General features: G+C 42.6%; 1 protein-coding gene and 1 pseudogene across 1 annotated transcript; one reads left to right on the plus strand and one right to left on the minus strand.

Annotated features, from left to right (window-relative positions):
• Positions 1–12,774: 12,774 nt before the first annotated feature.
• On the minus strand, positions 12,775–110,622 carry LOC148014956 (uncharacterized). Its single transcript, XM_087665066.1, has 11 exons — positions 108,759–110,622; positions 105,624–106,250; positions 105,439–105,526; positions 66,509–66,571; positions 66,074–66,234; positions 37,608–37,683; positions 36,633–36,692; positions 35,337–35,447; positions 14,613–14,822; positions 14,385–14,473; positions 12,775–14,304 (listed from the first exon to the last, which is right to left on the minus strand). The coding sequence occupies exons 1-11, from the start codon at positions 109,325–109,327 to the stop codon at positions 13,737–13,739; spliced, it is 2,622 nt and encodes an 873-aa protein (XP_087521192.1). The 5' UTR covers positions 109,328–110,622; the 3' UTR covers positions 12,775–13,736.
• LOC148014957 (uncharacterized) lies at positions 90,990–100,225 on the plus strand (annotated as a pseudogene).
• Positions 110,623–144,179: the final 33,557 nt, after the last annotated feature.

Consider the following 144,179-nt stretch of genomic DNA (forward strand, 5'->3'; position numbering starts at 1 on the left):
TTTGTGACTTCTTGAGAGATCATGGTATCAAAAGGCAATTGACATACAGGTACACACCTTAGCAAAATGGTGTGGCTGAAAGGAAGAATCGAATAATTACAGAGGTTGCAAGGGCAATGATGAACCAAATGAACATGCCATTGTCATATTGGGCAGAAGCGGTGCATACTGCAGTTCACATTATGAATAGAACACCTACAGCCTTGACTCATAATATGTCACCATATGAGAGAATGTATGGCAAGACACCCACTGTTGCATACCTTAGAGTCTTTGGATGTGTTTGTTATGTTCATGTTCCGGATTATTTGAGAAAGAAGATGGAAGCTAAGGCTGTAAAATGCATTTTCCTTGGATATCCTAATGAGAAGAAGGGATACAAATGCTATGATCCCGTGAGTAAGGAAGTATACATAAGCAAGGATGTCAGATTCAGTGAATATGAATCATGGTACTGTTAGCCATCAGATCCTGTCTGTACAGTCGCAGACTGTACAGTCGGACTGCCACGTGGCCGACCTGTACCAGTACAGTCGACTGCATTTAATGCAGCCGACCTGCATATTTTGGCGCCTGTTTTTTTTGGCTATTTATAGCTGATATTCCAGCAGTCTTCCCACACTTCTGTTCGCAGTTTATAGGCTGGAGGCTCGTGCAGATTCTGTCTCTATTCGCAGATTTCAGGTAGGAGATCGTGCAACAGACTGCAGCGGACTTCGAGGTGAACAGCAGGTTGCATCGTCGAGGTGGAGACACGCAGTCCAGCGCACTGCGCCCGTGTACATATCTGCATATCTTTGTATACAGCACACTTATACAGCAGATCTTCATCTTTCACTGTCTCTTTCTCTCTCTTCTCTTTGTGTTCTCTCTCTCTCAGTCTTAGTCCCACGCTTCCACACCGCTGCACTCTGACATGGTATCAGAGTAGTGTAGAAGGGCTGGCTGAGTGAAGAACCAACCTGAAGAAGAGTTTCCATCGCGACACAAGGCTGCATTTCCAGCGTTTAAGGGCGAGCGGGAGGGCTACACCTAGGAACAAGGCTGAAGCAAGCGTGGGCGTACGAGAAAGGAGTCCAGTTGGTGGTTTTGCTGTTGTTTGCTGCTGTCTGAAAAGGAAGGCTGAGTTTTCAGTCTTCAAGTGCAGATTTTGCTTTTTCATCGCCTCCGACGGGGCGGGTAAAGAAGGTTCGAGACGCGGAAGAAAGAGCCCTAGCAGGCTGAGTTTTCATAGTCAGAGAGGGCTGCTTTTGCATTTGTGAAGGCATTACAGGTGAAGATATCTACAGAGATTGACTTGGAGTTCCAAACGATAATGGACCGGAAGGTGCCTGTCTTACCGGCTCTTCCTGCATATCAAAAGCTTGATGGCGACAATTACCGCATATGGCGCGTGATGATGTTGGCCATCCTTAGTCCTACGATTTGGCAGAGCTTGTACAGGAGGAGATCAGCCGGCCCTTGGTGAGACATGCGTCCAAACTCTCTTCCGATGCTCGTGTCGAGTTGGCCAAGGCATAGTCTCATTGGGACAAACTGAATGCCAGGATTCGTTCCTTTCTTTTTCTATCTTGTACTACAGCCGTGATAGCCCACATTGAGCACTTGACGGTGGCTCAGGAGATATGGCTAGAGCTTGATCAGATGTATAACCGGATGACCCTTATGAAGCGGGTTTCTTTGGAGGTGCAGATGCGGACCTTGTCCGTGAATAAGTCTTCTTCGCTGAGGGAGCACATCAACAAGCTTAGACAACTTCAGATGCAGGTTCAGAATGCGGGGAAGCCAATTTCCTCCGAAGACATGGCGATCACACTTTTGTCCCAGTTGCCGCCACGATTCGGTGCTTTTTACTCCGCCCTTATTGCTTCGGGGCGTGAGTCCACTCTTCGGTGGGAAGAGTTGGTTTCTATGGTCTTGGACCAAGAGGAAAAAGGGACAAAATGCTTCCAGGTCAGAGGCATTGACAAGCCAAGCCTCTCAGAAAAAGGGGAAGGACCAAAAGAAGAAGAAAGGGGACAACAAGTCAAAGAAGGACAAGGACAAAGAATCCACATGCCATATTTGTGAAAAGACTGGCCATTGGAAGAAGGATTTCCCTGACAAAGACAAGAAGGACACTAACAAGAAGGACAGGAAGGATTCTGGAGCGGTGGATGCACCCTCATTAACTGCGTTTCTTCATCTAGCTGTCATTGAGGACTCTACACCGAATGCTTCCGATGCTGCGATGACAGCTCCCTAGGCTCGAGAGTGGATCGTTAACAGTGGTGCCTCTCGGCACATGATTCCTTCATCAGTTGGTGTTGCCCAATTGCAACCTTCGCGTGGGCAGATTCTCATTGAAGATAGCTCTTCAGTGTCTATTGCAGGACGGGGTGAGATGCAGCTTATTCCAGATGGACGTGGTGGTACCCATACCTCAGAGGTGTTGCATGTGCCAGGTTTAGGGTATCATCTACTTTCGGTTCATAAGATTTGTTCCCTTGGACTTTTGGTGGAGTTTGACAGTGATTCGGTGCGAGTCCTTGATCGTGGGTCAAGGAAGGTTCTCTCATCAGGATATGAGGAGAAGGGCATCTACAAATCGATGTCTTCTACCGCTCTCCCTACTCTTCTTCTTACCTCTCAGACACAGTCAGAGCTATGGCATGCTCGGTTTGGTCACCTTAACTATGATTACCTTCGGAGGGCATCACGTGGACAGCTTGTTCGAGGGTTGCTGGACATAGTGGTGAGCCAGCAGCCTTGCGTCTCCTGCATTCATGGGAAACAGCATAGGGATGTGATTCCCAACAAAGCTTCGCGGCGGTCTACTTCACCGATGGAGCTTGTATCTACGGATCTTTGTGGCCCTATGAGAAACGAGTCCTTGCGAGGGAGCTCGTACTTCATGTTGATCGTAGATGACTACAGCAGGATGACTTGGGCCTATTTCTTGGCGTTGAAGTCAGAGGCCTTCTCCCACTTCAAGGATTGGCTTCTCTTTAAGGAGAACCAATCGAGCCGACGATTGAAGACCTTGCGATCCGACAAGGGTGGTGAATTTGCGCCTTATGATTCCGATTCTATTTCCGAGACAGAGTCTACACTTCCACCGGTCACCCCGGAGGAGTTACCACTGGTGGGTATCCCAAAGTCTTCAGCTGATGGAGAGAGACGAGGAGAGGTCCGGCCTCCTCCTCGTTGGGCCCGTAACACACTCCGTGATTCAGGGATCGAGGGGGTCCCTAAGGAGTGGGGACCACAGGATGGTCCGCGATGGTCACGGAGGCACCAGGCACATTCTACGGAGCTTGTTTGCTCTAACTATTGTTTGATGACCCGTGTTATGCAGGATCGAGAGCCCACCTTCGTGAAGGAGGCTTTACAATCTGCACCATGGAAGAAAGCTATGGAAGCCGAGTTGGAGGCTATTGAGAGGAATGGCACTTGGTATCTCATGCCTCACCCCCCAAATAAGAAGGTGATTGGCGTCAAATGGATCTTCAAGACCAAGTACCTTAGCGATGGTTCTTTGGACAAGCACAAGGCTCGCCTTGTGGCTAAAGGTTTTGCACAGTGCCCAGGGATTGATTGTCATGACACTTTTGCCCCCACTGCTCGTATGGCGACTATTCAAGCTGTTCTTGCCTTGGCTGGCCATAGGAAATGGCCTATCTACCAGTTGGATGTGAAGTCGGCCTTCCTCAATGGTGATTTGAAGGAGAAGATCTATGTAGAGCAGCCTCCTGGCTTTGGATCTTCTTCAGATGGGAACGTCTACAGGTTGACAAAGGCCTTGTATGGCCTCAAGCAGGCTCCGCGTGCATGGAACGAGAAGATTGATTCATTCGTTCAGTCACAGTTGGGATATCGGCGTTCCAAGGCCAATCCGCAGCTTTATGTACACACTTCCGAGGCTGGTTGTGTGCTTTTTGTGTTGTATGTTGACGATTTGATTGTCACAGGTAATCATGCATAGAAGGTCAAAGAGATGAATGCAGCTTTACATCAAACGTTCGAGATGACGGACTTAGGTCTACTCCATTTCTTCTTGGGCCATGAGATTTATTAGTCTCAGAGGGGGATTTTCATCTCTCAGCAGAGATATGTACAGGAGCTCTTGGTTTCTTTTGCGATGGAGGATTGTCGGACCATTTCTACTCCTATGGATTTGAACTGGAAGGCCACTTCACATTCAGCTTCTCCCTTGGCGGATGCTTCCCGCTATCGTCAATTGATTGGATCATTGATTTGGCTCCTCAACACTCGTGTTGATCTTTGTTTTGCTGTTGGGCTCTTGGTAGGGTTCATGAGTGAACCTCAGACGGTGCACTAGCAGGCTGCCCAGAGGATACTTCGATATTTGAGGGGGACATCTGATTTAGGGATTCATTATCCAGCAGGCACAGGTGGTTCAAATCTTGTACTCACAGGTTGGAGTGACTAGGATTGGGCTGGTGATGTGGACCACAGGTGGTCTAGAACAGGTTACTGTTTTACCTTGAGTGCATGTGTTATCTCATGGAGTAGCAAGAAGCAGTCCCCATGGTAGCCCTTTCGTATACTGAGGTGGAGTATCGGGCCGTGTCTTCCACCACATGTGAGGCTGTGTGGCTTCGGAGATTGTTGGAGGAGCTTGGCTGCCCCCAGACTTGTCCTACTTTGCTGCAATGTGACAATGAGAGTTGCATTGCCTTGGCACGGAATCCTGTTTTCCATGCCCGGATGAAGCACATCGAGATCCAGTACCACTTCATTAGAGAGAAGCTTCTGGATGAGACCATCGTTGTGGAGTACTGCAAGATGGAGGACAATCTTGCATATTTGTTTACGAAGGCGCTTCCCCAAGCTCTACTTTGGAGACATGCCAGATCCCTCAGGCTTCTGCCCCGTCCAGGCTCTGAGAGGGGGTGTTAGCCATCAGATCCTATCCGTACAGTCGGACTACCACATGGCAGTCCGACCTGTACCAGTACAGTCGGCTGCATTTAATGTAGCCAACCTGCATATTTTGGTGCCTGTTTTTTTGGCTATTTATAGCCGATATTCCAGTAGTCTTCCTACACTTCTGTTGGTAGTTTACAGGCTGGAGGCTCGTGCAGATTCCGTCTCTGTTCGCAGATTTCAGGCAAGAGATCGTGCAGACTACAGCGGACTTCGAGGTGAACAGCAAGTTGCATCGTCGAGGTGGAGACACGCAGTCCAGCGCACTGTGCCCGTGTACATATGTGCATATCTTTGTATACAGCACACTTATACAACAGATCTTCATCTTCCATTGTCTCTTTCTCTCTCTTCTCTCTGCGTTCTCTCTCTCTCAGTCTTGGTCCCACGCTTCCGCACCCCTGCACTCTGACAGGTACAAGCCCAAAATTGCAGTGGATGTTGATTCCTATGAAAGAAATGATGATGATGGCTATGGAAAGAAATTTTCAGCAAACAACAAGGCTGAAAATCAGCATGTGGAAGATGCTTCATGACCTTAAGATAATGCGGAAAGCATTGGCAGCTACAGTCCATGGAGTGGTAGATTGAGAAATGCACAAAGGAGTGGAGAAGTTGCAAAAGGAAAGAGACCTATAGCTGAAAGTTCAGAAGATGAATCTATAGATGACGAGTATGGCATTCCACATGTTAAAACACCTGGAACTAGAAGTGCAGGAAAGTGTGTGCCACCACATGCTAGATCACATGAGACAGATGGTAGTGCACCTCAATTGAGAAGGTCAGAAAGGGTAAGGTATCCAGTTGATAGATTGACTTATAATGGGTTCATGAAGATGCATTATGCATACATGGTTTCTTATGTACAACATGTGGAGCCTACTTGCTTTGAAGAAGCAGTAGAGAGCAAAGAGTGGAGACAAGCAATGGATGAAGAGATGGATACACTAAGGGAAAACAAGACTTGGGATTTGGTGAAACTACCTCATGGCAAGAAATCCATTGGGTGTAAATGGGTTTATAAGGTCAAATGTAAGTCAGATGATGGTTCTCTTGAGAGGTATAAAGCAAGACTAGTTGCAAAAGGATATGCACAAACTTATGGTTTGGACTATGAAGAAACATTTAGTCCATTAGCTAAAATGACAACAGTGAGATCGGTAATTACTTTGGCTTCTATATATGGTTGGAAGCTTTATCAAATGGATGTGAAAAATGCATTTTTGAATGGCAACTTAGAAGAGGAAGTGTACATGGATCAACAGAGGGCTATGTGGATCCAAAATACCCACATTATGTATGCAGGTTGAAGAAGGCTTTATGTGGACTGAAGCAAGCACCAAGAGCATGGTGTGATAGAATCAGCAAATTCTTATGCAGTATGGGATTTCAGCAGAGCAAAGCTGATTATTCACTTTATGTGAGGCATACAGAAGATGGTATGGTAGTTGTTGTCATCTATGTTGATGATCTCATTATTACATGTACACTTGAGAAGGAGATTTTTGAAGTCAAGCATGGGTTACATAAAGAGTTTGATATAAAGGACCTTGGTTTATTGAGATACTTCTTGGGTATTGAGGTTATTGACACACCTCATGGTATATGGCTGATACAAAGGCAATATGCATTCGAGATGTTGGAAAAATATGGCATGACTAGATGCAAATCGGTTGATACACCATTGGATCAAAATGTTAAGTTGATGGATGATGGATCTTATGTTGAGGATGTCATTATGTTCAGAAAGATAGTTGGTAGTCTTATCTACTTGACCATTACAAGACCAAACTTGAGTTATGCTGTTGGATTGATAAGTCAGTTTATGCAGAAACCATGCAAATCACATTTGGATGTAGTGAGAAGAGTTCTTAGATATGTGAAGAAGACAGCTGGATTTGGCTTGTTTTATGAAAAAGAAATCAAGCCTACATTGTTTGGATACTCAAATGTAGACTGGGCAGGTAGCTCTATGGATAGAAGATCTACTAGTGGCTATGCATTCTCATTTGGATCAGCCATGGTAAGTTGGAGCAATAAGAAGCAACCTACAGTTGCTCTATTAAGCACTGAAGCAAAGTATAGAGGCATTGCATTGGCAACATGTGAGTAGACATGGCTGAGATTGATCTTATATGACATGGGGATAGAGATTGATGGTGGAGTCATTATGTATTATGACAATGTTAGCAGCATTATCTTGGCAAAGAACCCAGTCTACCATGCAAGGACAAAACACATAGAAGTGCACTATCACTTCATTAGAGAAAAAATCATTGATGGCGAGATTGACTTGGTCCATGTGAAAACAAATAACCAAAATGTTGATATCTTTACCAAAGCATTAGGTAAAGATAAGTTTGAGTTCTTCAGGAGTGCACTTGGAGTCTTATGTGTACAAGCTCATTCTGAGCTTGAGGGGGAGTATTGATAAATAGGAATATCCTAAGTCATATCCTAAGGTTGTATGTATCTAAAGTACAAGCGTATGTAAAGTGTCCTTAAGTTGAGGGTAATCTATCACTTTGAGGATACCTCTTGTGTGTGACTGTGAGAATGAAAAAAATAGAGAAGAATAATGGAGGAGAAGAAAACATGGAGCTCCTGACCTCTCATCTGATTTATCTCACACGGACTCCCTCCACTTCGGTTTTTATTAGATATAGAGGCTCACAATCCCTCTTCTTCTTCTTCTTCTTCTTCTTCTTGCTTCATGCACACAATGAGGATCACCCAAAGTGGGTAGATACTTTGACTTTAGGACACTTTACATACAACATCTTTTCCATTTCATGCAAACATAGGATGTGAATTAACATATGTCGTACTTCTCAACACCTCACATCATCTCGCATGCCCATCTTAGTACACAATCATAGGCAAGGGATATCCCTTAAGAATGCACAATGCAAACCTCTAGATGAAATATGAACCAAATATAAGAAAAGCATGCTTATGAGGTTGTGAACAGTTTGTTCTACAAGTGTGAGAGTCGTCTTCTACCAACATAATTAAGAAAGTTGACAAAGCATGATAGCTAGATGGCAAACACCCTTAAGAGTAGTGGAGACAATGATCTGGGCCTAAAAACTCTAATGTCCACTTGATATACATGTACTAAAGGCATCACACACCCCAAACTAATGGACTAGGACTATGAGACAGAGCTCCTAATCCCTAATCTAACTTAGTCTAAGGCTTACAATCAAGAGATGTACATAGATAAGACATTGAATAACAAAATGATTACTAATATGCCCCCCCCCCCCCCCGGATCTTGCATCTAGCCAAAGGAGAGATAAGTAGAAAATCTTATGGAAGATCAAAACATGTGAATGTGGATGAAGTCCATCAATGATGAGAACATGTCAAATAGCATGAACACCCCTTGCAATTCCTATCCATCTACTCTTGCCAATCATACCATGTATGCCCTTTCAAAAACCTACAAGAATCTACATTTTGATATGGACTACCTCTAAGAGTGGAAACCAACCTTGTGGACTACCTCTGAGAGTGAAAAGCAACCCAATGATTGTGGCATTGTATGGGTAGCGTCCTCAAAATGAAAATGGCCTGCTTTATGATGCTAAAAGCTATGATTTGATGATGGCTAGCCATTGTGGAGGTAGGTGACCAGTTGCATATGGAAAAGAGTTACTAGAAAGAATGTTGCAATTTGATTTTTGATAAGAAAGACTTGATGGGAGTTGCATTTTAGGATGGTGACCTACTTGTGGCTATGTATGGCCTTTTGAATATTGGAAAGATTTGATAAGTGTGAACAATAGTTGCTAAGGAAGAGACTATATGAGGAAGGCCTCCAAAATTAGGTGTCTCCTAGGTGAAGGAGATATAAAATGCAACATATTCAGGGCACTTTGTAGATACTCTTACCAATAATGATATCATTGTGACAATGTGCAAAATAGAAAAGAAACATGGAGAGAAGAGAAGAGGACACAAAACTCAAACGAAACTAAAGGAAAATACACTATCCAAATGCAACACAAGGCTACAACCCCTACACATGTAAGAGCCATGTAAGTGAGGGCATTGACCTATTTGTAGAAGTTGAGAATCCGACTAAGAAAGATGATGATGAATTATGGTTTGAGAAGTTGTGCTCAAAAGGCATGTGAGTGGTTGCCTTTATAGGCCATGGGCATGACACAAATTGGCCTCAACAACCAAAAGCAAGCACCATAACAAACTTGACCACCCATGAGGGGAAGGTCATCTAGGCAAGCCACATGGTTAAAATTGAAAATGCACTCCAATTGTGCAATGTGGAAATGCTTAAGGAAGCAATGGATACAATGATCAAGGCCTAGAAATCCTAATCTCCACCAATGTCACTTGTTCCTAAGACATATTGGAAGATTTGGCAAGCAAATTCCTTTATCATCTAAACTTGTCAAGTAAGCTAAGACATATACATATACACACAAGATACATACACTAACATACTCATGAAGTCACATATCTAATGTTAAATAACAAATAAAATGCTTACTTTATGAGTAAAATACATACGGAAAGTTAGGAAGTTACACATTTACTCTCTCTCTACATTACAATGAATATGTTTTTTATGGTTGTAAAATATAACAAATGAATCGGCACGTTCCTCTAAGAACCGAGCTTATAACCACTTGTAATGATAAGGAGTGAATTTTTCCATGAATTATAGCCAAATTTTTGCATTTTGGACCTTGTTTTCAAGCAACTTTGTAACATTTTTCCCAAAATATTTCCACTAATGACCACCTAATATAGTTGTGATGAAAGCATACAATAAGGAAAACTATAGATTGTGGCACCAGCAAAGCTCCTAATTTTCCCATTTGACTTAAACTTAGGCTCATAAGGCAAAGATGGACACACAACAATACATCAAAAGAAGTTCTACAAACAATAAACTTAACCCTTATATTGGTCTTTGATTACCTTGAGTTGAAGCTTATTTGGGCAACCACAATCACCATCATGAGTATTCACCTCCTCAAAGGATAATATCCCTCACTTAAATGGAGTGCATGGATCTAAGAAGCTTATAGTTCGGCAAGAGTTACAACAAAACCTTGAAAAACTTATTTATGTTCTACTTGTCCACTACAAAATCTCTCTTGCTCGCAATCCAACTGCTTTGGAAAAGTGCTCCCAATAAACTCATTTATCAATTGGGAATATTGAAGCTCAAGGTTGATGTTGAGGGACATGAACCTTGAGTGGCCTAAGGCTCATGTGTGAGGCCATGAGACTATTGTTGTTGAAGGACAAGCTCTATAGGTTAGATTAGGTATAAGGGGCAAAAGGCTTCTTGCTATGTTGAAACATTCAACATCTATGTCGAATGTCAAAGCACAAGCTACTTTCTACTTTGATGTGGTGATAGGCTTAACTAAAGTTGATGCCTAGATTCATGCATGCAATTTCAACAATATATGCTTCAAGAAATCCTACATGGCCTATTAGGACTTCTTGAATGGTACCATGGTTCAATTAGGCTTTCTTCAAGAATGAATCATTGATAGTATTTCAACACTTTAAACGTTAGCTAGTAGCAAGGTGATCATTGGGTACCCAATCAATCAAGCAAAAATGCCCCCTTGACCCATATCACTTTCCTTTGTGGAGGTAATATCTACTTCATTCAAGGATTATAACATGAAGGCGCCTCAATTGTAGAGGATGAGTTTAACTTTGGACCACAATAAAAGCCAAAAATCAATCAACAAAGGTCAATTGGTTCTCATGTAGATCTCAATCCTAATACAAATCGGGATTTTCACTTCGGCTTTAAATGGGAGAACAAAGGGCACATTCATGCATCTTGGGTTCTAAGTGGGCCTCAACATAATAGCTATCCAACATAGGTTGTACCTGTGATCAACTCCAAACAACAAGAGTTGACATACTAGTACATGGCTTGGATCTCTCGAGCAAGGAAAACTTTGGTAATCAACGAAGTCCTAGTTGAGACACCTTACTAGTGGTTCTCACATACATACATAACTCAATTACATCACTTGGTTTGAAAATTCCCACAGTCTAGCTCAAAATGAATCCAATGACTCAAGCAAAAGTGGCATGGCACAACATACAACAAAAGGTGGCTTGGAGCTACTCCTTCAAGAGGACTTTGAAGAATATTTGACCAAACAATGGAGGGGATTGGACACCATCTTATACTTGCACCTTACACAATGCCTTGCATGTGGCAACACTTGCAAAAGGTGCCAAAGTAGAGAACGTCAAGTTATTACGAGATAGATAAACAACAAATCATCAAACATTAGCAAGTCAAGTATAAGGAAGCCTTGCAACTTGGGAATTGCAAGCATATTCAAATTAGCAACATAGAACTTTGACTCTATGCATACCACTAGAGTCCAGAGGGGCATTTACCGAACAACAAATGTGGATGGCTCTAGAGTGAAAAATGATGAGCAAAAAGGGGTCGAAGAGAAAGGGACCAACAAGGTTCTCTACCATGTACAAACCCAGTTTGGAGTGTTTTAATTAGACAAAGTCCCATGATAATTTCCACATTGGATTATGACATCATGAGCTCTATGGGGAAGAGATCAACTAGTTAGCTAGATATGATTAGGGACCAAGGTGGGGACACACAAAACCATCATCCCAATTCCCCCAACCACACCTAATGAGACATGCAATGCCTTTCACACAAACGTTCATGATATTGAAGGCTACAAGAAAAAACAAGGAAAAATAGCCCCTTTACCCACATGAAAAAATGTCTACACTTCTAGCTTTTGGCAAGCAATTAGAGCTATGCACGGCATTTACTTAACGAAGTTGAGAAATATGGTCATAGAAGACCCCTTGCCAAAACTAATCAAGTTCAAAGGAATTAAAACACAAAAAACTTATCTTAATTACATTAAACACGGCATCGTTCTTCTAAAGCCCTGTCCAAAGATGAATTCATTATCCTCGTCAATTCATGTATGCTTTACATTGTTTGGTTGGATTGGTTTCATGGAAAATATCCATGCATGGTTCAGTTTTTTTCATGAGGTTAAGATCATGGTGAATATCATATTAGCCTAGGAATGACCAAAGAAAGGATGTACATCCTTGAATATAAGATCCTTCGCTGGCTTCTAGAGTAAGTTGCTCATGAATATATGTGCATCACGTGAGTTTAAAATAATGTATTTTTAAAATATCATTTTCATACATTTTTTATATATAGAAAGGTGTAATATATAAAGATTAATTACAAATTAAATTTAAAAAATTTATATTTTATTTTCTTTAAATTCCCAAATAAAGATATTTATAAATAGGCATTGAATGCATGTGATGTAAAAGATATACATATAGTAACTTCCACGAGGTTGGCTTACTCTAAAACACCAAGCTTCCTTTCAGGTAGGGTCCATTAAAATCAAAGCAACCGAAGTGGAACACACCCATAATGTCATGATAATGGATCGGGCTCTGCAAAAGCTGTAAGAATTTGGTGGTCACATCACTATTCCAAGAAGTATAATGACACCAAGTTATAATACAAAGTTGCTTGAAGCTATAATATTTATAAGATGAGCTTGGGCCCCTTCAGATGGGTGATAAATTACCCAGAGACTAGATGCTTGACCATGTCTGCACACAGTCTATATGCACCATATTGCTGCTCAGAAGCTACCATTACTCACATGGCCGTCTATTGGCCAACAGTTTTTATTACACCTGCAGTCAAATAAGGTTCTTATCATGAAAGTAATGCTATACAAACGAAACCACACTATGGCTTGTGCTAACTCATGAGATGCATGAGATATTAACGGAGGGCACCGGTGAGGGGAACTAACAGACTTGGAACTTACTCTTATCTCTTTGTACTACCCAAATGATATTATTATCCCAGATGATATGAGAATTTCCTCACAATCTGAGGTCCAGAAGGCACTTTACAAAAAAGTTCATAAATTACAGCTATTTAGTACAATGAACAACCTATTGACTGCAAATGTCACGAAATACAAATAGAATTACGTTCCTAGATTCTAATGTCACCAATTTCAGTTCAGATATTTTACAACAGGTGCTCCTTTCTGATTACTTTTGGGTAAGGAGGTGAAAATGGAACTATCTGCCAGGATGGCAACAGGGTTTGGGATTTGTAGGCCATGCATTGTGGCACAAGAATACAAATAGATGCACAGTACATATATTCTTTGAAGCAAATCAGAAAGGCGGACTTTGACAACCCAACCTCTTCTATCCACCCCACCTCGAGGTGATGCTGATCTGCAGCAATGAGCTGTGTTATGGATGAAATTTGGTGAAGGTCAGTCTGAAAACCACCATGGCAATCTTGTAAATGCCAACAATTGTGGACTTGTATATTAAAGCTCCGCATTCTCTTCCGTACACATTCGCACTGGGTCTACAGCATTCTATCACAGCACTGGAAAAAGCTGTTGCAATTGAGATACTTACCAGAGGCATCCACCACAGAGATGCCTACTTTGCAAGGCCATACCTCAGAACTTGGACTACTTGTTGACCAGTGATGAAGCCGTCAAAAACAGTTTCCAGGCAAACTCGTGACGCCATAATCTGTACCAAGGTTGCTTTCCATCAAAATTGTCTACCACCCAACATTCAGAAACACTGTTACTGGTGAGGAACACACTACATGCTGCAGGTAGCATTCAGTATGCCCACAGGTCAATCTACTTCAGCCACTGGTGGAAGTTTCACACTTTTTTCTTGCTCCAATGAGAGAATTTCAGTATGCCAGTTTACAAAATGGTTCAAAGACCACATCATTAATCAGTCAGATCATGGCTGCTAGTACGGCTTATCGTTGAGGAATTGATAGGGGATCCTCGTCCATGATAAATCGGTCTTTGGGGCGAGTGCCTGAGAAGCTGCCTAGTTACTTGTTCGTCCAATCTTTGGAGTGCCCCACTTGATCTCCTCGTAGTCTCCTGTTCAAGATCTCTGAGAGACCTAGCATGCCCAGAAGTCAAATATTCACTACCTCTATGAGTATAATTGTATGTATTTTGCCTGTCCTCAGAAACCATGTTCCACTGGGCATCAGGTTGGTAACTTCTGTTAACAGTGACATGCAGAGAAGTCGGGATTCCAGGCCTCCCATTTGATTGTCTGCCAGATCTCCTGTAAGGCATATTCAACTGATTTCCAGATGCGCCGTATAACTCCAATCCAGTAGCAGGCAAACCTCCTATTGGTGGTGTAGAATACCCAGGAAGAATTCCAGCTGATCTTGTGGGATACAAGCCAGTTAAGGCTTGATGGGATGATCGGGGAGACACAGGAGCACTCAAAGAGGGATAAATACCAGGCCGACCAGAGCCATGTGGCACTTCGCTGCAAAATATCATCATTCAAAATAGGTTAGATAGGTGCAGAAAATGAAGAAACAGAAGCAACAAAAATGACATCCTAACCTGGCATTTGATCGCTGGGGTGCAGCTCTCCTATGAGAACCTCGAGAGCTCTCATCATTATCCTGGCGCATACTCCTTTCACCAGCATCCTGGGAGATATTAGGAAATCATTTGAGAATCTGACAACCCCAAAAGTTATTAACCACTTCCACATATCAAATACTGGACCCTTCCAAGGTACAAGCTCTTTCAAAGTATGAAGCAAATGACACACAATTTGGAGCTTACCATCAAAGAAAGTAGATTCAGAGTGTTGGCAATGACTTCAGCATCATCATTGGGAATCTGTACAAACGGATGCTCAAGTAGCGTCGCTGCAGAAGGTCGATCTGCTGGATTTTTCTGCAGACAGAGTCTAATAAAAGCCTGCCCTTCAGGGGATAAACCCTCTGGAATTGGAGGAATTTCTGCTCTGGTGACTTTGAACATTGCAGCTACCTGCCCAAAATTCAAAGAGAGAAAAATAAACAATAGAAATGTTATCCTTACTACTGGCACAGAAAACAAGACAAATTTATGAACCAGTGGATAAGTATACAAGTTGTTTTAGGATAATTAAGGAGGCGGCAGAGCGATCTGAAGAAGCGTTACAGAAAGAAGACAGAATATCAGTGAGTACTTGAACAGCATGTAAACTACAACTTTATTCCTAGTTCTTTTACTCAAATATCTTCTAACTAGGTTCTTAACCACATCAAAGAAACATACATAGATACACATGCACACAAACACAAATGAGCACGCACATGCATAAATATACACAAACATACTTGAAAAGATGCAAACTCAAATTAATGAGCTGAAAACGAACATGAAGAAGGAATGGCTCTGTGGTGGCCTACGAGCACTGAGGGTTTGATGTTCAGCAATGGCAATGGCAAGCAGCAGCAGTAGAGAGAGAGAGAGAGAGAGAAAGAGAGAGAGAGAGAGAGAGAGAGAGAGAGTGTGTGTGTGTGTGTGTAAGTAGCAGTAGAGAGTGAGAGAGAGTGAGATGCACAATGTGTGGGACAAAGAGTTGTACCTCTCTTAGGTTTTGGTGATAGTTATATGTAATAATAAAGTATTAAGTGCTGAGGGTGTGTTCACACCCGAGCACATATAAAAGGCACGGTGGCCCTTTATTCCCAACAACCTCCCACCTAAAAGCGACATGCCTTAAGGTTGACAAAAGAACCAACTAAGTCTAAGTATGTACAAAGTTGAGAGACATATACTATCCAACTCCCATCATCTCTCGGCAATGAGCAAACAGCTCTGCAAGAAGACCCTTCGTGAGAAGATCTACAAGATTATCATTTGTATCTACCTTGACAAGCTCAATGCTTTAGCTGTAAAGTATATCCCTAATAAAGTGATACTTCAGCTCTATGTGCTTCGTCATTCCATGAAAGATGGGATTCCGTGCTAGTATGATAGCACTCTGGCTATCACAATAAAGGACAGGAGTCTCAATAATACCAAGCTCTCCCATAAGACGTAAAAGCCATAAAGACTCCTTGCATGCCTCAGTGGCAGCCACATACTTTGCCTCTGTGATAGACAATCCAACACACTTCTGCAACCTGGAGATCCAGGAAATTGCACCCCCTGTGAAGGTGAATACATGGGTGAATACATACCCTAAAGTAGACTTCCTGCAATATGACCGACATAGTTTGCATCCATAAAGCCAATGACCTTCCTTCTGCTTTCCAAAGCAAATGCACAAATCCTTTGTGACCTTTTTTTTGCTTTCCAAAGCAAATGCACAAATCCTTTGTGCCCTTAAGATATCGCATGATACCTTAAGATATCGCATGATACCTTTTTCACTGCTTCCCAATGCTTTCTACCAATATGTGCCAAGTACTTGCTAGCCACTTTCACCACAAATGCTATCTCACAATGTGTAGCAACCATACCATATATCAAGCTACCCACAGCTGAAGTATACAAGATCTTAGCCATTTCAGTTTTTTCATCATCACATGTAGGGCTGTCCTTTGCACTGAGTTTCACATATGGAGGCAATGGTACACCAATTGCTTCCCCCCCCCCCTCTTCCATATTGAAATGCTGCAAAATCTTAGATTCATACTCTTGTTGTGACAGATAAAGAAGACCTCTTGTTCTGTTCCTCAGTATATGCATGCCAAGAATATGATTTGCTTCACCAAGATCCTTCATATCAAGGCTGCTATGTAGGTTTGCTTCAATGTGTTTAACACATGAACATCCCTACCACCAATCAACATGTCACCTACATACAAAATCAGTATAATAAGATTGTCATCTCCTACCTTCTTGGTATACAAGCAATGATCCACTTGACTTCTCTTAAATCCTTGGCATTGCATGAATGTATCCAACTTATGAGACCATTTACGCGATGCTTGTTTTAGCCTATACAAGCTTTTGTTAAGTTTACATATCATCTTCTCTTCTCCTTTAGCCACAAAACCTTATGCCTGTTGTATACAAATGTCCTCATGTAATAAAGCAGTCTTTATATCCATCTCTATGAGTTTTCTATGCTCACATGCAACCAAGTGCAATATAGTTCACGAAGTAGTCATTTTAACTACAAGAGAAAAGAGCTCATCAAAGTCAATCCCATGTTTCTGCTTGCACCCTTTGGCAACAAGCCGTGCTTTGTACTTTGGCGAGAAACCAAAGGTGACCTCATCTTCTAAACCAATTTGCACGATAGGATTTTCTATTCCTTAGGCAAATGCATCAAATCCCAAGTACCATTTTTCTTTAAATATTTCTTGTTGTCCTCTCCATCCATTTGCTTCCTTGAAGCATGACGGTTCAGCACAATCTATCAACATCACATAATCAACAACATAATTCGCACCAGGAACAAACCTATCTGACTATTAGATATTTCTGGTAAATCTATGGACCCAATGATCAATGTTTGCTAGCTATTCAATCTGCAAATATGCATTAACAGCTTGCTGTTTGAAAGGTTCAGCATGCTATCTTACATGTTCCGACTGTTCCAATGGCACATTTTCTTGTTGAAACTGTGATATATCATGCAAACTTCTTGCTGACCAATTTCAGCATCATTCCCTACATTTATAGAGTCATTTACAACAAGTATTTGCTGTTGTACACAGCGGCCACTCTTTGTTGTCCTACAAGTATTTCTTCTTCGGACACAACCCCTCTCACTTCCTCTGTCTTTTTTAGCTGTTTATGCATCTTCCCAAAAGATTGCATCATTGCTGCGTATAATTTTCCTTTTCTCGAGATCCCTAACTTATACCCCATTCCTCCCTCATCACCATATCCTAGCAAAATGCATTTGCAAGACTGACTCCAATTTGCTGCGTTCTTCCTCAAGTATGTGCACAAATGCCTCACAGCCAAACACTCAAGTGCGTATGTGAAGGTCATTTGCTACGTTTATTGACCAATTTATCAAGTGTACGGTTGTCATAAGCACCTTTGTCCAAAATCCATGAGGTAATGTAGCATGAGAAGGCATGGTACCAACATTCTCTTCACTAATCCTATCCATGCACTCTGCAACACCATTTTAGGGTGGATTATAAGGGGCAATGAGGTCCCTTCTTATCCCTTTGCTATCACAAAAGTCTTGAAAAGGCTTTGGACCCATATTCCACACCATTGTCAGAGCAAAGACACTTTAATATTTTGCTGGTCATATTTTCAATAAGTACAAGGATTTTTTTAACTTATCCAAAGCCTCATCTTTACGATGGACCGAATAAACCCTTTTTTTTTTTTGCAAATAAAATGTGAATGATTATATTACTCAAAGAAACTTATTACAACGGAGTGCTCATGCTCAACAAACTAGCTGGAGCTGATGCAGAAACACAAATACATCATGAAAACAAGCCTCTTAGGGCGGTCTAGGGGGAATGGGGGCAAGAAGCCATGGAGGGGAGGGTATATCGCCATCTGGGGCTGCCTGTCTGCATCACGAAAACAAGTCCTCGCCGCCCCAGGTATACATGAAGCAACCAGGGAGCTCCTGACAAGCTCTGGACTCGCCCTGCACATGATCCCAACGGCCGCGGAGGGAGTGGATGATGGAGGTCCAGAGCTCAGCTAGGGTCCCCTGTGCTGAAAGTCTCTCTCCGCCGAAAGTCTCCTCACACCGCCCCTTCAACATATGCCATCCAATAAGACTCCCTATGATCTCCCATACCTCAAGGCGGTTTGATGTGGGCTCCGGTATGTGGCGGATGGATAGAGCCTCCAAACCAACCACTACGCACGACCCTGCCTCAGGGATGAATATCATGTCCTGCATCCCGGCCTCATACAAAAGGTGACGGCCCTAGCTAACTACTGACTACCTGCCAGCAAAAAGCTCCCCATGAGATACATCCAAGGCTGGGTGCTGTACGGCGGAGGATGCGGCATGCTCCTCTCCACACAAGCTGCGCCTCCTCACATGACCAAAGGCAGTGCTTTGGGGTTTCTAGAGGCTGCTGTGTGCAACGCTTACAACCTCCATCCTGCATCTGGGCAAGCCAACTTCCCATCGCCAAGCCTCCATGTGCCACCAGCCATAAGAAATACGATATCCTCCTTGGCCTTCAGCTATCCCATAGGCAGCGCCACAAGGTCCGTCGGAACGGCTCCGTGACGCTGTGCTCCGCCCAGTGCCTGCTACCTGACGGTGCCCAATCCATATCCTCTTGCATCAGTACGTGTCTGCCAATCCTGGCATTGTACTTAAGGAACCTTGATGCCTTCATGGCGACTGCACTGGTCTGCCAGAGCCACTCTCTTGGATCCCACTCCAACTCATCAAGTGATCTGCCCTCCCAAATCCAAAGGCACCACTCCCTGAGCTCCTTCCAAAAAACATAGGGGTCCAATCGCCATGTCTTTCCGTGAAGGCCCACCACCCGAATCCTCCTCCATGAAAGAGCAGCTATCCCCTCATCCTACTGCCCTCTGTTAAAGGCCAGACGCCCCCCCCCCCCCCCCCCTCTTGAACGGTGAAGAAAGTCCCTTGCGGGGCGCCGCCCACTCTACCTGCTACCTATAGGGGGATGCCTGCTAGTACAAACCTGGTGGGCCATACCTCCCCAAGCTCTATTGGCACTCGTATCGAGGCAGCAAGCCATTCCGGAGGTATTGCTATGTCTATCTCCCTTCGCCTCAACTCCACTCCTCTGGCAGCCTAAAACTCGCTGCAGCACCTTCTCGTACGCCATTCTGTACACCTCCCGCCATGTCCTGATGGTACGAGCTCGGCCGGCCTCCGAACCAGCCCACTGGATGTGAGGGCGCTCGCCAATCTGTGCCCCTTCCCGATCTTTGTCCTGGAGGTTCCAGATCATCGGCTGACGGTCTATCTCCCCCTAGCAGCCTGGGGGGCTCTAGATTAGGGTCTTACAGAGGCCCTACCACACGCGGAGTAAGCTGCGTAGGAAAGGTAATCGTGTGTGTGTGTGTGTGTGTGTGTGTGTGTGGGGGGGGGGGGGGGGGGGGGGGGGGGGGGGGTGATTTGGGCTGACGTGAAGATCCATCTCAGGGACAGCCTCCACTCACCACCAAGCCTCGGTCTACAATCTTGAAGACCCTCCTGCAATAGGACCTTCCAGGTTTGCCCTCCCGGTGTGAGGCCACGGACAACTAGCTTACCAAACAGGGCCATACTCTGAAACTCTGGGTCTATGATCCCAAGCCCACCCTCTAACCAATGCCGTATGATGGTCGCCCACGCCACCTTGACACGGGAATCCCTGGAGCTGTCGGACCCGGACCAAAGGAAGTTCTGCACTAGGCGGCGAAGCTGCACTACGCAGGATGAGGAGAAGCACCAACACGAGGCGATGTACCAGGCCGTCGCTAGGAGGACCTGGTTAACCACCAGGGCTCGACTGGCCAATGAGAGGCGAGCCGTGCTCCAATAAGTCAGCTTCCTTCGAATAGAATCAAGGACAAGAAGAAACTGCTAGGCGGGAGTGATGTCGAGTCCCACTGGAACCCTAGGTATCGAACAATCTGCCCTTTGCTCGCCCATCTAAATCCTAGGTGGACGCCCCACTCCGTGCTAAAGTCCGGGTTTGTGAGGAAACCAACCAACTTTCGCCAGTTGATTTTCACTCCCGCTGCGGAACAAAACACCAGCCCACTCTCTCCAACATCAACTCATCGTCCTCTATGTAGTGTTGTATCGTCTGCATACTCTGAGTCTAGCAACTCAGTCTCCTCTCTCACGGAAAGTCGGAGGCCACGTAATCCGCTCACACAGGACCTAAGGAAGTGAGACATTGCCTCTACAAAGAGTAGGAACAGGTACGGGGCCAGGGGCAGCCCTGTTGGACCAATCTCTCCAGCCGAAACTCCTCCCCTCACCTATCACCTATGAGAACCCTGCTGGTGGTCGATCTGTAAAGTGTGGCGACCCCGCGAATCCAAGCCGGGGGGAAAACCAACCTCACCATGGTACCCTGTAGGGAATCCCAGTCCACCTTATCATAAGCTTTCTTGAAATCCAAGAGTAGTACGGCCAATCTCTACCCACTGTACCTAGCCCACTTTGTCGCCTCAAAGAAGGTGAATACATTGTCTAGGATACTCCTATCCTGGACAAAGCCTGTCTGTGTGTCATGGATGATGTCTGGCAGCATGGGACATAGTTGCCTACCAATCATCTTTGCCAGTGTCTTATAGGCCAGTGACAATAAGGTGATCGGTCTCCACTGGGAAAGCTCCAATCGGTCTCCCCCTTTGAGGAGAGGACTGATAAGGCCTACCGAAAGGCTCCTTGGCATCTGTCTTGAAGTGAAGATCTCTTGGAAGGCCATCGATAGGGGGTCACCACTTCCCAGTAGGTAGTAAAGAAGGCCTTAGAGAGGGCATCCTCTCCTGGGCATTTCTGCCCGTCCTGTGTATGGAAAGCCTCCTCTAGTTCCTTCTCTGTGAAGGGGGCCAGGAGGGGGCGTCCCATCTCCTCTATGACAAGGGACGGGATGTGATTCCAGACTTGTTGCCTACATCGTTGTCCTCTAGTTGAGGCTGTCTCCTGCTGGAAAAGCCATTTGTAGTGCTTAGTGGCAATCTCCATCACCTTGTCTGGGCTTGAACGGGTCCTCCCATACTGATCTCGAAGGCTGCGTATCTGCACTCCTGAGAGATGCGAGGCTGGTGTACTTGGAAAAACTCCCTGCACATCGTATCCCCCTTCCGTGCCCAAAAAGCTGCTGAGGTCCGGAAAGAGAACTCAGAGCGCTTGTCCTCTAGGCGAGCAATGGTTGCTCACACTTGTACCTCCTACGCGTGGAGGGTGGGGTTCCCTGCTACCTCCTGTAGTAATCTCTGTGTGGCAGCAAGGTCCCACCGGAGCGCTCTCTCCTCCCAGCCCTGCTGCCTAGCCTGTATGGCTATCTCTTGGCACACTCTGCTCGACTCAACTAGGACCTCTGCAACCTCCTCTACGATCCAGTCCCTCCTGCCCCACTCCCTACTCCAAAGCTGCTCTATCTGCCTCGTCACGTCCTTCCTCCTACAGATCGAGTCACGGATCCTACAGGATCCAGTGTCTAGGGCAGATGCTGGGGGATCTAGTGTCACGAGAACGGGACAGTAATCAGACAACGTGGTGCCCGCCAACTCCTCAATCTGGTCCCCACGAGAGCCTCCCCACTCTCCCACATAAAACATGTCCAACCACTCTAGCAGGACTCCACCTAGCCGCCTGTATCCCCAAGAAAAGTACAGCGGCTTCTTTCTCCTGTGGAAGGCAGGGTCTCTCCAGGCATCATGTGCACCTACTGCCAATAGAAATACCTCCCATGCCTCTTGCTCCTCCCTGGTCATGCCCTGATAGTTTCTGCCTCTACCCTACTGGTCCTCCAAAGCCTCGAAGTTGTTGAAGTCTCCTCCGACAATCCAGGAGTCCACCTCTGGGAGTGAATCCGCCATCTCCACCCAGAACATGTTGTGTGCCCTAACCTCCATAGGGACATAGACGTTGAGGACTCCCAAGCACGAGTCCCCAATATCCAATCCGATCCATAGAATCCTCCCTGTCACTATTGTCCCATGGTCTCATACACAGGCGGTGAGACTCGAGCCAATAGAGGTGCATACGCCTCCACTCCTGCCGTGGGCACCTATGGCGTGCTCTCAATAAGTGTGCAAGCTGCCCAGAAGTACCTTCCCTACCCGCTAGGCCTGGGAGGGAGTGAGCTTGTGCTCTTGTAAAAGTAAAATGTCGATCCGTCCGACAACGGCAAGCTGCAGCTTGTGTCGAACAATCAACTTCCTGGATCCACGTGCCCCACTATAGTAGAGACTATTTACATTCTAGGATGCAAGATGTAAGCTCATGGGGAATCCTGCGACTGACCGAACAGACATCTGTTTGGTGTGGAAGCTGCTAATGAGGATGAGAAACTATGGGGCATGTAGGTACGCTTTGCCGCAGGCCTAGACGGCGAACTCTACTTCCCCATGGTGGCCCTCGGCCTAACGATAGGGGTGATAGATGCTCCAGGTGATACAGTCAATGCATCTATCAGCCATGCTCAGAGTCGTGACTCCATACACTAGTAGAAACGGGCCGCCTGTGCTAGGGGCCACTCGATCACATCCCTCGGAGCCCTCCACTGTGAAGGGGCTCGAAATATAATGCTCAAGTGTGGGACCTTGGCACCAACCCACCAGTTAATGTTCATCATGCTACCACGTCATTGTTGTGCAAACAGTGCTTGTTCTTCTTCTCCCATCTATTGGGAGATGTAGTCTGACATCTGACTCTTCAACTCCTCTATCTATGTCATCGTCCAATCCCCTGAGTGAGAGGACTGAAAGAAGAAAGAGTTGTTTGGTCCATCTAGTGGTGCTAAGCCATCGTACATAAACTCGCTTTATAGAAGATCAAATAACTAAACAAGTACAAAAGTCACAACAAAAAAGAAACACAGATTGTTGTATGCCAAAGACCTAAATCAACCCTAGGGAGGAGATCAACATGCTGCACATGATCTAACTCCCAATGTAGAAGACCCTCGAGTTTGACTGTGTCCTTGGATGCCCGTGACAAAGTCAAAGACAAAAGCATTCCAGGCGATCCAATTATGCCAACAACCCCAAAATCTGAAAAAATGAAACAACATCTTCATACGTGGCTCCACTAAGATGAGATATTGGCCCTAGCCAAAACCCAATCAAAAGGGCACAACAATAGATCAACAACCACTAGTCAAATATTCGTTAGAAGATAGCCAAAGGGCAAGAAATAAATCTATGATGCAAAGATTCCACACTGGTTGTACAAAAAAGGCAACTGTCATTTAAGATTAGGCACTTCAAAAGGACCAAAGCAAGGGAAAGCCCACCAATCATAGAAACAGAGAACGGCCCTTCCAACCTACATGAACAATGTAACTCATTCCAAACTCTCCAAGGAGATGAATCTGCTAGGGAATGTTCCCCGCTATTCCCAAGCCCGTTCCTTGCCATTCCCTGTTTGGAATGGCCGGTCCAAGCCTGCTAACCAAAAATTGGCGTTTTTTCTATTTTTTCTTCTTGCTTGTGTCACACTCTTATCACCTATTCATCCATCTCCATTGCCTAATGTGCACGCACTAATCTCTCTCTCTCTCTCTCTCTCTCTCTCTCTCTCTCTCTCTCTCTCTCTCTCTCTCTCTCTCTCTCTCTCTCTCTCTCTCTCTCTCTCTCTCTCTCTCTCTCTCTCTCTCTCTCTCTCTCTCTCTCTCTCTCTCTCTCTCTCTCTCTCTCTCTCTCTCTCTCTCTCTCTCTCTCTCTCTCTCTCTCTCTCTCTCTCTCTCTCTCTCTCTCTCTCTCTCTCTCTCTCTCTCTCTCTCTCTCTCTCTCTCTCTCTTTGTGTACAGATAGACTACCATCGTTCAATCACAACCTTGATTGCCCTACTTTGAGTCTTAGTCGTGCAGAGCTGAATAGTGTGATCAAAGTAGATATCACTAAAGTGGAGACAGGAAGGACAACCTTGATTGCCCTACTTTGAGTCTTAGTCGTGCAGAGCTGATTAGTGTGATCAAAGTAGATATCACTAAAGTGGAGACAGGAAGGACTTGGTCCAAGCCCCCTTTCCCATTAGGCATGAAGATTGCACAATACCAATGCCACTTCTTGCAACTCTCTCATGATGATTTCATAGTGAGGCTCAAATACATGGATGCTCACCTCTCCCATGGACTCCAAGTTGCTATTGGTCACATTTGCACCTCATCGCATTAGTTGTTGATTGAGACAAGTCGATAAAGCCATATTGCAGCCAATGAGAGGATGTGCCACCTTTGTGGATTGGAGCTAGAAACGGAGAAGCACTACATCTACAGATGTGCTGGATACTATGATATCCGAGGCCGCTATCATTGTCTCTTTAAGGAGGTCTTTGGACCACTAAGACGAGTGATGGACTAAGAGGACCAAAGATGTTTGGATCTTTTCTTATTGGAGCTCCAACGGCGCAGAGTAGTGTTGTTACAAGATAGGAGGCGATCCCAACCTCATCCACCTCTCCAGAGAGCAGTTACAAACTTTTTCAGTGTAGCTGAATCCCAATTGCTGCCACCCCAAACACTACATCTGCTACTGATAGGCATCATCGAGGGACATCATCAAGCAGTATCACAATTGACAGAGCTACAACATTACGCAGAGCACGACGCCCTAGAGTACCAGTGACATAGGCATGTCCATATGCATCACATTCGCATCACAATTGCTCGTTACAGATGCAAATTGGCGTGCTGACTCACTTCGAGGTAGCTTGCAAAGTCTTGGTGGATTCCATAGATTGATGAGGAGATACTCTACACTCTTTTAATCTTTTAAACCTAGTTTTTCCAGCTTTTTCAAATTTTTCAGTTTTCCTTACTTCTCATTCCAATCCACCATGTAGACCTACACATTTATCTCGATCTCTTCTTCTCTAATGAGAGATGATGATACCAATCGTATTGGTTTTAGAGACTTTAATAGATCTTATACTGGACCACAAGTTAAGCAAGTGGGCAGAGCAACACCAACACCGGGCGGCAGGACAAGCTGGGTTTAAGAGGGGTTTTTGCACCCTTGACCATATCCTCACACTGAGAGCCATCATAGAGGAGGGCAGACCACATGGAAGACGGGTGTACTGCTGCTTCGTGGACTTCTCCAAGGCCTTTGACACTGTCCCACGAGCGAGGCTCACGCAGAGACTACAAGAACTGGAGAAATGCGATGGGGGATACTGGCACTATACCAATCGGTAATGGGCCGAGTTCGGACACCAGGAGGGCTGTCAAAGGAGATAACCAGCACCATCGGAGTCAAGCAGGGATGCCCACTCTCACCCACCCTATTTGGCCTCTACATTGATGAGATCTCAAAGTACATAGATAGATTGGGCGAGGAGGGATCGAGCCTGGGAGGGACACTGATACCCATCTTACTATATGCAGATGACATAGTCCTCATCTCCAGCACACCCGAAGGGCTACAACACAAACTGGACGCACTACACGCCTTCTGCCAAAACAAAGACCTAATTGTGAACCTGGGGAAAACCAAGGTCATGGTGTTCAACACCTCAACCCAATGGCTCCGACGGTCGGTACCCCCCTTCACATACGGCGGAGAGACCATGGATGTGATCCAAAGATACATCTATCCGGGGACTACATTCTCTGGACCAAGATTTACCCTAAGAAAAGCAGCAAAAGATAGACTAACCTGAGGCTATGCAGCCCTCGGGTCAATGGAGAACCAATGTGCCCGCATACAGTTCCAGGAACCCCGAACAAAGCTCTGGCTTTTTGACACCTTGGTCACACCAGCCCTCCTGTACGGGGCTCCCATATGGGGGTCCAGACTGCCTAAGGAGGAGGCCACCTATGAGGGATGGGAGCAGATGGAGAGACCCTTAATACTTATGATCTCACGGATGATCCGAAACAAGCCCTCTGTGCCACACGAGATCATCTGCGCAAAGCTGGGGGCACCGCCCCTCGTGGCTGAGGCCCTCTTCCAGACCGTGACCTTGCACCGAATATGGGACCTGCCCCGGCACCGGTACCCCAAACTCGCCCTGGAGTCATCCAAACAGCTAGCAACACAAGGGGACACTGAGTGCTGGTATGCCCGAACAGAGACTTGGCTACGGCTCCATGGCCTGCACATGGACCACCTCCCCCCCCTACAATACAGCCTAGACTGCCCACACCTGGAGCTCTGCCGAGAGGAGGTGAATCGCATCATCAAAATGGATATCGTCCAGACAGACACAGCCAGGACATGGGTGACCTCCACGTCGGAACTAGGAACCAAGAAGGCTTTCTACCGAGAGCACTTCCTGCACATCTCCCCGGATGGCTTCATCACCCGCCCAAGCTACATGGACACAGCTCTATCTCACGGGGTCAGAAGTGCCATCAAGCAGATCTGCACGTCCTCACACCAACTACGGGTCGAAACGGGCAAATACGTGGCCAACCCCCCCCCCAGAAAACCGAATCTGTCAGCTCTGCCATCTCGAGCCACAGACAGAGGAACACTATATCTGTAGATGCCCAATGTACTACAAAATCCGAGGACGCTTCCACTGCCTCTTCAGCAAAGGATTCGGACCACTCTCCAAGATGATGGAATTCAAAGACCAGAGATGCTTGGGGCTCTTTCTACTGGAAATACGACGCCACGGAGACCACCTTCTACGAACCACGGAGCAAAGACAAGGAGCCACCAACCAACGCACACTCAACGAATTCTACCAAATACCGAGCCCCCACTAGCCCAACTGGCCTCCCGACCCCAGCAGACCACCGTAGAAATAGCCACAGGGAGAGGCAAAGCCCGGTGCCCACGCCCCGCCGGCCCCCGTCCCCGCAGAAGACACATGTCAAAGATACAAGGGATACTACGCCGCCATCAGAGGGCCCTACCCCGCCGCTTTAGTCTCTCCATGTTAGACCGACCCATGCGGGACATCCTAGGATGAACACTCCAGGAGCAGTTCCACACTGCACTGGGAGTACCTCTAGATTGTATCTAGTCTAAATATCATTTTGTACCTACTCAATTTAGTTCAACATAGCATAAACGTTAGCTTCACTGGGACTTTTGAAAGCTCCCAGACATTTTGTATGCAACATTTTGGTCTCATAGGCTGTTGTAGACGTTAATATAACACTCACTCACTCTCACTCTCACTCACTCTCACTCACACTCTCTCTCTCTCTCTCTCTCTCTCTCTCTCTCTCTCTCTCTCTCTCTCTCTCCCCCCTTGGAGTTCCATCCGCCATAGCTTGCTAGTCCATCTTCACGAGCTCCATACCCAACAGTGGTATTAGAGTAGTATCCGGTGTTGCCACCTAAGCTGCCTTGGTAGCTCAGTATGCCTACTCACTCGCTGTTGCCCAAGCTCGCATCTCACCATAATGCATTCTTGATCAGCTCCCTAGTAGTTCCAACAATAGAAAAAGAAAAAGACAAAAGAAAAGCTAAAGAACAAGAAGAGGAGCAAGAAAAGTGTTAAGCTCAACGGCCCTGGCTTGCCCCTGATGCACGTCACGTAACCTATCCTTCACGACAAACCTACTCTTAGTCAACATTTGGGTAATCCATCGAGAACACGCCTACCCACTATCCATCTGCGTTATCATGGATCTCGCCTAGTTTGCTCGCGGTACTCTATTCAAGGCATATCAGCTGACCGATCACACAATTGTCACGATCCCATCACCACACACGTGCCTCACGAGGTCATCCAATTGCTTGCTTGGATTCATTAACTCCAACGTGTCTATCCCCATCTACAGCCTAGCCACGTAAGTTGCCCATCAACTGTCAACACATCGACGAACAAATAAGCCACATTAAAACTTTTTTCTTTCTATTCAACCTTTAATCATAAAGGTTTAATGATATCTTAAGGGGGGTGTTTACACACATTTGAGGCTTTTCGATTTCTTTAAAATTTCTCCAAATTTCATGATCAAAATTTGAGGTTTTTCATGTTGAAACCCTTTGACATCCAATTTGGGTCTCTAATGGCTCACACCTTTAAGATCGGGCGAAAAATGACCCGCCACACATCCAATGCTTGGTGGCGCCATCCCAAGCAATCAATATTAATCGCGATGTCCATTACATGAACATCAAGCGGAAACTTTTTTTTATCCCAATAAAATTTTTAAAAATTACAACTAAAAACATAAAAATATTGAAATTAGACACTAGCCATACTGACAAATGTATTAAGATCTTTCCAACACTTATTAAAATTGTGTGGGGTCCTCTGGCCGAATATTGATCAAAAACGACTTGTCTTTCTTTCTATTTCCTTTCCTTTCGATTCACAAAGTTATGTTTTAGGGGGGGATTCTAACCACTTGGCGCATGGCGTCTCGCTAGATCCTAAAAGCTATACCCATGTATTTGGCCTTTGGTCATGTACCCAATGCCTCTAAGTCACATTAGCTTTTGATCAACCCCTCAACCACGCACATGCACCTCTAAACCATGTCGTACACATAGCAACTAAGAAACACCTTTGTTTGAATTTGAAACTTATGAAACGTTTCTTAACGTACAAAACGTTTCTTAACGTACGAAACGTTTCTGAGAGTAAAAACGTGGACAATTTTACTTTTTATTTTTGTAAGTTGGAACCCAAAACATGGCTTTTTTGACAAAAACCATTGGGCAATGTTAAACATGATGATGATGATGTGTAATGACTCATAGGGGCTCAAGATTTTGAATGAGAGACTGATTTTTTTGTGATTTTGTTTAGTTATTAGACTTTGTCAATCTAGTATCTATTCTTGCCTTGAAATTTAAATATTATACGACTTTAGTCTCACTTATGAGTTATTTATGATATATTACGATTCATTCTTGATTTTGACATTTTGTCGATTTGTTTTGAAATGAGAATCATGATGTCTTAACTCAGTCCATATTATAGATAGACTATTTACATGTTAATTTCAATTTTCCTTATATGATATGTACGAATCATAATGTTTGAGTTCTAAACCATAGTATAGATTGTCCAAAGACTAACTTTGACATAAGTGATGGATCAAGCTCAATTTACACCGACGAAGATCTAAGCATTTGGACCCTTGGAGGTTGAGAAATTGTCTCTGCAGTAAACCCTAATTTAGAGCAGAAATTAGCGTTTAGCAACAGCCATGAGAAGCGTGCCACAAAATGGAAGCTCCAAGACTTGGACTTTTCAGGGCTGAAGGTGAATTTCAGGTAAATTCAGGTGGAGGACTAGCCAGCCATTGAATTTCGGGCATTTCCATCATCTATGAAGTGGATAAAAACCAATTACGTGCCGGAATCAAGGGGCAAAACAGATTGAAGACTTGTGGATCACTTTGGACACCAAGGGAAGTTTGGATTGCGAAGGGGATTAGGAAAATTGCATTGTAAATCAACTTCTTTTTCAATAAAGCTAAAGAAATACCAAAAGGGACACCAATTTTGTGGCCAATCAGGTGTGCATTGTCCAAGATCAGTAGGTAAATTTGTATTTTCAGCAATCCATTTAATATTTGTTGTTGTAATTAAGTTGCAATCAAGGATTTACCACTCATCCAGGGAAGGAATGCTGGTTTCAATCTCTCTTACATATACATCTACTTTTCAAAATCATTCTATGGGAATAGACACTACCTCTTTGAGATAAGACCTCTTTTTTTTTCATCCCCACGATGCAAACAAGGGTTTGTTAGATTTATTCATCCCCATGTATGAACGCACATCATTGTGTAAAAAATTACATGTTTGGGTGTGAATAGCTTTTACACCACTTGGCATTGAATAAGGGTCAAAGGGTTAGCTACACAATCTAGCCTATATATGTTGAGCTAAAAGTGTATCAGTCTGACTTAAACAACCCCAAAACACGCTTAATTCTTGAAAAAAAACTTCTTATTTTAAAAAGAAACATGATCCTAGAGTTACTTTGTCCCACATGTCAAACTCTAATTTGAGTTCTCCAAACTTTCTTTAAATATGCATGTAGCGCACCACTCTGTCTCAATCTCATTTTTTGCATATTTCAAAAGCCGTATCTCTATTGCCCACACCCTGTTCATAGCGAACATCGCGGTGAAACCATCTAGCGCCTAGCTCGAGCTTTCATCACCTGTTTGCAGCTATCGCCAAGTCCTAGGAGATGTCGTCTACAATTTGGTGTTGTCACTATCAATTAGGAACTGTCACTCTCTGATCTTCTCTCCTCTAAATGTTGTGTTTTTTATTTTTGACTGCCGCCTGAACATTCTCTCATCTTTGTCCGTTGCCTTTGCACCTAACAACTATCGTTCAAATTTTCTCTCTTCTGCAGTATATGCATTTATAGTCTTTCTCTCTCCTACATTGCTACCTACATCAGATCCAGCCTTCCTTGGTTGTGTTTGTTAGTGTTTGACGAAGGCTGTCGTTGCTCCGATTCAATATCCATTCCAAGTAGACACACTCTACGTGTCATAACCTCGGCCCTGATCCCAAAGATATAAGAGTTCGAGGTTCAATATTAACTGCATAGTGTGTTTGCACACTGAGTATTGTATATTCATTATTCATTCATTTTATTATTCATTGTGTTCACTGTCTCTATGCTATCCTAACCCTAACTCTAACTGTGTTCTAAGTTTATTAATTTGTGCTTTATCATATAATTGGTTTTGTGCTTTTTGCATTTAGAGTATTTTTTCACATGGTATCAAAGCTAGCTACTCCCTAAGAAACCCCAACATGATCCGACTCTTGTTCCATACGAGGTCGTCCACTCATGGAAGGCTCGTAAAGCCTCCAACGTTGTCGAGCCTATACAAGACTCGTTGTTTAAGTCTCACTCTCAATTTCAACATTTTGACTTAGCATCCAAGAGTTGGCCACACTTAACTAACCACTATGCGACTCGAGATAGCACTCATTGCATTAATTTGAACCATGAGCTCCAAAATTTCAAAATCATAGGCAAGGATAACTTGCAAGTTAAGTTGCCTAAGTATCGGTGTCTCCTTGCCGAGTTGTCAACCACATGGACCCCTAAGTCCTCTGACAATCAAGTTACCCTATTCCTTAACAAGCTGCCATGAAAATATTTTCATTTTGTGTAGGAGGTGATTTCACAGCCTTAGATGCCCATATTTTATAAGTTTGAGTCTCCACTATTCTATTATGCACGGTTGTTCGATCAATTCCATAACACACCCTTGATAGAGCAGACTCTTGTTGCATCTTCTCAGAGAAGGCAACAAGGCAAGGACACACAAAACTCAAATCAATATCAATATCAAAACAAAGCTAGTCAATCGCAAGAAACCAATCAATCTACACTTAAACATGGATAGCAAATTGTACCTAAAAAGAAATGGTATTGTCAACATTGTCAAAAGGCTAACCATTATGATGAGGAGTGCCGATCTAAGGTAAGAGGCACATAGCCAAAATCCAAGAAATAGATCCTTGCACCCCAGGGTGACCCCCAACAAGGAAAGCAAGGTGGTGGCAACCCTCAACAAGGAAAATAGAGAGGCAAAACCCACTCTGCCACTTGTCTGTTATCACCATCAACGAACTACGCAACTCTAGAGAGTTTATCCAACCGGTCTGCAAAGGCCCACATCATCTCCTTAGAGATATCAAATGCAAGTCTGGTTCCCATTTGGAAGTTGTCTCATGATCAAGCGCTTGTGGAGACCCACTCATCATAGCCGAGCACATGAGTCTATATTTAGACTATGGACCAAGCCTCTATAGCCGCGAGTGTCTGCATAGAAAACAACTCTTTGCTGAAGATTTAAGCTAGGTTCCACCAATTTTTCCACTAACCAAGATTCTGATCTCACTTTGCTGGATGATGTCTATCATCTCCCTAGCCTGGAGTGAACTTATTTTCTGTTCAATAGCTTTGCCAAATGGAACGCGCAATTTTCTCCACAGCAACCGCAATCAAGGCCCTAGACTGTCAAACTAATTTAGAAATTACTCGTAGCATCGCACAACCAAATGGTTGTTACCACATGACACACTTTCTTACCAAGTCGACTACCGATCGTTCGGAGTTTTATCACTTCCAAGCTTTGGCCACTACATAGGAGCCTACAAAATCAAGTGTATTTCGCATTTTCGCTTAGAACATCTTGGCTACAACTCTCTTTATGAGCTGTCCCATCAGGGGATGTTCGAGGGCCTTTCACGTCTAAACCTATCTCAAGAGATCTGTAAAGCATGTCAGCTAGGTAAGCAACATCGGACACTCTTTCCTCAGCAGTGCATCACTCGTGTTGTACAACCCCTTAAAGGCTTATTCATGTAGATCTTTGTGGTCCCACATCCATTGTGGCCTGGAACAGCGCTCTGTACTTCTTTTTAATAGTGAATGATTTTTGTAGATACATATGGGTGTACTTCCTCAAACACAAGTTCGATGCTTTCCCTTATTTCAATGCTTGGGTATTGCTAGTTCATAAACAAACTGGTCCTTGCATGTGGGTACTATGACGAGTGATTCTAGTGGTGAGTTTACCTCCCACGAGTTTCCTAAGTTTCTACAAGGGCAGAGCATTGCACACCAGCTCATCTCTACCAACTCTCCTACATAGAATGGAGTCCTAGAGCGTAGAAACCAGACTGTCCTGAATATGGCACGCTCTATGCTCTTCGTAGCAGAGCTAATTGAGAACCTTTGGGTCAAGGCGGTATTAATACTTTAGTGTACATTCTCAACTGATGTCCGACAATGGCAGTGGCCTAAAAAGACTCCGTACGAGGTATTGTTTGACTCTCAACCTATCAGTTCTTACTTCAAAATTTTCGATTGTCATGCTTATATGCACACTCCTATGACAAGAAAGGAGAGCTCACATCTCAAGCTGATCTCTTGATTTTAATGGGTTATTCTTCCAAAGCGAAAGCCTATCATTTGTTCAATCCTGGGACGAAGAAGGTGATCGTTCAAAGGAATGTTGTCTTTGATAAAAGGGACAGTGTGCAATCCTCTGCACTAGACTCTTCATCCTTACCTTTGCTCACTTTATTTGGGATTGTGCCGACTCATCCGAGTCTATAGCTCACTCCTGATATTACTGCAGATACTTTAGCTCTCAAGCCCCTTGTGCGAGACCCATTACCTCATTGGTACCAATATACCATGTGAGATTCTAGGATCTTTCCGCCAGATTTCACTCTGACGGGCCCTACAAGGTCGGTTTGGCTCGCCCCTCATGCTTCATGTACATTATTGTTTCCAACTGATAATGTTGTACATTCTGAGGTGCATAGCTAGCAAAAGACTCTCCAAGATCCTCTGTGGCATGAAAACATGGAGAAGGAACTAGACAGTATTGGTCGAAATGAGACTTAGACATTGGTGGATCGTCCTTGTCGCAAGCCGCGATCATCAAGACAAACTAGATTTTTAGGAACAAGCTAAAGGCTGATGGTACTTTAGACAAATACAAGACTCGCCTTCTAGTGTAAGATTTCAAGCAAAAGCATGGCATTGACTATGAAGAGACCTAGTATCTATTGTTGGACTAACATCATTTCGTCTATTGGTTACACTCACTGCTCACCACACTTAGCCGATCTATCAAATGGACGTCAAAAGTGCCTTTCAAAATTGTATTTTGCTTGTGGAAAGCTCTTTATGGGCTAAAGCAAGCACCCAGGTCTTGGTACCACAAGATGGACGAGTTCTTACGGACTCATGGATACCATTTTACCCCCTATGATCCAAATCTCTACATTCACACTACTAGTGTCGAGGTCAACTATATCCCACTATAAGTTGATGACATATCAACTCTCACAAAAATTAAGGCACAAATTTAAGATAACAAACTTCTTTACAACAAAGATCTCTTTGCTAACCACCAAATTTGGTTAAGATCTCCTCAAAATGACTAACAAACGCAGAGACCTCTTGAGAATGGGTTGGAGAAGCTGAGAGAAAGTCAAGATGAGAGAGAAATCTGATTTTCTTCACGAGAAAACCCTAAATTATGCATGTTGTCTGCTTCAATCTACATTTAATGTAGTCACCTACTGCCAAGCACCTCCACAATGTTGTCACCTGATTAGAAATGTTGTTGCGAGCCCCTGGAAGTTGCCTCCTTATTGTTTCCTGCCTACTAAGCCCCCCATATGGCTTCTACGGCAAATTGATTTTCTCTAATCAAAAAATGAACCAACAGCTCTCTCTCTCCCTTTCCCAAACAACTGACTGAATGGCTGAGACCCATCCCCCAAAAACGTTTTCTAAGTTTGCATGGGCATTTTTTCCAATGGCAGTATTCTAAACCTATTTTCCAGCATTATCCAATAATTTATTTAATTTTCAAAATTAAATAATTCTAAACAATAATTTCAGTCCTTCTGACCCTACCCAAAATTAAATATACCCATCCATAATTAAATTGGCTAGGCCATTTGCAACATGGACTTGTCCCCAAACTCTGTTGACCCTTAGACTAGTATTAATTGATTAATTAATGCTAGTCCCTAGTGTTACACTGACACATATTCGCCAAACAACTATCCCAAGGTCAAAACTAGCACTAATTGACCCCCAAAGCCCAATTGGCATAACTTATCACAACTTTTTTCTTTCACACCCACTGCATCCTCGATGTCCTTGGCCTATTACCATGAAACAACTTCCATGTGCATCACAACAAGCCTAAAGAGAATACGCAACTAGCACTTTTAACCCAAGCGTGCATTTGTGATAGGTAATGTATGTACACATTTGAAAAGGTCAAAATCAATTGTGCTTAGAGAACTTGTTCCCCTGAACACCTACAAAGATAAAAAGTATATGATGCATCTAGAGCTGGCATACTCCAGCATAAACAATACCAGTTAACTCACATCTGTATAACTAGTTAACTGAGCTTAATGTTAAGACTAAGCCTTGACTTATATGACAGTTTACCAAAAAATATATCTACAAAGGTGATAACAATTTACCCCTTCGTAATCACTCCAAGGAGGATTTCCAGTCACCATCTCAATAACAGTGCATCCAAGACTCCAAATATCCACTGCATATTCATAACCAGTGTTCTTCTGCATGATTACCTACACAAAAGGTGCCTAACTTAGAAACACATACATTATTGAACAGAAATTAAGTTACATACTAGGACTATATCAAGGAGACAGGCATATCATTTGTACTTAGATCACATACTTGTAGATAGTGGTGGAGGAATTTCCATCTTAATAATCTTCACATTTAAGGACTGTTCTGACAACTTGGCACCTCTTATTTAAAGAATGTTAATAGCATACAAATATTCATCCCCTGCCCTGATTCTGAAACAGTCTCAACCTCTATCCTCCACTTTTCACATAGAAAATAAAACTTCGCTGATGATCTTTAGGCTTCAAGACATTTAACAGCACCCTGCTTACAGGTCATGAGCACCTTTCTAGCAGGCTTTGCACCTCTGTCCTGTCAAAAAGTAAATGCAATGTTCCTCCACCCTCATTGACATGATGGACGTGATGGCCTGTGTCTGGACTAGTCCCTGTCTGGTAAAAGTTTCCATGGTGGAACCCTGGCAATATTGTTGATGTGGGACCAATCTTAAGCCATGGCATTTGACATGTCCTCCCAAAGGAAATTTGGTTGATAGTATATATTGTGGTTTTTTTGTTTAGATTATATTCTGAGTAGGGACAAGTAACCAGAAAGGCTAAGCAACCCAAGTGGTTTCTTTGTTTAGATTATATATTGAGTAGGGACAAGTAATCAGAAAGGTGAGCAGCCCAAGAGCTAATGTTTTAGAGGGTGTTTGTGAATTTTTTTCGATGTCAAAAGTAAAGACTCAATGGTTTCTTCTATGTTTACACCTTGCCAGAAAGAACTTTTCAGCATTGAAAATGCTGCACAGAGGCTTGGACTGTCACGAATTTGGTAGTAGAAGAATCTAGTCTTTCAGCATCTGGCAGTATAAAGTCCAACTATGTAGCGATACAGCACATAGGTTGTAAGTGATGAGTAGTGGTCAGTGCAGGAGTGCACTGACAAAAGAGTTTAACAGATGCATATTCCCATGTACTAAGAACCTTAGTTCAAGTGGACACATCTTACGACATGTCTCACAGAAACCTCAGTGCATATAGTCCAATTACGAAGTCAATCTGACTATTCAAAAGCTAATAATCACATGTCGCTTGTGCTAGACTATACCATCCACTGCAGAACACGATACTTAAAAGAACTGCCATTTTTTCTCACTTTGCTTCTAAGAATCATACCTCAGGAGCCATCCAGTAAGGACTACCCTTGAAAGACAATGGGACACCTTGCTCTTTGATCTGCGACGAATGAAAAAATGAAAGTGAGCAAATGCATTGTAAGAAGGATGAAAGCCTCACTCTGTGTAAATTTCAATCTGCCTGGTTCAATTTTGTAAAAGCGGCAAGAACAAGTTTTACATCTGTTAACAAGGTCTTACATCATACTAAAGTTCTGGTTTAGTAGCATCCAAGGAAAGAGAAGTTAGCCTCACTCCCAAATACATTAGCAGACTTAATTATGACCAAATTCCAACAAGCATTAATTGTATGTTAACTTTTGCAAAGTAGAGACTTCAGAAAATGCTCCCATTTTGTGATAGAAGAGAGATGCCCACAGACCAACAGCTTTTCACCCTTAACAGAATAAATTTAAGGCATAAAGAGTCAGAAGTATTCAACCATCTACGGATCCAGGCTGACCAGAGAACACAAATTCCAACAAGCATTCCTTGTATGTTAACTTTTGCAAAGTAGAAACTTCAGAAAATGCTTCCATTTTGTGATAGAAGAGAGATGCCCACAGGCCAACAGCTTTTCACCCTCAACAGAATAAATTTAAGACATAAGCAGTCAGAAGTATTCAACCATCTACAGATCCAGGCTGACCACAGAACACAAATTCCAACAAGCATTCCTTATATTGTTAACTTCTGCAAAGTAGAAATTTCAGAAAATGCTTCCATTTTGTGATAGAAGAGAGATGCCCACAGGTCAACACCTTTTCACCCTGAACAGAATAAATTTAAGACATAAAGAGTCATAAGTATTCAACCATCTACAGATCCAGGCTGACCAGAGAACACAATTCATGTCCGACTAATTGACCAATTCTGGTGCTGTACAGGCCAAACTATTTGCATGATTCTCGTGACAAAAGTACCATGTGAAGCAAAAGGATGATCATGATGACCTCGGTGGGTGGAAAAAGCTTACATGTTTAGCCATACCAAAGTCGGCCAATTTGACTGTTCCATCTTGGTCCACAAGAATATTAGCACCCTTAATATCCCTACAATAAATTTCAAGATTAAACAAAGCAATAGAGTATTTGTGGTTATGATACTCAAATCAAAGTTTAGAGAGCCAGTAATCAGGACGAGCTTGCAAGTTTCAAAACACAACTTTACACACATCCAAAAACCTTCAGTCTTTTGGCAAATCATGGCATTACATGTTCTCAAAGAGGGATAAGCAGTAATAACCAAATGGTAAACATGATGAATGTAGGTCCCACCCAAATGACTAATGCATAACACTTGAAGCAGGTGTTGCCACCACTAATTGAAGCTCCTTTTCTTTGCAATCATTCTCCTAACAATTTCAATCCTCTGCATTTGAAGATAATGTAGGGCCTATCTCCCACTTAAGGACCAGAAGCATAAAGTCGACACATCTTCTAAATGGTATTTGTGTGGACTAAATGAAATGCCATTGTTATCATAGACTTGCATAACAGTAAAACCACTCTCAAGATTTTGATTGGTTTCAAAAGTTGCATGTTATGGTGTAAGCTGAGAAGAAAATGGAGACTGTGGATTCTCATTTCAAAACAAACCAACAAAATGTCAAAATCACGAATGAATCGTAATATATCATAAATAACTCATAAATGAGACTATAGTCGTATAATATTCAAATCTCAAGGCAAGAATAGATACTAGATTGACAAAGTCCAATGACTAAACAAAATCACAAAAAAATCAACCCTCACGAGTCATTATACATCATCACCATCATGTTTAACACTGCCCAATAGTTTTTGTCAAAAAAACCATGTTTTGGGTTCCAACTCACCAATAGAAGAAAATAAAATGAAAATGCCCACATTTTTTACTCTTAGAAACGTTTCATACTTTAAGAAACATTTCGTAACTTTCAAATTCAAAGAAACACGTTTCTTAGCTGCTATGCATCTCTGGCATCCATCATACCATGCATTTCACAAAGTAAGGCTAGTTGTAGCGTCTCAAGAACCATGACAGCTCTAAGCCATCTCCAATTATCAAGTGTAATCTCCAGTTCCAGTCAGCATAGACTGTTGTGTTTTCAACTTGTAGGATGCTCCAAAGTGTCCTGGCAGCAGCTGTGTTTTCATACACAACCTCAATTGCACCCTCCATTTCCATTGCAAGAGGCCAACAGCACCCTTTTCAGCAACCACAACAACTCAAGCCATCTACAATGATCTAACATAGTTTCAGATGTATGTGTTCCTCTTTAATCATTCTGGAGTGAATGATCTCTAACACACACACTTTAGGCCACTTAGTAGAGGCTTTACCCCATGCGACTGCCCTTCAAGGCAATGGTGCACTCTAGGGAGGTATATACCCTTGTTCTTGTTTTTGGAAATATGTATGCTACTCTATATGATTCTATTGGAGTTCCTCTCATCAAGCACTCGTATTGAGTCCTCTCAGCTGCCATCCATGTGACTCTCAAGTCTTGTACCACTTGTAGTGTATTATCTATGTAAAGGCAACCCCATTTGGCACCTCAAGGCTCACACATTTGGCCGCTACACTCATTGGTCAATTGTGCTTGGTTGTTCACAGTCTACAAACTGACTTCATGGGTGGTCCATGTGACTCTCAAGTCTTGTACCACTTGTAGTGTATTATCTATGTAAAGGCAACCCCATTTGGCACCTCAAGGTTCACACATTTGGCCGCTACACTCATTGGTCAATTGTGCTTGGTTGTTCACAGTCTACAAACTGACTTCATGGGTGGGTTCTCTGCTATTAGCCTTGCAAAGCGGGCAGCTTGCATTTTGCCGCACAATGGATGTGGCAATTGCATTCCTTTTCATGGATGGAGAGCTTCAAGTCTTTTGAGGCTGCTCCTTTTGCATTGTAGCTAGCACTTTTGATAACATGAGGTGATTATGGCAAGTGCCACCGTCGTCATCGCCTCCTATGTATCTACTATTAGAATTGTGACATTCGCATCCCCCCCCCCCCCCAAACCTTGTTGACTCCAAGTCAATTAATCACCCATCGACTACAAGAAGGTTTTAAAACTTTTGGAACATGCACAAACACATTTACTGCAAAGGTTAGTAATCAACAAAATGTTGCATTTACATTGAGCATCGGTGACTTTTCTTCAAGTGAGAGAATGGCTTATTCATCCATTTATGGTATATTGTTCATCCCTTCTAATCCACTAGATCAAACCAATTTGTTAAAAAACGGTAGGGTTTGAGAGAAGAAACACGGAGTATATGGCAAACATTGTAACAATTAAAACACTTTACACAGACGAAGAGGCAAGGAATGATGAACATTGCATCACATTGAATGAATCATGTTGATAAAAATTGAGCGAAGTTTGGAGATTATTGCACTATCCTGGCTGATTAGGCAGCAACAGTTAGAAGGGATACGCACTATGAAGGGGAGTAAAACATGATCCTTTGATAGAGATCTCAATGACCAAGCAAAGAGCTACTCCATGGAGGGAACAAAACACAATCCTCCGAACAATGGAATGTTAGCGTACACATTGGACATGAAGGACAACGATAGAGGAAGTGAAGGATATGCTAAAATCTCTCTAGGATGATGGCTGCTATCAAGACAACTATTAGGCAGCAAACTGGAGAAGCAACCACAAGAATGTTGGTGAAGATCTCTCTATGTATGTGGCTGTAGACAAGCCACTGCTGAGCAGCCCTTCAAAAGAGGAGAATGCAAAAACGCACATATCTAATATAGGGCTGATAAAGGGGTTGTCGCCTGCTGTAGACAACCTGAATCTACTGCAAATGTAGCCTCCAAAGGTGGTTGAAATTGTCAATGGCTGTTGGGGTCACAACATAACTTGGAAACGCACAATAGCAATGAAGATGATCTATTGTGCCAGTCCAAGGAGGAGTGAGACCGCCAAATGCAACAATGGAAATGATAAAGAATAGGTAACCAAGCTGTGTAGACTCAAACCACAGCAATCTGGAGTATGACAAGCTGATGGTGATATGAAGAAGACCTCCAAAATGAAGTCGCATGTTGGAATGGTGTCATGATCAGCTGGATAGCACCTCCGGAATGAAGTCGCATGCTAGAATGGTGTCACAATCAGCTGGACAGCACCACAAACTAAGATATCTACTAAGGTAGGGGTGTGGACAGTTGTGATGGAGGCCTGAGGCTGAAACTGTGATGAAGTGAATAGATGGGGGAATGATGAAGAATGAATGAGAGAGTGAGTGTGGATGTTCATACAATCAATAGTGCTCATGCCCTATTTATAGGTACATGAGTCCTTGAACTGTCCAAGGTGGTTCACGACTTTACTCAATGGCAACCAAACCCTAATAAATAATACAAATAAAACCTTTTAGGCTGTGAATAGAGACCCAAATAGGAATCAATAAAATAGAATGCACCTAAGGACATTGGTATCTCAACATAACTACCATCAACATTTGACATTCACTTCTCAATCTGTGCATGAGGATTTCTTCACTATGATTTCAAGCACACCACTCTAAGATGTTTGACATATGGAGGATTTTACACCATAGAGAGACTGATTGCACTGTTCTCAAGGTCTAGCTAGATTTGCTTTGAGTCCCTCAATTTCTGTGCTACCCACAGGGAGCATCTTATAGATGGTAGGAAATCATGACATCTACTCATTCAAGGGCATGTATCCCTTTCAACCTAGATTCTTGTAACCACTTGTGTATGACAACCTCACTCGCAAGGACAACGCAAAAGATTATAAAGGAGGGCAATTAGCAAAGTTCAAGTTCTTCAATGTGATGTAGGCCAAATGAAAGCTTTGGCTTTTGTCTAAAGGTTTGAAATAACTTATTACAATGGGACCTATATTGAGTGATCCAAGGCACATAAGGCATCTACTTTCCTCGAGAATGCTCAGCATGGTGGGAAAGTCTTTTGGTTGAGGCGAAAGCACCAAAACATTGAGCATCCTTCAAGCAAGAGTTTTGCAACACATAGTTCACCTTTGAGGTGGAAGTGAAGGACTGCTTGAATAAGTTGATGGTTTCAAAATGCAAAAATTTGAAGGATTAGATCAAAAGTTTTGGAAAGCCTTTTTGCTTGTAAGTTCTTACAAGGAGGCTACCTATAACAAGAGGCTACCATGGAAGAATAAGTAGAGAAACATTGTTGTGGGCTGCCTAAGTAAATTCTTGACTATTATAGGAAGACCAATGTGCATAGCATCTTTTAATTTATATAGAATATTGTTTTTGGCCGATGAGTTGCTTCTGGAATAGTTGTTGGTTACAAGACCAATAAATTAGAGTCTAAAAAGAAATCTTTCAAGCCTACTAATCATGAACAACATTCCAAATTTAAAATGAACAAGTAATGTGGACAGAATGGAAGCAATTCTAAGGCACAATAACAAAAGGATCCATTGACAACTATCAATCAAGTGCATCAACTATAAAGAGAAGGGTCACATTGTGTGTGATTGTCCAAACAAGAAAAGGGCAGCTCATGGAAGAGATGAGCGAGATCACCAAAAAGGCAAGAAGATGAAAACATATGGTTGTTTGGTCACAAGCATGGTCAATGAGAAGCACGACTCAAATGCTACACAATTATGCAAAATTTGGAGCAAAATGACAGATCAAGCAGCTTTTATCTTCTTTGATTCACAGTGCACAAGCAAGTTTCATATCACCAAAATTGGAAAGAAGATTGGGCATCCATCTAGAAGAGATAAAGCCGATGAGTGAGAAAGGCTAAGCTTCTACTAGTAATTTTAAGCCTATTATCCCTACTATTAGAAGGTTGAGGTTCCATATTCATGTAGATTCACATGAGTTTTGCATCATGCCGCTTGAGGGTTGTGATGTTATGATGGGTGTGCTTTGATGCCACAAAGTTCATGGAGTGGTGGACGCCTATAATAAGGCGATTACTTTAGAGCATAGGGAAAAGACTAATATTTTGGATGTAGAATTGAAGGGAGAATCAATGGCTATTTCCAATGTAATCAAAAACCATATTTCTACATACTTGGTTTTTGCTAAGAACAAGAGTGAGTATGAAGCTGGAGTCAACTTTCTGCTAGGACAACTTCCACCCAAGGCTTGACTATCATAGCATTGATCTATTGCCAAGTAGTGCTCCGCAGAACCAGCCACCATAGAGAGCAAGTGGAATGACTTAAGCATCACTTGGTCATTAATGGCAAGAAAAGAGAGTTCTTCTTGGAGGGGATTCATTTATTGGGACTCATAGTCTCTAAAGATGGCATCAAGAAGACTCAAGCTAGATCTAACTTAGGTGGATGTAGTTTGAAGTTGGCCAAATTTGCAAAATCTACACAACATTTGCAATTTCCTTGTATAATCTCCACCATAGGAGCTTCATTCACCATTTTGCAAAGATAACTTCTCCTCTTCAAGCTTTACAAAAGATTGGAGTGCCTCTCAAATAGGCTAGAAAAAGAGATTGCAGCCTTCAATCAAATGAAGGGAAAAAAAACATACTCCGAATCCGATTTTGAACCCTACTTGATCATCAAAAAGCATTTTTGTTACATTGTGGTACATGTTGTTACAACATTTGTGTTTTTCCCATGGAAGATGGCCTGGTGATGGCCCATGACAATACAATTTTGCAAGGTTCTAAAAAGAATTTGCAAGTTTATGAGAAAGAGCTATTAGCTATGATCCATGCTCTTTCTCCATGGAAGCACTATTTGCTAGACCGATAAAATACTTCGGCTTGCCGAACCCTGGAAATTACAGCCAGTATTTGAACCCAATTTCATGCAACATTTGCCTAAACAACTACCCTACATAGTTCCCATGCAATCCCACATTGTTCCTCTCATAAACGAAGGGATTTCTCACAATGAATTTGTGAGAATGCTGATTTATTCGCGACAAAGTTACCGAAAGAGTGCATTAGGCATGAGATCTCATAGGAGAAGAAAGGATCTCAGTCCTAGTGCTATAATAACCTCTTTTTTTTATATTTAGTTTAAAAATAGCAGCATACATTACTGTAAACGGAGTTACAAAGCTGCCCAATGGATTCCCCATGCCAAGAGGGGAAGATTGGCTGTTGTGTACACTCCATCCATGATGTCAACTATTCCACAGCTGAAACCTACAATTTCTGCAGCAAGAAAGAGACGAATTACTCTCCCTGAACTTGCACTACTCAAAATGAGAGAGAAGCTCCAAATAGCCAAGACAAGCTTTCCAAAAGAGTAAGAAATTGCTCCTTAATTAGATCTCGTTTTTTATTAAGGGCTAATTAATGGCTTAGTGGTTAATCATAAGTGAGCTGCTCACTAGACCGAAAGGGCCTACTTTATAACTCAAGTGCCCCTCATGGTACTTGAGTAAGATGTACAACATTAGAAGATAGGATTCAAAGAAGCAAGATCTATCAATTGTACATCGCGAGGCGGATTCTAATTGCTTGTTACTGTTAGCATGTGTCCCAAGGCGACATTCTACAAAAATTTGGACTGTAAGGTAAAAATTCCTTCAATTTCTTTGAAAGTTTGTGAAAAAATTAGGGGCTTTTACCCTCAACACACTCCAAGACAACATATAGGTGGTACAACCGCATTTCATTGCTGCTACAATCAAGTTGGGCGTGGGCATGCATTATGAGGCAGTGAGCTACAATAGTGTACAGCAATTATTGCTGTTATTCTTGTAGCCGAGAGCTAATTTGGGTGACATTGTGCACACTTTGGCATTTGTGTGACAGTTTGCCACTTGTTTAGTAATCTCGAGGGATTTTTCATACTCTGAGGAGTACATACTCCAAGCCAACTACCCGTTGTGGATTTTTAAGGTACGCAACCTTCTTGTTGCAAAGAACTTGTGGAACTATATTACAAGTGACTTGCAACAAGCAAGAGGTCTCACACCTCTGACACCTCTGCATGCTCGAGGACATGTTGCTAGTGTTGATGTTGCTGTTGTTGTTGCCCCTCCTCCCCCTTGTATGAAAGATCAACGAAAATGGGATCCAAAGGATGCACAAGCACTCTCTTTGATTGCCTTGTCAATAAAATAGGCCATTACTTTGCACATTCAATCTTGTAAGACCTCAAAATCAGCATGGGAATACTTGAGTGTATGTTTGCAACCCACAATGAGACTACAATCTCCTATCTTCGCAAAGAGTTAGCAAATGTAAACATGGATGAGCGTGATAGCATGACAAATCACCTTACTCACATACATGATTTCCATGAGCAACTGCTCAATGATGATGAGGTTATTCAAGATGCTGAATTGGTGAACATCATGTTGAACTCTCTTCCAAAGTCATATCTTGGTCTCCACACGTCTTTGATGTGGCTTGGAAAGCCTCTTGTTGCAAGAGGAACGGACTCGAAAGAATGTTGCATTATGCTCAAGTAATGTGGCTATACTTCTTTTAATGTAAATATTAGATTTATAAATAAATAATATTAAAATATTATCTTATTTAAAAATAATACTAGACTGCATCCACTTCAATAATTTTACACCCCTCTTCCTTCGTCATTCCGATACTCTTCCATTCTCCCTCATACCTCTCCATTGTCCTCATACACCTTCAATCAAGTAAATATTGTGATTCGCGGTGGGCATCTATCTCTCTCCTTCAAAATGACAACGTTCTCTCTCATCCTGACGTCATCTAAGGCCAGCCAACCAACTATGTACGTTTGGTTGCCTAAAGGATTCCCCACATCCTTGGCATCGATCTCTATCACAAGGACATGAAATTTTGAGATGCTTTAATCTTACTAATAACATTTTAAGTTATTAATCAAATGTGCAAGCTTGTTAAGCACATGTAATGCACATGACAATTATTTCATGGTAACAAGCCAAGGACCCCGAGGATGCAAGGGTGGGTGTCAAAGGTAAAAGTTGTGATAAGTTATGCCAGTTGGGCTTTGCGGATAAGTCAATGTTAGTTTTAACCCTGGGACAATTACTTGGCCAATACGTATTGGTGGTGACACTAGGAACTAGCCATTTTCTAGAAAGACAATGCATTGCAGAGATGGTCCACTCTTTTAATGCAAGGAACAGCACCGCTAACGTGGATATAATTCAAGCAAATGTTTGCATCAAATCGATTGACAAGTACCTTTGAGGTGCACATCATAACAACTTGGAATAAGTTGGATGCTAAAGAATGTAAGAATTTGGAGTAATATAATAAGAAGTTTTGGAACGCATTGCTGCCTATTACTTCTTATCGGCCCGTACCCCTTCATGAGCAAGTGAAAAAACATGTTTGCGGGGTGCCTAACGGAATCAAGGATTTTTGCATTAAATCCACCATGTCTAGCATGTCACAACTCGTAGAGACTACTGCCACAACCAATGCTTTGCTGCATGGGAAGAATTCAGCCTCCTAGAGAGTGGGCAAAAGCCGAATAAAAAGTTGTTTAAGGCTAAGAAAAGAGGCAGATCTGAAAATCAACTTATAAAGAGGCCAAAACAACAAAGAAAGGAAAAAATTGGTATAACGTAGGGAATTGATAGTTGCAAATGTCCCAATAGGCAGCAAGCTGGAAAATCAAAAAACCAAGCAAATTCTAAAGTAAAGAAGCCCAAAACATTAGTGGGATTAGTACCCGATATTGTTAGTGATCAACCCAATGATGATGCTACTAACTTGTGCAAAGCATAGGCAAAATTAGGAATCAACATGCATTGATTTTCTTTGATAATGATACAAGAGTCAATTTCATCTCTGTAGACATGGTAGCTTGTCTAGGCATGGCCAAAATTAAGGATCAACATGCATTGATTTTCCTTGATAATGCTACAAGAGCCAACTTCATCTCTGTAGATATGGTAACTTGTCTAAGCATCAAAGTGGATGAGATGGGACCTATGGAAAAACTTAGAATGGCATATAAAGGTAATGCAAAGCCCATCACACCACTCATTGAAAAGCTTTGATTGCATATATATGCATATGTGGAAAGCAAAGAGGTCTTCATTGCTCCACTTGAGGGGTTGCATATACAAGGATATATGGACAACGAAGAGTTATTCATTGCTCCACTAGAGTGTTGTGATGTATTGCTTGATATACCATGGTGTCATCGTATACATGCAGTGATTGATTCTCGTGCAAAAAAAATCACTATTCAACATAAGGGAAAGGTACTCACACTTGATGTAAAGTGAAAAGGTAAATCTCTACCTGTTGTATCTACATCTGTCATTTCTAACGTTATGAAAAATCATCTTTCAGGGTACTTGATCTTTACTAAGGATAAAGATGATAGTGAGAATGTTGGAAACATGTCTAAGCTAGAGAAGGATAGAATGCCATTTCTGAAAATGTATGTTGATTGCTTCTCTCAATCACTTCTAGGGTTACTACTACCTAAAAGGCCAGAAGATCATGGCATAGATCTTATACCTAGAAGTAGCCCACTTAATAAGCCACCATACAGAGCCAGTGCAACTCAACAAGAGGAAATTATGAGCTAGGTGAATAAGCTGTTAGAAAAAGCGTTGGTTCAGCCCAGCTCATCTCCTTTTTATTCTCCAATGCTTTTGGTGCAAAAAAAGGATGGTTCATGGCATATGTGTATCAATTATCGTGCTTTGAACAAAATCACGATAAATAACTGTTTTCCAATTCCTTCGATCGACAATGTTATGGATGGATTGCAAGGAGCAACCATGTTCAACCGTATAAATTTAAAAGGTGAATATCACCAAATACGCATTAGACTAAAAGATGTGCCTAAGACAACTTTTAGGACATATTTTGGATTGTATGAGTTTTTTATTATGCCTTTTGGACTTATGGATACTCCTACCCCTTCTAATCAAATAATGAATCGCATCTTCAAGCCACATAGAGGATTTGTGGACACTCTCTTGGATGACATGATTGTCTATTCAAAGAACTTGACACAACATAGAAGACACTTAGACATTGTGTTCAATGAATTGGATGAGCATAAGGTGGTTACCAATGAAAAGAAAAGTGAATTCTTCATGCATGAAATCCACTTTTTGGGGCATATTGTATCGGCTGATGATATTTGAATGGATCCACAAAGGTTGAGGCAATACGATCATGGCCACCTTTGAGAAATGTGCATGAGATCTGCAACTTCTTCGGTTTATGTTTTTACTACACGAAATATCTATGCGGATTTGCTGAAATTGCATCTCCATTGCATGCTTTGCACAAGAAGGATATGCCATTTAGAGGACAGAAATGGAAATTTCAGCATTTGAAAAGCTGAAGGAAAAGATAACTTCAAATCTTATGCTTGTATTACCCGATCTAAGTAAGCCAATTGTAATTCAATGTGACGCATGTGGTAACAACATTGGGGTCATTCTTATGCAAGACAGCCGAGTTGTGGCTTATGAGAGCCAAATTCTCCACGATGTAGAAAACAATTTGCACAGAAAGAGCTCTTAGCTATACTTTATGTACAGTCTATTGAGCTAAAACATGCATTACTTGCTGATTAGCCTCTTAAACAGCCCCAAAACACACTTAAAAATGCTCTTTTAGAGTAAAACCCTAAAATGGGAAGCGGTTAGAGAGAGTTCAATGGAAAACCTAAAAATAGGAGTGGTTCGAGAGAGTTCAATTGAAACCCTAATTTTTGGGGCGCCCTTCTATATCTATAAATAGACAGGCTGCCCCCATTCAGCCTCATTCCTTCTGTGCAAGTTTCTCACTCCACGTGCAGATTTCAACCATCAACCTCCTCCCACGTGGCTGTCCAGCCCTCGCAACTGCTGCCACTCCATCCGTGTTTGCTCCTGCTGTTGGCGCCTTCATCTATGCTGACGTCAGCCGCTGGCGACATCATCATCTACTGCGATCTGATCATCCAATCATCGCCAGCCATATCAAACACAGTTTCAGCGTGCTATTTACAATAGACTATGCGCAATTTCCAGCCTCCGATCGGCGACCCGCTGCGTTTACCAATTTCTAGCCTCCAAACTGGTGCGTTTTGGTGACCAACGTGTTGTCATTCACTATTCAAAACTCCTACACTCCGACTCGTGGTCACGACTTGGGATCCGTCTCCAATGGACGTCACACTCCAACATTGCTTTGCCCTTGAGCACACTGTACACTCTTACATTCATTGACAGCATTCATTCACTTCAGAGTTGTATTCTCTCTCTCCCTTCTTCTGTTTGTGTTTAAGTTTCTGTGTTTAAGTTTTGAGTTTTGCGTTTAGGGTTTGAGTTTTGAGCTTTGCTTTTAGGATTTGAGTTTTGCCCTCTGTGTCTATGTCTTTCTCTTTGTGTTTCTGTCGTGTTCGTACACTCTGTGTGTCCTCAATGCAAATCCTAACAGTTTTCTTCACACAGTTTACGTGGAAACATTATTTGTTGGGGTTTGAGTTTACAATACACACAGACCATTAAACTTCGAGGTGCTTTCTGACGCAAACAAAGATACCCAAATTTTCTCTCTATGTTTCATTTTCAAATTGTACATATTGATGGTAAAAAGAATGTTGTAGCTAATACACTATCACGCAAGCCACACAACATAGTTTATTGCACTAAGTTGACGCCATGAAAGAGCAATATGTTGTTAATGGACTTGAGTGCTAACCAGAATGCGAGCTCGGAGTGAGTAGAGATAGAGCTGACAGCTTAGAGAATCGCGTTGGAGTGTACCAATGTGTTGCATGATACACAAAGAATAAAAATGCATTTATATGTTAGGATATAAGTAAAGAGTGTGTTCACACCCGTAAATTTATACACACGGGAGTTTATACCTGAAGGGGCTTTACACCCAACAACCTCCCACTTAAAGGCCCAAAGTGGTGTCGGTAAACTATCCAACTCCCACTAGTCGAATGTAATGCTCATGTTGAGCCTTTGCAAGACTTTTAGTAAGAACATCTGTAGGGTTATCTTGGATTTTGACATTAGTCAATGTGACAAGGCTATCATCCAAGACCTGTCGAATGAAATAATACCGAATATCTAAGTGTTTGGTACGAGCATGAAACATGGCATTTTAAGCCAGACATATTGCACTTTGGCTATGACAACCAAGCGCTAGAGCACGGGAAGAAAGACCAAAATCCTTGACCAAACGGCCAAGCCAAATAGTTTCGTTAGAAGCTTTAGTGGTTGAAATATATTCAGCCTCTATAGTACTGCTATAATTTTCTACAACCTTGAACACCAAGAAATAGCTCCACCAGCCAAAGTAAATACCTACCCACTGATAAACTTTCTAGTTTCAAGATTTCTTGCCATGTCTGAATCACAAAACCGCTGCAACTCTAGTGTACCTTTTCCATAGCATATACATTTATCTTGTGTACATTTTATATATCTAAAGATACATTTCATTGCTTCCCAATGTAGTTTGCCAGGTTTAGACATGAATCTACTAACAACTCCCATTGCATGGGCAATGTTTGGACGAGTTGCAACCATGGCATACATCAAAGAACCACAAGCTGATGCATAAGATATGTCTTTCATTGCACTAGCACCTGCATCATCTTTTGGACAATCAACTTTGCTAAGCTTTGTATATGATGGTAAACGCACACCAAGAGACCTAGCATCAACCATATGAAAGCTGTCAAGTACTTTGCTAATGAACTTGTCCTGTGAGAGAAACAACAAGTGTTGCCCTCTATCTCTTTTAATGCGCATGTCCAAAATATGTTCAATTGTCCCAAATCTTTCATTGAGAAGGTTGAATCCAACTGCTTTTTAAGAGCATTTAAAGTACTCTTATGCTTTCCTACAATCAACATATCATCCACATATAAGACCAGCACAATAAGGCTTCCATCATTAGTCTTTTTAGTGTATGAGCAGTGATTTGCATGACTGCCTTTAAAACCATGGCTGAGCATGAAGGTATCAAACTTTTTGTACCACTGTCTAGGGGCTTGTCTCAGTCCATAGAGCTGCATTTCAACTTATAAACCAAATGCTATTTGCCTAGAATTTCAAAACCTTCGGGTTGTTTCATGTACAGCTCTTCATCCAAGTCACCATGAAGAAAAGCAATCTTCACATCCATCTGATCGAACTCTAAATCCAAGAATGCAATGAAAGCAAACAAAACACAGAGCATAGTCATCTTCACCACTGGTGAAAAGACCTCCTGGACGTCTATGCCTTTCTTCTGTGTATAGCCCTTAGCAACCAACGGTGCCTTCTACTTGGGATTCCCATCAATACATGTCACCTTGTAAACCCATTTACTAAGGATAACTTTCCTATCCTTGTGCAAAGATACAAGCTCCCATGTGTTATTTACATACAGAGACTTCATCTCTTCTTGCATAGCAACCTCCCACTTTCTCTTGTTTTCACATGATTGTGCCTCTCTAAATGTCAGAGGCTCACCCTCATCAATCAACAAAATGCAGTCCAAAGATGGTTGAAACCTCCGTGGCTGCCTTCTGACACATGTAGACCTTCTTACCCAATGATCTGTATTGTCAAGCACTCAGCCTACATCCTCAAGCATGTGCACACCATCACCTGGTGGCTGATTTTCAGCATTTCCTTGCTGCTGAAACCTGTTTTCAGCATGTCCTTCTTGATGTCCTATTCCATCCTATGCATCTATTTGCTATCCATTATCTTCTGGTTGTAGCACAATAGGTTGCTGCTCATTTTCAGTATCAAAAGGAACAAAATCTTCAGCTAATGGCTGCTGAATGGCTAGCTGTTCATGCGAAAATTTGACCTTCTTTTTGTCAAGATCACCATGTGTAGCATTTTTCAGCAACTTTGCCTCATTTAATACTACGTCTCGGCTGCGTACTATCTTCTTGCCTTGAGGAAACCAAACTCTATAACCCATTTCTTCTTCATCTCCATATCCCATTAAGATTCCCTTGATGAATTTCATGTCTAGTTTGGTCCTATGATCTTCAGGTACATGCAAAAAGGCAGCACAACCAAAGACACGCAAATGGTCATATGAAGCAGATTTGCCAAACCAAACCTCTTCAAGAATGTCATTTTCCAATGCACGATTGGGAGAGCGACTGCATACATGAACTGCAGTTTTAAGAGCCTCTCCCCAGAACTACTGTGGGGGATTAGCTATGGACAGCATGCATCTAACTCTCTCACAAAGTATGCGATTAAGTTTTTCAGCCACGCCATTTGATACAGGGTTATAAGGGGTTGTTAACTACCTCTTAATGCCATGCATCTCACAAAACTTTTTGAACTCATTTGACACATACTCACCCCCATTATCCATTCTTATAGCTTTCAACTTAAGCCCTTTCTGTGTGGTAACTAAAGCATGAAACCTTTTAAAAGCATCCGACACTTTCTTTTTGCTTTTTAACACATACACCCATGACTTTCTACTGAAATCATCAATAAAAGTAACAAAGTACCGTGCATCCCCATATGAATTAACAAGCATAGTGCACACATCAAAGTGTACTAAATAAAGAGCATTAGACTCCTTAACGACACCAGAGTAATAACGAGACTTTACACATTTTCCATATATTCAATCATTACAAAATTCCAGACGAGAGCCTTTTACATCAAATCTCCCTAAAGAGGAGAGAACCTGAAGCCCTTTCCAGTTCATGATGAAGTCTTTTGTGCCAAAGTTCCATCTAAGAGTAGACTTTAGCCACAGCCAAGAACTTGCCACGTAATGCTTTACAATGCAAATAATACAAAGTCCCTGTTTTGCTGCCTTTAACAATCAACATAGAGTCTTTGTGGACCTTGCAAGATCCACCACCAAGGTAGTAAAATACCCTCTTGCATCAAGCTGCCCAACTGGCAGTAGACATTTCTTTATGCCAGGTACATATCTAACATCATGCAAAATCAACTCTAGGTCATTTTCACAAGCCAAGTGAATGGTACCTACACCCTCTATCTCACATGCATAGTTGTTGCCCAAGTAAACCTGTTACCTTGCCTAGGCAACCTGTAGTGTATTCAGAAAATGACTCCAAAGAGGAAGTAACATGAAAAGAGGCATCGATGTCCACTATCCATGATTGTGACAGCCCATCGTAAGTTGAAAGTAAGGCATCAATTACCTCCTTTTTGGTGATGTGCATATCACCTGTTGCTGTCATAATATCTGCATCATTACATGAGGCTACAACAAGTATCTCTTCAGTGTCAGGAAGCTCTTCCATGACCACACTTGACGCAACATTTGCCTTTGCTACTTCTTTTGAGGAAGAGCTGGCATCATCTTTGTTTAGCATGTGATATACATGGCAATTATTTCATGGTACCAAGCCAAGGACCCCGAGAATAAAGTGAGTGTCAAAGGCAAAAATTGTGATAAATTATGCCAACTGAGCTTTGGGGGTCAGTCGGTGTTAGTTTTGACCCTAGGACAATTATTTGGCCAATAAGTGTCGGCAATGATATTAGGGACTCGCATTAATTAATTAATTAATGCCAATCTAAGGGTCAACAAAGGTTAGGGACAACTCCAAGTTGAAAATGACCAAGCCAATTTAATTATGGATGGGCACATTTAATTTTGGGCAACATCAAAAGAGCTAAAATTAATTTTTAAGATTATTTAATTCTAAAAATTAATTAAATGATTGGATAATACAACAAAATGGGCTTAGGAGGTTACTACTTCGCAAAAATGCCCATGCAAACTGAGAAAACTTTTTGGGAGCTAGGTCTCAGCCATTCAATCAGTTTTACAGCTTGGCAAGAAGAGAGAGAGAGAGCTACTAATCCATTTTTTTATCAGAGAATAGCAACTTGCTCTGCAGACAATCCTCTGGAGACCTCAAGAAGCAAGGAGCAGCACAGAGTCATTTTCTAAGGACTGGCAACAGCATTGCTGATTCAAATCATAGCATTTTGGAGGTGTCTGGTGGTAGATGACTACATTAAATGCAGACTGGAGCAGGCAACAAGTAGAATTTTACGGTTTTCTCACCAAAAAAAAATCAGATTTCTCTCTCATCTTAGCTTGCTCTCACCTTCTCCAACCCATTCTCAAGAGATCTCAACATTTCTCAACCACTTTGAGTAGATCTCAGTCAAATTTGGTCGTGTGCAAGAAGCCTGCCAGAAGGAAAATGATGATGATAGAGATAAAAAAACCATGAATATCTCAAAGATAATAAATATATACAAAGGTGTGTAAAAAGGGGTTCTAACCCCTATAAAAACAGAAAAGAAAAGAACGGAAAATTTATAAGCAGTTGATCATCGCCTTGTGAAGGCCTGGTAGGTTCCTGGGAACAAGTCAGACCCGGGGCCGATACCTTGTCTTCCTAGGGGTGACGTCTTGGTGGACAAGAAGAAAGTAAGAAAGGTTGGAGCGAAAATAAAAGTGAGCGTCAGAAAAGGATTAAGTGTCGCCTTGCGAGGGCTTGGTAGGTTCTTGAGCACTTAATTACAGCAATCGACAAATGAACATAACTTACAATGCACAAATTACCTTAATAATCTCGAACATTGGACACCTTGTTCGCCCCAAAATTGGTATCCCTTTGTGTATTTCTTTAACTTGATTGCTAATGGAATGAGTACAAGTCAAGCCTCTTTGCTGTAGCAACAATCAATTCGGGCTAATTGCCCCTTGATTTTTCACCCACAACTTGCACAAATGGAACCACCAATTGGCCAAATGCTGCCCTAAATTACAATGAATGGATTGGCATTTGAGTTCCTTGAAAATTACATAGAATTTAGGTACTGAATTTAGTGTATGATGCCTTCACCAATTGGCACGGGTTCGGAGCTGGTTGTCTGTAGAAATATAGAGTTTATACTTGCTTGGCATCAAACCCTAGCACCTGGCGACAGCATCCTTACACCTAGCAACCTTCCCTAGCATTAGTCATCAGCTTCTGGGTTGTTGCTCATCTATATTTTGCAGTCCATCACTGCGCATATCTACGTTCTACAACCCATCACTCTAGACATCTACGTTTGCAACTCCTATGTCCCAAGCATCATCATTCATCTAGCATTTTGCAGCCTGGCTCATCTCCCCGACATCAAAGGACTATGGTTTGCTCCCTTGACAGCTAGTGATCATCTTCCACATCTCTAACAGCATCAAAGGACTATGGTTCGCTCCTTGTACAATTGTTCTTCACCTTCCAATGATTACTTCGATAGCCCACTGTCTAGAGGACTGTGTTTCGCTCCCTTCACCATGTAGATTCCCACAAGTATTGTCGCCTGATTTAAAAAGGACAATGTAGTTATCTCCAAAGCTTCAACTTTCTTGTATTAACTTTTCTTCTCATAGCATGATTCAATACATCATTACCATGTTCTTCTTGTGTTTTTAAGTCTCTTTTATGTCTCAGTGTTTGCCATACACATTGTGTTTTTCCCTACAAACCCTACTCTCTCTCACTCTCGTCTCTTTGTCATTTTTTTGGCATTTTAGAGGATTCACTTCACCCAAAATCAACATGATATCATCATCTCACAATCAAAGTATGTGGATAAAGCTGTTACATAGGTTTAATATGCAAGATTGCAAACCTATGTGCACTCCTATGGAGCTAGGCTTAACGTTGTCTATGCATGATGTTGCAATTTACAACCAGGATATTGGCTGCCTTATTTACCTTTGCAACATATGTCCTGACATTTAGTATACAATATCTTAGGTGAGCAGATATATGCATAGCCCATGGACCACACATTCGCAAGCTCTTAAGCGGATCTTTAAATACTTGCAAGGTACTCAGTCACATGCATTACTATTTCCCAAGGGGAAGACTTGCACTTACAAGCTTACAGTGACTCAAATTAAGTTAGTGATGCGAAACTAGGCAATCTACTAGTGAACATTATTTCTTTCTAGGCCATTCATACATTCCATAGCTAAGAAAGAAATAGCTTACAATGGCTACCTCGTCTTGTGAGCTTGAGTACAAGGCAGCCTTCATCGCAACAATAAAATCTGTATCACTACGTAGATTGTTGCCTGATCTACAGATTTCTTTCTAACAATCAGAGTGCCATTTGTTGGGATAAAGGGCCTCTTTAACCTCCGTGTATAGTACACACACATTATTTAGCTGTGCATGTGAATGCCCCCTTACTTGCCCTAAGTATAAATACATTTTATTTTGTGTACCAACACGTTGATACACTCAAATCGCATCGTACTTTCACTCTGCTCTCACTCACACCATCTCACCAACTGTCACACTCCCATACTCACTCCTTGAACTTCTGTTGCATCTAGCTGAGCTCCAACAACTAGTATCAGAGCACAGAGTGCACGCTTCCCAAGATCAAACCTCGAGGCAAAAAAAAGTCAATCGAGCAGGAGTCTTGGGCTCTCAGCTCAGAGTGGGTTGCAGATGGGACTGAACGACAATCAATAGGTGCTAGTCGCCCGACCAACAAGCGACCGGTTTGTTGTGTGCAACCAGACAATAGGCGCGACAGGACAGCAATCGTGGCACAAGGCAACAAGGCAACCGCAGGCACAGTGCGTCAGGCAGGACACGACAGCACAGATTGTAAGCGTGCGAATGAACAGACGAGACAGGCACCAACAGGTAGCGTCGCGTCACTGACGCGACAAGCCGGCGGATCAACGGACTTTTGAGGCTTTTTGCATATTTGACCTTGTCTATGCCTTGCACTAATTTTCAAGTCAGAAATTGCAAACATTGTGTATGGCGACCTCAATTAAATTGGGGATTTTACCAAAATTATATGAATTTTGCTCTTTGAGTAAAATTTCTTGACATTGGATCAAAAATTTGGGGTTTTTCATGTATTGCCAAAATTTTACTTAGCTGGGTCAGATGGGCTGACATTTATGCAATTTTGGACCTGAAATTTTGGGCATTTGTGCAAAATTTGGTAAATTTCCGCATTTTTGCGCGTGTGGTAGCTAGTTCATGTACAAAAAGCAAAGACTTATTTCTGGTTGAGGAAGAACAGCAAGGTGTTTGCGGGTTTAGCTTGTGCTTTCACATTTCAGGGGCATTTATTCTTGTCTTCATGATAAAATGGCGGCAACTTTTTCTAGTTCAAACATCAAGAGTTTAATGGAAATCAAACGATTTGATGGTCATGGCTTTGACCTTTGGAAAGACTGTATGCAGGTCATTTTGTTCCTAAAGCATTGTGAGAATGCTTTGCAAGAAGATAAACCCACACTAATGTCTGATGCAAATTGGGCGAGAGTAAACAAAAAGACTATGGCTAACACTAAGCCTCATGACATCTTAACAAACATCAAGGATTAAGATACAAGTTACGCCATATGGAAGAAGCTAAAAACTACCTATGAGATTACCACACCTTGTTGAATACTAGTCTTGGAGCTTCCGATTTTTGGCACGCTTCCCAATGCTACTGCTACACCCTACTTTTTTCTATAAATTAGAGTTTACACCAGAGAAATTTACAATTCTCAGCCTCCAAGGGTCCAAATGCTAAGATCTTCGGAGCAAGGCTGTGAAATGGCTAAGAGATAGGAGGAAAGCTGTAGAGAGAGAAAATTCAGAGTTTTGTCATGAAGAATGACTGAAAATCAGTCAAGTGCACCTGTTGCCCTGCCACAACGGCATGTAGATGCAAAGAACTGAAGAAAATTAGTCATTTACTGCTGCTGCCCTGCCTCAACAGCCTCTAGTTGTTGTCTCCTGTTGTTGATTGGTCTTCTTTTGCCCCTAGCTGCCTCAGAAGGTCCTCCAATGGCTGCAAATCAGACCAACAGCCTCCCCTCCCTCTCTGTTGCAAGCTGAATTTATAAAAATGCTTCTCTCCAGCCTCTAAAAACGATTTCCAGTCTTGCATGGGCATTTTTAACAAGTGGCAACCTTCCCAAATGGTTTTTCCAACATTTTTCATAATTAAATATTAATTTTCAGCCTTAAAATACTGAAAATTAATCTAATAATTATTTTGGTACCCAGAAAAATAATCTGACTGGCCAATAATTAAATTGACTAGGCAACTTCCATTCCTGAATGTCTCTGCACCATCTTTGACCATCAGATTGCCATTAGGTACCATTAAACGCCACTTCTCTAGTGTCATCAACTGACACTTATGGCCAAATGGATGATCTAGGCCAACAACTAGCACCAAATACCACCAAGTTCCTATGTGGCATAACTTATAGCAACTTTTGCCTTTGACATCCTGTGATTTCTTCGAGTCTCGTGCTTGTAAATTTACTTTAACCCCAGTTACACCTCACATGTGCAACATTTACTTAATCATGTGATTAGAAATTAATCCACATGTTAAGTGAGGTTTCAAAAATACATGTCCTCGTGACAGCACGCGACTTGGACACTCGTAGATCCACCAACAGGTATGTCTTTACAGTTGCTATTAGGGTTGTTTCTTGGTGTTCCAAGTTGCAGAACATCGTTGCAATGAGTACTACTGAAGCTGAATACATATCAGGTATTGAAGCTTCTAAGGAAGCTATATGGTTACGCAAACTTGAAGAGGATCTCAACATGTCTATGGGTACTGCAATTTTGGGATGTGATAGTCAAAGTGTTGTGTATCTGACTAAGAATGCCATGTATCATTCACGCACAAAGCATATAGATGTGTGATATCACTTCATCAAATAGATTCTGAAATTTGGTCAAATCACATTGACCAAGATCAAAACACAGGACAACCCTGCGGATGTTCTCACTAAAAGTCTAAGCAAAGCTCAACATGAGCATTGCATCCGACTAGTGGAAGTTGGTTAGAGGTTCACTTCGGACGTTTAAGTGGGACGTTGTTGGAATAAAGTCCCGATTTTAACCTCTGTGTATAGTACACGCACATTATTTAGTTGTACATGTGAATGCACCCTTACATGCCCTAAGTATAAATACATTTTATTCTTTGTGTATCAACACATTGTTAGTACACTCATATCGCATCGTACTTTCACTCTACTCTCTCTCTGACTATCTCACCAGCTATCACACTCTGACGCTCACTCCTCGAACTTCTGCTGCATCCAGTTGAGCTCCAACACTATTGCAGTGGCACAGAATCTTCTGTTTCATGCTAGCACCAAGTACATTGAGATACATTATCATTATGTCAGAGAGAGATGCTATACAGGAAAGATCAGTTTGATATATATCCCTACACAAGAGAGTGTTACAAAGCTCTTCCTCATGAGAAGTTTGAGGCCTTTTAAAAGTCCTTGAACTTACTACCATTTGGTAATTTGTCTTCCTGTACTTCTACCACATTGGCACTACAGGGGGTATTAAAATTTGCCAATTCTATGGGCAGTGCACAATCTTTTAGTTATTTGGTTTGTAGTGTAAACACAACTACATTAGTAAGTTGTCTCACCACTTCTAGAGTTAGTTCTAGAGTTAAATTAACTCTAGTTGAGTTATGGATAGGTCCAACTTACTAAAGATCTATTGTACTTTCATTCTATCATTCTAGCACTTGTATCTTTGGAGGGTGGAACTAATGTCCACTCTTGTTCATTGTCTTAACTCTTGAGTTTACACACTCTCTCTTCCTCCATTTCCAACATCTCCCACTTAAAGAGAAACATTGTCATGTGATAAGATCTCTATCAACTACACTCACACATCACATGGATCTCACGTTAGTAGCTCCTTCCCATGAAGATGTCCTACTACAAAGGTCACTTTATGAGAACCAAGAAAATGTTCTCTTTTGCAAGATCTGCCTTGACCTCATTCCCTTGCCTCTCCGATCAAGCTGCCATCCATCCTACAAGTTCCTATCCACCTCCCACTATCGCATCTAGAGATTCACTAATATCCCCTATACATCTCACAAGGGGATATCAATATTCACAATGTGATTATGACTTGCATACGTGAGGTGCAAGTTAATTATTTCTTAGTATGGGACTAAGGACCTCAAAATATCAATTGATGCCAAAGACAAAAGTTATAATAAGTTATGCCTGCCATATACCAAGTGATACCCAGTGTTAGATTTTGGCCTACACCAATTTATCCACTAGAAATGTCAATCGTGACATTAGAGACTATACATTAATTAATTACTTAATGCCGATCTAAGGACTAATAACCATACAAGGTTACTTGGAAAACAAATTTGTCTAGCCAATTTAAATTATTCACTTGTGAAATTAATTTTTAGATGACTAGAGTATTTATGAAATTTATATTCTAGTAATTAATTTAATAAGCTCGATAATGCTAGAAAATTGAATTAGAAGCACCAAAATAGATAAGTGATAGCACTTGGAGACTAGTGACAGCCATCTGGAGATCCAAACTAAACATGACTATAGGTTGGACTTTCCTAATAAGAGCACTAGCAAATTGGAGGTGAATATTGCAAAGAAAACCACAAATTTCTCTCTCTACAACATTCTCTCTCATTCTCTAGCCATTTTTCAACTTCTCTAAGCAGTTGTCAGCAATTTGGGTGATCAAAGGAAGAGATTTCAATCAATCTCTGCTGTAAACCCTACTTTACAGCCAAAATTAGGGTTTCGACAGCTACTTCAAGATGCATGCTCAGAATTAAAGGCCTAAGCTTGAATTCTAATAGCTGAAGTTAAAGATTTTCAAGGAGACTCAAAAGGCCCACCAACAAACTTCAATTTGCAGCTAAAGAAGAATTTCAAGGAGATTCAAAAGACGAGAGAGTGAATTCCCCAAGCAAACCAAGGGGCAATTTGGTTGTTGGTCGGTTTTGACAGCAAGAGACGCTTGAATTAGAGGAGAAGATCGGAGAATCTTAATTGTACTCCATTCATTTGCGATAAAAGCTAAAGAAATATCACAAGGGACACCAATTTTCAGACCAATAGCCTATCCATTGTCCAAGATTAATGTGGTAAAGCGTGCATTCTCAGTTTATGTGAATATTATGCTTAATGTAATTAGTGTTAAATTATATTATTATGCTTAATGTAATTAGTGTTAAATCATATTATTTACCACCCTATCCAAGAAGGAAAGCTGGTTTCAAGGCCTCATCGCTAGGATACCATCAAATCCCTTGACTTAGTGGGCCCGTGGCACCTAATTGAAGGTCATAAGCTTTCCTCATGTTGAAATTGTATTCAATTGAGTAATACTGCAAGAATATCTTCAGATAGTGAGATCAGATCAAGCAAGGATGATATCTCTCAATCTAAAAGTTCACATCTTGGACAAGGCATGCAACATGGGCATCAAGCTAACAATGTTGGTTTAGACCAAAATGTGGATTCTTCTAGGTCTCTTGAAGCTAATGACTAAGAGGAAGAGAAATTTTATGACTAGTTGGTTCTTCTAGGTCTCTTGAAGCTAATGACTAAGAGGAAGAGAAATTTTATGACTAGTTTAAAGATCAGCTGAGAATAGCAACTAAAATGTTTGTCCCGTCAACAAATGATTCTCAATTCATGCGCTTTTTGACGCCCTTAAAGAAAGGCAACGAAGGCAAGAAGAGGAAATCTCTTCAAGAGCTTCAAGACAGCAAGATGCATCAAAGAAAGACCCAATACAACAACATGATGTTCCAAATGTAGGTAGTGAGCATAAGCAAATGATGCCAGAGGGACAATCTATGCATAGGCAATGCCAACTTGGAAGTGTCAATCCAATGCTCTTTGGATAGCAAGGCATGCATCCAATGATGGGGCAGCTAGGATACTTTGCTAGTAGCACAAGTTTCCATACTATGGTGGTTCAAGGACCACATACAAGGATGTATGGCACAACTCCTGATATGTAGCAACCAATGTGTGGTGTGCAAGGCCTAATGTATCCATGTATGCCTGGTAACATACATAACCCCATATATAGCAATGTTGGCATGATGCTAGGGCATAAAGTGCTAAGTTTAGCATCACATATATGCAACCCTCTATATTTGGAACTCATGGTATTAATGCTCACTGTCCAAATGCTCTATATACTGCTGGTAATTAGGGAAATACAGATATTAATGCATGCAATGTATGGCAAAATATATCTTAGTGTCACTTGTAGTATACAAATTCCCATGCATAATCACATTGCAAAGGTACCAAGCATGCAAACAAGAATGTTTCCTGATGCATCTAGTGCTCCTAGCATGTCAAGTACACATGAGGATCTAGTCAACTAGAGGAAAAAAGGCCTAGAACCTAGTGGAGGATTTGAGGCAAGTATAGAAGTAAAGTCGTCATGTGCTTCTTGGTGAAGCGTCACCAATGTTTCACCTATGAAAGAATGCAATAGGATACAGGATGGCAACCTAGCACATCATTCTCAATGGTGCACTTTACCTTGAGTGATCTAGTTAGAGTCGATTTTGAATCAAGCTATTTCAGGCTCAGTAAAGTATAGAAGGTCCAAAGTATTGCCTAATGCTCAATGGAGAGGTTGCATCTCTACTCCCCTAGTGATGGACAGCTCGATAACGTATTGGATCTTGGATGCAGTTGCTTTACATCTAGGATATTGTACGCTAATAGTATTTCTACCATTCGCATCACTTTTTACTGTACTAGTCACCATGCCTAGATATGCATATGGTATGGTTTGCACCTAGGCTCTGAAACTATACATTTGCAAGATTGCTAGGATGGATGAAATATGTGAAAAGTCAATTTGGATGTGATGTACGTTTGCAAGGCATGTATGGAATATATAGATGGTATACAATGTACATTTGCGGGTGATGCAAAAGAAGTACATTTGCATAAGTTACATGTGATTTGCAGCTAATGTATGCTTTACATGACTATCATGAGGTACACCATTGCTATGAGGTGTTATTTATACTCAGTACATAGATTACAATTCCTTGGTGGTCAAAATAGTATTGAGTTTTGGCATATGGATGCATCCCTTATAGTCTTAACAATGGTTATGATTCATATGTGTAGATTGCAACAAGTTTAAGTGACTAGAATTTCACATGCACAGGGCATAAGCATGGTTAAGAAATAGTGGCACATGTTATTTGACTACGATGCCAGCATCTATTTCCAATAGTAGCAATGAATACTTGGTACATTGCAATGCAAATCAAGGATGATTGCAAGGATTTCAAGAGAACAACCTATCATGAGCATGTGAAATTTAGTTGCTTTGCTTGGCATTTGAATAAAAGTTAATCAAATGTGCTAATATGACTTGCACATGTGAGATGCAAGTTAATTATTTCACAACCTACTATCCAAGACCCTAAAATATTAATTGATGCCAAAGGCAAAAGTTATAATACATTATGCTTGACATATACTACATGGTACGTGGTATTAAATTTTGGTCTACACCAATTTATTGGCCACTAATATCACTTGTAGCATAAGAGACTAGGCATTTAATAATTTAATTAATTAATTAATTAATGCTAGTCCAAGAACTAATAACTGCTCAAGGTCACTTGGAAGACAAATTGACTTAGCCAATTTAACTATTTACTGCTGAAATTAATTTTTTGAGCACTAGAAAATTTACTTAATTAATGTATAACTTTAATATTCTGAAAATCAATTTAATAAGTTGATAATCCTAGAAAATGTGATTAGAAGGCCAAAATAGATAGGTGACAGCAACAGGAGACTTGTGACAGCTATTTTGGACCCTTGACTAAAGGTGACTATAGCTCGAACTCTCCTAATCACAGCAATTGCAAAATGAAGGTCATTTTCACAAAGAAAATCAAAGATTACTCTCTCTACAACATTCTCTCTCATTCTCCAATTACTTTACAACTCCCCCTCAACATTTTTCAACAGTTTCAATCATCACAAAAAGAAATTTCAATCAATCTCTGGTGTAAACTCTACTTTACAGCAAAAACTAGAGTTTTGACAATTACCCCAAGATACGTGCTCAAAATTGAAGGTCTAAGACTTGAATTCCAACAGCTGAAGTTGAAGAATTTCAAGGAGATTCAAAAGACCAACCAACCAATTTCAATTTGGGGCTAAATTTGTCTCGCAAGGAGTAGGGTAAAAGCCAACTCCCCAAGCAAACCAAGGGCCAAATTGATTTGAACACTTGCTAATCCATTTTGACAACAAGAAGCACTTGGATTAGCGGACGATATCACAGAATCTCAATTGTACTCCATCCATTGGCAATAAAAGCTAAATAAATATTGCAAGCAGCACAAGTTTTGGGGCCAACAAGTTCTCCATTGTCCAAGATTAAAGTAGTAAAGAGTGCATTTTCAGCTTATGTGGATTTTACGCTTGCTGCAATTAGTATTAAATCATGTTAATTACCACCCTATCTGAGAAAAAATGTTGGTCTCAAATTCCTTAGCCCTTCTAATAGTTTCAAAGAGGAAAGTTATTTTAAGGATGCACAGTATTATGAGGCCTTCTCTTGTGTAGCAACTACTTTCCCTCTTCTCAAAGCCATCCTTTCTTGCCGCTAGTTTACCCAACTCATGCTCTTTCATCCCAAATGACTTTTTTTGGTAGGAGTGCTTTACATGACCTTCAATAGCTCATCACTATCATCTTCTAGTTGGATCAAGGATGTGGCTCATCCATTCCCAACTGGATACAATCGATGTGACTCATTCAAGGCCTCTCCACTCCCATCAACATCTTTGTGCCACCCCCTAGCAATGGGTTCTCATTTGGAGAGAGGTTCATGCTACTTGGCTGGATATATATATCAACAAACTTCATCGACATGCACATGGTCTTCGATTAAAAGTTTTCCTTCTCTCCTTAGGTCATACCCAAGATTTGAGAAAGGAAGTTAGCAAACATGTTGCGCATTGTCTTTCTTTTGTCTACATCTCTTACTTGTGAGCCTCAATCTAATGAGGGCTTTGGAAGCTTTGCCACTATCTCAATCTCTCATTTGTTTTCATATGTCAGTCTTTTTCATTTCACGCACATTAGGTGGAGGTTAGAGTGCTAGTCCACTTGGATTTATTCAAGTTGCATACTTATGATCAATAGGTGCATTTGCCACTTGCATCACATCGCAATAAGGCCACCTAAGGCCATATCATCTGGTCTTACTTCATAATCATCAAGCCAGTGTGTTTTCTCAATCAAGCTACCCCAATCCATGCCTTCCACATTTATTGGCCACATCATCATTCCAACCATCATTATTCTCACTTATCTTCCTTGGCAAAATCTTCTACCATCAATCCGATGCCTTCATTGATGCACCTTCAAAATATGAAAGCAATAATTGTGCGGAACCCTGTATCAATGTTTTCACATCATTGTTCCTTTTGTTCTTTTGCATTTCATCTATGTTCTCTCTTCTCTCAATGTTACTCTTTTGTTGCGTGCTCACAACCTTGGGAGCCTTTGAGGAGGGGTCCAAAGCTGTTTTGTGTTATTTTGCCAAGGTTCAAGGCTTTTTGCAGAGAGATGTCCTAACAAATTTTGCCAGATAGGGTTTATTTGTTAAGATCCAATGTTGAGCACATTAGCATTTGTGTGCCTCCATAGAATTTCAATCATTTTCATTCAAATCTAGTGCTTTTGGTTTTGGTTGGTGATAGCAATTGGAGAAAAGTGCAAAAGCTCATCAAACCCATGAACAAAGGTTATGATTCTTCAGTAATGATACAAAAATATTGCAAGAGGCGGCAAGCTTGGGGATTTGTGTCCATGTCTAGAAGCATTCTAGCTCCACAATTTGATTTGTCATTTTGTAGTTGAATTTTTTTCTTTAAGATTAAGTGATTGCAAAGTAAAATTTGACTCCCTTGGATTCATCTATGAAGTACATATCCGTATTCTTCTCTCACTTTTGTTGAAAAGATTCATGCTCTTTTTGTTGCCACATCTCATAGTAATCAAAGCAAAGTGTTCAAGAATAACCAAGTACATCTCAATTCAAGTGCTCCCTAGCATGGGTCTTGAGATACAACTCCCTTATTGGAGTCGCTCCATCCATAAGACTCATATGTACATGAAGAATCTTAAATCCCTCCATTTTCCACACACAAGGGGATTATCCACCTCCTCCATCCCACAAAAAGCATACGATTACACTTAGGATGGCCTAACATGCCCCATGGAGAAAGATTGAAGGTAACTAAAACATGAAAAGGGATAGGCAAGCACTTCCACTTTGCCTTTTCCAATCCTCCATGAATACCCAAAGGTGGGGGACACCAAAGAAGTGCTTGTTCTCTCCTTACTCAATGGCTTGGAGTTGATATGAATGCCTCTTGGATTGAACTCCTTGTTCACTCAAGCTGGGACCATCAACCAACCCCTTGTTTGCTGAAACTAGGACCATCGACTACTCAAGTTGTTACACACACCACTTCATGCATCACCCTAGGCCCCTATGTCAACGTGCATTGGGATACTATCAATCAAGAAAAAATAATTTGGCTTTGAAGAATAGTGAGCTCTCTTCTTTTTCAAAAGTTCATTTTTTTTTTAAACCTACTAATGCTAAGTAGAAGACTATGTAGGCTGGAAAATCACACATCTAGAAAAGAATGCATTATGTGTTGCACATAAAATCTAGGACACATACCTGTGAACAGTGCTCATGCTGTGTAGAAAATGTAGCCCTTGAAGTATTTGTCTTGTGTATCGTCTGATAACAGGCTCTTCAAATTTCTTAAATTCTTGGTGTAGTTTATGGATTGAACCTCCAGATACAAGCTCTAAGTAAACATAAAGGCTGTCACCCACCTGGACAACAATTTCAAAACCAAAAATGATTAAACATTCTGGGTATGCAGGCAAATTTTTTTGATCCTGCTACCCATCACATAATAAAATGTCACAACATATATAGACCCATTAACATCACTTGAATACATAACCATCATCAGAAAACATCAAGAAAACTTGCAGATTCCCTCAAAGCACACCATTGGCAATTGAACCAAAGTTCAGAAGTCAATTAACAAAACATTAATAAACCATTAAAGCATTATTATCAGAACGAGCAGAGTGTAACTACCATCTCGCATCCTTTGTAATGAACAATGTTTGGATGCCGCAAATTGCTCAATACAGCAATTTCCTGCAAGAAAACACAACGTTACAACTGTTTGTAACCAACAAAGCTGGTATGAAAGATCTTTAGCACAGAGCTCAAGACAACCATAAATATTGTGGCTAAATTTTCTTCATCCTCTTTGGCTTTGGTGAAATATATTAAGGTTGCAAAAACCAGGAAGATTGTGCACCCTTTGGATCTAGCTATTTACAAACATGTGCCCATGGTAGAACAGTTATTCTTGTGCCCTTTTTGGGCAGCAACAAGTTCAATTGAACAATTGAGGTTAAAACTGAAAAATTTGGACCTTCAACTTTTGCAACAGGTTTTGATTAGGTATTGAAAACCTCAAAAGAAAGGAATTTTGCATCATGCATTCATAAGACTGGTGGGCCATACAGGAAACCAGGTCAAGCATAATAATCGTGAACCTGAACTGATCCAGAACCAGGGTTATGATCATCAACTACAATTAAGAGCCCTTGTTGTAAGACCAGCATCCTGAATCGTGATTAATTAAACTAGATCTGAACCCCTGTTTTTGCCTAGCTTGGAATTCAATCCGAGGCTGGATGTCCTACTGTATTAACATCAAAACATGGCATATAGTACTGAAATCTGATCCCTTGTGTTTGCCTGGCTTGGAATTTCATGCAATGCTAGATGTTATAAAGTACTGAGATCATTACATGTCACACTTTTAAAGCAGCCAGAATCGAATAAATCTGAGATACTTAATAGTTGATTACTTACGAAAAGAGATCAAGAAATTATATGCAGGAATTGCTTTGTTTGGTGGATCCTATTTGCAGAATATACACATTAATTGATTGCTGCATGTCTTATGTTTCCAACGGACAGTCAGGTGAATAAATCAAAATTAGATATGCTAGCTTTAATATGTTTAGTATTTAATGCAATTTCATACAAAAAATCTAACCATTTCTCTGATCTAGATGTTTTAAACATATGTTAAGTTGAAAATTTTACTAATACCTTCCATTTGCATAATTAGCTCAACTTGGAGCCCTATCTTGGAAAAATGCATTTTGATTACAGCAGTGCTCAGTTTTAAACAGAAAAAATGAAAATTAAAATTAAAATCCAGCTGTTCACGCAACACACACTGCAAGGTAAAAGAACAAGGTAAAAGAAAAAAGGACTAAAATGGAACGAGCTAGACAAAATGAATGAAAATCAGAACACACAACAGACATGGCAAATGAAAAGAAAATAGGGCAAATGAAATCACCTAGGCAAAGTGAACTAAAGTTCAGCTGCTCACACAACACACATTGGGTAAAGTGAATTAAAGTTCTGCTCTTCACACAACACACATTGTAAGTGAAAAAAAAAAACAGACTAAAATGAAACAAGGTGGGTAAGGTGAAGGAAAAGCAATCAACAAGAACCCACATTCAAAGTATCCATGATCTGTTGCCCACGCTTTCTCAATTTCTCCCAACTACTTGTGGTCATTTCCTAGCTCCTTAAAGATGGATAGGAGAGCAGGCATCCATCTCCTCCTTTTCACTAATAAGTGAATTTTGCAATAGAGTTTCCAAGCCTTGGAGTTAGCAAGAAAGAAGGGACCATTTGTTAGCATTCCATATATTGCATGTTGTTCATCTCCTGGTTTTGAGCTATGTGAGAGACTGATGGACACATTGGAGCTCTAACAAACAGTGCATTTCATTTTCCAGCCTATCAGTTTCAATTTGTAGGTTTGAACTTTGCATTGTCATCCATGCTCTACAAGAATTTTTTGGTTTTAGCCAGTTTGTGGCTGCGTTCAAACCGGCAGCAGTTTTTATGCAGGGTGCATGTCAGCTGCACTAAATGCAGCCAACTGCAGCTAGTCAGCCAGTCTAGGGCTGCAATAGCTATGTGTAGCTGCCCCCACTGCAGCCCAGTCCTCATTTATCTTTTCCACCAGCACACACACTCCTCACACTCTACCATTTCACCCATCAGCCTGATCAGTTTTGAGCTAAAAAAGCATTAGCTTTATTAAAACAGCACCAAAACACAATTCATTAATGGATTAAACCTTTTATTTAAAAGAAATGTGTTCCTAGAGAGTGTTTCTGTGCCATAAGCACAAACCCTAAATAGGTATATTGCCATCCATCAAGTCTTAATTTCGTTTTTGCAGCTTGCAAGTGCAAGAGCTTTGTTGTCCACACCCCGTACACAGAGGATATCTCAACCAAAACTGTCCACCATTGTCTTCTACCATCCAGTGCCTATTTCTCAGTCATTCGTTGCAGATTCAGACTGTTTCCAGCCATCATCTACCTGCTGATCATCAAGCCAGCTTCTGTCCATCCTCCTGAGTTTGTGTTTGCTGCTGCACATCATTTGAGTAGCTGTGTTTTGCCCAGATCAGTTGTTGCAAACAGCTGGCAACACTCACCACCTTGCATTTTCTGCATCCTGCTGCCACCTGTGCTGTTCTCTCTCCTACTGGTGTGTTTTGTTGTGTAGGACCCTTAACCAGCTGCATAGCAGCCAGAAATGTCAAACGTTTAGAAATGAAATGTCAGAAACATGTTTCCTAAGTTTCTTTCAAGAAGGGGTAAAATAAGAAACGCCGGTTTTTCAATATAGGGATTTTTAATAGTTTTGACTAGGGAAAGAGGTTCTAAACCTCTATGGAACTCTCTTAAACAAAGAATGGCCAATTGAGCTTGAGTGATAATAGAGTCAATTGAGAATAATATACATGATCCATTATTAACTTGTCACTTATGTCAAAGTTAGTCCGTGGACAAGCTATACATTCATTCTCGATATTGACATTTTGTCAATTTGTTTTGAAATGAGAATCATGATGTTGCAACTTGACTCAATCCATATAATATATCATAAATAACACATAAATGAGACTAAAGTCATATAATATTGAACTCTCAAGACAAGAATAGATACTAGATCAACAAAGTCCAATAACTAAACAAAATCACAAAAAAATCAGTCTCTCGTCCAAAATCTTGAGCCCTCATCATCATTGTGTTTAACATTGCCCAATAAATTTTGTCAAAAAAACCATTTTTTGGGTTCCAACTCACCCAAAAAAAGAAAAAAAAAAACACCCACGTTTTTTACTCTCAAAAACGTTTTGTACTTTAAGAAACGTTTCATAAGTTTCAAATTCAAAGAAACGTGTTTCTTAGCTGCTATGACCAACTGCCACATCATCATCTTCAACTACATTTGCAGTTTAATGTCCCTCTTCTACCTATCTGTCTCACCGATCTTGCATCCACTACTGCATTTTTTATTGCCAAACACATACAAAGGCTGTCTTGCTACGTTTCAGGATCAGTCAAAGTATGCAACACTCTCCAACTCATACCCTCTGCCCCAATCCTTGGGACGCGAGAGGTCAATATTCTTCACTGCATAATGTGTTTGTTGCATTGAGCATTGTATTCTTCATTATTCACTGTGTTCATTGTCTATGAGTTACCCTAACCCTAATTGTGTTCGTTATCAGTCTGTGTTTGTCATACAATTGTTTTTGTGTTTTCAACAGCAGAGCATTTCTTTACATAACATCAAAGCTATTCACTCAAGAAACCAAGTGCCTTGATCAAAAAGCTCATCACAAAAGCAGAAAATACACAAGGGAGAATGACATTGAACACTTCCAAACCTACTTGATCCCCAAAGGAGCCTATGCCAAGAATTGAGCAAGAGTGGCATCCACTACCAACTCCACATGGTTCTGACGCGGCAAGGGATCCTTCTAAGTATGTTGGAGACGCGCATCATTATTCCATTACAAATGAGCAGCTGCAACTGATCTTGGCTCACAGAGCCAAGAGGTATGAGGAGTTGTGTCAACGAGCCTTTGAACAAAAGATGTGTAAAGAAGGTATACTTGATTCTGATGTTATGCATAAATTTGATTCTGTTGCAAGGCTATCAAGACCTCCATTAACGATGGAGGTTTCATTAGATTTTGCGAATAAATCTCATGGTGTTGCAAGGCCATTGAGACCTCCATTAAGGATGGGCCTTTCTCTTGGAGAAAGAGACCCAGTGTACACTCCTTACTTGCAACTTATCTCTCCTTCTTCGGTGCAAGGTACACAAGTTTCCACTTTTGTCCCTTCTATTTATTTTGCTTCATTGCCTTTGTAACATTTTGGTAAAGATCAAGATGAAGCCACAGCGCCATATGTTAATCACAATAAATCTCCCATTGAAAATCCACTCATGTATGTCAATACAAGAAGGGATGATTATAAGAAAAAAACCCAATACCTCTTTATCTTCCTTTCATTCTTTCAATTTTGCTTCTCAAAGTCAAAATCCGTATGGTATTTCTTCTTCCATGCATTCCACATCATCATCTTCATTTCAATTTTTATCTTTAAATCAAAATCAACTTAATGCATCTTCATTTCAAAACCCACCCAGCCACCCACTTCTTCCGCTAAATCACCATTACCTTTCACACCATTCATCTTTACACATCAAACACCGTGTGGCATTGCATACACCCCACCAAGGGGTCCTTCAAGCATAAGTACAGCTTTTAGGGCCTCTACACCTTCCATTTTGGGTGGTGCTTATGCACCTTTGAGGGAGGCTCCTAGCCTCCATCTTACGCACCTTTCGGTTACACCCAACATGGAGTCCCTACCTCTGCTTAAACAAGTGTCCACTAGTTGATATCACAATTTGTCTCCATAGCAATTCCTTGTGGGCCATCCAATTATGCTACTATGCCTCAGCCGACAGTTGCCCAGAGTTTGAGAGTCCTTGGGCTTGCATTACATGTGCCTGTGGATCCCTCTCCGACTTTTTTTACCTACCCACCCTATCCCCTTCCCCATCCTTATTGCCCATTTTACACTTCGATACCTCATAGTTCTTCATCCTCATCCACCAAGCATGCATTCATTGACAAGACTCGTTTTAATGGGTCTAACTATACCACTTGGTCCAATCTGATGAAGCATGTTCTCAACTCACAAAACTTATGGAATCTTGTCTAGGGGCTAGAACCCCAATTAGAACCACGACTTGTTTCACCTAAGGTTGTCCACTTGTGGAAGCCAAAAAATACCTCCACTATTTTCAAGCTGATGCAAGGTTTTTTACCTAAGTTCCACTCACAGCTACAGTACTTTGACCTAGCATCAGAGTGATTAGAACTGACCACTCTGTGGCTCAGGATAGAACCCATCGTATAAATCTCAAGCATGAGCTTTAACGTTTCAAAATCACTAACGAAGAACACCTTAAGGTCAAGTTGACTAAGTATCAACGACTTCTCGCAACATTCTCCACTACAAGGACTCCTAAGTCCCCCGATGACCATGCCATATTGTTTTTAAATAAGCTGCCTAGAAAATACTCCCATTTTATGCATCAGGCAATATCACAACTTTCCAATGCTTTTTGCCAAGATATGCCATGTACCCACTAACCACTCCCATCGCGAATACAATGTCAAGACGTGTAGTAACCATAGCATACATCAAGCTACCAACTGCTCAAGCATAAGAAATCTTGGCCATCTCAAACTTTCCATCATCAAATGTTTGACTGTCATTTGCACTAAGTTTCACATATGGAGGCAATGGTATACCAATGGCTTCCCTCCTCTCCATATTGAAACGTTGTAAAACCTTAGTAGCATGCTCATGTTTTGACAGATAGAGAAGACCCTTCGATATATCCCTGAGTATACGCATGCTAAGAATATGATTGGCCTCACCAAGATCCTTTACATCAAAGCTACTATGTAAGCTTTGTTTCAAGGAGTCTAAGGCATAAATATCCAAGTATGCAATCGACATGTCATCCACGTACAAAACCAAGAGAATAAGACTGCTATCTGCTTCCTTCTTGTTATATAAGCAATGATCAGCTTGAGATCTATGAAATCCCTAGGATTGCATAAGTGTATTAAATTAATGACACCATTCTCAAGGTGCCTGTTTCAGCCCATACAAACTCTTGTTGAGTTTGCATACCATGTGTTCTTTCCCCTTCACAACAAAGCCCTCACGCTACTGCATATAGATCTCCTCATGCAGATCACCATGTAAGAAAGTAATCTTTAGATCCATTTGTATAAATTGCATATCTTCAGATGCAACCAAGCCCAAAATGGTTTGCAAAGTAGTCATTTTGACTACAAAACAAATAATTTCATCAAAATCAATTCCATGTTCTTACTTGTATCCTTAAGCAACCAATCGTCCCTTGTACCTTGACAAAGAACTAGAAGTGACTTTCATTTTGTAAACCCATTTGCATGGTAGCACTTTCTACCCTTTAGGCAAATGCACCAAATCCCAAATGCTATTTTTCATGAGAGATTCCATCTCTAACACCATAGCCTTATGGCATTTCTTGCTGTCTTCTCTATCCATTGCTTCCTTGAAGCAAGACGGCTCATAACAATCTATCAACATGACATATTCAACCATACAATTGACACTAAGAACAAACCTATCTAGCTGTCTTCGCATTTTGGTCAACGTACGGACCCAATGATGAAGATTTGCTAGCTATTCAGCTTGAAAATTTGCATTAACAACTTGCTATTCTACAAGTTTAGCATGTTATACCATTGGTTCTCGTTGTTCCAAAGGCATCTGTTCTTGTTGAATTTGTGGTACATCATGGGCAATATCTTACCGATCATTTCACTTTTAAAAGGAATCCTGAGAGACTCCTTCTGTGAGGGAGACCGGGGGGTCTCCGGAACCTGTAAAGCACCCAAATCGGAGAGGGACTCCCCCTCACCAAGTGAAGGTAAATCCTCCGCATCTGAAGAAGGCTGTATATCCCGTGAAGATCCCGAAGAGGCGGTAGAAGAGCTCGTAGAAGACAAAGGCACATCCACCAAAGGGGAAAGGGAAGCCGAAGGAGGAGGAGGAATAGGGGGGGTGCTAAGGGTGATCCTGGAAGGAAGTGAAGGGAGAGAAGGTGGGGGGGGGGGGTCCGTCGATGATGAAGAAACATCGGAAATAGAACCATCAATCGGATCCTCAGAGGCCGAAGCCTCATCAAAGATCACATCCCTGCTCACCTCAACCTGCCGCATCGTCGGGTCGTAGAGCCGATATCCCTTCGTGGTCGTACTATAACCAACGAAGATAAGCTTTCTCGACTTAGAGTCGAACTTCGTCTTCCTCTTCTTCTTGTCCACATGGACAAAAGCATCGCACCCAAAGATGCGAAAATGGGACACGGAAGGCTTCTTTCCAAAGAAAGCCTCATATGGAGTCATGTCCTGTAATGCCGAAGTCGGAGAGCGGTTGCGTATATGCACCGCTGTAGCCACCGCCTCACCCCAAAGGAAATGAGGAAGACTCCTATGCTCCAGCATAGATCGGGCCATCTCAATCATGGTCCGATTTGCACGCTCCACCACACCATTCTCTGATGGTGTGTTCGGATGGGAATACTCCACCCGAATACCATGATCCCTGCAAAACTGAGAGAAAAGGTGAGAAGTGAACTCTCCACCGTGATCAGCTCGAACACCACGGACTTTGGAGGTTGTTTGGGTCTCCACAAACACCTGCCACTCACAGAAACGGGAGTACGCCTCGCTCTTGTACTCCAAGAAATAAGGCCAAACATAACGACTAAAGTCGTCCACAATCAGCATCAAATACTTGGCCTTCCCAAGGGAGGCCGTGCCCATAGGTCCGCAAAGGTCGGTATGAACCAACTCAAGCGGTGAAGTAGCCCTCCGAGAAGCAACCTGCGGGTGAGGCTGCCTGTGCTGCTTGCCCCTCAAGCAGCTAGGGCACAAAGTGTGAAGAGGAGGGAAATCAAGAAGTCCCTCCACCATCTTCCTCCTAGAAGCCCGGCGAAGAGAATCAAGGTTCAAATGACCATACCGAGCATGCCAGGGCAGCCCAAGCTCATGGGAGGTCCGCGCAGCCAAGGCTGTGAGCGTATAAAGCCCACCCTCCTGTGTACCTGTCCAAAGGGCATCACCTGTAGAAGCATCCTCCACTGTGACTGCATCCTGAGTAAAAATGACTCGGGTACCTAACTGAGTAAGACCATGCACAGATAATAGGTTAAAACCCAAATCAGGCACATAGAGAACTTTGGCGGAGGAAGACCACCGGTCTGAAAACATAGGTAAAGTCCCCACTCCATGAACAGGAACTGTAGAATTGTCACCAATGGTGACTGTACCCCCTCTGAAACAAAGATCCTGAAGCCAATCCTGACGGAAGGTCATATGTGAAGATGCTCCACTGTCGACGAGCCAAGGCTTCTCCTGTGTGGTAGAAGCTAGGGCAGTGTCTTCCTCAACAAAGAGATGCACAAACGCAGATTCTGTTGTGGCTGGGGCCGCCTCCGAGTCCTTCTCCTTAGGCTTCAAATGGGGATACTTCTGCCAACACTTCTCCTCGGGATGAGTGCCCTTCCCACAATGGGGACACTTGGGCTTCTTCTCCTTCGCATCCTTCTTATCTTCCTCCTTCTTGTCCTTGGACTTCTCCTTCTTTTGTTTCTTCTTCTTGCCACCACCTGTGGCAGCCGTAAATGCCTTGGTGGAGCCACTGGCTCCCACCTCTTTGAGTCGCTCGTCATGCTCCAAGACAAGCGGGGAAAGCTCCTCCCATAGGAGAGTCTCACGGGTTCTCGTAGTGATGAGGCTGGTGTAGAAGACATCATAACGGGGTGATGGCAGCTGAGTCAACAAAATCATCGCCATATCCTCAGACGATATCAGACGACCAAGAGAGGCGAGCTCGCCTCGCATATCCTCCATCTTCGTGATGTGCTCCTTCATGGAAGAAGAACCATCAAGACTGAGCATCCGCAACTTCTTCTCCAGGGAAATCTTGTGGGCAAATGTCTTGTGCTGATACAAAGACGCAAGCTTTGTCCATACTTCCGCCGCGGTCTTTAACCTGTGAACATGTACAAGAACAGAATCATGGAGACTCATAAAAAGAAAGGAACGGGCTCGAGAGTTGAGCCTATCCCATAAGGCTGCACGGTCCATAGAGGTGCCATCGGACGAATCCACGGGGGGTCGGTCGATGGGCGAAGAAACAAGATCCCACAGATCAAAGGTATCAAGGATGCAAGCCACCTTGCATGACCATAGGGAATAGTTGGAACCATCCAACTTGTCTTCCTTCGGAAAGGAAGGGAGAATCGGCACCTGGATAGAGGGAATCAAGGAAGGCATCCGCACAGTTGATGCAATCTTCACTGAAGAAACCTTCGCAGTAGATGGAACCCTCTGAGATACATGGACTGAAGAAGGACGAGTGCGAGGAGGGTCATCCCGTTGTCAAACTTCACGATAGTCCCGCCTCCGCTCAGAGGAATGATGAGAAAGAAGCTCATCCTCTGAGTCTTCAAAGCCTGAAAACTGGTAAGACATCTTCCAATCTGCAAAATACCAAATAAAGTTGTGCCGCTGACGAAATAGGACCAACAGTGTGGTCACCAACCACCAAGATGCAGGCAGAGAGTGCCTACAGCCACCTGGATCTGCAAAACGCAAATAGATCTGATGCAGAACACCAGAATCGAGATCACCAGCACCGAGAACTTGCCCAGACAGAGGTCGCCTGCAGGATAGAAGCAGCCAAGGTAGAAGCGACCTGCAAAACAGCAAAACGCAAGCTGTAGGAGGGTCGCCCTGCAGCAGAAGAGGTCGCCTGGCAGCAAACGCAGGGTTGCTGCGTCACTGGATGACGTGGCAGCCCCTGTGTACAGCAAACGCAGGCTGTACAGCCTTCTGATGCAGTCGCCTGGCTGGAATAGACCTCTTGGCAGCCACCTGAAGGAATCGCCTGGCTGTTGTGGAACTGTGGGCAGCAGCAGTAAGGTATTTCTCTCGTCCTCCGTGCTCTCAATCAGGCGATGATACCATGTGAGAGTGCGCAGCGAAAGAAGAACACGAACACAGAGGAGATGAGAGAGGAAGCAGAGAATGAAGGAAGAAAATCTGCACTGACTGAGATGAATGCTGAATACACTGGAATGGACAGAACAGTCCCTGCACGCAGCTCGGAGCGTCAGTGAGGGAACCAGGACAGACTGGAAGCAGAGGCAGCACCAATGCCGGAGACGGAGACGGAGGGAGGAGTGCTGAACCTGCAGAGCATGAATGAGATAAAAGCTGGACTGACTGGGGGGGCAGCTATAAATAGCCCCCAGCCAGAAAACTGGCCGACCAGCTAAACTGGCCGACCTGGCCAGATCTGGTCCGACTGGCCAGTTCTGGTCCGACTGACCAGAACTGGTCCGACTGCCCAAAATAATGGGCAGTCACCCCAAAAACAGCCCAGATCTGGGCTGTAAAATGCCCAGGGCTACATGCTAACTAAAGCAGCCTGAAAACACACTGACAGAGCTCCTCTGTCTCCTGTCAAACTCTGACAGGAGCTCACAACCAGGAGATGACAGACTGAGACTAAATAAGAGCAGGCTAACAACATCATCCAATCTTCATTCTCATAGCGTGCCCGAGATAACATGTCTACCACTGGGTTATCTTTTCTTGCAATATGCTGAAATTCAAGATTCAAAGATTTTATGTATGCAATTCACCGAAGCATAGTAATGTCCAGGGTAGCACAACTAGTAAGCATACCCAATACCGGCAAACAATCAGTCTCAATGACTACACGAGCATCCAAAAAATACTCCTTATTACATTTAAGGACTGTCTTCACAATTCCACATAATTCTCTTTTTACCTGTGGATAATTCTCTTCACAATTGCATATCTTTGTCATTCCTTATTATCTTGTCCGATTGCCCATCCAATCCCGATTTGGACTCGTATAAACAATAATAATAATAGGCTTTCAATGTGAATAATCAGCCTTCCTCAACGTAGGAGAAGATTTCAAGAGCTGCTTCAATTTCTCTATTGCTTTCTGATGCTTTCTTTCCCAGTGAAACCTCTGACCTTTCCTCAAGAGCTCATATAGAGCATCAGCTACATGTGCAAAGTGAGAGATCCATATCAAATAGAGACCAACGCGCCTTCTGAAGAACCAATTGCCAGGAGCCGACCAAATGAACAAGCAGACATGAGGAAGGACTCGAAAACCGAGAGTCTGCATTAAGCACATGCCACCAGGAGCCTCGAATTTGTGTATTCCCATGTAGAAGCCCGCGGTCCTCCAAAAAATAATGGGCTATAGCGGCCCACGGGTGATGCTCCACACACATGGCACGAAAAAGAGACCAACGAAGTGCAGCATATGAGTTGCGGCATCCAAAATAGCCCCACCACCCAGGCATTTGGGGGTACATGTATGCGCCCACGAAATCCACGAAATACCGACATGCAATGAATCCTTCTTCCATAACATGAAACGAATGGGCCGGGTGAGAGCATTCAAAGTAGTAGGAGTCCAAGGCAGCAATGGTAAGAAATATGTGAGCATTGGCAGCATAATTGTTTGAGCCACTTTGAGGCGAACATGGAAGGGCCAAGCTTGCGACTTCCAATAGAGAAACTTCGCTGCCAATTTCTGTGAAATCCACTGTAGTAGTTGTTTTGACCGAACATCAACACCCAAAGGGTACCCAAGATGCCTGACAATGGAACCACGGGGCACAACCTGTCCCTGCCAGCCCAATGACTGTAAATCGGACTCCGTACAACTGAGAAGGGCCGATTTGAAAGTATTGATACGAAGACCCGAAGAGCGTCCAGACATCTAATGCCTTGCGAATATTGTCCTTGTCCGAACGTAAAATCATAAAACTGTCATCTACCAAAGATTGACTAACGAAGTGCTAACCAAAAGGAAGAGACAATCCGGCCAACTGAGCAGAAGCTGCCATGGAGGATAACATCGACAGAACCGGATGAGTCGCCAGGGCAAAGAAGAGAGGACTCAAAGGACAACCCTATCTCACAAAACATGCCAGGACAAAGGGCTCTGTAACACCACCATTTAGCATAACTCGCGAAGAGGCCGCCGCACTAATGGTGTAGATCAAGCGGGACATCCGAGTGCCAAAGCCCATCGTAGACATAAGTTCTGCAATGAAAGACCAGTCTAAATAGTCAAACGCCTTTTCCAGATCCAATTGAATCAATACCACTTCCTGACTAGAGTGCCTTGCATAGTCAATAGCCATTTGCACATTTAAGATATTATGCAGAATGTTGCGGCCCTTAATGAAACAATATTGAAGAGGATGCACAATGGCCAGAAGATGTTTGTGGATCCGATTCGCCAGCACTTTGAAAAAGATTTTATACATCGAACCCATCAAAGAGATTGGTCTCCAATGTTGCAACATTGACGGCGAAGGAACCTTTGGAAGCAATTCGATAAGCCCTTCTTTCCATGAGGAAGGCATGAACCCTGTTTCCCAAACCTGCTAAAACATAGCCGTCAATGGCTTCACTAGTTCGGTAGCAGAGCTCTCAAAGAATTCATTGGTGAGACCATCCCAACCAGGACTTTTATCTTTAGGTAGGCGCAACAAAACATTCATAACCTCCTCCTCACAAATATCAGACTCCAAAGTAGTTTGCATATCAAGTGGACCGTGCTGTCAGACCAGATCATAGAAGACTGAACGTGCATGCGTAACCTGGTCAGAAGGTGACTGAGAAGAACCAAGAAGCTCCAGAAAATAATTCTTGCACATATTAACAATAGTCTGAGGGTCAGTGACCATTTGACCCTCTGAATTCTGGAGTCTAGTCATATTTTCTCCAGACAGAGAGGCATACAGCGCGCGAAAGAACTTATGAGTTTGACAAGCACTATCTTGCAAATTCTCGGTCAACTTTTGTAATTTGGCCTGGTGATAAGATTTCAGCTAAACTCTTTTATAAGATCAGCCAAACGTATTGCCAGTGACAGCAGAAATTCATCATCTGGAGTCGCTGCATGATTGTGTTGGACATACTCGCCAAGCAACGTGTTGGCAAACTCCAGTAAATGCTCCCAGTTAATATCCTGCGAATCCACAGAGTCAGAGGCAACCTGAGCATGCGAACGTTCCTGATGATCCATTATCTCTTCTGACGTATGCTTGGAGCATTTACCCGCAGGCTGGAAGTCCGGACCAGGGGGCATCTCCTCCTACACGGAACCATATCCTCTGGTTCCTCTATATCAGAATCCGGACCAAGGGCGGCCACCGTTTGGTCGATAAAAGCCAAATCCAGTCCAGCCACGGTGTTTCAGTACGTGTGCAGGTCGGATGCCACACCAGGGGCTCGCGGAAGACCAAGACAGCACAGGCCTCTGTGTGTGTGTGTGTGTGTGTGTGTGTGTGTTTTGCTGCAGCACAAATCTGTCTGTTGAGTTAGAAATCTGCACCCCTGTAAGCTGGTTTCTCACGCAGCGGAGGCCGACCCTCTGCTGTATCACAGAATTCTTTCTGCTGTGCCAGAAACCTACAAGACTGCGTGCCGGTCGCTCTTAGTACAGGGGATTTGAAGGCCAGAAGAGACAGGGTACTGACGGTAAAGGCTGCAGTGCAACCGCCTGAGTGGTGGGACAGTGCGCGCAGGACAGGACCAGGACGTCTAGAAGGCAAGGGCGGAATTCGATAGGTCTGGCAAGGAAGACAGACGGTGCCCGCTCTCTCTCACGCGTGTACCTGCTGTACAGAAGGTCAGGGTCGTTGGGCAGGAAAAACGGAGCAGATTCGCCCTCGCTGGCTCACGGTCCGGCTGCACGCAGGGTCAGGTCGATCCTGCGCAGCCCTCCGGAAAGGGTTCAGGCGACGCGCAGGGCAGGGAGGCACAGGGCGACGCGCAAGGCAGGGATCCGCCATCGTTCCGTCGGCAGCTCTCTCTCTCTCTCTCTCTCTCTCTCTCTCTCTCTCTCTCTCGTAAAAGGTAATTGTATTAATTACGAAAAAGGGTACAAGTTTACATGATTACAAGATACAGGATGGCTCTACCCCATCGTGTGAAAAACACACACTATCTCTCTACAAGAGTCAAACGAGCAAAGGGTTACAAAGTCATGGCAAAGACGCACAGGAAATTGCCATATGCCAGGGACGTAAGTCCTCCTGAGATAGCACGTCAGAATGCCAGAGACGATCTATCTGCCAATACAAGAGACCCTTAAGCCTAGCAATATGCCGCTGAACATTATAGGCGGAATAAAAAGAAAAGCATTCCGAATGGTCCAATTATGCCAACAGCCCCAATATCGAAGAAAGTGAAACACGATCTTCATATGTGGCTGTGTCGGTGTGGGGTATTTGGGTTGCACAAAAACCCAATCAAAGGGGCGTAGCGAGGAACCAACCACCGCCCACCAAACGGCTGACAAGAATGACCAAATTTTCTTAGCGATGGGGCAAGAAATAAATCGGTGACGGGCGGATTCCACACTGGTGGTGCAAAAGAAACAGTTGCCGTTGGAGATTCGTCACTTGGAAAGAGCTGAAGCAAGCGGAAGACCACCAATCATCACCCTCCAAAGAAAGACCTTATATTTGAAGGGTGTCTTGTTCAACCAGCCCTCCATCACAGTTGCCCTCCACCATGACCAGGATTTACGCAATCCCCATAGAGTATTAGCTCTAGTAACCAGCCATTGATGATCTTTAATCAGAAGATGATACATCTGGTTTGCTGAAGCCTTTTCTCAATTCAGCCAGCCTGCAAAGTCCCAGTCCTGCCAAGGACGATCCGAATCAAGGGCAGGAAAGGGTTGGCTGCTCTGGAGCACCATCGAAAGCTGTTCCCATAAATGCCTATATCCGCGAGGGATCCTGAAAAGCCTCCTGGCTGTACGAAAGGATATCAACACATTGCGACTGGCAAGGGTGGCATCCGCGACTGAAGTTAGGCCAAACGTGCCATGCGGTTGAATTTTGGTCGAAGCTCATGTTTACCTTCCCACCAACGTAGCCGCGAGACTGCCAACAATTCCAATTGAAAAGAATTAGTAGCTAAGCGATCCTCCGCTGGATGCCACTAAGCCTTCCGGAGGACCAGTCTCCAGGAACATACCAAATGGGAAAGCAGACATGAAGAAGAACTGGAGAACCGAGAATCGGCATTAAGAACATGCCACCAGGAACTCCGGATTTGGGTATTACCATGCAGAAGCCCGTGATCCTCAAGAAAATAACGGGCCATAACAACCCGCGGATGATGATCCGAACAGATGGCGCGAAAAAGAGACCAACGGAGTGCCAGCATATGGGTGTGGGCATATAAAATAGCCCCTCCACCCATGCGTTTGGGGGTGCACGCATGCGACCAGGAAATCCAGGAAATGCCTGCATGCAGGGAATCCTTCTTCCATAACATGAAACGAATAGCTTAAGTAAGAGCATTCAGTGTAGTAGTTGTCCAAGGCAGCAATGGCAGAAAATATGTGAGCATCGGCAACATAATTCTTTGGGCTACTTTGAGGCGAACATGGAAGGGCCAAGCCTGAGACTTCCAATACAGAAACTTAGCCGCCAATTTCTGTGAAATCCACTGTAGTAGCTGCTTTTGGGGAACATCAACACCCAAAGGGCACCCAAGATGCCTGACAATGGAGCCACGGGGAATAACCATACCCTGCCAGTCCAATGACTGCAAGTCCGACTCCGTGCAGCTAAGAATGGCTGATTTCAAAGCATTGATGCGAAGACCGGAAGCCTGACCAAAGAGAGCCCAAACATCTAATGCTTTGCGAAGGTTATCCTTGTCCGCACGTAGAATCATAAAGCTGTCATCAACCAAGGATTGACTAATGAAGTGTTGTCCAGAAGGAAGCGACAATCCAGCAAACTAAGTAGAAGCTGCCATATGAGATAACATCGAAAGAATTGGATGAGTCGCAAGGGCAAAGAAGAGAGGACTCAAAGGGCACCCCTGTCTGACAGAGCGAGCAAGGATGAATGGCTCGGTAATGCCTCCATTCAGCATGACTCGCGAAGACGCCGCAGCACTGATGGTGTAGATCAAATGAGACATGCGAGCACCAAAGCCCATAATAGACATAAGGTCTGCAATGAAAGACCACCCCAGATAATCAAAAGCCTTTTCCAGGTCCAATTGAGTCCGTACAACCTCCTGATTAGAATGCCTTGCATAATCAATCGCCAGTTGCGCATTTAATACATTGTGCAGAATGTTTCGACCCTTAATGAAACCATATTGGAGAGGATGCACAATGGCAGGAAGATGCTTATGGAGCCAATTCCCATTACTTTGGAAAAGATTTTATACATAGAACCCATCAAAGAAATAGGGCGCCAATGTTTCAACATAGACAGCAAAGGAACTTTTGGAAGCAGTTTAATAAGTCTGTCTTTCCATGAGGAAGGCATGATCCCCGTTTCCCACACCTGCGGAAACAAAGCCGTCAATGGTTTCACCAGTTGGGTAGCAAAAACCTCAAAGAACTCATTGGTGAGACCATCCCAGCCAAGACTTTTATCCTTGGGCAAGTGTAACAAAACATCCAGAACCTCCGCCTCACAAATATCTGACTCCATAGTAGCTTGCATGTCCTGCGGAACCTGATTGCGGACCAGGTCATCAAAAACTGAACGAGCCTGAGTAGTTTGGCCTGAAGGTGGAGAGGTGGGACCAAGAAGGTCGAGGAAATAATTCCTACACATATGCACAATAGTCTGCAGATCAAGGACCATGTGGCCTTCTGTATCCTCGAGTCTAGTCATATTCTCTCGAGCAGGAGAGGCATGGAGAGCTCGAAAGAACTTATGAGTCTGACACGCACTATCTTGCAAAGTCTCCGTCAGATGTTGCAATTTGGCCTGCTGATAAGATTTCAACCGAAACTCTTTAATAAGATCAGCCACACGCATTGCCAGTGACAGCACAAATTCATCATCTCACTGGCAGCACAAATTCATCATCTGGAGTGTCCACCGGCAGAGAACGAACCAAAGCAAGCAGGTCCTCCGCTGCTTGTTGACGCGGCCTACAAAGAGAGGCATGATGGATCCCATACTGTCCAGCAACCCGTTGCACATTAGAGAGCAATCGTTCAAACGAAGCAGTGCCCTGAGAGGAGAAGTCTAATAAGAATCTATCAATCAATTGCTGCATATAGCCCTGAAAGATTGCATGCTTCAAATGAGACGAGTTGAAACGCAAAGGGAGTCTCTCTAGAAATTGCTTGAAAGGTGCAATGGGTTGTGCAAGCAACTCAAGCTGCAAAGGAAAATGGTCTGACAAGGCATATTGCTGCAACACTTTCATTTCGAGCATCGCAGGAAGGAAATCATCATTCTGCATGATGTATATGCGGTCCAACCGCGACCATGTTGTTGCATACTGGGCAGAATGGAAAATAAACACTGTGGAAGACGGGTGTAGCCAGGACCAGAGATCTTACTTAAGAACAGCAAGAGCCAACTCGTGCCACATACGACTTTCCGGCGCATCCATTACCGAATGCTCCGATGTGGACTGTGAAGAATCAACACACATATTGAAATCCCCCATCAAAAAGCCCCGTCTGCCAAGTGACAAGGAAGTCTGCAAAGTATACCAAAGCTCCCGGCGAGATAAAGGATCATTCGGAGCATAGAGGCCAAGTAACCATAAGATCTCTCCTTCGAATAAAACTTCAATCACCACAAAGCGGACATGTACATCATTTTTAATAAGAACCAGCTGATATTTTTCATGCACAATCATGAGCACACCAAAATAATGCATGGCATGTGTCCCTGCATAGAACAAACAAAAGCCATGGCAATCCAGAACTTTTCCTGCTTCACCGTGACTCTTGTGCTCAACACCACACAAGACATCCCACTGATTCTCATGCAATATATCCACATGGCATGTTGCTTGTGGCGAGAACAAATTCCTCGCACGTTCCACGTGGCTATTTTCATGTGTATTCAAAAGAAAATCAGTAAGAGACACAGCTTGCCTCAATTTGACCTTTTTTGCGAGAATGTCCAGGACTCCCTCGTCCAAGAAATCAACCAACACGGCAAAAGAGTTCTGACGACCAGATTTGGAGGTAGACGGCATATCCGCTGTCTTGGGGATGGAACAGGGATAACAACGATCCCATGGGGTAATGACGTTGCCTCTGGTATCAAAAGCCAGCTTAGCAGGTGGACCCTTTGGACGATCCGAATACACTCTACGAGTGGGCTGTGGACGGGGGGCAGAGGAACCATAGCAGGAGCAGAGTGCTCCGACGACAACATTTCTTTCTTGCGCATATATGTACGCATGGAATCTTGTGAGGCAGTAGGCACAGTATCCTCCATGCCAGCAACAACCCTGTTGCCTTTTTTGTGCGTACTTCGACCCAGTCAGTGCATAAGACATTTCTCAGGTCCACAGTGGCTTCCAGAACATCTTCAGTTGCAGAGTCAGAAAAAACTTCCTGATTATGTTGAACATAATCGCCAAGCAGAGTGTTGGCAAACTCCAGCCAATGCTCCCAGTCAACATCCTGAGAGTCCACAGAATCAGAAGCAACCTGAGCATAGGAACGATCCTGATGATCCATAGTCTCTTCCGAAGTATGCTTGGTGTGTTTGCCTGCAGGCTGGAAGTCAGGACCAGGGGGCATCTCTTCTGTGCACGGAACTATATCCTCAGGTTCCTCGGTATCAGAATCCGGACCAAGAGCTGCCACCGTTTGGTCTATAAAAGTCACAGGCCAAGTGAAGATCTCACGTTTCTGCCTCTCTCTCTCTCTCTCTCTCTCTCTCTCTCTCTCTCTCTCTCTCTCTCTCTCTCTCTCTCTCTCCGTAAAAGGTAATTGTATTAATTACGAAAAGTTTTCATGATTACAAGATACACGATGGCTCTACCCCATCGTGTGTACAAACTGACTGTTTACAAGAACCAGACGGCCAAATAGTTACAAAATCATGGCAAAGACGCAAAGGAAATTGCCATGTGCCAGGGGCGTAAGTCCTCCCGAGAGAGGATGTCAGAGTGCCGGAGAAGATCTATCTGCCAATACAAGAAACCTTTAAGCCTAGCAATATGCCGCTGAACATTATAAGCAGAATCAAAAAGGAAAGCATTCCGAATGGTCCAGTTGTGCCAACAGCCCCAATATCGAAGAAAGTGAAACAAGATCTTCATATGTGGTTGTGTCGGTGTGGGATATTTGGGCTGCGCGAAAACCTAATCAAACGAGCGAAGCGAGAAACCAACCACCACTCACCAGATGGCTGACAAGAATGACCAGATTTTTTGAGCAAGGGGGCAAGAAATAAAACGATGACGGGCGGATTCCACAGTGGTGGTGCAAAAGAAACAGTTGCCATTGGAGATTCGGCGCTTTGAAAGAGCTGAAGCGGAAGACCACCAATCATCACCCTCCAAAGAAAGACCTTATATTTGAATGGTGTCTTATTTAACCAGCCCTCCATCACAGTTACCCTCCACCATGACCAGGATTTATGCAATCCCCATAGAATATTAGCTTTAGTAACCAGCCATTGATGATCTTTAATCAGAAGATGATACACCTGGTTAGCTGAAGCCTTTTCTAAATGCAGCCGTCCTGCAAAGTCCCAATCCTGCCAGGGATGATCCGTAGCAAGGGCGGGAAAGGGTTGTCTACTCTGAAGCACCCTCAAAAGCTGTTCCCATAAAAACCTGTATCCATGAGGGATCCTGAAAAGCCTCGTGGCTGTACGAAATGACATGAACACATTGCGATTGGCAAGAGTAGCATCTGCGACCGAAGTTAAGCCCAAACGTGCCATACGGTTGAATTGTGGTCGAAGCTCGTGTTTATCGTCCCACGAAATTAACCGCGAGACTGCCAACAGTTCCAATTGAAACGAATTAGTGGCCAAACGATCCTCCGCTGGATGCCACTGAGACTTCCGGAGGACCAGTTTCCAGGAACACACCAAATGGGCAAGCAGAGATGAGGAAGAACTAGAGAACCGAGAATCTGCATTAAGAACATGCCACCACGAACTGCGGATGTGGGTATTACCATGCAGAAGCCCGTGATCCTCAAGAAAGTAACGGGCTATGACGACCCAAGGATGACAATCCGAGCACATGGCGCGAAAAAGAGACCAACGGAGTGCCAGCATATGAGTGTGGGCATCCAAAACAGCCCCTCCACCCATGCGTTTTGGGGTGCATGCATGCGACCAAGAAATCCAGGAAATACCCGCATGCAAGGAATCCTTCTTCCCTAACATGAAACGGATAGACTTCGTAAGATCATTCAGTGTCGTAGTAGTCCAGGGTAGCAATGGCAAGAAATATGTAAGCATTGGCAACATTATTGTCTGGGCTACTTTGAGGCGAACATGGAAGGGCCAGGCTTGAGACTTCCAATACAGAAACTTAGCCGCCAGTTTCTGTGAAATCCACTGTAATAGCTGCTTTGGGGGAACATCAACCCCCAACGGGTACCCAAGATGCCTGGCAATGGAGCCACGGGGGACAACCATGCCCTGCCATTCCAGTGACTGCAAATCCGACTCCGTGCAGCTGAGAATGGCCGATTTCAAGGCGTTAATGCGCAGACCAAAAGCCTGACCAAAGAGAGCCCAAACATCTAATGCTTTGTGAAGATTATCTTTGTCCGCACGCAAAATCATAAAACTGTCATCAGCCAAGGATTGACCAATGAAGTGCTGTCCAGAGGAAAGCAACAATCTAGCCAACTGAGTAGAAGCTGCCATATGAGATAGCATCGAAAGAACCGGATGAGTCGCAAGGGCAAAGAACAGAGGACTCAAAGGGCACCCCTGTCTGACAGAGCAGGCAAGGACAATTGGCTTGGTAACTCCTCCATTCAACATGACCCGCGAAGATGCTGCAACGCTAATAGTATAGATCAGACGAGACATCCGGGCACCAAATCCCATAGCAGACATAAGTTCTGCAATGAAATACCAGTCCAGATAATCAAAAGCCTTTTCCAAGTCCAATTGAACCAGTACGACCTCCTGATTTGAATGCCTTGTATAATCAATTGCCAGTTGCGCATTTAAGACATTGTGCAAAATGTTTCTGCCCTTAATAAAACCATATTGGAGAGGATGCACAATGACAGGAAGATGCTTATGGAGGCGATTCGCCATAACCTTTGAAAAGATTTTATACATAGAACCCATCAAAGAAATTGGGCGCCACTATTTCAACATGGATGGCGAAGGAACTTTTGGAAGCAGTTTAATAAGACCATCTTTCCAAGAGGAAGGCATAATCCCCGTTTCTCATACCCGCTGAAACAAAGCCGTCAAAGGTTTTGTGAGCTGGGTGGCAAAAAACTCAAAGAACTCATTGGTAAGACCATCCCAGCCAGGACTTTTATCCTTAGGCAAGTGTAACTGAACATCCATGACCTCCGACTCACAAATATCTGCCTCCAGAGTAGATTGCATGTCCTAAGGAACCTGATTGCGGACCAGATCATAAAAAACTGAACGGGCATGAGTAATTTGGCCTGAAGGCGGAGAAGTAGAACGAAGAAGGCCGAGGAAATACTTTCTACACATATTCACAATCATCTGCGGATCAAGAACCATTTGACCTGCTTCATCCTGGAGCCTCGTCATATTCTCTCGAGCAGGAGAGGCATGGAGAGCTCGAAAAAACTTATGGGTCTGACAAGCATTGTCTTGCAGAGTGTCCGTCAGATGTTGCAATTTGACCTGCTGATAGGATTTCAACTGAAACTCTTTAATAAGATCAGCCAGACGCGTTGCCAGTGATAGCAGAAATGCGTCATCGGGAGTGTCCGCCAGCAAAGAACGAACCAAAGCCAGCAGTTCCTCGGCTGCTTGTCGGCGCCGCCGACAAAGAGAGGCATGATGGATCCCATACTGGCGAGCAACCCGTTGCACATTGGAGAGCAAGCGTTGAAAGGAAGCAGTGCCCTGAGATGAGAAATCCAATAAGAACCGATCAATCAATTGCTGCATATAGCCCTGGAAGATTGCATGCTTCAAATAAGACGAGTTGAAACGCAACGGGAGTCTATCCAGAATTTGCTTGAAAGGTACAATTGGTTGTGCAAGGAGCTCAAGCTGCAGAGGGAAATGATCCGACAATGCATATTGTTGTAACACTTTCATTTCGAGCATCTCCGGAAGAAAATCATCATCCTGCATGATGTATATGCAGTCTAACCGCGACCATGTTTTGGCATACTGGGCAGAATGGAAGGTAAACCCTGTAGAAGAAGGATACAGCCAAGACCAGAGATCTTGCTTAAGAACGGCAAAATCCAATTGCTGCTACGTACGTCTTTCGGCGCATCCATTATCGAATGTTCTGATGTGGACTGTAAAGAATCAACACACATATTGAAATCCCCCATCAAAAAACCCCGTCTGCCAAGGGACAAGGAACTCTGCAAGGTATGCCAAAGCTCCCGACGAGATAGAGGATCATTCGGAGCATAGAGGCCAAGTAACCATAAGATCTCTCCTTCGAATAAAATTTCAATCACCACAAAGCGGCCATGTACATCATTCTTGATAAGAACCGGCTGATATTTTTCATGTACAATCATAAGCACACCAGAATACTGCCTGGCATGTGTCCCTGCATAGAACAAACGAAAACCATGGCAATCCACAACTTTACCTGCTTCACTATGACTCTTGTGTTCAGCAGCACACAAGACATCCCACTGATTCTCATGCAATATTGTCCACATGGCATGTTGCTTGTGGCGAGAACAAATTCCTCGCACATTCCACGTAGCTATCTTCATGTGGATTCAAAAGAGGATCAGGTACGAGGCACACCTTGCCTCGATGAGACCTTTTCCGCGAGAATGTCTACTACACCCTCATCCAAGAAATCAGCTCACACGGCAAAAGAGTTCTGACGACCAGATTTGGAAGTGGATGGCATATCCGCTGACTTGGGGATGGAGCGGGGATAATGACGATCCCATGGGGCAATGACATTACCTCGAGTATCAAAAGCCAGCTTAGCGGGTGGACCCTTAGGACCATCTGAAGACACTCTCCTAGCTGTCTGTTGACGGGAAGCAGAGGAAACCATAGCAGGAGCAGAGTGCTCTGAAGACATCATTTCTTTCCTGCGCATATACGTACGCATGGAATCTGGTGAGGCAACAGGCACAGTATCCATCATGCCAACAGCATGCTTGTTGCCTTTTTTCACGCGTACATCTACCCAGTCATTGCCACCAGAATCCAAACCCGAGACCTGTTGTTTACCTTTATTCAAAACTTTAGGTGGCTGGGTGGCATCTTGCGATGGCGCGTCACACATCATATCTTCCATGGGTTGCGCAACATGCTCGATATCTGAAGGGTGGTGCTTCTCTGGGCATTCAGCCATAAAATGCCCCAATTTTCCACATGAAAACCAATGCCCTGCAAAGTTGCCCCATTTCAAACGAAAATGTAAAGGATGCATCGTAACCAAGCAGGCCTTTTTCGAGCAGTATCCCATAACATACACAGGCGGTTGCCATTCATGGCCCTTAGGCTTGGAGGGACCAGAACAGTGCCCACAGCAGCCATGGCATCTTTTAGCAGTGGCCAATAAACAGCCGGACAGTTTTCCACTTCAACCCACACAGGGCATTCACGTTGCAGCAGACGTTGAAAATCTGCCATGGGCCGCCATGGCACCACATGGACTAGACGCGATCAACGAACAGTGGCAGTTTAGATAGGAGAGCAGCACGGTGTGTCTCTGATTTCAACAGCACCTCAAAAAAACCCCGAGGGCCAACAAAAATCTCTTCAACACATTCCTCTTGTAGCAGACTATGCAGCCACTTGCGAATACGGAAAAGCAACGGGATCCTACCAGTAAAAAAAAGTATCACAGCACGTTCATAGAACACTGAAAAGGAACGCAAGACATGTTTCGGATCCACAGTGGCTCCCAGAACATCTTCCGTTGCAAAGTCCGAAAAGACTTCCTGAGCATAGGAACGATCCTGATGATCCATTATCCCTACCGAGGTATGCTTGGTGCATTTGCCCGTTGGCTGGAGGTCAGGAGCAAGGGACATCTCCTCTGTGCACGGAACCATGTCCTCTGGTTCCTCGGTGTCAGAATCCGGACCAAGAGCTGCCACCGTTTGGTCTATGAAAGCCAGATGCAGGCCTGCCATATTGTATCTGTTGTACGCTCTCTCTCTCTCTCTCTCTCTCTCTCTCTCTCTCTCTCTCTCTCTCTCTCTCTCTCTCTCTCTCTCTCTCTCTCTCTCTCTGTGTGCCAAGAACTCCCTCTCTCTCTCTCTCTCTCTCTCTCTCTCTCTCTCTCTCTCTCTCTCTCTCTCTCTCTCTCTCTCTCTCTACCAATCGCTGCAGGAACAGGCGACAGGCAGCTAAGATGCAAACGGGTGGCTCACAGGTCGCAGTCCCACAAGGGCGCAGCGTTACGTACACAGGCCTTCGTCGCACGAGCAGCACACGTGTAGGCGCAGGCTCTCACTTTCTCTCTGTTGCTCACGAACCAGGGCGACCCCAGAAGGAACATCGCAGCCAGTAAGGAATAGGGGTCAAGATGAAGGAGAAATCAATTGGCCCTGTTCTGTCACGCAAAATAACGGTCGGTTACCTCTGGCGAGTTGACAGGCGGCTGACATGCGAGCGCTTTAGGGTTTCTGCTGGCGGCGCAGGGACAGGACGCGAACGGCAGGCGAAGACAGGCAGATCTGCAGGTGTCGACAGTGTGGACAGGACGTGAACGACAAGCGAACACAAGCGGAACTTCAGGCGTCAACGGTGCGAACGCGAACGACGGGCGAAGAGAGGCGGATCTTCAAGCTTGGATGGCGCACGTCTAGTCGACGGCAGGGCGCGCAGGTCTAGGCGACGACAGGGCGGTACCATCGCGCGCTCCTCTCTCTCTCCCGCGCGCGCACACACACACACACACTCTCACACTCACACACTCTCACTCTCATTCTCACTCTCACTCTCACACTCACACTCACACTCACACTCTCTCTCTCTCTCTCTCTCTCTCTCTCTCTCTCTCTCTCTCTCTCTCTCTCTCTCTCTCTCTCTCTCTCTCTCTCTCTCTCTCTCTCTCTCTCTCTCTCAGATTACTGGATTACAAGACACATGATGACATAAAGCCAGCATGTGAAGAGGTTTTCTCTTTCTCTCTCTCTCTCTTTTTTCTGATTACAAGATACACGAGGGCCCTAGGCCAACATGTGGGGAAACCCCGTAGTAATGCACTGAAAAGGTTACACCAATCATGGCAACGACCCCGAGGCAATTGCCATATGCCACGGATGCAAATCCTCCCGAGGGAGCAGGTCGGAGTGTCGGATGATATCTAGCTGCCAATGCAAGAGGCCTTTAAGCCTGGCAATATGTCGGGGTACATTAGAGGCCAAATCAAAGAGAAAAGCATTGCGCGTGGTCCAAATGTGCCAGCATCCCCAATATCTGAAAAAGTGAAATAAGATCTTCTCATGCAACTGTGGCGGTGCGGGATACTTCGGGCGCACAAAAACCCAGTCGAAAGGAGTTAGCGAGGACCCGACCACCGCACGCCAAATGTGCGACAAGAGCGACCAGATATGCTTGGCGAGCGGGCAAGAGAGAAAACGATGTCGGGCCGATTCCGCCGGTGTGGTACAGAAGAAACAATTGCCATTCGAGATGCGACGCTTGGCAAGGGCCGAGGCCAGAGGAAGACCACCAATCATCACCCGCCAAAGAAAAACCTTGCATTTGAAAGGTGTCTTATTTAGCCAGCCCTCCATCAGCGTTTTCTGCCACCATGACAGCGATTTCCGCAGTCCCCAAACAGTATTAGCTTTCTCTCCCAGCCATTGGTGATCTTGAACAAGAAGATGATACACCTGATTAGTAGAGGCCTTTTCCAGACTCAGGCGGCCTGCAAGGTCCCAGTCCTGCCAAGGGCAGTCCGCAGTCAAGGCAGGAAAGGGTTGCCGACCCTGAAGTTCCGACGAAAGCTGCTCCCATAAATCACGGTATCCACGCGGGATCTTGAAGAGTCGCCGAGCAGTCCGAAAAGATACGAGGACATTGCGAGTGGCAAGGGTAGCATCCGCCACCGACGTCACACCTAAACGGGCCATGCGATTAAATCTCGATCTGAGTTGATGTTTATCTTCCCATGAAAGGAGTCTCGATACTGCCAACAATTCCAGCTCAAAGGCGTTAGTCTGCAAGCGGTCCCCTGCTGGGTGCCAATGGGCCTTTTGGAGAACCACTTTCCAAGAGCCGACCAAGTGCAGTAACAAAGAGGAAGAGGGACTGGAAACACGAGAGTCCGCATTAAGGACATGCCACCAGGAGGCCCGAAGCCGTGTGTTACCATGGCGGAGCCCGCTGTCCTCAAGAAAATAACGGGCTATGATGGTCCATGGGTGATGGTCCACACACATGGCACGAAAAAGGGACCAACGGAGAGCTAACATCTGAGTGTGTGCATCCAAAATAGCTCCTCCACCCATGCGCTTAGGGGTACATGCGTGTGACCATGAAATCCAGGAAATGCCGGCCTGCAGTGAATCCTTCTTCCACAACATGAAACGGATGGGATGAGTGAGGGCCTTCAAAGTAGTAGGCGTCCATGGCAACAAAGGCAGGAAATATGTAAGCATTGGAAGCATGATTGTCTGGGCCACTTTGAGGCGGACATGGAATGGCCACGCTTGCGACTTCCAATACATAAACTTCGCCGCCAGTTTTTGTGAAATCCAGTCCAGCAGGTCTTTTGGCCGTACATCCACCCCCAATGGGTATCCAAGATGCCTGACAATGGAGCCACGGGAAACCACCTGGCCTTGCCAGCCTAAGGACTGTAGATCAGGCTCCGTACAACTGAGAATGGCTGACTTAAGGGCATTGATGCGAAGCCTAGAGGCCTGACCAAAGAGTGTCCAAACATCTAATGCCCTGCGAATGTTGTCCCTGTCCGCCTGCAAGATCATAAAGGTATCGTCAGCCAAAGATTGGCTAACGAAGTGCTGACCCAACGGAAGAGACAGCCCGGCCAGCTGAGCAGATGCTGCCATGGAGGATAACATTGAAAGGACCGGGTGAGTCGCCAGGGCAAAAAAGAGCGGGCTCAAAGGACAACCCTGTCTGACCGAGCGCGCAAGGACAAATGGCTCTGTAACTCCACCATTAAGCATAACTCTGGAGGAAGCCTCAGCACTAATGGTGTAGATCAATCGGGACATGCGGGTACCAAAGCCCATAGCCGACATGAGGTCTGCAATGAACGACCAGTCCACATAATCAAACGCCTTTTCCAAGTCCAATTGGATCAATACCACTTGCTGACCGGAGTGCCGCGCATAGTCAATAGCCATTTGCACATTTAAGATATTATGCAGAATGTTGCGGCCCTTAATGAAGCCATATTGGAGAGGATGCACAATAGCTGGAAGGTGCTTGTGAAGCCGATTCGCCAGCACTTTGGAGTAGATTTTATACATGGAGCCCATCAAAGAGATTGGTCTCCAGTGTTGCAACTTTGACGGCGAAGGGACCTTTGGAATTAGTTTGATAAGGCCTTCTTTCCATGAGGAGGGCATGACCCCCGTTTCCCACACTTGCTGAAACATGGCCACCAATGGCTTCACCAACTGCGTGGCCGAGGTCTGAAAGAATTCATTAGTGAGACCATCCCAGCCAGGACTTTTATCATTCGACAGGTGCAACAAAACGTCCATAACCTCTTCCTCGCAAATATCCGTCTCCAAAGCGGCTTGCATATCAAGTGGAACCTGCTGGCGGACCAGTTGATAGAAGACCGAGCGGGCATGCGTAACCTGGCTAGAAGGCGAGGAAGAGGACCCAAGGAGTTCCATAAAATAGTTTCTGCACATAGTGACAATGGTCTGCGGATCCGTGACCATGCGACCTTCCGAATCCTGGAGTCTGGTCATATTTTCGCGAGCCGGAGACGCATGCAAGGCGCGAAAGAACTTATGAGACTGGCACGCGCTGTCTTGCATTGTGTCCGTCAAGTTGTGCAGCTTGGCCTGTTGATAAGATTTCAACTGAAACACTTGAATAAGATGGGCCAACCGCCTCTCCAGAGACAGCAGAAAATCATCATCAGGGGAATCCAGGAGCAAGGAACGGACCAAAGCCAGTAGGTCTTCTGCTGCATGTCGATGTCGGCGACAAAGCGAGGCATGATGGATCCCATACTGGCGAGCAACTCGCTGCACATTAGAGAGCAGCCATGCAAATGAAGGCAAGCCCTCGGAGGCGAAGTCCAATAAGAACCTCTCAATCAGCTGCTGCATATAGCCCTGGAAAATTGAAAGCTTCAAATAAGAGGAGTTGAAACGTAAAGGGAGCCTATCCAGGAATTGCACAAAAGGTGCAATAGAGTGTGCTCGCATCTCAAGCTGGAGGGGGAAATGGTCCGACAACGCATATTGCCGCAAGACCTTCATTTCCAGCATCTTGGGAAGAAAATCATCGCCCTGCATGATATATATTCTGTCCAGTCGCGACCAGGTAGTTGCATATTGTGCGGAATGAAAAGTAAACCCTGAAAAAGAAGGGTGAAGCCACGACCAAAGATCTTGCTTGAGCACGTGCAAAGCAAAGGAATTCCACACCCGGCTTTCCGGCGTATCCATTACCGAATGCCCTGAAGTGGACTGTGAAGAGTCAACACACATATTGAAATCTCCCATCAAGAACCCCCTTCGGCCGAGTGACATGGAGCCTTGCAAAGTGGACCAAAGATCCCGTCGGGATGCGGGATCATTCGGAGCATAGAGGCCCAACAGCCATAAAATCTCTCCTTCAAATAAGACTTCGATCACCAGAAACCGGCCCTCCACATCATTTTTAACAAGGACAGGCTGATATTTCTCATGGACAATCATCAGCACGCCCGAATAGTGCGAAGCATGAGTCCCTGCATAAAACAGACGAAATCCATGACAATCTATCACTTTTCCTGCTTCACCGTGACTTTTGTGCTCAACTGCACACAATACATCCCACTGGTTCTCGTGCAAGACGGTCCACATGGCATGTTGCTTATGGCGAGAGCAAATGCCTCGCACATTCCACGTGGCTATCTTCATGTATCCTCAAAGAAGGAAGTCAGGAACGAGGCGCCTGCTGCCTCGATTTCACCTTTTCCGCGAGAGCATCCAGGACACCCTCATCCAAAAAATCAGCCAATACTGCGAAAGAATTCTGGCGACCTGCTTTGGAGGTAGAAGGGAAATCCACTACCTTGGGAGAGGGGCGGGGATAACGCCGATCCCAGGGTGTAATAACATTTCCTTTGGCATCGAACGCCAGCTTGGCAGGTGGGCCTCTGGGGCCGTCGGTATAGGCTCTCCTTGGAGACTGATTGCGGGGGCCCGACGGGGCCGTAGGACGCACAGCCTGCTGTGAAGTGGCCATGTCTTTCCGGCGCGTATACGTGCGCACGGAATCCTGGGAAGCGGGAGGCCCAGGATCCGCCAGGCCTGCATCCAACTTTTTACCTTTTTTAGGACGTGCCTCAATCCAGTCAGTGCGACGGGAATCCACACTCAGGACCTGTTGTTTGCCTTTATCCATGACATGAGGAGACTGAAGGGCTTCCTGGGGCGTGGCATCAAGCACCATGTCGTCCTTGGGCAGCGCAACCTGCGCATCCTTCGAAGACGTCTGCTTTTCAGGGCATTCGGCCATGAAATGCCCCAGTTTTCCACATGAAAAGCAGTGGCCCGCAAAGTTGCCCCATTTTAAGCGAAAATACAAAGGATGCATGCCCGAACAATTGAGGCGAAGCCACGCGGGCCTTTTCCTGGCCGTGTCCCATAGCATGCATAAACGGTTGCGGTTCATCGCCCTGAGGCTTGGGGGAACCAGCACTGTTCCCACAACTGCCATTGCATCCTTCAACATGGGCCAATAGACCCCCGGACAGTTTTCCACCTCCACCCACACCGGGCATTCGCGTTGAAGCAGACGCTGGAAGTCGGCCATGGGGCGCCATGGCACAACATGGACCAAGCGGCGATCAAAGAATAGCGGCAACTTGGACAGGAGCTCAGCGCGATGCGTTTCTGATTTCAGCAGGACCTCATAAAACCCGCGAGGTCCAAGGAAGATCTCCTCAACCGACTCCCCTTGCAATAGATGGTGCAACCACTGGCGAATGTGCGAAAGCACTGGGATCCTGCCAGTGAAGAAAAGTATAACGGCACGGTCATAGAACACCGAGAAGGATCGCAAGACTGATTTGGGGTCCACCGTGGCTTCCAGCACATCATCCGTTCCCGCAACAGAAAAAGATTCGGTATTATGCTGGACATAATCACCAAGCAGAGTATTGGCGAAGTCCAGCAAATGCTCCCAGTCAATTTCCTGCGAATCCACAGGATCAGAGGCCACTTGCGCATAGGAGCGTTCCGGAGGGCTCATTGGCTCATCAGGCGTATGCTTGGAGCGTTTGCCGGCAGGCGGCTGTTCAGAAGTCGGCGGTAACTCCTCCGTGCATGGCACCATATCTTTCGGCTCCTCTGCATCGGAATCAGGGCCAAGGGCTGCCATCGTCCGGTCAAGAAAGTCCAAATCCAGGCCAGCCATACTGCTGTCTTCACACGCGTCCTGTCAGCCTGAGTCGTGGCCTGTCCCACGAACGCGTGTGGCAGGGCGCAACCCTAACGGTGCAAGGGCCTGAGGGTGGGACACCGGTCTGGCAGTCGACGACAGCACGGGATAGTCGAGGGCGCAGGGCAAGGGCCTCGCCAGCAGAAACCCTAAACTTAGAGGGCAAACGAACAAAAACTGGTGCAGAGCCCACCACTCAGGCGGGCGACAACAGGGCGGGGGCCGCTGGCGATGGGCCGACCAGCAGCGGGGCGAAGGACCCAGCTGCGCCCGACGGAACAGGACGCCAGGGGCAGCCGCGGCCAACGGGGCGTCAGGAGCGGGCAACAGGTGACGGGCCTGCAGGCGACGGGCAGCTGCAGGCAACAGGCGACGGGCGACGGGCAGGGGACGGGCAGCTGCAGGCGACGGGCGGCAGACAGCTGCAAGCGACGACGGGCGCAGACGACGGGGGGGAACCTGGCTATGGCGGCGCGACAGGCGACGTGCTCCCCGACATCGCGTCTCTCCTCTCTCTCTCTCTCTCTCTCTCTCTCTCTCTCTCTCTCTCTCTCTCTCTCTCTCTCTCTCTCTCTCTCTCTCTCTCTCTCTCTCTCACATCTCGAATCTTCTATCTCAAATTTCTGTGTGGTTGTAGGTTGTAGCATGTGAATCGTGATTCTGATTCGTGAAGTTGTGACCATCTCACGCTGCAGCCTAGGCCCTGCAATCATCATGGTGAAGGATGCTGCATGGGATCATGTGACGATTCTCTCCGAGTATAGAGGTAGTGGTGGCTCCAAGCGATGGAGATGTAATTATTGTGGCATTGAAAGAGGCATAGGCCCGTGCCCAAATGTACCCGCAAACATGAAGGCTTCTCTTCAAGCATGGAAGCTCAGTCGGTTAGGCAATCAAAGTGCATCAGTTATAGAGGAGAGGAAAGTAGATGATGTAGCTTCTGCAGCAACAGGGCCATCAAAGGGTAGAGCTACATTGGAGTCAGATGCAGCTTCAGTGGGAGGGGCTAGGGGGCCGGGGCTTGGGGCGCACAGGACTCCATTAGCAGGGTCCACTAGTAGTGGAAGTGGAGTTCGTACAGGTACAGTGCAAGGCCGGTAAAAGGGTCACTTCAGAAGGGAAGCTTGCAAAAGCAAGCTATTCAAGAGGCTACTAGGGAGCTCACTCGTTGCTTTATACAGTGTGCTATACCTTGTTATGTATTGCGAATGCCACGATGGAGATTAGCCATGAGGGCCGTTAGCCGTATTGGATGTGAGGGGGAAGGTCCATCCTATGATGGTATGCGCACACGAGAACTGAAAAATGAGAAGATGCGTATACACGCTCACTTAGAACCATTGAAGGCCACTTGGGTAAAGTATGGATGCACTGTGTTATGTGATGGGTGGACAGATGTACGTAAACGCAGTGTCTATAACATTCTAGTGTCCTCATGCAAGGGGACAATGTTCTTGAGAGCCATTGATGCTTCAGCTCTTGGTACAGTGATCACAGGCTCGTACATCTATGGGCATATACGTACAGCCATTGAGAAGATAGGGCCAGAAAATGTGGTGCAGGTGATTACGGATAATGGTTCCAATTGTGTTTCCATGGGGCAAATGCTTGAGGCTGCCTATCCCAAGATTAGATGGACTCCGTGTGCATCACACTCTCTTGATTTATTGATGGAGGAATTGCAAAAATTGAATTGGGCAGACACTATTCTTGCTACTGCAAAGTCCATGGTGAACTTTGTCACCAAGAGGCCTAAAGTGTTGAGCATCTATCGTGCACACAGTGACCTTGAGTTGCTGAAGCCATCTAGCACACGCTTTGCATATATGTTTATAGTTGTTGAGCGGATTGTGCGAGTGCGCCACGGCTTGATGCACATAGTTGTGTCCAGAGAGTCGTCAAACATGCCTGAGCATCAAGATACACACTACATGGCTTTTGCATGTCAGGCTACGGATGAGACATGGTTCTTGGAGGCTGAAGCTTTTGTAAAGTCCATCAAGCCTATCTACTCTCTTTTACACATCACTGACATTGAGGGGAGTACCATGGGATTGTTGTACGAGTACATGGATAAGATCGGAGAGGCTTTTGAGAGCAATGCCTATCTTTCTCGCTCAAAGTAAGTTCCTTATAAAGTTTTAACTTTTTCCATTGTGATATAAACTTATTTTTAGAGTCTAGAAGACACTGATTGTGTGCGTATTTATGATTGTAATTTGTTATAAACTTATACATGTGTCAATGTAGGATTGAGGACCTTCAATGTGTGTGGAACACGCGATGGGATTGGTTTCATACACCAATCCATGCTGTTGCACACGTATTGCATCCTCTATGGCGTGATGAGATGCAGTACGAGAATGAGGAGCTAGAGCATGGCATTGAGGAGTACTTCTCAAAGTGGGCAGGAGGAGATGTGCAAATGCTGAGAAGGCTAGAAAATGATCTTCCCCTCTTTTGAAATAGGAGTCTCTCTTTTGGTCGCCCTACAACAGAGCTTCGAGAGACACAGTTGCAGCTTGTGTCTTGGTGGGAGAAATATGGGGCATCCACACCTACCTTGGTAAGTAGGCTAACCCATAAACCAAAGTCTAGACTAAACTTTCAAGCTTCAGGACAAACATGAATCATGATACAAGAATCAAATAAAATATTTTTTTCTTGTTTTTGTCATGTGATTGGCAAAAACAGCTTGCCATTCGAGTTCTTTCACAAGACAACAACTCGGGTCCTTGTGAAAGAAACTGGAGCACTTGGGCCCTCTTCCACACAAAGAAGAGGAACCGTTTGACTACAGCACAGCTTGAGAGACTTGTATACTGTCATTGTAATCTTCGCCTCCTCGAGCACACATCCTCATCTCCTGAGCCTTGCTAGGTGAATATTGACAAGATTGACATTGAGAAAATGAAGGACATTCCAAACATTCCCAGAGAGGAGCTAGACATTTATACCATGCTATATGAGGAGATGTCAGCTCCAGCCCACCACACACGAGCTTCATCACAGAGGTCAAGGTCGACAAGCAGGGGTGCCAGCACTTCAGCAAATATACCCTCGCCCTCATTTAGTAGTGCCGATTACCACTCTGAGTCAGATATTGCTTCTGTCAGTGCATCCGGCAGTGCTAGTGGTAGTGACGCAGATACCGAGAAGGGTGATCACTGATGAGACTTGAGTCTTGACTCTTCAGAGTTCAGACAGATGCTCTCTCATGTGACTGTGTCTTATCATTTATGTTTATGGTCATTGATTGAGGACTCAGTGGACCGTGGTGTTTTATGGATCATTAGTTATCAACTTATCTTTTATGCTCTTGTATCTTTTTTTCATGATTCATGAATATGATCCAACCTCAAGGTGTTTTGTGATTCATGTATATCTACTATCATGTTACATGTAAATTGTAATGATCTAATCTTTAAAGTGTGATCTATGAATATCTTTAGAGTGTGCTTGGCACTTGCCAATTCAAAGTTTAAGTATACTGTATGAATCCTGATGTATCTTTCGATTTTGAAAATTGATGCATGCTATAGGTAACAGGTTATAGAAGTTAGGATTCATACCTCCAACCTAATATGATAGTATCAAATTTCAATGTCAATAATCAATTGTATGTTAATCATGTATGTCAAGTATTTCTCGATCAAGTGACAAGTGTGGCTTATTGTCATCTATTATCTATATTATATATTAAATCGGGGTTACAAATTTCCTTGTATCCCCGTTTCCTCGTTTCTTTCTGGAGACGAAACTCCGTTTCTACCGTTTCCCCACCGTTTCCGTTTCGCCGTTTCCAAAACTCCAAGTAACTATGTGTGTACCTATCCGAAGAGCAACTCTTCAAGAGGCATCTTATGTGAAGATATGCTAGGGTTTACGCTACGAAAACACAGCATGTACAACCAAGACTAAAACACAAAGACTCAAACGAAGACAAGTAAAACTCAAACCCTAAACGCAAAACTCAAACACAAAGTCAAACAAAGAGAGAAGAAACTCTTGAGTGAATGAATGTTGTAAATGAATGCAAGAGTGTACAGAATGCCGAAGGGCAAAGCAATGCAGTGTCAAAGAGTGACATCCACCAGAGACGGATCCCAAGTGCAATAACCACCAATCGAAGATGAGAGTGTGGAATAATGAAGGTCAACGAGCTGGTCACCAAAACACAGCAATCAGAGGTTGAAATCTAGTAAATGAAGCAATGTACCACCAAAGAAAGGCTGAAAACTGATTATTCGGAGAATTGCCAAAGTGTTTGCTGATGTAAACCGCCTGTTGGACAACAAAAACGCAAGTATTACAACAATCACCTGGTAGCAGAGATAGCAATAGCCTATTGCTTGGCACCAAATGCTGAAAACGTAGGCTGATCATGTGCTATGATGATGCACTAGATGGACACCTCCAAAAGCAAGGTGATAGCTGAAAACAAGCTGAATAGGGCTGCATAGTAATGGGCTGCAATTGGTACATAGTATCCCAAAACGGCATTTCGAGGCTACCAAAACGGACCTACCGTTTCGGACCGAAACAAAAACGGAAATGGAAACAGCAAACCAGCATTTCGACGTCCTACGGTCCAAAACGAGCAATGGCCCGCGGGTTATCCGATGAGATAACGCGCCTGGCATTCTTCATTCGACGCGATCCTCTAGACTCTCCTCAATCCTGCAGCCTGCACTCTAACTCTCAAGTCTACTCCTCTTCTTCTTCCTCCTTTTCTTTTTTTTCTTCTCGTCCTCCTCCTCCCATTACCTAATCATGGCGCCAAATCCATATTAAAGACACATCACTCCAATCAAGGGATACAAGGGATCCGACGGATCAAAGAAGTGGCAATGCAACTATTGTGGATTGGAGAAATCCGACAACTTGGCATACATTTTCAACAAAGACATCAAACCTTGCGAAAATGTGCCAGCAGAAGTATCACTAAGTCCCTATCTTTGGCGTTGAAAACATATGGGTATTGAGCTAGAAGAGGATAAATCCTGTCATCCAACACCACGCCGTGCTAATGATGGATCGTGCAGCATTATGGGATCGGCTTAGTTCTAGAGCCAGAGTTTGCAGGATTCTGTCCTTGTTCATGCTCACAGGTTGAAGACTGCAGCAAACGTCTGGAGAAAGCTCGCGTCTCTCTATCAACAGAAGACGTTTGCCCACCGGATATCTCTCGAAAAGAAGTTGCGGATGCTCGCTATTGATGATAGTCCTTCCATGAAGGACCACATCAACAGATTACAGGATATGAGGGATGAGCTTGCATCCCTCGGTCGGACGATATCTTCTGAAGACATGGCTATGATTCTTTTGACTCAGCTGCCATCGCCTCGGTTTGATGTCTTCTACACCAGCCTTCTTACAACGAGGACCCGTGAGAAGCTTCTATGGGAGGAGCTATCCCCGCTTGTCTTGGAGCATGACGAGCGACTCAGAGAGGTCAGTGCTAGCGGATCCGACTCCACTAGAGCCTTTGTTACAGGTTCGGGAGGACAGAAGAAGAAGAAGACGAAGTCAAAGGCTACGAAGAAGGATAGTTCTTCAGGCTCTGACTCAAATTCAGAGAGACCGAAGTGCCCACATTGTGGGAAAGGGACACATCTAGAGGAGAAATGCTGGAAGAAGTACCCTCACCTTCGTCCGGGAGCGAAGGGTGGATCTATGGCCTCAAATTTCAGGTCGGCCAGTTTTTGGGTTTTTTGGCTATTTATAACCATTTCCCACTTGGCAGTCAATTGTATTATCATCTTCCCTCCTTCTTTGGCAGGTGCACACTCCAACTCCGTCATCTTCCTCCGTCTTTGGTGCTGCCGTCATCATCAGCCTGATCTGGTGCCCTCATTGACGCTTCGGGCTGCGTGCAGGGGCTGATCAGTCCACAGTTTTGTATTCAGCATTCATTACAATCAGTGCAGATTTTCTTCCTTCATTTTCTGCTGTCTCTCTCTCCTCCTCTGTGTTCGTGTTCTTCTTCCGTTGCGCACTCTCACAGTTGAGTACGCACTCCACCTTACATGACCACAACAAATAGTTCAAACCAACAAGTTTTTCTTCTTTGGATAATGAGGGTAAAACAAGCACTTAAATCAAGGGTATCAAGGGCAACTTCTTCACTAAGCGAAGCCTTTACATCAAATGAGACCTGCCATGATAGATGAGCAAAAGAGGGGCGGGTTGGAGGAGACCTCTCTCAATGATGAAACTCTCGATAATCGCATCTCTGCTCAAAATAGTGGCTAGACAAGCGCTCCTCATCTGAGTCATCAAAGCCTTGAAACTGGTAAGACGTCTTCCAAATCCACAATCACCCAAAAAGTTGTGAAACAAAACAAGAATGAAGAAATAGTCAAAAGAATTTACTGCCTACACACAAGAGGCTATCGCCTGTCAACAGAAGAATGTTGCCCACACAAAGTGTGTTGTTGCCAAGCCAAGGGCTGCCAATTGGCCACAAAACCTACTGCCTAGGTGGGAAAACGGGTCACATTACACAAAATGCTAACAAGAACCACCCACCCAAATGATGTTGCCTCCTCCTCAAATGGTTGTGTTTCTAACAAACACAATGATGTATAGTTGTGTTTGATAGCTAGAAATGCTCCTTGACTAAAATCTGTACTCTGTGCTCTCACTTAGGCTCTAATACCATGTGAGAGTGCACAACAGAAAAAGGAACACGAACACACACAGAGAAAGCAGAAGATGAAGGAAAAAAATATTGCATTGACTGAAGAAGAATGTTGAATACAATGATGAGGACTAATCAATCCTTGCACACAGCCCTAAGCGTCAATGAGGACACAAGATCACACTAATATGATGATGGCAACACCAATGTTGGAGAGTGTCGGGGACACAAAGCCTGCACAAGACAAGTGAAGTGCCAAGTGAGGAAGTGCTGCTATGAATAGCCAACTCCCACCAAAACTAGCCAACTATAGAAATATGCCCTAAATCTGATAGACTGCTCCTGTGCAATCCAACTGCAATAAATGCTAGTCTGTTGACATGGCAGCCCACACGTATGGCACATAAAATATTAGGCATTGTCACAAACCTAGAAAACCTAGGAGAGACACATTAATATGTGCAAACACCAAGAAAACACAAGAAATGCACCTAAAACTACCAAAGCTCCTATGTCTCTATCAGACTCTGACAGGAGCTCACAACCAAGAGATGACAGACAAACATAACTAGCAAGGCAGGTTAACAAATCCCAAGTCCCGTTTTGCAAGGTTCAGTTGAAGGAAGAAAGTGGGGAGTACAATGAGCCCTATGAAGCTTATCAAAACCCTCTCATCTAGCAATTCATTGGAAAGCTCTTGTGTAGTAGACTCTAAATGGGCTCTCCCCCAACAACTTTGGAGCTCGTATGCTCAAGTTATGAAAGATACTGTGGTAACCACAAAACGCATTTCGCTAGGACTAAAACATGAAATGCCTAAAAAGCCTAAACCGTTTCGCTAAAACTTGAGATAGGGAGAGGAAGAGGGAGATGGCAAGAGAGAGAAAGCAGTAAAGGAAGTAAAAGAGAAGGAAGATGAGGAGAAAGAAGGGGAGGGGAAACCATTTTTTCACAAGAACGCATGGTAACCACAAAACACATTTCGCTTAGACTAAAACATGAAATGCCTAAAAAGCCTAAACCGTTTCACTAAAACATGAAATGCCCTAAGTGAAATGGCTAATTGAAACAAGATCTCTAAGTAAAACACAATTGTTTTTTCTTGCTTTTTGAAGAGTTTTAGGCACTGCATGTAGAATAGACATCATTTGTTGACGTGGAAGGATTCGCATGGTAGAAATGTGTAAGTTGCAACTCATTGTTTATAAAGAAAACTATCTCATATATATTATTCAACCATTTCACTTGGTGTTTCGCTTGGGACTTCCCCAAAGGAAATGTGTTTTGGGGTGAAACGCAACGTTTCAAGGCTGAAACATTTCACGGTTACCTTGAAACAACAGCTCCAAATTAATAATGGCTTATGGCTGTTACAATACTAAGATTTTAGTGGCACATTTCAGGTTGAAGATACAAAATTAAAAATGTTTCGGTCAAAATTAAAAGTAATGTCACCTTGCTGCGGACACTACCAACCCAGCTGCTTCTAACAACTACCCTAACACTTTATACATGAAGCTTTTACTTTTTCTATATCTGAATGAATGTTAAATGCATTTTGTCCTAGCATTCTAATAGCTAAGAGCAAGAAAAACCCAAGCAATGCTAGCTGTAAATGTAAAATAGGTAATAGTCTAAACTAATCAAGTGCATTGAAAACTCTCAAAAAGTTTATGAATACATCACCATGCAAACAATACCCCAACACAAGCATAACTGTAATCAAAACAACAAGACACACCTGAGCAAGCTGTCTGGCTGACTCTCTTGACTTAGGATCATCATAAACAATCTCCACCTCTTTGATAGCACAAAACTCTCCTGTGTCCCTGCAACAAACACAGGTTTTTCAGAGTATAAACTTCTTATAGAGTACTAAATTACAGCAAAATGTTGGCATGACCACTTAGAGAAAAGAAATTTTACCTGTGTATCCCTTTGTAGACTTTACCAAAAGATCCAGAACCTAGGAGTCGCCCTTTCCGCCATTTCTCAGCTGAAGCACTAGATTCTGATTTTCCAGGGCTGCGTGGAATATTGGAACGAGGTGAAAGGGGAGCAGAGGGTGCTGCAGTCGTCGAGCCAGATGTTGGAGGCCGGGGTAATCGATGTGCATCAGCCCGAGATGATGACTCATAACCTGTTGCACTAGATAAAGGATGACGTGGAGATACGGCCCTACTTTGAGCTCTTGGGCTCAATTCTGGACTTGCCTTCCTTTGAGGCAGGGGAAAGTCGCTTGTTATAGAATTGTGCGCAGAGTTATGACCCGAAGTGGGACTAGAGCCTGGTTGGAGATGGCCAGATGCAGGATTCCAAGGCCAAGGGGGTGGTTCTGGAGCTCGTGGGCTTAGTACAGGACTTGAAAATGTGCTGTTTTGACCACTACCCTGAACACTATTGACATGTATATGGATGTGGAACTCTCTCCCTCCCTCCCCATGGCCATTTCTGAAGGCCAGCGTTTGAGAAGAGGGAGTAGCAGCCTGAATAGGACTCCCTGGTTGTGCCCCATCAACTCTAAGAGACTGACCAGGAATGCGTGTAGGCAACCTTACAAATAAAGACAAGAAAAAGGCAGTCTTTGTTTAGCCACAATTTACAAAACAAGAAGTTACAACGAATGGAGATATGAAACATAACCAAGCTTCTATCTAATGCACTAGTTCAGAATTCATGCAAAGAGAAATATGACAAAATCTTTCCTCCAAGCAATTTATAAACTTTCACAAAAACAAGGTGAATTTGGCTCCTTTATTAGAGCTTACAGCAAATAGTCAGACCCTTGCCAGCCTGTACAACCAATCTTGAACAAATGTTCTGCCAAGTGCTAAACCATTTTACAGTTAAATTTCTCAGTGATGCATTTTCCCCAGCTTGTGCCTTCTTTTGAATGTAGGCACTAAACGCAGATTGAAATTCCAAGAACTTTGTTTGATTTTTAGCCAACATAGTTTCACATACTCTTCATAGGTTGTTCCACCTTCATCTATGAAAGGAGGGCATATGACCACATTCACACACTTGTACCTGTAAATTCTCAGTGTGGAGAGAGGGAGCCTGCCAAGGGTGTGAGCTGGCACTCTATCCTTCTACATAGTGAATTTCTGCACCAATGTACTTTGTGCTTTCCATTTATAGTGCATGTCATTGTCTGGCATGAAGTCTCATCGTGGATCAGATTACCAAGCAAGTAGGGATGAGCTATAGTCTCACACTTTAGTAGAACAAATAGTTGTTTTGCGGTTTCCCACTTTAGCTTTTGCTCATTGGGTTGGCCTTCCTGGCCTGTCTATATGTGGGACAGGCACCCCAGGTAGATACACAAGCAAGTGAAGCAATGCGAGTTCTAGGAAGGCCAAGATTGAAGATGGCAAAACAGTATTGTCTAGCCTACAAGTGCCCACAGCATTGGAGTTGGAGACTCTAGCTTCACTGGATGAGAGTGGTGGAGACTAGATGATCAAGATTGGGTGGCCAGTAAACCAGCACCCTCGGTTCATTTTTCTAATGCATGTTAAGACTTGGGCATCCTTTGTTTGCAACTGTTTCGAAAATGACCTGGTTCTGGGAATCATAAAGGGTCTTGTCATTCACTAACAGGACTTGACACATGATAGATATCAAGATAAACAAGACAGAACTATGTAAAAGCATAACTGATGGCCACTGAGCCATGCAACATGACGGGCAGCGTTCAAGATGGGACTGACCATTAAGCCATTGAGCCATGTGGCATGACAGAGACAGCCTGCTCCTTTCTACCTATTCATAAATTGCCCTTTCACATAATCACCTATATCATCTCCTTGTCCACTACTATACTATACCATCCAACTTGTTGAGTTCTATCTTCATGTTTTACCTCAGCCAGTCATTTTCGTTTGTACTAGAAAGAGATTGAGGGGCCCAGGTATTCCATAATTTTTATTGAATGTATGCTGCCCCTAATCATAGCTCTCTTCCTGCATTTTTTGATGCTGCACAGCAAAACCTGCTCTACCATCATGACTTGTTAACAGTCATTGTCAGCAGTGCATGCTGCTGTAGCGATCAGATTTGCTGCTGTTCAGGGCTGTGTCCTCAGTTCCTCTACCCCACTCTTGGTGATGGTGCCTTCCTTTAGACAACACTGACCACACTGCAAAAAGATCTGCATTTGGCATGCCCAAATGTATAGCATGCATAGCAACCAGAATCATAGAATGGATATCACAACCAGGAATGGAGGAATCCAAGAACAGATGTTATCTCTAGGTAGTAACACGAAGGGGAACAAGAAATAGAATACAATGGAGGTACAATTCCTGTTATTCCTAATCCCAATACAACCATTCATTGTCACAATGCCCAAATGACAATCCATGTCCACCAAACATGCTATGGGAAATGGGGACCAAAAACAGAGATACCAATAGGAACATGGAAACAGAAGCAGCAAATGTTTGAAGTTTGATATAGCTTTTGGACTACACAATGGCCCTCATATCATGCCTTCGAAATTCCCAGCATGAGATGTGCCCTTATCCATTTCTCGAATTGAGAGACGCCCCTCAAGTTCTCAACAATTCAGAGTCTGTACAGAGTGAACTCCCTTCACATTCAAGTTCTCAATGATCAAGTATGGGTACATAGTGAACTCCCTCACTACTACAACTATGCTTATAAATCGAAGGTTTGCATTGGTTCAGTTGTATTCCATGAAAGTTGCACATATCTCCTCAGATGCTGTCCACCCTGTACGTAATAATGCTGGATATAGCACTTTACTTTTCCACTTTCCAGTGTCTAACAAAGGACGCAATCTATCACGACTTCACACTAGCTGATATACTCCTATAACTGTTCGAAAAACTAGAACCTTCCTTGACAAGTTTGAACAGCCAGCTATGAGAGTCCGTATATATTCCAAATAGATTTACAAACTAGCCTTCCGGTATCAGCAACGTAAAAACCAATAAACCCAACAACTGGAACTCCATAATGTTCTATCATAGATCATGAATGTCCTGATACAGAGAAGTAAGATTTCAAAATATTGGTGAAAATGAACTTCCTTACTCAGAATAAGCAGGCCTCTGTGACCTGAATGTGTCCCCTTCAGAATATCTCCTATTGCTGGACAGCATCTCATGGGCATTTCCATAGTCTCCACTATCCAAAGAGCAATCGCTGGAATTGGAATCCGTAAAATACTCTGTTGTTCCGTCTCCATCCCTACTTTCTCCAGGCCGTGGTCGTGGTGAATGAACCGGCCGCGGATTGCGGCGTTGAGTAACCTGTGGTGCACGTGGCCTGTTTGACTCAGGAGGGGGAGGAAGTGGAAAAGATGACTCAAGATTGCTGGGGCAACGGGAACCTCGATTTGATGGTGAGGGTGATCGAGATCCCCACACTGACCCAGAACCCACCTCAGATAGCTGATCCACAGTATAGTGTGAAATTCTCTGCTTGTCAATGCTATCATCTTCCTGTGAGTGTGATTGACGTCGTAAAACAATGTTGGTAGACCGCCGCAATGTTGGTAAATTTGGGTCTGACCGATTGCTCTCCCTATCATGGTTGCTAGGATGCTTGGGAGCTTTCTTGGCATCCTTCGGACGTTTTTTCCACAGTGAGGATATTGGCATTGTTAAGTAAAGGAGCACACACACCGCATGCAAGAGGTTTCAGGCTTACAGACTGGGTAAGGTTGAACAGAAATCCTGCAGGGTACAATTGCCTGTACAACACCTTTTCGAGATCACAGCTGTGTGGCCACACCTCAATTCCTTCCTCTGCAGATACAGAACTTTGTGGATAGCACTCAGCAGGTTGTCTGTTTCCCCGATTTACTACGGCATACACATTGCCATTCTACTCTGTGCCTGCTGCTCTGTTTTTCTGATTTACTGCAAGACATCCGTTGCTGTTCTACTCTGAACCTGCTAATACTGTTCAAAGCACTGAAGGTTGATCAACAGAGCATCTCCACGAATGAAATTGTTTTTTCCTGCCTATTTTTTGGGAAAGATAGTGAGATCCGCATTCCCTCGCAGGGCACCTCAGGTGATGATGCACATGCCAAGACAGGGTAACATCTGTTCAAATGGGGACGATCAGCTGCAGGTGTCGTGTTGTACCTCCAATGCATGAGAAGTGTTCTCGATGTGTGTAAGGAAACCTGTAAATTTCCTTCTTCTATCAAGTGATAGGAACCTGGTACGCTCCTGGGAGCATGATAAAAAAGCTGTAGTACAGAGAGGCCAGTGAGTGCAAGAAGCCCCTGCAGATGTGTTGTACCATGCGAGAGGGGTAATCTATTTGCTTGCTTGCAGCAAGTTGAGAGGCTCCAAATATTGCACACGATTATTTTTTAAAAATCCGGTTGCGGACAAGAAAAATGGTGGAAAAAGGATGCCCGCTTCACCTACAGCCCAAGTCCAAAAAGATCGACCCAATTCAAAAGAACAGAGAGGAACAACGACCCACGTGCTCAGGAAAGCGAAGGGGGGCAGAGCGGCACGCTGAAGCGACCCAAATGCTCCTCTGCAACGAGAATGTGACCCAATTGTCTCGAAAAACTGAAAGGGGCGCCGAGAGGAGGTTTTGTGCAGGGGGTGCTCTGCCTCCGACGATGCACCAGCGCCAGAGAAGAAGGCCGGGATAGATAGTTTTATGAGATGAAATAAAGGGCAGGAGCAGCAGCTGCGGACGCAGCGCAGAGAGAGAGAGAGTGTATGTGTGTGTGCGCGCGCACGCGCGAGTGTGTTGTGAGAGAGATGAGATGAGATCCACAGAAAGAAGAGCAATTGACGCACAGAGAGAGAGAGAGAGAGAGAGAAGGGGGGACCTCGGGAAATACAGCAAGCAGAAACCGAGCGGAAATGGACATGATAATTAAGTAATGTTAGAGACAGTGTGAGTGTGAGTGTTGCGCGCGCGTGTGAATGAGTGTTGCGCGCGTGAGAAGGGGGAAAAGTGCCCGGCAGCACAAACCCAATTTTTTGATGGTGAGCTTTGAGGGATTAATTGATAGGCGCAGATGAGAGAGAGAGAGAGAGAGAGAGAGAGGGGAGAGAAGAGAGAGCTGTGTGGAGCATTTTGCAACAGAGCTAATGATTCGCAGTATAAAGGAGCCATCCACGGTGATCCACCTACCCCCCATCAATCTCTCTCCTCTCCCTCTTGTCTCACTCCTCGAGTCCTCCCTGAGTTGGGCGTCTTTGCGGGTCCTCCAACACTTCGGTCCTTAAAGAAACTTAATTTGAGCTTTACCCTTTTAAAGAAATCATTTTCCAATCCTCAAAATCACGGCAACTATAAGGTGAGTTTCTGCATAGATTTGAGACTTTCGGAATCATGCTTGAGCCAATGCCCTTTGCGAAATTTGTTGCCCCATTCGACTAAGAGTCCCGGCCACACCTAGGTCAATCGATCTGGGTGTAGTCAACATGGTTTAAGTCGTGAAGGTGTGATCTTAGTGCTTTTACTCCAACACCCAATTCAATGAACTTGTCTCGATCCATGAAGAACAACTAAAATTAGAGAGACTAGCGTTCACTACAACAATTTGACTGCCATGTGGCAACCAAGTGGTAGAAAAGTGTCACTAGAGAGAGAGAGAGAGAGAGAGAGAGAGAGAGAGCCTGCAGCATTGATGTTGATTTCACAGGTCTTTGAGACACCGATGGTCTCTATTCGCTATGTAACAAGGCAAAAACACATAGAATGAGAGAGAGAGAGAGAGAGAGAGAGAGAGATTATCTCTATTCGTTATGCAACAAGCCAAAAACACACAGAGAGAGTGAGAGAGAGATTCATCACGAGCTACAGTCACTTGTGTATTGCCTTCACTGCTAATCATCAACTTGGGCATGGCATGTTTGCCTAATGAGTCTACACCATGCCAAGTCAAGTTATTGACCTAGCCATGGTGTGGCGCTAAGAACTCCTTCACACACTAGTAGTACCTCAATTAATGCCATTGGTTTTTCTCCGATATCTTTTTCTCATTCTCACACTCAATGCAACACAATTTTTCTTCTTTTTTTTGTAATGTCATTTCATTGAGTATTATGGTAAGATATTTGCATCACCAACAAAGGGGGTTCAATAAGGCAAAGCCAAGCACTACATTCTGAGAAAAAGGCTCGACTAGCATCATGCCAAGGACTTCAACTTCTTACAAAAAAGTTTAAAGATCTAGTGATTGGGTGCCAAAACTCTCTCTCTCTCTCTCTCTCTCTCTCTCTCTCTCTCTCTCTCTCTCTCTCTCTCTCTCTCTCTCTCTCTCTCTCTCTCTCTCTCTCTCTCTCTCTCTCTCTCTCTCTCTCTCTCTCTCTCTCTCTCTCTCTCTCTCTCTCTCTCTCATGTATGTCACCTCTCTTACCTTCTTTCTTGTTGTTGATAAGAAGGAGAACATATACATGTGAAGTGTCTGAATGGGGGAGGGCTAGCAAGCAATGCCTTTAGAGAAATGTGTGCAAGAGGACAAGCTATGTTGCTTAGATCTATTGTCATAAGGACCCCTTACACAGATTCGTCGTGTCTATTAGATTGAACTAGTGATTCTTGCCCATTTTTTGAACTGTCAATTAGCTACTTCAATCATCGCAAAGAAATGTTGCTCCAAAATCCATACAAGATTGGTTTTGTCATTAATATTCTAGCATCATCAACTAAATCTCTCCCTCTCTCCAAACTATAGGTAACAATGATATAGTAGACAACATCCCAATCTCGAAATCTTCTAAGACTAGAGACATTAGGCAACATGCATAGAAATACAATTTTGCTATGACAAAAAGGATGACAAAGCTAGGTGCCCAACCCACTGCGTGTCATTGCAAGCTCCCCTAATGTTGCCACCCAAGTAGTGGTTGTGTTAGAACCTTATTCCTTCTTCCTATCCAATGGCATTCTTGTGCCCTACTTGATCTCATAACATGGCTTCTATGGCCATGACATCTATCTACACTCCTATTGTGACTTTCTCCATGGAAAGATGTGTCCATGTATGAGCCATGCTTCATGTTCTTTTTAAGGCTTGGTAAGGTTTCATTTGTGCACTAAGCTACTAGAGATGTCAAATCTTCCAAGCTTTTGATAGGTTTCACCATTATTTCTCTCTTTTCCTACCATGTGCCCTTCCATTAGTATCCAAGAGAATAAAATCTATCGAACATTGCATGCTACAATGCATATTAGAGTATCAAAAAATGGGAGAAAGATACCTTGAGATCAATTTAATAGTTTCAATCCAAGAACACTATAAGGTCCTACTTTAGTTTGATATACAAAGATGGAAGAGATATAAGTAGGGTCATTCAATTTTTTGTTTACATTATTCCTATGTGCAAGTCCTTATTTAAATTAAACTCCCATGTGCAAGTAAAGCTCAAAATAAGGAGTTTAATTCAAATTATTTCTACATATATAATATCAATCTCAAGTGATAAGGTGTTTACTATGTAATAGAACTACTTAATCTTCATATTGATAATGTATGTGGGTGGGTGTCTTCTTTACTATGTATTATTAAGCATCTATTTCAATGTTCAAAACTATGTAGATCATGCATACCATCTACTTTGCTTTGAGATGTTTCTTTAGTTAGAGGTTAAAATGTAATGTTTTGCTTGGGATCCAAGTATATGATTTAGAAATCAAGATTAAAGACAAATGAGTGTAGTGGTTTTCACATTTTCATTGCACTTCAACATGTCTATGCTTTTAAAATAAGCTCAATTCATAAAATTGTACATGCAATTGAATAGTTTGAACTCAAGCTGGCCATTATCCCATTATTATGAGATGCATGTGTGCACATACATGCACACATTTTTAATGCTACATAAGTAGACTCTATACTTTGAATGTAAGCCCATATAGTTTTTCAAAAAGATATGCTTCTTACATTTAGTGGAGGGGATAAAAAACAAGTGCGTCTCTGTGAGGGGAACAAAATAAATATCAAATTAGAAGTAAGAACCACATTTAAGCAAATACGAGTTATTATCTCAACACTCGTACTATTGCAGTTAGGAAAATAACTAACAATCTCCCAATTTACTAAAACATAAATAATGTATGCTAACACACTAAGACATGGTTTTATTTGACTTGACCATCTAAATGCTACCATATTGGAGTCTTGACCATTTATGCTACCGCATTGGCGCATTGACCATTTAAATGCTACCATATTGGAGTCTTGACCATTTAAGCTACCGCATTGGCGCCTTTAAATGTGATCATGTGTCATTTCGACACAAAACCTTACAACTTCACGTTTATAAATTGCAAGCGAAGGGATTTTTCCCTACACACATGCATGCACACTTATAAACACATGCGATGTCCAAAGGGAATTTTCACTACACACATGCACGTGCACAAGAAAACATGTGTGACGTGTAAGGGGCCTATTTGTTGTTTATGTTTGGTTGGGGGGGATGGTAGCCTTTTTGGGTTTTAGATTTTTAGGGGAAAGGATGTTCTAATAAATGGAACACCTTGGAGTCTATGATGTTTTTAACAAATGGAACTTCTTAGTATGATGGGTACTTGAACCATTTTAAAGTTCCTTTAAAAATTTTCAATTTCACTGCATATAACTATTAACTCCCATCACACAAAGGAAAATGTACATATTGTTGTGTCTTGGTTCAAATCCCTATCTTCCCTTTGCAAGTGTCAATGTGCAAACACAAACCCATATTGGTATGTTAGCACACAATGTACTTTTGAGATTCAAAGATTCATGTGTTGAAAGACTATTGTGACTTTTAAGAAAAATTAGTATATGTTATTATGCTTAGGGTTTTTGAGATACAAAGATTCATGTGTTGAAAGACATGTTAAGACTTTTAGGAAAATTTAATATCTATTGTTATGTTTATGGTTTTGAGCTCAACAAGGTGAATTGGGCTCATACACATCTTTAAATTTAGGGCACATGACCTATGACTTGGCAATGTGAGCCTAGGTACACAACATATTAAGCAAGTATTCACAACATTAAAAGGATGTTCCATGATAGTTCAAATTCCTTACTCACACCTTGAAAGGTGTTTTTGCACAATCTTGAAAATTAGAGTCACCTTTTTAAGGGTTTTGAATATGGATGATACACCAACTATGCAAGACTCAAATGGTGAGTGTATTTGCTAGGGTCAATACCATTTATCATTTATACATGATAAATAGTCTTCATATTAACAAATTTTAATATATTTTATGGAGAGAGAGAGAGAGAGGGAGAGAAGGGGAGGGGGGTGTTTAAATCCATCGTTTTATAAGTGCCTTGAAGTCCCACACTTGTGCGGGTCCTAGCATGGAGCGCTAGTTAAGTAATATTAGAGAGAGTGTGTGTGAGTGTGTGCATGCGCGTGTGAATGAGAGAGAAGGGGAAAAGTGTTTGGCAGCACAAACCCAATTTTTTGATGGATTATTGATGAGGTGTAGAGGAGAGAGGAGAGGGGGGGAGAAGAGAGAGATGTGTGCAGTATTTTGCAAGAGAGCTAATGATTTGCAATATAAAGGAGCCATCCACCTAGTCCCCATCAATCTCTCTCCTCTCCCTCTTGTCTCTCGCTCCTCAAGTCCTCTCTCAGTTGGGACCTATTTGTGGGTGCTCCCAACAGTTCAGTCCTTAAAGCAACTTAATTTGGGCTTTCCAATAGTCAAAATCAAGGCAACTATAAGGCATGCTATTGTGCATATCAAAGACTTTTGGAGTGGTGCTTGAGCCAATATCACACGTGAAATTTGTTGCCCCATATGGTCAGCCACACCTAGGTCAATTGATGTGGGTGTAGTCAATGTAGTTAAAGTCGTAAAGGTGTAACCATAATGCTTTTACTCTAGCCCATAATTCAAGGAACTTGTCTTGGTCCATGAAGTATGAGTCAATTTAGAGAAGTGTTTACTACATTGACTCGATCCCCATGTGTCGAGGTCAAGTGGTAGAAATGTGCAAAGAGAGAGAGAGAGAGAGAGAGAGAGAGAGAGAGAGAGAGAGAGAGAGAGAGAGAGAGAGAGAGAGAGAGAGAGAGAGAGAGAGAGAGAGAGAGAGAGAGAGAGAGGTTATGTATTTCACCCCTAACCATTGACCTGGGCATGGCCTATTTGCCTAATTCACCTAATGACTCTACACCATGCTAGGTCAAGTTGTTGACCTAGGCATGGCGTAGCTCTAAGATGCTCTTTTTGTCTAGTCTCACACTTGATGCAACGCAATTTTTCTTTTTTTCTTTTTTTGTAATGCAATTTCATTGAGTATTATGATAAGATATTTATATCACCAAACAAAGGGGGTGAATCAGGCAAAGCCAAATACAATACCATGAGAAAAATGTCAATTTGGCATCATGCCAAGGGCTTTGGCTTCTTATAAAAAGTTAAAAGATCCAATGTTTGGATGCCAATACAAGCATAGCTAAGCGCTGATCAGCTAGTAATGCGAGGCACTAATCAGGGGTCCTTTTGTTTTTTCCACCAAAAGCTAATTCATTTCTCTTATTCCAAATAAACTTAACTATAATTGCAAATACCAAACTGATCAACTTCCATGAGGCCTCATCAAGAGTGCTTTTGTTGCAAATAAGGCTGTAGTCATGCCAAAATCCATTCTTAGATTGGCTTCCTTGAGCCATTTCCTCACATTGCACTAGACAGAGATCACACATGGGCAATTCTAGAACAAATTTTTATCATCCTCTTCTTGTCTCTTGCAAAACACACAGAGGGGAGTAATGGAGAATCTCTTAGCCAACTTTCATCTAAGAGGGAGTTTCTTAGTTAAGAGTCTCCATCTAAAGGACTATAGTTTAAAGGATGGTGTAGCCTTCCACGTCCCCTTTAGCTTGTGTCACCATGTTGCAATCCTAGCCAAAGGGCAACATCTTTCCACTTTTCAGATAAGCTGAGAGAGATAGCCGTGAGATGAGGGATTAAAATCCATGTGCTTATGGCCTTTGATTGACTTTCCAATGACTTCAATAATGCCATAGACTATGGGATAATAGAAGTAGGCCAATCAAGCCTCCTATACCTTAGGATGCCTTCCAACCACAAGAGCACCCAAGACTCCGGAGGGGGGGGGATATATGGGTGCTCCCATGTCACTTGCTAGGAAAGTAACAATACTCAAGATTGTATTAACCTCGACAATAGTCTACACATCTTCTCTTTTCTCCTTTAGCAAGATGGAATGGAAGTTAGCTAAGAAATCTTAAGAGATTTCTTATGGGTTTGAAGAAGATCCCCAACCTCATTGGTTTGAAGAAGATCTCGGGATCTTCTTCAAACCAATGAGGTTGGTGATCTTCTTCAAACCCATAAGAAATCTCTTAAAGCTTTCTCAATTAACTTCCATTCACAATGAGGTTGGGGATCTTCTTCAAACCCATAAGAAATCTCTTAAAGCTTTCTCAACTAATTTCCATTCCATCTTGAATCTTGAGTATTGTTACTTTCCTAGCAAGTGACATGGGAGCACCCATGCACTTGTCAACTTTGGCCTTGACTTTCTCATAATACCATTGGAATCTATATTGGGAAGAGTCCCACTCCAATCGGAGCCCCAAGATACATAATTACCTCCTTGAGTCTAATGAGGTCGAAGCCATAGTTTGGCATCCATCCTTGGGGATCATTGAAAGTGAGGGGGAGGAGTTTAGTCTCCATTTGATTGATGATTAAGGTTGATATAGGTGTGCACACTTTGTGAAGGTTTCTAGTTGTTCATCAACAAATATCTTTTTTGTAGCTACTATTGATGCACTATCATCAGTGAAGAACTATAAAGCCATAGAGGAATCATTAAGCAATGGCAAGCCCTTAGTGACACCTTTCTATAATTTGATGTCAATCTTACATAACAATGGGTTAGTAACCAAGGTAAAGAGAAGGGGAGCTAATGGGTATCCCTGTCAGATCGACCTTGTAAGGGGGAAGGGGATTAGATAGGCTACCATTTATATTAACAAAAGCATAGATGTTGATGAATAAAGAATCGACCATACTTACAAAGACAAGCCCAATTTGAAAGGTGTTGAGGATTCTCCAAATGAATGTCCAACTGAGTCAATCGTATGTGTTGTTAAGGTCTTGAAAAGAGAAATTTTAGGATTGTGCCCTATATCTTCCTCCCATTCACAAAGGTGTATTGCTTTGGATGAACTATCCTCTCATAGCAAGGGTTTTGGAGATTACCTTGTAGGTAAAATTCACCATTGTAAGTGGGCACCAGTTGATCACTTTGGTGCACATTGAAGACTCTGGGACGAGTTTGATCACACCTTGCTTGACAACTTTCGACATCATGCCAGACTTCCTCAAAGCATTCATTGTGTCCACTAGATCATTGCTACAAGTAACATTTTAAATATAGAATCAATAGATCAATGAACGATAAAACATACATACAAACAACCAATTTGAACTCACAAGATGCATAGAAATCCAATTGTACTCATGATGATTCGATTGTCATACAGATCATGTGATTTCGAATCCACAATGCAATAGCAGTGCACTAAGCATCCACCGGCCTTGCCACTCCTACCAATCCTCTTGCCCAATAGGTTGGATGGCCGAATGTGCAAGGGGAGAGCCTTATGCTCACACAACTACACGTGTGTGCAAGTGAACACACATAATGCAGACAAAGAAGAAAAATACGAACCCTTTTTTACCCAAGAATTCAAAACACTGTTAAACAATTCAATTCCCCTTTCTTTGTGCCCAAGTGTGTGTAGTAATCATCAATGCACAAACACAAAAGATGTAAGTGCCAAACCTTCAGTGCTCATCCCATAGTTGCTGAAGGAGTTCAAGAGGTAGTCTATCAAGACCTGGAGCTTTCCCTATTTTCATCTTTGATGCTACAAATCAAACCTCATCCAAGGTGAAGGGTCGATCACAAGCAAGGTCTTTGTAGGCTAGGATAGGGATCGCAATGTCAGCTAAACAATCATTCAAGTGGGCATCATAATCAGTTATCATGTCAACAATGAATGAGAGATGTTTCTCAAATATCTAATTAATGGTGTAATCATCCAAATAGAGATTATTGTGCTCATCTTGAATCACTACATTAGTCTCCTTTTTGTGCTTGAGCTTCAAAGAGCTTATAAAAAAGGAATTTGGTCCATCCCCAAATGATTCCCATTCACCCCTAAGTAGCACATTGGTCATCTATACAATTTGGTCCTCTTAGACCTTCAAAAACAACCCTATATTGCTTAGAAGCATCTACATGATGAGGTCATTCGGGAACTTTGAGAGGATATTGAGCACGAGATCTCTTGTGTGGCCAATGGCTTCTACATCATGCCTTTTGATTGCTACCAATCTCTTTCCACACTCCTTGGAAATTTTCATGACTGCACTCATGAATTCCTACCATTTGAATTTTGGGGGGATTGACTCATCTCAAGCTTGAACACATGCTTTGATGGCTTTCCCCAAGAATGTACAGTCTGAGAGGAACAATGCGTTGAATGGAAAGGGGTTGGGCCCTTCAACATGCAACTTGAAACAACCATTTTGAATGAGATTAGTGTGGATATTTGATCAAAGGAGAATATCTCACTAAGCCAGTGGTAGGTCACTTTACTACCAATCCACCATGCCTCCTAGGTGGTATTGAAGCTGTCCAATCTGCATACATGCCATGCAAAGCCACAATGTTTGTTATATCATGTTGGTGTGTCAAAATGCTTGACCGTGGGCATATCATCACATGTGGAAAATTTGGACAAGCGGTGAAAATGCTGCACTTTTTAAAAGGTTTCCCATATGAGGAGTCATATTAATGGATGGGAGTCTTAAGTGGTTACTTGCATGTTCACCACGTGTTTTTGTCGCTTGGTTTTGAAATGCATTCCTATTGTCGGAACTGCCATTCAGTTAATAGGATTTACAATCTTGATGTGGTTTTTGGGATCTCGAGTGGAATTTTTAAGTGTCTAATTACATGTTGACATGAGAGAGAACCTTGGTAATAAAGGAAAAACCTAGGACATGTTAGAGGAGTGAAAAAACACAATACGAGGAGAAGAGACCTATAACAACTAACCAAAGATTGCATGGTTTTCAAAGTTGACGGCGATGAGTTGAAGAATAGAGTTGTGGAATGAAATCTGCTACTATCGCAATTCCTCTATTCTCTAACTACAACAACAAGGTTTTGCTTTCAGCCTCCTTTTTCTTTTCTACTACCAAAAGAGACATAGTGAGTATAGTCTTTTATTGGAGATGTTGTTGAGAGAAATAGCTAGAGGGCTATTTCATTTTGAGTTTTTGATGGTGTATGTCATGCGTCAGTGAGTTTCATCAATTAGAGAAGGAAAATGAGAGTTTGGTGATCAAAGGATTGGTATGTTGCAAAGATCGTGTACTGTTATTAAAGGTTGAATATATGAATTGAGTTAGTAGAATTTTTGAAGGATTCACAATAACATAAGTAATGAAATTGCAAGTTTCTTTGGGAATGGAAGGATCCTTTCATGTGGCTATGTATCATGCTTGCATAATATGTGTTTTTTGTAGCTCTTGAAGTTCTATGAGTATTGAGAACTTGTGTGGTGTTTTATTAGAGAAGAGTATATTGACATACATGCTTTTACATGCATTTATACAATTTTGGAATAGAAAACAAATTGCTACTTGTAGTTTCACAGTATTGTAGTCCCTATACCAATCCTCACCACTCCACAACGAGTCTCAAAGTTGTATAATGTTTATCTAGAAAGAGTATGCTAAAACATATGCATTTTCATTTTGAATACATATTTGGAATGGAAAGAGATAGTTTGCTGCCCGTAATCTTGTGATTTTTGTAGTCTTGCAATACTTGCAACAATAGCACCTACGATGGATATTGAAGCTCTATAGTATTTTATTAAGGAAAAATGTGATGAAACATATGTTTTTATGCCTGAATATATGTGGAGTACTAAAAGAGGCAATGTGCTGCTTGTAGCACTATAGACTCCATAGCACTCCATATTACTTGCAATGGTAGTTACCTGTAGTGGATCCACTCCTTAAAATAAGGAGATCAATAAATCTGAATATTTGGCCTATTGTAAGATTGGATTGAGCTCTCAATTGAAAGAAAGTGATGTAGGGAATCTTATTTTGCCTTATGTGGTGTTGATCGAAATTTTTTTGTTAAAAGAGATTATTGGGTTTTGTCTTGTGGTGTTGTCTTGGGAGTCGATAGAGATTGGCCACCCAATTCACCTACCATAGATTGGTGCCCCTACTCCGAGAATCTCTTGCTAATCATATTAGTGTGGGAAGTGTAAAGTTTGGAAATCAACCTGTACACAAACTTAGGCATGGTTGGGATTGTGTATGAATATTTTTCTAGTACTAAAGATGAGGATGGAGATAAGTTTATAAGGGAATTGGAATGGATGGCCAGCAAGGATCAAAGAGACATAGATGTTGATAAGATTTGAATAATTAACATGTTGCTTGAAGGTTTTGCAAGACTATGGTGGGATCTGCTAAATGTGAAAACCAAGGCCAATTGGAATCAAGTTAGAATTGGATTTATTACCAAGTTTGCGGCAAGGCAAACTCCTAAGAGTTTATGGAAATCTTTGGAAAGTATGTTTCAAGAAGAGAATGAGGAAGTATCTAAATTTGCTACTAGCTTTGAAGAGAGATGGCTAGTGGTTACAAGAGGTATGGGGCAAGACTCCAGTCATGTTCTTGGAAAAGAATAATTTTATTTTATTTACTGAGACATGAAATTAGAGAAAAGATCTTGATAAAAGACCCAAACTCATTTGACAATGTGGTTAAAATAGTTAAGAAAAAGTAGAGGAATCTGTAGATAAGGTTGGAACAAACAATAAATATTCTTGCATATGCAACTCAAATGCCCAACATGGTTGATATCATTGTAGAAAATGCAAGAGAGTAAGTAGCAAATCTTCCTAAGGCATTTGAAAGACTTGAAAATGGTATACATTAAGGATATAAAAAACTTGATGATGATGAAATTCAAAAATTATAGGAACAATTGGCAAATCTGAATTTAAACATGAATATGTTGCAAGTGAGGCAACCTTCACTACTATGACTAGGCTCTAAGGACCTTCAAAGAACAAGTGGGAGAACTTTGAATGCTTCAACTACAAGGAAAGAGGACATATTGCTTCTAATTGTCCATATCCAAGAAGAAGAGGAGGGGAGGTGTGTCCCATGTTGCAACTGAATGCTAAGCAAGATGCTAGAGTGCAACAAGAACGATGATAACCTAAACCTGCTAAGCAACGATTAGAAAGAAGACATGATGGAAGCCCATCCTGTATGAATCTAATTGAAACTAGCATGTTTGACTATGGAAAAAATGTAAATATTCTAGCTAATAACAGAGTTACAGAGAGGGATATTGAAACATAAGCTCAACACACAAGAATTAAGAAAGGAAAATAGGTAGTAGATGAGCTGCAAGAGACTAACAAAAATTCTAGACAAAGAAGGAAAATTCAAATGGGAGTTTTGCCTTCGGAGTTAATTAGGTTATTTACAACCTGATGGTCTCAAACGTAAAAAGGCTAATGTTATGTATGGGAAATTGTTGTAAATGAGTTCATCCTTGAGAAGATAATGGTACGAACTAGTTAGTATTAGAAAAGGGAGAGCCAAAGCTGAGCATGTGGGGGCTGTATGCCTTTCAAATATGAAGGACATTATACCTATTATGGATTCATGGATATATGGAAGGTAGATGGTGGTGCACAAGTTTGTGTAATCATCGAAGAGATAATGCTACAAGGATAGGGACGTCAATGTTTAAGATTAAAATGGCTAACAACTCAAGTGTTTAAGAGATAATGCTACAAGGATAGGGTCTAGTCAAGATTGGTATAGAGGCCAATTGGAACTCTTATTAGACAAACCTACTCATAAGAGGGTGATTTTTGACATAAAGACAAGGTCTATCAGTCAAGGTGGACATGAAAATGATGCTAAAGTAGATGAGACCAGCGACTCAGAATGTTCTAGCATTGATGGAGAAGACAGATTGGGAAGCCACTTTACTTTCTAAAGACATTGACCTTTTTGGGGTGTCAATTCAAGGTCCAAGAGGAGAGAAGAAAACAATAAATCTTGAGCAAGAAATGCATAATCCACAACAATAAATCTATGACTAGCAGTAAGAAATGAATGTTGGGTTATCTAAGTTGATGAACATGTTGGGAAATGAATTAACTGATAGTGAAAGAGCTAAATATTCAACTATCTTTCAAAAATACTCGAAGTTATTTGTTGCTGAATATTATCAACTGGGGGGTACCAATAGTATTGTGCATCACATCAATTTGAAAGAAGCATGTAAATTAGTACCTCAAAAGCTAAGAAAACTTGGTGTAATTCTAGAAAGTGTACTTAGAGCTGAATTTCAAAAACTATTAGAGGTACGGTTTATTTACTCCATTGATGATGGAGAATGGGTATCTCCTATTGAACTTAGACCAAAGAAGAATGGAAAATGGAGAGTATGTGTTGATTTTAAGTCTCTTAATGTTGTGACCAAAAGGGATTATTATCTTCCTCTATTTCAAGATGATATTTTGGATAAGTAGCAAGTCGTGAGATTTATAGTGTATGCAATGGATATTCTGGATATTTCCAAATCAAAATAGCAGAGGAGGATTAAACAAAAGATAGCATTCATTAATCCTTGGGGATGTCTCTATTATAAGATAATGTCTTTTGGTTTGATGAATTCATATGCTAGCTTTCAAAGGTGGGTTAATGGGTGTTTACTTCTTTCATTGGGAAATCATTGTGAGTATTCATGGATGACTTTTGCATATATAGCTCTAGAGCTTTGCATTCTAAAAAGCTTGATGATGTTTTTTGCAAACTAGATCAAGATGGAGGATAGCTAAATCTTGATAAATGCAAAATAGCAAGAGGTAAAGTGATTCTTTGGGTCATGAAGTGTGTGCTAATGGTATTTCACATGAACCTAGTAAAGTTGAGGCCTTGCTTCTCATGGATTCTCAAAATTTGTAAAAGAATTGATGAGCTTTGTTCAAAAACCGAGGTAATTGTCAAGGTCTTTTCATATGCTAGCTACACATGTGTATCATTTATAGAAAGGAATTCACAAAGATCCTTTAGTGTGGACACAAAATGAAGAGGATGCATTCTTACAAATAAAGGAGAAGCTGAGTAGTTTGCTAGTTCTCACGTCTCCAAATTGGGATGAACCCATCAACACTAGCATTGGAAAGAATGTGCTTGGAGCTATTTTTGATGCAGAAAGGGAGAGGAATGTCCTATATGTGACTTTTATTTTACATAAGCAAATCTATTCGAGCGACTAAAAAGGCTTGGATGGAAGAAGAGTATTAGTATGAGAGCTAGCATATGTAGTTAAAAGATGAAAAACATATTTGATATAAAAACCATTTGTAGTACTTACTAGTTCCCAATTCCTACCATGGGTTTTGTGTTATGATGGAAATACTCCAAGGATAGCTCTGAAATTTCACCTTGCTAATCTTCTTTTCATGAAGAAGAATGTGGAGATCACTTTGGATACAAGCTAAACAAAAGGAAAATCCTACTATCAAGACTTACTTGGCCTAGTTTGAGTGTTGATATTTCTTACTGATGTAAAAGTTACCATACTTGTTAGTCATTCCCTAAGAGGGTGCTGATTTTAGAACTTGCTAAAGCTATTGTTTGCCAATGGGCCATTTGAGAAATGGGGTTTGTATTTCACTTGAACTTTGTAATGTACTAAAACAGGAAAGTCTTATATCCATACTATAGTTGATTACATGACCAAATGGCCTAAAGAAAAAGCCACTCTGAAATGTAATAAAGAGGACATAGTCCAATCTTTGATGGAGAATATATGTTGCAAGTTTGAGATACCATTGGAAATAGTGATAGATTAGGGTCCTAGTTTCAAAAATAATTCAGTCCAAGAATTGACAAGGAAGTTAAATCTAAAGCATAGGTTTGCTATCCCTTACTAGCCTCAATGCAATGGGCTGGTAGAATCCTTCAATGGGACTTTTCGGAAGATTCTCTTTAAGCTAGTGGAAGACCATCCAAACGATTGGGACAAGTACTTATATCAAGCTTTATGGGTTTACAGGACAACTTGAGAAGACAAGCACATGTTTCACCCCTTTTCATTTGGTACACGATCAAGAGGCTATAGTGCCTATTAATGTCATGTTTCTCACTATGGAGCTTGTAAGAAGATGTCTGTTGGATTAGCTATGGTTCAATACGTAATTTAGAAGGAATAACTTTGATAAGAAAATGTTAGTCATGAGATATGACAAGTGTCTGGATTCTATTTTTCAAACTAAATTTAGATGGGGAGGACCCTTTATGATCAAGAAGAAGTTTGAAAATGGTACTTATATATTACAGGATCTAGATGCGATAATTATTAAAGGCAAGATATGAGGTGCCTCCTCCAACAGACCCGGAGGAGTCCTCTTAGTAGTTGACTGAAATTCATATCCATGCACCTCACCATCCTGTCTCCCCATGGGAGACCTTGGACTTAGTTGAACATGGGAATCTCAATTCTACTTCATAGGGGAAGCGTGGACAAGTCACCCCTAATAGCAATCTAACGCCCACCTAAGAAATACCACTTTGTAATCAATCAAAGGCAGGAGCGAGGTTAACACCGCACTTGGTTCAAAGAGAGTGAGAGATGGTGGAGAGTGTAACTCCATCCCCCATATCCATAAGGTAAAATCTTAGCTCTAGCCCCCTAAAACAGTGTTAAACTTGGTAACTAATCCTATCGATACTTGGGGGAGGGGGGCCGCGATTTAATCAGCTCTATCTAATGTTGAAAAGTTACCCGACTTATTGGGTCCACCCAGCCATAGGCGTTCGGTTGCCAAGGATCGAAGCCTCCCACTTTCCTCAATGGGGTTTGCTTAGTTTTCTAATTAGCAAAGCATACTACCATGATATTTGGACATATAGAATCAATTTTCTTTTATTACTCCATTAAACTAGGTTCGTTAAACTCAATCTTTAGCACATAACAAACAATTCAGAAAATCCAATACTTTATTTCATAGTAACATCCAGAATCATCACTCCGTAGAGTGGTACAAAACTATCTTTCCGCAGAAAGACACTATCCAATCCCTCAAGATTGGGCTGTATGTGCTTGCACTCCATCCGCAGCCTAGTATAGGACCTTCCAATCACTCGCGATTGGGCTGTATGTGCTTGCACTCCATCCGCGGTCAATGGGGAATTATTGGCTTAGAGCCCCTCTAAGCTTCCCTAAGCCTTCGAAGCCGTCCTACATAACAGGGGCACTTATCACTCAGCCCTTTGCCCTCTCAGGTGCTCGAGCGATCAAATATCAAAAACACCTATCTCCCCTCAGGAGCAAAGGACCCCCACCCGTATGTGAGCTTTTTCAGAAACACCCACCTCCCTTAGGAGCATAGGGCCACCCTTAGGTGAGTTTTTCCACACTATACAGAGTGTTTAGGGAGCATTGGGTTGGGGACCCCAATGTCCCGAACCACCACAATCCACAACTCGTTCGGCTGTGCAAGCCTGGAATCATAAGAGCCATTATTCATCATTCACAAATCCAAAAGCAGTCATAACGATAAAACATTTTTAACACAGCTCAATGTATGCGATGCATAAAATCTATCCCCTTCATCAAATTTCTTGTTCCTTCCTAAAAAGAATTTGATAATACTAACATGCTTTTGTAAGTTTAAGTAAGTTCTAACTAATCGTGATCCTTTTCTTATGTACTAACCTGATTATCTTCGTTCGGCCATCCATCATGATTACGGTTTATAGCCGCAATCTTGGTTTATTGTGAAATAACCTATCCTTCGGGTTGAATGGATTTGAGATTAACTTCCACTTGCATTTCAGCAATGACTACTTATTCACATTGGGGACTCCTATAAGAGTGATATCGCTTAGCATCTCAACGTCTCTTGGGAGCCATGGAAGAAGCTTGATGGGTTCGGGCAGCGCTTCCATGTAGGGGTGGAGAGAGAGAGAGAGAGAGAGAGGCTTGGCTAATTGCAACAGAGCTTCATCACGTCAACAACAACAGAGAGACTTCTGCACGGATCGTTGTGTGTGTCTGTTTGCCAAATGTGACGCTCTATCCCTGTTTATATAGTAATCCGGGGGGGGGGGAAGGAAAGGGGGGTAAAGAGAGGATACTTGCTTTTTAGCGTTTTTTGATGATGTCATCGATGACAAAGAAGGAACTCTTTCTTTTAGCATTTTTTAAAGATATCATTGATGATGTCAAGGAGGGGCTCCATTTTTTAAGCGCTATTGATGAATATATGGACGAGGACGCATCGCGCATTGGGTCATTGGGTAGGCACTGACCAAGGCATAGACCTTGATATACTTGGCAACAAGCTACAAAGGCTTCGTTGGCACCATTGGTTACACATAAGAAGCTCCCACTAGCTTGTAGGAAAATCTTATCGGGAGGTCACCCATCCCAGCAGCGTCGTTACCCAAGTGCACTTAACTGCCAAGTGACTATCCACTAGGCTAGTTCTTTTTATTGTTCTATACTACAAACATAGTTTTAATAAGCTAGTCTTGGGAGGGTTTTCAAGTCTTTCTTCCATGAACTGGCATATAATACCTAATTAATAATAACAATTATCTTCATAAGTAGAGCCTGTTTCATAATTAGAGCTAGTTTTTTTTAAATGTGCAACATAAAATAAAATTTCTTTGGAATGTATACACAGATTGTTTATTAAAATAAACTAAGTAATGGGAACATTACATTCTTACCTCCTTAGAGAAATCAAAATGTCCTCATCTTGAGAGAAACTAGGGGTATTCTTTCATAAGGGTTTCCTCATTGATCCAAGTGGCATCTTCTTTAGGACAATCCTTCCATTGTACTAGGTGTTCTCTTAGGAATCTCGACTTCTTAGAGGTTTCTCCCTTGTATCTAGAATCTTTTTGGGTTGCATTTCTAGAATTCCTTGGGCATGCATGACTATTTATTCGCCATTAAGCACGTGATCAGGATTTGGTACATAAGGTTTCAACAGGCTTACATGAAATACATTGTGAATCTTAAGATGGGGTGGCAATTTAAGCTTGTAGGCTTGCCTTCCCATTACTTTGATTACTTCATATGGTCCATAGTACCTTGGACTAAGCTTTTTGTATTTTCCCAATGATAATGAGCTATTTTCATGTCTTACCCTTAGAAACACCATGCCACCTTCCTTGAATGTTCTTATGGATCTTTCAAGATCTACATAGGACTTTTGCCGATCTTGAGCAGCTTGGATATCATGCCTAGTCAATTGGATTTGTTGGTCCATCTCTTCAAGCATAGGCTTAGAAGCCTCTACTTTGAGAGTGGGATTTGAGAAGTTTAGAGGTGTATGACATTCTTGCCCATACAATGCTTGGAATGGCGACATCTTGATTGTTTGTTGAAAGGCAGTGTTATAAGCAAACTCCACCAAAGGTAAATGTTCAATCCACCGTTTCGGTTCTTTGCCACAATAAGACCTTAGAATATCTTCAATGGTCTAATTCACCCTCTCAATTTGGCCATTAGTTTGAGAATGATAAGTAGTGCTGAAGCATAGCTCCATTCCAATTGCTTGGAATAGGCAAGTCTAAAACTTAGAGGTGAACCTGGAGTCTCGGTCACTAATTATGCTATTTGGCAATCCATGTAACCTAAATACTTATTTGATAAAAACTCGAGCAATGTCAAATGACTTATAGATTTTTTTGACTAGGGTCAAGTGTGCAACTTTTGTCAATCTATCAACCACTACGATAATGGAGTCATATCCACTAGCAGTAGTAGGTAATCCAACAACAAAGTCCATACTTATCGACTCCTGTTTTGTTTGTGGAATATCCAAGTGTTCTAACTCTCCAGGCATCTTGATCCTTTTTGCTTTAACTCTTTGACAAGTCAAGCATTGAGTTACATACTTTAATACATCCCTTTTCAATCCTGGCCAGTGATAGCTCTTACAAACTGTGTTGAGTGCCATGGCATACTCTGGATGTCCTGCAATGGGGCTACCATGTGCTTCCCATAAGATCTTGGCCTTTACTTCTGGTCCTTTTGGGACACAAAGGCGATCATGGTAATATAGATAACCATTGCTAGCATGATAATCCTTGATCTAAGACCTTTCTTTGTTAGAGCTTTCTCCTTAAAGTACCTTGGCCATAAGTCCTTCATATTCCTTATCCTGAGAAATAGCTTGGTGTACAAGCTCAAGGGTTATCATGCATAGATATGATTCTTAAGATTTGAACTTCTACAACGCCTTTTTGGCTTAAGGCATCTGCAATAACATTGCCTTCCCTGGACAATATTTAAGCGGCATAGTTGGACTTGTAGGGTTTCAATTTTCTGGAAGTATAGGCCGCTGGTCTTCCTTCTTATACTAGCACCTCACCAATTGTAATTCCACTTGTATCAGTGATCACCTCAAATGGGGACTGAAGTCAGGGAGTTTTAATACATGTGCAGTGGTTATAGCTTTCTTAATGCTCAATGGTCCAAATGATTACTGTATTTTTCTTCAAAAGATTTGTCAAGGGTGCAGCAATGAGGGAATAATCCTTGATGAAGATTTGGTACCATCCTATAAGTCCCAAAAAATCCTCAGATTTCTTTTACTGTCTTAGGTATTGGCCATTCTAGGGTATCTTTTACTTTGATAGGGTGTATAGAGATTCCATTAGTGGAAACAATGTATACAAGATATTCAATCCTGTTAGCGAGAAATACACATTTACTCATCTTGGCATAGAGCTGATTTTCATGGAGTGTTACTAGGGTGATCTTTAAGTGACCTTCATGTTCCTTTATTGATTTGTAGTATACTAGTATATCGTCAAAGAATACTGGCATAAAATCATCTAGATATGGTCGAAAGATGTCTTGCATTAAACGATTGAATGTAGCTAGGGCATTAGTCAATTCGAATGGCATGACTAAAAATTCATAATGCCCATACCTAGTGCTGAAGGTAGTGGGATATCTTGTTCCTTGATTCGAATTTGATAATATTTGGACCTTAGATCATTCTTGGAAAAAACATTGGCTCTATGTAGGCGATATAAAAGTTCATCAATCCTGGGTATGGGGTACTTGTTTTTTATCGTAACCTGGTTTAGTCCTTTGAAGTCAATGTAGAGTCTAAGTGTTTCGTCCTTCTTTTTATGGAAGAGGATAGACGCTCCCCAAGGTGAATTACTTGGGCGGATAAATCCTTGCTCTATTAGTTGCCTCAGTTGTTCCTTAAGCTCAATAGCTTCAGGAATAGACATTTTGTACGGTTGTTTTGCTCCAAGAATCAATTTTATTTCATTATTGACCTCACACTTTGAAGGTAGTTGAGTCAGTTTTTCTAGAGAGACATCCTTGAACTCATTGATCCAAGAAGGTAGAGTGCTGTTATTAGTGTTTTTCAACCTTATTCAACGGGATCATGTAGATTGGTCTTATAAACAATCTATTGAGATGTTGTCATTGGGGTTGTATATTTGTGTAAACTCACAAACTTAGAATAGTATCCTTCCAAGGTTAGGCTTAATTGTCGTAGGTTATAGAATTCATTCATCTTAATTGATTCAAAAGATGGGGGAAGATAATGTCCTTTCACAACTTCTTTGATCTACTCCCAAGTCTGGGAAGCTTATGTTACCCCTTTATCTCAGCAAAATCGTTTCCACCAAAGCTTAGCTTCATTAATAAGACGAAGACGAGCAGTCATGAACTAATTTGCAGTAGTAGTTTCAGCAGCTAGGAAATAGTCGTCTGAAGCGTCAATCCAAGCTTTTGCATCTTGCTCCACCTTGGGTACTTCACCGCTAAACCTAGGTGTTGGTGTCTGCTTGAGAAGAAACTTCTTCTCTTGGAGTTCCTTGTATGTTTCATCAATTTGCACCAATTGGCTATCCTGATTATCTTTGTAATTTCTTTGTTACAAAATGAGGTGTCTTTAGGAATCGAAAAGGTTTTGGGAGATTGGGATACTCTAGAAGCTCATAATATTTTGACTTTACACTCCTGGTAAGGGCGATCCTATTTGGAGAAATAACCTTTGTATATTGGTCATATACCCAACAGTGTAGGGTCATTGGCTCCCCATTATTTGTCACAGTATAAGAACATCAAACTAGTTCTAGTTCTTAAAGACATCTCAACAACTTGAAATGGACTTTCACATCTTCATATACAAAGTTGAGTCTAAGTACAAGTAAGGTCATCCCGTCTTGAGGTTTGGGCTCTAGTTGTAGCTCTTTCAGAAGCTTAAACAACTTCATAGATGAGTCTTCTCTAAGATAGCAATTACGTTTTCTCTTAATTCCAATATATTTGACTGGCAAGCATGGGAGTATATGATCTCAAAAATCACTCGCATAAAGCGTACTTCATCATTAACCTATCAAAGCAACTCAACTATAATCATAAGCTCATAACTCACACTCTTCAAAAATAATAACAAGACTTTATATTTATGAAAAGCATTTACAAAGATGTATTGATCATACTATGATCTACCAATACATCATCTCATGGATCCTTTCCTTGTGAAAAGTATAAAGGTCTATATTCTCATATATTGGGGGATTCTCACGTACATGGCACACAACATAATGTGATGGCTTTGGGGGTAACCAAAACATCCAGTACCAAAATAAGGCATTCTTGATACTACAACAACTCTCTCGGGTGGTATTATTTGTAACACTTACTGATATACCCACAAGGTTTCAGATACAGGCTCATCCCCAATATTTAGTATAACTGTTCAACAAAGGCATTGAAAAAAAAAATATCTTAACTATCCTTAGTCGTTTAGCCCATCGAACCCTTCGTAGTTCGTAATGAAGAAGGATGTTATGCCAATAATATATCCCCATATGTGACTCATTCCTTAGCCATAAATCTCCCATGTACCATGAGTTAGGATGAGGTTGCAATACAATTGAAGGAATAAAGATCATCTCCATTAATATAGCCTCACGGTATGAGAAATTATTTGACCCTAAGGCTACTTGATGCATGATGGGAAAAATATCCCGCAAACGTGTAGCTTTCTCATATTTCTAAGTTCTTGTGAGCACCATGTGTATGCTAGTATTAGTGCAAGATAATCAACAATAGTTTTCTTCAAACAAGTATGGTTATTTTATTAATTCCTTTTATATATTGAAAACTTAAACTTACACTAAAGGCTCTTTTGAAACCTAGGCTCTAATACCATGCATGAGGTGCCTCTTCCAACAGACTCGGAGGAGTCCTCTTAGTAGTTAACTAAAATTCATATCCATGCATCTCACCATCTCGTCTCCCCATGGGAAACCTTGGACTTAGTTGAACATGGGAATCTTAGTTCTACTTCACAGGGGAAGCATGGACAAGTCACCCCTAACAATAATCTAATGCCCATCTAAGAAATATCACTTTGTAATCAATCAAAGGTAGGAGTGAGGTTAACACCGCACTTGGTTCAAAGAGAGTGAGAGATGGGGAAGAGTGTAACTCGATCCCCCTACCCATAAGGTAAAAACTTAGCTTCGGCCCCTAAAATGGTGTTAAACCTAATAACTAATCCTACCAATATTGGGGGGGGGGGGAGGGGGTTATGATTTAATCAGCTCTATCTAATGTTGGAAAGTTACTCAACTTATTGGGTCCACCCTGCCATAGGCGTTTGGTCGTCTTAGGACCTCCCACTTTCATCGATGGGGTTTGCTCAGTTTTCTAATTAGCAAAGCATACTACCATGCTATTTGAATATATAAATTCAGCTTCCTTTTATTACTCCGTTAAACTCAATCTTTAGCACATAACAAAAAATGAGATACTTTATTTCATAGTAACATCCAGAATCATCACTCCGCAGAGTGGTACAAATCGTCTTTCTGAAGAAAAACACCATCCAACCTAGGATAGGACCTTCCAATCCCTCGAGATTGGGCTATATGTGCTCACACTCCATCCACGGTCAACAGGGAATTTATTGGCTTAGAGCCCCTCTAAGCTTCCCTGAGCCTTTGGAGCCATCCTACATGATAGGGACACTTATTACTTGGCCCTTTGCCCTCGCAGGTGCTCGAGTGATCAAATATTAAAAACACCTATCTCCCTCAGAAGCATAGGACCTCCACCCGTAGGTGAGTATTTCCAAAAACACCTACCTCCCTCAGGAGCATAGGACCCCCACCCTCAGGTGAGTTTTTTCACACTCTACAAAGTGTTTAGGGAGCGTTGGGTTGGGGACCCCAATGTCCCAAACCACTACAATCCACAACTCATCCAGTTGTGCAAGTCCGGAATCATAAGAGCCATAATTCATCATTCACAAATCCAAAAGTAGTCATAACTATAAAACATTTTTAACACAATTGTCAATGTATGCGATGCATAGAATCTATCCCCTTTATCAATTTTTGTGCTCCTTCCTAAAAAGCATTTGATAATACTAACATGCTTTTGTAAGTTTCAGTAAGTTCTAACTAATCCCGATCCTTTTCTTATGTACTAACCCGATTATCTCCGTTCAACCATCCATCATGATTACAGTTTATGGCCACAATCTTGGTTTTTTGTGGAATAACCCGTCCTTTCGGGTTGAATGGATTTGTGATTAACTTTCACTTGAGTTTCAGCAATGACTACTTCTTCACGTTGGAGAGTCCTCTGAGCGTGACCTCGCTCAGCATCTCGACGTCTCTTAAGAGCCATGGAAGAAGCTTGATGGGTTCAAGCAGCGCTTCCACATAGGGGTGTAGAGAGAGAGAGAGAGAGAGAGAGAGAGAGAGAGAGAGAGAGAGAGAGAGAGAGAGAGAGAGAGAGAGAGAGAGAGAGAGAGAGAGAGAGAGAGAGAGAGAGAGAGAGAGAGAGAGAGGTTTGGCTGATTGCAACAGAGTTTCATCACGTCAACAACAACAGAGATACTTTTGCATGGATTGTTGTCTGTGCCTGTTTGTGTGTCAGTGTTTGCCAGATGTGACAGTCTATCCCTGTTTATATAGTAACCGCGGGGGGGCGGGGGCCCCCGGGGGAGGGGGGGTAAAGAGAGGACACTTGCTTTTTAGCGTTTTTTTATAACGTCATTGACAACAAAGAGGGAACACTTTCTTTTAACATTTTTTGACGACATCATTGATGACATGAGGGAGGGGCTCCATTTTTGTAGCGCGAATATAAAAATTGATAAATATATGGGCGAGGATGCACTGTGCATCGTGTCGTTGGGCGGGTGTCACTCCAAGGCATATGACCAAGGCATAGACCTTGGCATCTTGGCCTTGGCATACTTGGCAACGGGCTATGATATATGGGCAAGGAAGCATTGTGCATCACGTCGTTGGGTGGGTGTCACTCCAAGGCATACAATCAAGGCGGTGACTAAGGCATAGACCTTGGCATACTTGGCAATGGGCTACGAAGGCTTCATTGGCGCTGTTGGTTGCGCGTGAGGAACTCCCACTAACTTGTAGGAAAATCTTCCCAGGAGGTTATCCACCACGGCAGTGTTGTCACTCAAGTGTGCTTAATTGCCAAATGACTATCCACTAGGCTAGTTCTTTTTGTTGTTTTATACTACAAGCATAGTTTTAATAAGCTAGTCTTGGGAGGGTTTCCCAAGTCTTTCTTCTATGAACTGGCATATAATACCTCATTAATAATTATAATTATCTTCATAAGTAGGGCCACTTTCATCATTAGAGCTAGTTTTTTTAAAAAATATGCAATATAAATCAATTTTCTTTGGAATGTATATGCACACTATTTATTGAAATAAACTAAGTAATGGGGACATTACACAAGATCAATGGGTTCTATCATCTCAAGAAATACATTTGGTGAATTATGTAAACATGTATACTATAAGTAGTGTGTATACAAGTCATAAAGTAGCTTGTTATGGTTAACAGTGTTATACAATTTTGTTATTTTGAAATCTAGTATTAATCAGAGGATAACTTTCACTCCTAATGAGGATTACTACCAAGTTTGGTAGTTAACTGAGTAAGTATGTGGAGATATGCACTTTGGAAGCTTGATGTCTATAGTAGATTGCATGCAAAAAATGTAGAAGTGCAATTAGTGTAGAGGTTTTTTGGGGGTTGAAATCTTTGGGTTTTAACTCTAATGTCTTATGGCAAGTTATAGTTTAGAACTGGAGCTACAATTTTCTTTCTGAAAGCTTAGCAATCCAAGTTAGGGATCAAAATTTATGGGTAGTTTTATGCCTAGATGTCCTGATTGACAAGATTTTGGAAGTTAAAGCATGTCTTTGTCATAGTTGGTTTGGATTTTTAAATAGAGCTTTGTTCACACTTCGTGTTCCCAACTAGGGGGTTGGCTAATCATGGTGTGTGAAAATGCTTAACCATGGGCATCTTACTACATGATGTTGACAAACTAGACAAGTAGTGAAAATGCCTTGATTTGACTTTCTAAAGCTTTTCTATATTGGGAGTCGTATTAATGGATGCAAGTGGTCACTCACATGTCTGCCATATGTTTTTTTTGCTTAGTTTTGAAATGCGTTCCTGTTGTAGGAAGTGTGGTCCTACTATTAACAAGTTTTGGGAGCATGAAAATAGTAGACTTTTTAGTTGCATATTTTTAGAAAATTGTATCAATTATTCAAAGTCTTTTGGCTCTTCTCCCCTATAAATTGTCAACAATAGGATAGGAAAAGGGACTAAGAGTGTGGAAAAGGGAGAAGATCAATCAATTAGCCAAAGGTCAGGGAGGATGCCCAAGGGAAATGGAAAATCCTAGCTCTAGAATTCATGTATAAAAGTGATGAGTTTGAGTAGAAATGGTTATTCTTCTACTTTCTTGCTCTAAAGTCCTATGAGAGAGAGAGCGAGAGAGATTGTGTGTGTGAGATTGAGGAAGAGAGAGTGAGAGAGAGATTGTGTGTGTGAGATTGAGGAAGAGAGAGTGAGTGAGAGGTAAGAGACAAGGAGAGTGAAACCTCTAGCATCATGTCTAGTATTCTCCCATGCCCATGTGCTTTCTCTTGCATGACAAGGGCAATAGAGGGTTGAGGGGCAATGGAGTGCTTGCTAGGATCATAGATTTAGAGCTTACAAGCTTCTTGGTAGGAGGCATGTGACTTGAGGCTTGATACAATAGTTTGTTTTCAATCCGTGTATGAGTGACTAGGTGAGAGCTAGTCCACGATACGTGTGTTCAAGATCTTGAAGGAATAAGAGTGTGCCCAATGGTCTTGACATGTTGAGTGTGTAGCACAACAATTTGGTTCCATTGCTAGGACCAAGGGTACATGGACCACGGATTGCTCGTACACCTTTTGCCATAGAATAGGAAGGTGCTAACCATGTTAACTTTGAAATGTGTGCAAAACTTAGTTAGGTTTAATTACATTTCCTTTATTATGACTTTTGATAAATGCATTATATGTGAATCATGGATTTGACAAGTGGACTTCATTTTGTCTACTATAGGATGCATTAAGATGCACACTTTTCTTTCAAATCTTTTTACTCTTACTTTTAGAAACTCGATGCCAATAACACCCTCTCTCATGCATAGGTGAAAGTGAGCTATACAAGAGAAAAAGAGAGAGTGGCTCAAATAAGAATATTTATTAATGTGTTTTCATGTACAATTGTTGCTTGTGCCTTACACTACGAGAAGGGGCAAGGATCTAGTGGGGAGCCTCCTGCTCAAATAAACACATGACAAGGAGGAGAAATCCATAGTTGTGCATATGCACATACTAGGAGATACCTTGATGATAGTAAACATTGCGTGAAAAGGGGGGTTAGGCCATTGAAAGTCACATTGGACGAACGGGGGGCTTAGGCCTTTTGATTACATTGTGTGAAGGGGCTTATCACATTGAAAAAAAAAGCATTGCGTGTGCTTTTAGAATAAGGAAGGCATTCTTTAATAGCCACCCCTTCCAATTAGGTGCTTTGTTGTCATTGACTCCATCATTACCCTCTACTTCAACCACCATCACTTCCACTTGACGAGTCGCCTACCTCATAACACCAATGACAATGCTGCCATTGTCACTCCCATCCCCCATCGGTGGTGGCATGTAGCCCATAATGCTCTTATACATCTCTCCTACTCCCCTTGTGCCTCCCCATGCCACCTCCTCCTTATTGTGATCATCATCACAACCATCCATAGTAGGCCACATCCGATCATCTCAATGACACCTGCACCTTGGTGACCACTGTAGCTCCACCTCAATTGCTCGACAACCCACAGCCATCCACATATCATCCTCATTGTGACACTACAACCCATCTTGGAGTCATTGCCTTAGTAACCAACACTCTACCCCTCTCCCCATGTCTTTGCTGGCCATGCCTTTTGCCAATCGGAGGCCATGCAACCCTCCTTGGACCTTGCAAGCCACTTGCCCACCCCAAGAATTTGTCACCAAACAAGTCGATACCCAATGATGTGTGCTGCCGAGGTCTCAATCACCCTACTATATTTGCTATCAGCTTGTGGGTTTAGGTCAAGTGTGCTTTATGATTGGTGTTTAGATCATGGTGAGATCAACTAGGGTAAGAAACTCTATCCAAACCTTCAATCCTTGCCAAATAGTTGGACTGCCTTTTAGTAGAATTTCGAGTGCAATCCTGACATGTGTTGATGCAAGTGAGGCAATTATCACAAGTTCATTGCACTTGAAGAGATATTGTGATCAAGTAGAGCTCTTGTTCCAAGGGTAGTGGCTTGCTCAATGGTTAAATCATGAGCTCATTGAGCTAACATATCTATGCTTGATTGGATGTGTTAAACATATGAGACAAGCAAGAGAGCTTAATCTTCTCATTAGCTTGCACTTCCTTTAGCTCATCTTAAGCATTTTATCCCATTCCATAACTTTGTCGAAAATGGCTAATTGCTAGACTGGGTTTGGATAAGTGTGATCCTTTGCTAGCATCTATTTTTCTATAGGTGGTATCATAGTGGCACTTTCAGCACTAGAGATAGAGACAATAAGTGGTATTGAGGAGAGACTATTGCTCTTTAATTTGAGTTTAGCCTACCTTCTTTGTTTCTCGGCTCTTTTCTTTCCAATAACCGATCCATTCAGGGTTGTTGGCCCCTTAAGACTAATTCTTTTGGCTTTACTTTGAGCCCTAGTAATGGTATGTGAGGGAATGGGAATAGTTTCTTTCTCCTTGATCATTTCTACAATGAATAAGCTTAGGGGAATAGAGGGCACAATGTCTTTGCCACTATTTGCCTTACGTCATTTACAATCAAAATACATATATGTAATTCCACATTCTGGGTAGCATGGGTTTGCCTCATTCCCTTTTTCTTGCTCTTGCCTTTGTGGGCACCATGATGACACATGTCAACATGCAACAGGATCTCTAGTGGGGGTTGCCCCTCGCCTGCGGCCTTATCCTAGCATCATGATGGGAACATGTTAATAATCCATAAGGATTGGGTGCCCTTCTTTGTCATAATAGACAAAGGGATTTGTGTATTCCTCTTCTTATGTGGGTTCCTCTATGAAGTGGACTAAAGTGTCACTAGGTGGATGTGCGATGATCGAGGGTCTTATGTGGGTTCCTCTATGAAGTGGATTGGAGTGTCATTGGGTGGATGTGTGATGATCAAGGGTCTGAGTATCCTTGAAGGATTGATCTTTGCTCATTGAGCAATTTGTTCCAGGATTTGGTGGAGCTGGAAGTGCCAATGGTTGTTTGAGTGAAGGTTGCTTTAGGGAGTTGACACATCTATTGTATTGTGGGTAGGCAAAATATGGTCCATGGAGCCTTTTAGGGGCTCTACAATAAGCTGCCTCATGGCCAAAATGTTCATAGTTACTACATATTCATAGTGGCCTTGAACATTTTGAATGAAGGTGATCTCCACCACAATGTATACACTGCATGGAATGCCCTAGGGATCAACATGTTCTGGGAAGGTGCTAAACAACATGCAATACTTCATGTGGAAACCCTTAGAGACATCATGTGTCATGGAATAGTGGATATTAGGATTGGTGTGAGTATAGTTAACCACAACATCCTCCAAGAATAAGGTAATTCACCTATAGAGTTAATTCATTTCAATATAACTATTGCAAATGGATTTAAAGTTTGACCCTTGGGACTCCTACGAGATTGGCCAACTGAAATTGTTGGAGTCTTGTTCAAGGTTTGTTATCATGAAGGGAGTAGACTATAACTTATTGCTTGGTTTCCCTTGGATGCATAATGCATGACTTATTGAAGACTAGGGTAATGGTCTAGACTTCCTAGAAAATTGAAAAGAGATAGTACATGTCTAAATGGAGTCTTGGAAAGCATCCCTTGTAGACCATGATGCCGTCTCGGCCTTGTCAAAAGGAGATTCCACAAATCCCCCAACTATTAGATCATTGACTAAATATCTTCCTTACCTTAAGGATGAGTAAGGTTGGATGCACATTCTCACCATATTGGAATTGCCATTCACATAAGAATTGGAGTGTCTTTTAGCCTTTTAGCGCATGAGTTAGAAAGATGCACTTGAAACCACAATTCTCACACTTGAACCATCCTTGGAAATCCCTCAGTACCTCTTTTTATGATGGCCCTTGACTTTGCACCTTGCCCATTTTAGGGCTATCCAATTCCGGAAGATAGACTTGCACTAAGAAAATTCCTAAGTCAGTGGAGGCCATGTTTTCATGATCATCTAGATGAATGTGACAATCTTTGAGAAATTATTAACTAGCCTAACTTGGCAATGGACAAATATACATAAAGTCTTATTTGACTTCCATAACAACCTCTTTGTCTCACTAATGCCCAAGCAAGACATAGAGGCTAATGAGCTTTGACTAATGGCTACACCATTGAGCAAATGGATTAAGACACTGATGGCTACACCATTGAGCAAATTCACTTGGACCCTAAGACAACTCAACATAAGCCACTCCTCATTGATACCAAAATTATGAGACTTACATCTAAATTGGAATGATTAGACTACCTCAAGGTTCTAGATGATGCTCAAATTGGACCTCCAAATGATTCTCTAGGTCTTGACGATGAGCTACTCCTAGTCCAACACGATCAGGATAATGTCCAAGAGGATAGTACAACAAGTTTGGACTCTGATTCAAAGTAGGACATAAATTTTGACCTTAAAATAGCTCATGCATACCAGTCCAAGCATGCCAACATTGAATCTCAAATCCATTTGAGAATGACGCACTTGAAAAAGGATGCATACTACACTACATCAGACTCTCGCAGTAAAAAAAAGCCATAAAAGTTACCACCTGGATTCACCAAGTTCAAGAAAAGCAAGAGAGTCATTATTTTTCTTGGAGCTAAGTGAGAAGTCACATCCAATGAACTTATTGAGGGACCAAGGAAGTGAATATTGCTAAGGTCGGGGAACCACCCAAACCTATATACATTACTGAAGACCTCAATAGGGAGGATGATGCATAGCTTGTAGAACTACTCAAGGAATACAAGGATGTGTTTGCATGGAACTATTTAGATTTAAAAGGGATTCCACCACAAGTCTTAACAAAGAAGAAATTGAGAAACTTCAAAAGGTTGGATTCATTTATGAAATTAAACATGCCAAATGGGTATTCCCAATCGTTGTGATACTCAAGAAAAATGGTAAGTTCCGAGTATGCATTAACTACAAACAGCTAAATGCAACTACCATGAGAGATCACTATCCCCTACCTTACACTGATCATATGATCGAATGAGTAGCAGGGAAGGATACTTATAGCTTCCTAGATGGATTTTCGTAGTGTAACCAAGTCCAAGTCCACTTGGATGATAGACCAAAAATTGCCTTTGCAATAGAATGGGGAGTCTTTGCCTATATAGTCACACCATTCAAACTGACTAATACACTTGCCACATTTCAACTATTCATGCGTATCATTTTCAAGGACATGCTTAGGAAGTAGCTTGAGGTGTTTGTCAATGATTTATGCATCCAATCCAGTTGGAAGGATCATCTCAAGAAACTCCAATTTTTAAAAGGTGCAAGTAGTATAACTTGTCCTTGAATCCACTTAAATGCCAATGTTGGGTAAAGCATGGCATCATCCTAGGCCATGTGAAGGGAGTGATTCTAGAATGGAAGTATGCAAGGGGAAGCAAGAGCTATGGTGGAAGGAGCAAGAGCAAGAAAGAGAGAGACAAAAGATGTGGGAACTTCAATAGTCATAATGTTTTACTGGCCTTCCCTTTATTTAAATGTCAAAGAATAAAGAATGAAGTGACAGTGATGATGCCCGCTGCGATGTGCAGCTATGTGGATACTATCATGCTCCCTCTTGCATTTGGGCACTTGTGGCTTGTTGTGGGCCTCCCTAGGCACCCCCCAGAGCCTCCAACCACTACCATTGAGGCCATGAGGATGCATAGGAGCAGAAGAAGGGATCAGTAAATTTACGCTATTTTTTTGGCTGTTTTGGACATCACACTACAATAGCTGACCTACTCCTCTCATCGATGGCTATGCACTTGGCAATGGTCTCTAACTTCTGTTGAAGCCTCCTTGATCATTGGCATTAGTTTTGAGTCTGATCTGTACATTTCTAGGACTGTTTTTAGGAGTCCCACAGTCATGTTATGTAGAAGTAAGATTGACATCTAATGCTATGCTTGTTTGGGTACTTCTACTTAACTGGTTTGGTATCTATTGATGCTTGATTTTTTGGGGGATGCAAGGTACTTGTTATGCCATCATTTTGGACTGATTTTCTTTTTCTCTCTCACTGGGGCAGATTCGCCTTTAAGTGGGAGGTTGTTGGGGGTAAAGGCACCTCCGCCTAGCCCCATGTGTATTACTACACTGACAATACCCACCACTGCACACTGCAAGTGGCAGGCACCCATCACAATCACTTATTCTTTATTCTTTTAGTGATAGTTTGAATAAAGGAAGGCCTGGCCATATATTGTGGTTGTTGGAGTTTTCATTTGTGTCTCTCTCTCTTCTTGCTCTTGCTCTCCACCATAGCTCACTTCCAAGCAAGCTTGATCCTTCTCACCTTTCATAGCACACGATGATCGCTTTTGACCTTGAAATGGCTGCCATGAATGTAATAATGCCACTTTTTGATAGCATGCAATATTGCTAACATCTCTTGCTCATAAACATGTAATTGATGCTCCTTGTCATCAAGCTTTTAGCTCCCATAAGCTATGACTCCATGATCTTGACATAAAACAACCCCAATTCCTCTTCCACTAGCATTCGCACATATGATAAACTCCTTAGAGAAATCTAGACAAACAAGAATGGGTGCTGAAATTAGAAGAGATTTTAACTCAATTGAAACTTTGATCGGCAATGGATTCCCAAAATCAAGCTTCCTTTTTGAGCCTATCCGTCAATGGAGCCGCCACATGAGCATAATTCTTGATGAACCTTCTATAGAAGGATGACAACCCAAGGAATCCTCTCAAAGAGGTTGCATTCGTAGGAGTAGGCCATTTTTTGACACATTTTACCTTATTAGGGTCCACTCTAATCCCTTGTTCTCCCACAACATAACTTGTATTCAACTTCATCTTTCATGAAAGAACACTTCGTCATCTTGGCAAAGAGTGTGTGTCTTCGTAGAGTGTCAAAGACCTCTCTCATATGCTTCAAATGCTCATCCTTAGATTTACTATAGATTAGGATATCATCAAAGAAAATAATAACTGTTTTGAAACAAGAAGGGCTACAATATTTTATTCATAAGGGCTTGAAAAGTAGCGGGTGCATTGGATAGTCCAAATGGCATAACCAAGAAGTGGTATATCCCTCTTTCAGTTCTAAAGGATAGAAGGATGACAACCCAAGGAATCCTCTCAAAGAGGTTGCATTCATAGGAGTAGGCCATTATTTAACACATTTTACCTTATTGGGGTCCACTTTAATCCCTTGTTCTCCCATAACATGACCTTATTGGGGTCCACTTTAATCCCTTGTTCTCCCATAACATGACCTTATTGGGGTACACTTTGTCCAAACATTTTACCTTATTGGGGTCCACTTTCATTTTACCTTATTGGGGTCCACTTTCATGGAAGATGAAGTAAAGTGTCCATGCATCATGTGAGATGGTATACAAGGAAACATGAGAATCATGATTACCACCTGGATCAAAAGGAAATCCATCCATGGGATCATAGAATTCTTCGTTGGTGGCATGCTCTTCTTCATGAATCTCTTCAACCATTGGGTATGCATCAACATGCAGTAAATTTCCCTCTTGATCTTCTTCTTCTTCAACTTCCACTTCCTGAGTGATCCATATTGATTTTTGAGTTTTTAGCTTTACACTTCAACTTATGATCTTGTGACCACTTCTCCCCACACTTGAAGCATAATCTTTTTGCATGCATTTCCTGAAGTTTGTCGTGAGGAAGAAAGTTGGTGTTAAAACTGTTTTGGGGTAGTTTAGGAGCATTTTTAGCTCTTGAAAAAGTACTTCTTGGCTCAGCCACATTTATGAAAGCTTGCCCTTATTTTGGTACAAAATTTCCACTCTGTTTAGGGGCATAAAAAGTGGGAAATGTTGGCACTTTGCTGTTATAGCTGTTTGGACTGTTATAACCTCTGTTTTCTTGTCTAAAAGAGTCTCTTGATTGGTTGAAAACTTGGCCATACTTTGTAGGTTGATTGGAAACATTATTACCCATTCTTCTTTGCTGAAAATTTCTTGCATCCCTTTTGTACTTCAAAGAATATCTTTCAGCCAATTGTATGGCCTCATGTAATGTTTTTGGTTGTTAAGGTATTTCAAATTTTGCTAAGCTGAATAAATACATTTTTGGTCTTGACCCTTCCCTATCATCAGAGGTAGGAGATCAACAACCAAAAACATTACATGAGGCCATACAGTTGGCTGAAAGATATTCTTTGAAGTACAAAAGGGATGCAAGAAATTTTCAGCAAAGAAGAATGGGTAATAATGTTTCCAATCAACCTACAAAGTATGGCCAAGTTTTCAACCAATCAAGAGACTCTTTTAGAAAAGAAAACAAAGGTTATAACAGTCCAAACAGCTATAACAGCAAAGTGCCAACATTTCCCACTTTTTATGCCCCTAAACAGAGTGGAAATTTTGTACCAAAACAAGGGCAAGCTTTCATAAATGTGGTTGAGCCAAGAAGTACTTTTTCAAGGGCATGTAACGCCACCAAGTATGGGCATAACCTTCAAGATGAAGAGCCGCGAAATAAATTTTAGCATCTTCACTTCTAGGGTAAAGGGTGAAGTACAATTCAAGCTTATTGATCCACTCCTCCCATTCTGAGGATGATGCATTATCTCCTTTGAAATTAGTGATATTGATCTTCTCTTTATATTCTTTTTCATTGTAAGATGGCTGCCCATGAGATTTTTGTCTCCATGAATCTTTATTCCATGAATTTTTTCTAAAAGTAGGTGGCCCAAAACCATGAGATGAGGGT

This window comes from Lygodium microphyllum, chromosome 24, assembly GCF_053477565.2.
Source record: "Lygodium microphyllum isolate KBCC chromosome 24, Lygodium_microphyllum_v1.1.10, whole genome shotgun sequence".
Taxonomy (NCBI): Eukaryota; Viridiplantae; Streptophyta; class Polypodiopsida; order Schizaeales; family Lygodiaceae; genus Lygodium; species Lygodium microphyllum.

Excerpts from the sequence above, each read along its gene's own strand:
- LOC148014956 (XM_087665066.1), bottom strand. The coding sequence starts at position 109,327 with ATGCCAATATCCTCACTGTGGAAAAAACGTCCGAAGGATGCCAAGAAA. Across the intron at positions 106,251-108,758 it reads CAGAGGCCTGCTTATTCTGA|GTTGCCTACACGCATTCCTG; the intron begins GTAAGGAAGTTC and ends TTTATTTGTAAG. Across the intron at positions 36,693-37,607 it reads ACTTTGGTATGGCTAAACAT|ATCAAAGAGCAAGGTGTCCC; the intron begins GTAAGCTTTTTC and ends CATTCGTCGCAG.